Source organism: Phycodurus eques, chromosome 7 (genome assembly GCF_024500275.1).
Source record: "Phycodurus eques isolate BA_2022a chromosome 7, UOR_Pequ_1.1, whole genome shotgun sequence".
Lineage (NCBI taxonomy): Eukaryota > Metazoa > Chordata > Actinopteri > Syngnathiformes > Syngnathidae > Phycodurus > Phycodurus eques.
In genome coordinates, this window is record NC_084531.1 from 15,136,451 (window position 1) to 15,280,629 (window position 144,179).

At 41.3% G+C, this 144,179-nt stretch overlaps 1 protein-coding gene across 2 annotated transcripts; it reads right to left on the reverse strand.

Moving 5' to 3' along the window:
• Positions 1–4,039: 4,039 nt before the first annotated feature.
• On the reverse strand, positions 4,040–79,567 carry LOC133404926 (CD166 antigen homolog). 2 transcript variants are annotated; one of them, XM_061681455.1, is made up of 16 exons: positions 79,289–79,567; positions 25,624–25,730; positions 25,210–25,426; positions 24,440–24,504; positions 24,010–24,097; positions 23,558–23,731; positions 22,388–22,512; positions 22,164–22,296; positions 21,774–21,886; positions 21,553–21,679; positions 16,437–16,558; positions 11,054–11,186; positions 9,070–9,099; positions 8,613–8,724; positions 5,028–5,172; positions 4,040–4,957 (listed from the first exon to the last, which is right to left on the reverse strand). In XM_061681455.1, exons 1-15 carry the CDS (start codon positions 79,338–79,340, stop codon positions 5,070–5,072), a joined length of 1,701 nt encoding a protein of 566 aa, XP_061537439.1. In that variant the 5' UTR covers positions 79,341–79,567; the 3' UTR covers positions 4,040–4,957; positions 5,028–5,069. The 2 variants fall into 2 exon arrangements, with proteins under 2 accessions (XP_061537439.1, XP_061537440.1); XM_061681456.1 differs by lacking the exon at positions 9,070–9,099.
• Positions 79,568–144,179: the final 64,612 nt, after the last annotated feature.

The window sequence follows — 144,179 nt, forward strand, 5'->3', positions numbered from 1 at the left end:
CGGAGCACGCAGGTGGATTACACCTTGTGCAGACGATGTAATCTGAAGGAGGTCACCGACTGTAAGGTAGTGGTAGGAGAGAGTGTGGCTAGGCAGCATAGGATGGTGGTGTGTAAAATGACTCTGGTGGTGGGGAGGAAGATTAGGAAGACAAAGGCAGAGCAGAGAACCATGTGGTGGAAGCTGAGACAGGACGAGTGTTGTGCAACTTTTCGGGATGAGGTGAGACAGGCTCTCGGTGGACAGGAGGAGCTTCTAGAAGACTGGACCACTACAGTCAAGGTGATCAGAGAGGCAGGCAGGAGAGTACTTGGTGTATCTTCTGGCAGGAAAGGAGAGAAGGAGACTTGGTGGGACACTGAGAGGACAGAGGAGAGGCGAAAGGAATACGTTCAGATGCGACATAGGGCAAAGGTAGAGGTGGCAAATGCCAAACAAGAGGCATATGATGACATCTATGCCAGGTTGGACACTAAAAAAGGAGAAAAGGATCTATACAGGTTGGCCAGACAGAGGGATAGAGATGGGAAAGATGTGCAGCAGGTTAGGGTGATTAAGGATAGAGATGGAAATATGTTGACTGGTGCCAGTCGTGTGCTAGATAGATGGAAAGAATACTTCGAGGAGTTAATGAATGAGGAAAATGAGGGAGTAGGGAGAGTAGAAGAGGCAAGTGTGGTGGACCAGGAAGTGGCAATGAGGAGTAAGGGGGAAGTTAGAAAAGAGGATGAAAAATGGAAAGGCAGTTGGTCCAGATGACATTGCTGTGGAGGTATGGAAGCATCTAGGAGAGGGGCCTGTGGAGTTCTTGACCAGCTTGTTCAACAGAATTCTAGCGCCTGAGACGATGCCTGAGGAATGGAGGCAAAGTGTGCTGGTGCCCATTTTTAAGAACAAGGGTGATGTGCAGAGCTGTGGGAAATATAGAGGAATAAAGTTGATGAGCCACACAATGAAGTTATGGGAAAGAGAAGTGGAGGCTAGACTCAGGACAGAAGTGAGTATTTGCGGGCAACAGAAAGGTTTAATGCCGAGAAAGAGTGCCACAGATGCATTATCTGCCTTGAGGGTGTTGATGGAAAAGTATGGAGAAGGTCAGAAGGAGCTACATTGTGTCTTTGTAGATCTAGAGAAAGCCTACGACAGAGTACCCAGAGAGGAACTGTAGTACTGCATGCGGAAGTCTGGAGTGGCAGAGAAGTATGTTAAAATAATACAGGACATGTACGAGGGCAGCAGAACAGCGGTGAGGTGTGCTGTAGGTGTGACAGAGGAGTTTAAGGTTGAGATGGGACTGCATTAGGATATCAGCCCTGAGCCCCTTCCTGTTTGCAGTGGTGATGGATAGGCTGCCAGATGAGGTTAGACCGGAATCCCCGTGGACCAAGATGTTTGCAGATGACATTGTGATCTGCAGTGAAAGCAGGGAGCAGCTGGAGGAACAGTTAGAAAGATGGAGGCATGCACTGGAAATCAGAGGAATGAGGATTAGCCGAAGTAAGACAGAATATATGTGCATGAATGTGAGGGGTGGGTGGGGGTAGAGTGCGGCTACAGGGAGAAGAGATAGCAAGGGTGGAGAGCTTTAAATAATTGGGGTCAACCGTCCAGAGCAATGGTGAGTGTGGTCAGGAAGTGAAGAAACGGGTCCAAGCAGGTTGGAACGGGTGGAGGAAGGTGTCAGGTGTGTTATGTGACAGAAGAGTCTCTGATAGGATGAAGGGCAAAGACTATAAAACAGTGGTGAGGCCAGCCATGATGTACGGATTAGAGACAGTGGCACTGAAGAGACAACAGGAAGCAGAGTTGGAAGTGGCGGAAATGACGATGTTGAGGTTCGCTCTCGGAGTGACCAGGTTGGATAAAATTAGAAATGAGCTCATCAGAGGGAAAGCCAAGGTTCGATGTTTTGGAGACAAAGTTAGAGAGAGCAGACTTCGATGGTTTGGACACGTCCAGAGGAGAAATAGTGAGTATATTGGTAGAAGGATGATGAGGATGGAGCTGCCAGGCAAGAGAGCGAGAGGAAGACCAAAGAGAAGGTTGATGGATGCCGTGAAGGAAGACACATGTGGGCAGTTGGTGTTCGAGAGGAGGATGCAGGAGATACTGTAGGCTTACATGGAAAAGGATGACGCGCTGTGGCGACCTCTAAAGGGACAAGCTGAAAGGAAAAGAAGAAGTACCCGAGGATGAAAAAGCAAAGCTTGTGACCAGAATGTACACGAACTTACGTACACACTGGGTACGTTCAAATGAATGGAGAAAGCGAGCCTCCTAAGTGCCAAAAGCAAACACGGTCGGTCATTATGGTTCCTGTTGTAATAACCCGATAGCTCGTGGTCGGCTAGTGACTTCCATTGGCTTTTTGACACCGTGACCATTTGGTGACGACACGGCGAAGGCTCCCATAATAAGAGCGCGTCTCAACGTTTCTAGCTCCTCGCTCCTCAAAACATCCAAAGCGACCCGGACGTTGTTGTCACGGCGCCATATTAATATGTTCGTCCCATGTCAGCCTGCTCTCAAATATAACTCATGTGTATTCCAATGACCCAACAATTTCCAACTCTTTTCCATATATTTTGAGCTGCCACGCTTCTTCAGCTCTTTCCCTGGTGAAAAATTCCGCCTGTGTCTTCTCCATCGAAAACCTACTCCCCCAATCATATCCCCACTCTGCACGTATTATTATTTTTTTTTTTATTGACTTCATGCTCCACAAAGAAGTTGCTTAAGTTTACTATTTGACCACAAGATGGTAGCAGAGGTGTAAAGTGGGTGGAGAGCTGGACCACGCTGGCCACTTCATTAGGTACACCATCCATCCGTTGTCAGTCCCGTTTATTGCCACTTGTGTCGCGGGTGTGCTGGAGCCAATCCACTGCCCTGTAACTTGCTGGCGACCGCTCCAGGGTGTAACTCAGCTGGGATAGGAGATGATCATGCAAATTCTTATTTTTCAGTGACTACCTAACCCTGTATAATGATCATAACCTTTCTTCATGTGCAATTATACTAATTGCTGATCTGAATCCAACTACTCAGTCGGCTCACCAGCTGCAATAACAAAGAACGTCTCAGTGGACAGACAGCCACCAATGCTTAAAAGTCATAGGGGTATAAGCATCAAGATATAATCAATAAAACTTAAAAGTTAAGATGGCTTATACATGTTAGCGCATTGTATTCAGCTCAGATTTCTTTTGAATTTGAATGATTTCAAACCATATTTCCTCAAAAAGTGGACAACAGCATGTACGTGCACGGCTGTCACATATTTCATCTATACTTCTTCATTACCACTTGTTGTGGCGTCAATATGGTATTTGTGGGATTTGATTTTCCAATTTCACTTCAACGTTTTAGTACACCTGTCAAAAATCAATAAGATCATCCAGCATCAACAAGCGTTTTAATGCGCTCTTTCCATTTCAGTGAGTTTTACAGTTTTCAATTTCAAAATGAATTCTCCTTTTTATAGGCACTTTTGGAGCTTCTTTGAAAAGTCCGAAAAGGATCAAGCGTAAAGGTTAAAAATTATGACCAACAATAATCCATTTGAGCTTTCATTCATATCATTTTGGTTTACATTCTCGTGTATTATTCACTACAGAAACATGTTTTTGTTTGTAAAATAATAATTTAAAAATGTAATTTTACCTTTAATTGATATAATTTCAGTTAAAGTTCGTTTGCATACAATTATGCAATTAATTTGATCTTTAATTCATATATGATTAAAGATTGACTACATGCTGGTGTATTAACCATTACAGAAAAATTGTCACTTTTTTTGTGAAACAGTACATTTGAAAACTCATTCATAACATTAATTTGAGATTTAATTCATATCAATTTATTGGAAGATCTTCTCCATACTGTTGTATTAACCACTGTAACAGAAACAAAAATAAATGCTGTTAATTTAGGGCAGTTGTGGCATAAACTGTTCAATTGGGATCCAGTCTAATGCCTTTTTTAAGCCCACCGCCAACATCTGAAATAAAAAAATAAGACTGTGGGCTTATGTCTTCCAAATGTACACTTTATTTTAAACAAAAGTACAAAAAAACACAACAGATATTTACAATACTTGCATGGCAATGTTCACTTTCTTTGGTCATTCTTCCAATTGGATGCTTTTAATTCAGAAATTATTCTACTTCTACTCATTTCGAGTCTGCAAGTGTGTTTTCATCAACAAATCAAAACGCGGTATGGTGGGGGAAAAAGCCGTGTGAGGACCGCGATGATCTTTCATCTTGTACAACATAAATAGCAACAGCAACAACAACAAAATAAAACTCATAACTCACGATGGCATCTCCCCATTTTGAGCTCCAGCTGTGACATCAACTCAAATATGAATCACTCACTGAAGACACGAGCAGGTAGATTTACTGGAAGGGTGGCGAAATGAACATAACTCTCTGGATAAATCTACCCGCTCGTTGATGGCCGACAACGTACAGTACATTTGGAAAAAAAAAAAAAAAAAAAAATCATAAATGACGCGTTATCGCCAAGACCAACTTTAGCAAAATCCCTTTAGGCCTTTCTGCCATTCTCTACGCCACAAATGAACAGAAATGTATGTACATTAAAAAATAAAAAAATGGATGACATGGCAAGACATGATGCACTTCCTACACATCTTAACAGCAAAGGCAAAACTGGTCTAGAAGTTATTTTAAAATAAAAGTTACTTCCTAACAAACATGATCGCTAACAGAAGACAGAGCTACACTGTGTATATGTGTGTGACAAGTAGTGCATGTATATCACATACAGTATCCAATTGTTTTTTGTTTTTTTCTCCAAGAGTAGGATTGGATTTGTTGTCAAATTCTCCCTGAAATCAAATCCAAGCTGTCCTCATTGTAATGTACACTTTTTTCTTCTTTTCCCAAAAGATGACGTGAGGAGGAGAAACGTGCAACGTTCCATGTTCTCACTGCAAAGGAGAACAATGTTAGTGGTAATTCACATTGATATGATATCGTGTAAGTGTGTGTGGATGCTACCTTTCACATTCCCAAAGGATGGTTGGTGGCTTAGGCGTTCCTCTACACTTCAGCTTTTTGGCTGTTCTCCTCCCCCTTCTCCTCCAGCTTTCTCTCCTCCTCGGAGGAACCGTTCTCCTTCTCGCCTGTCTTCCAGCTCCCTTGCCTGTTGGGTACAGCACAGTTTTCACAATGACTACAATATTCCTAGGTATGCAATGGTTCATCGAATAATTCAATTGCGAAAAAAAAAAAAAAGTCTAAGTAAAATCGCTGCCTCGAAGCTTCGCCGCTGTAATGTTTCCATACGGATTAATGTTCCTGCATGCAGATACATGCACCACACCGTGTCAACCAACTCTACACTCTCATTCGCTGACACCCACATCACACACCAGGCCAGGCCCCACCTTTTAAAGCCATACATACTAGGGTTGCACAATATTTTGTTTGAGCATTGTTATCGCAATATACGTGTGCTCAATAGTCACATCGCAGGGTCTGCTGCCTTGCGGGTGTTCTGCAACTTACAGTGAATCAACTGTAATATTAGAAGTGACCAGCAGAGGGACCTGTTTGGACATGCTAATGCAAAGAATGTACACCGGTTGCATTTCCTATTTCTTTCTTTTCCTTCAGAATGCAACTAGGCAGGCACTGCAGATGCGAGAGTGCGCGAGGTGCGTTCAGGGAGAACGCGTAAATGGGAGTCAAAGTGTTTTTTTAATACAGTACATAATTGTAAAAATGTATTATTATTATTATTTTAATATGAAATTTATTTTGTGTTGTAGTATAAGAATAGCTAAATTATTTTGTCAATATCGTCACCCAGAGCTCTGAGGAATGCAAAATTATCAATGTCCTTTCACCATTGTTCCTATGATACTATTGTATTGCGTATTTTCGTTTGCACATGAAGGACAGAAGTCCTGTTTTTGTTTGGATTCCTCATTTGAAAAAATACCATTAAAGCAAGTTCTTCCTCATGTTTTTTAAACTGTAGGGTGAAAGCTGCAACTGGCTAATGTGTGGACTGAATGGGTGGCAACAATGAGGAAATGAAACGTAATAGCCTATTATGAGCGTAATAGCCTATAAGCAAAATATTGGGAAAAAAAACAATCACTCTGAACTAGTTTTTTTTTGGACCAGTGAACTTAGTTCAAAATTTTGAATTATGACCTGAACTAGTTCATTTTTGGAACAATGAACTAAAATTTGAACTAGTTCGCGTAGAAAATGAACTTTCCCAAAACCGATCCTGTATTATTCCACATCACAATATATATTGCAGGTTTAAAAAAAAAAAAAAAAAAAGCGGTCATTATTTTCCAATATCATGCAGCCCCTAATACACACTCAAAGTCACCAAAGAGTACAATAGAACGTGAGGATGGCTACCCCAAGTGGACAAAAATAATATCTGCACCTCACATGCACAGTATTGTGTTTAATAATGCAAAATAGATTTTGATCAGATTACTTGATTAATCAATGGGATGATTGGCAGAATACTTGATTATAAAAATATTAAATAGCTGCAGCCCTAAATAATAATAATTATAGTAAACCCTACATATCTGCAGTCTGGCATTCACAACGTTTTAGACCCTATTCTCCATTATCTGCTGAAGATCTCGTCTATTCACTGTTTTTGTTCTAAATCCAAAGCAAAAGTATTACTTTGGCGCCATCTGCTGGTATTTGGGTGTTGTTAGGTTTAATTCTGTGTTTGAGATGTTCTGTTTGGTTGGCGGTACTTGAATGCACTTCACAATCAAAAGTGAAACTGAAACTTACAGTTTGTTTTTGATTCTCTCCCGATGCAGCTACTAGTAGTAATACCATGTGTCGTCTACTTTGCTGTTATAATTTTCCTGCAATCCGTAACCTTTATTATTGTGTGAAAATACCAAAAGGGTAAGTTTCATGATTTAATACCATTTGTGTAAAGTGCTACGTGCACACATTTGTTGGCCCATGAGTGATGTCACATCACTTTGTGTTAAGCTCGTTATTTGTAAAAATACACTACCTAATGCTATTGATGAGCATGGGAAGGTGTTCTGTTTGTGTTGAACAACTTAACGACTAAATACAGTCATTCATGTAACATGTGTTCATGAATCTGTACATACTACATGCATGGTGTTGATGCTTTATGATCCTCTCGATTTCCAGTGCTTTGCCAACATCTTGTAGCATCCGTTCGCATTTACAAGCTCAGAGAATAGCCGGGGTTCACTGTAATTCATTCAATTTAGCGCCGCTCGTCAGTGAAGAATATCTGTTTCCAATTAGAGCTCATTTGGGCTAATTCCCGAGGAGGAGTTCAACAAAGTTCCCCTCCCCACCCTTGAGGACTTGCACGCTGCCAGAACTAAGACAAGAGCGTGCAAAATCCTCTTGGACCCTCCCCATCCTGGTCACCAGTTCTTCCAGCTCCTTCCCTCAGTTAGGCGCTACCGAGCAATGCAAACTAAAACTAGCAGACATTCCAACAGCTTCTTCCCTCTTGCAATCAACCTGTTAAACACCTAACCTACAATTCAATTGCAACATTTTCTCTTGAGTTTGTTGTCACATTTCTGTGGGGCCAATTATATATTACTCGTGCACTCACTGTAGTAGTCTCACCACGCTGCACTATTTGCATATCTGTTGTTGACCAATACTGGCCACTCATGCCAGAGTAGCATCTGCACCAATTGCACACTGACTGAGGAGTACCTGCAACATTTGCACAATCTACTAGTCACTTTAAACTGTATACGCTCCTTGAAGTCTCAGCACCCTTTGCACAATGGCCATTGCACCAGACTATTGCTATATTAGTCATTCAAACTGCTCTAATTGCTAGAGGTCTCTGCATCTTTTTGCACAATTGTCAAAAAAAACCAGACAAACAAAAAGAAATTGTACCGACATTACCAGATTACTAGCAACCTTTTATTGCTCAGTGACTGTTTTTCTCAATGTCTTTATGTCTCAAAAGTATTCTCTGTCAATTGACTGTCTGTTGTCGTACAAGAGCGGCTCCAACTACCGGAGACAAATTCCTTGTGTGTTTTTTGACATACTAAAAAAAAAATAAAGAGGATTCTATAAATAAAGAGGATTCTGATTCTGATAAAATGTGACTAAAAACATTGCAGATACAGTAATACTGTAAATGTTTTACGTGGGTGACAGTTTGACCCGGCAGACATTAATTTTAGTTGCATTATGCAACTTTATTATATTCTATTATATTTTTACAATATTCCAAGTTCCAAAAAAATCTCGTAATACTACACTACGACATACATTTTTTAAATTTATTTTTGTTACATACAGTATTATGATTTTTTCAATTTGACCTTTTCCCCTCAAAATAAAAGTTTATTCTCGTATTATTATGATTTAAAAAAAAAAATTATATTATAACTATTTCTCTATATAAGATAAATTTAATATTGTAATTATATCCAGTGGCAACTCAGTCGAGTGTTTTGTTTTTGCAATTTTTAAGGTGGTGAATTACTTTTTACATTACCACGTGTGACAAAAAATGTTTGAAGTGTCTTCATTAAAATGTGAGCTGTTAATTGAATGGTAACTCACTTGGATTTCTTCTGGTAGATTCCGTACGCCAGCCCAATGACCATGGCGGCGATGAGAAGGCCGACCACCACTCCGACCACCAGCTTGGTTTGATCGGCGTCCTCCGATTGGTCTGCACAACAAAAGACCAACACGAGCATCACGCACCTGACGGTCACGCGCTAGTGCGGACCTCCTGACCACAAACAGGAAGCTGAACACTAAATGCACTGGCTGAATGGACACATTGCCACTGTACATGATTATGAATCGCTGAAGTAAATGTTAATGACAGCATTCGTCTGTTTATGACATAATTTGTTCAGCCAGCAGAATAATGGGTTATGTTTGCCAGGATGCTGGTGGCGCCACTCCTTCTGTGTAGCAGTAGTCCACATTTATCTATTTCTTCCAGAGAGTTTTTGCTTTATAGTCGCTTCTCCTAATTCTCACAAACAAGAAGACATCTACGACTTACCTCGTTTATCCACTCTCACCTCCTCAAATACTGAAATCAGATACGAAATGAAAATTAACTTCCAACCAAGGCAAAAATGACGTCTAATGCTACGTCTAGTCTATTGACTGCATGCACGAGGTTCAGATCAGAGAGAGGACAGGTCGAGTCCCAGCATCCCACACACACACACGCACACACACAACTCGGCGAGAAAAGAGGATGAAATGGTGACACAGCAAACGTTTAGGATGAGACGGTGGCATGCAAGTATCAGGTTTGTGTGAATATGTGATGGACAAAAGTATTCAGACAAATCTCAATGAATCAATCAATTCATCAAACAGTCAAATTGAAATCTCAATTATTCACCCAAGCAAGCCATTTTGGACAGTTGTATGCTTCCAACCTAGTGGGAATAGTTTAGGCAAGGCCTTTTTCTGATCATAAAGATGTGCTTGCATGGGTTGTGTCGAGGAGGGTCGACCTTGTTATTTTCTTCCTATTATTATATCTTGATTTTAAAACATTTTTAATTTGATCAAATTATTCCGATTCTTTTGATGATCCTATTGATTAATCAAGTAATTAGATAAAAAAAAAATCATTATTAAATACAATAACGTTCATGTGAGGTGCAAGTATTATTTTTGTCCACTTGAGGTCACCATCCTCACATTCAACAGTAGTATTTGTGACTTTGTCCCGGGGCATGGCCTGGTGAGTGACATGGGTGTCAGCGAATGAGAGTGTAGAGTTGGCTGGCTGCTAACTGGCTAACACGTTAGCCAGTCTGCGTGTTGAGTGACTACTCCGCTTTAGTTGTGGCCATCGGCAGCTCGTGTATGAATGTACTTATTACGTGGTTTTTTTTTCTTACTGTTTTTTCAATAAAGCGATTGAAAAAGAATCAGAAGCTGTGTCTATCATTGACTACTTTCGGATGCATTACAATATGTTGTAACTGGCTATAACGGGTATGTTATATTAACTTGGAAAACATCATAACATTACCTTGTGCTGGTGATCGCAGACGCGCTGTTATGGTCCACATTGCACTTTATTTTTCTAGTTAAGTGTGAAATGATACCAAACTCGGACATGTTATCTTTTACTTTTTTTCTTTAACACGCAAACAAAATACAAACAAACTTTTTTATTTAACAGACAAACAAAAAGTAAATATAAATCCAGTGATTCCAGAGCACTGATGTGCAATGAGAGATCATCAGGTGCGCCACGGGATATTATTCAATTTCACTCAATTAGTCTTAAGTTTTGTTTTGTTTTTACCCTTGTACACCTATCCCTGCCAACAATGTATGTTGACAGGGAGAACCGTTAAAGGCTCTTCCACTAGATGGCAGAAGGTACATAATTAACCTGTGTATCTGCTTTTTGTGACATTTTTGTTTGGAAGCGAGATTTTTCTGTAATGTAAACTATGTGGCTTGGCTCAATAAAATCTTGAAAAAAACTAAAAAAAAAACTGGATACATTTGCCATTGTTAATTTTTACATTTACCACATAAAGGTGTGGGGGGGGGGGAAAAAACATTTAAGAAGTACAGTATATCAGATGTTATGTAAATGTATTTTATTTATTTTAATTACGGGATTTCCTACAAACACCTGTCTAACTTTTTTTTAAATGGTTCAACTATTTTTATCATCCCTAGTAAACAATAACGAGAGAGTTAAATACCATTAGGATGAACTATAAATGATACATTCCACATTTTCTTCCATGGTCGTGTTCGGTGTTTCTAACGGCTAAATGTCCCAATACCTTTGTCCATAACATGCGATTGCTTACATCTTTTTTTAAAAATACCAATAAAGAAAAAAGCAGTGAGGTGCTGTTTCATGAAAGTGAACATGATTAGTGTCCTGATGTTGAGTCAGCATGCAAGTTAAGTTAGCTGCATGGGGAGTGAGGTGGGGGAAAGCACCGATGAGAGGAGTTCAGCGAATAACACCACCGGGGAGGGCGCAGCATACTTACGAGAAGACACATTAATGTCCCGCGTGTCCACGCCGAACTCGTTGGACACGGTGCACGAGACGGTCAGGTTGACGGTGGGTACCACTGTGATTTTGTGTGTGACCTTGCCGTTGACGAAGGGACTTTCATCAAGCTAGGGAACAAAATGGCAGCATGGTTCATTTGACCGTTCAGAGTACTTTTAAGATGAATCTTTTTTTTCTTTTTTTTAACAGGTTTTTCAATAGAATACAATATTTCACATATTTTGTCAAATCCTATCCAATAAACCTTGTTGGCTACTAAAATAAATGAAGCCACACCTCGAATAGACCATTTCTGTTTTTTTTTTTTAATGCTGTCGGTATTCTGTATGAATGCCACAGAATGGGGTGACAAAGATGACCAAGGAATTTTTTTTACTTCTAAGGTAGTAACACTGCCGTAACAGAGGCGGGCGGCAACTGTGTGTAAGGCAATTATACAAAAGCAACTGTCACTGTCCGACAAGTATTTTAACGTCACACTAGATGTCATCTACTTACTTGATTGAGGCAATATTCCATTTTGCTGTGTTCTTTGTAAAAAAAAAACAGGCGAAATACATGCCTGTCCTTCTGTTACTGGTCTGATCTCAATAATAATCCACTTTAGTATAATAATACTTCGCTTGCTTTTAATAATTGACGTATCAATTTTAAAATACGGGGTGTAGAGGAGCCTGGTGTGTAGTGGTAAGCGCCCCTGCCTCACAGTCAATAGATTGGCGTGTGCGTGGGGTACTTCCTCCCACATTCTAAACACATGCAAGTTAATTTCATTGAAGATTAAATTGTCCATTACAGTGAATGAGAGTGTGAATGTTTGTTAGTCTATATGTGTCCTGACACTTGAGAGCATGAAAAAAGTGGGAGAGAAGGTCCCCAACTAATTGCCAATGTCATTCTCACACAACAGAGGCAATATATTATATGACTGTGAGTATTGTTGTCTGCTCTGTTTGTATGTGTTGATTCTCCGTGTGTTAAAGCAGCAATTGTTTCAACAGCTATGCTAATTTATGTTAGCCCTTCTATGGTGTTTTGCATTGTACCTGTATGTTAGCATTAAGTAGATTGATTTTTGTTAGACGAAATTATATGGTTTGGTTGAACATTTTTGTTAAAATATACAATGTTCAATTATTTGTTATATATGTCAGTTTTACAGTAAAATTCAACTGGGAATGACAAGTAAACGACATGAAGCAAGCATGCTTTGGCTCTTGTTTGGAGGACTGTTCTAGCGGGAAAGTATTGTTTTTGTTTACAAAGTGATGTTATACGATAGTATCCCAAGGAATAATTTAAAACAAGTTTAAGTGTATTTTAATGTGTTTAAATTTGTTTAAAGCGTCAAACCTATCGGGTTGGTCGGGACCGATTCTGTACTGTAACCCAAGTAAATTGACCTGTATGACCATTCTTTTTAAAAATCACTAGGAGGCAATGTTCTACCAATTGTTCAGGTGCATGCCTGTAAACAATGAAGCCTCACAGGAAGAAAAAACAAAACAGAAAAAAGGAATAACCAACACCCTATTCAGCACTACACACACACACACACACACACAGACACACACAGACACACGTACATACAGTGGGTCCGGAAAGTATTCAGACCCCCTTAAAATTTTCACCCTTTGTTATATTGCAGCCATTTGCTAAAATAATTTACATTCATTTTTTTTCCTCATTAATGTACACACAGCACCCCATATTGACAGAAAAAAACGTAATTGTTTAATGTCTTTGCAGATTTATTAAAAAAGAAAAACTGAAATATTACACAGCCATAAGTATTCAGACCCTTTGCTCAGTATTTAGTAGAAGCAGATATATATATATATATATACACACACACACGCACGCACACACACACACACACACACACACACACACACGCAGTAGATACAAGTGGATGTGAGCACTGTTCATGAATGGCCATTAGCAAGGCTTGTGTTCAAGTCTTCTTTGAAAAGGTGTCACATAAGGGTAAAACGAAAATAAACCTTTCAGAAAGATGCAGAAAATTGTGTTGCTTGATAAAGGTTCATTATCGCATGCAGGTTGAGTTCAGCTTGGACTCAAAGGAATTAAAATTATCTTGCACAAATAGATTTTCAGCCCAAAGCTCCTTGGGTTATATATGTAATTCAATCTGCTCCTGCTGACGCTTGTGCTGTCAGCCGGCATACAGGTACACGGCAGAAACAAAAAAATGGGATTTTGTCTTTGTGACACTGCAGCGCTTGAGCCTGGGAGAAATTAAGCTTGTTTACTCTATCCAACAGTGCACCTGCCTCAAAAAGCCAGGACCGGATATGCTCACAGGTGTGACAGCTGCAGGGAAGAAATGCTAACAAAGTGCAAAGTGCTCTGCAACCAAGTGAAGTGAGGTGCTACTTGATGGAGTTCAGAAAATCAGGATAAGTTTCTTGACGCCTTCTCATTTCTGCTCATTTATTTCGTACAAGAAGAGTACGAAATAAACAAGAAGAGCCATTAGAGCCATGCTGACAAAAGAAAGTGGAAATTATGAGCATTAAGTCAAGGGATTTTACAAGAAGGCAGCATGGTGGGCGACTGGTTAGCACATCTGCCTCACAGTGCTGAGGACCGGGGTTCAAATCCTGGACCCGCCTGTGTGGAGTTTGCATGTTATCCCTGTGCCTGCGTGGGTTTTCTCCAGGTACTACGGTTTCCTCCCAAAAACATGCGTGGTAGGTTGATTGAAGCATCTAAATTGCCCGTAGGTGTGAATGGTTGTTTGTTTATATGTGCCCTGCGATTGGCTGGCAACCAGTTCAGGGTGTACTCCACCTCTTGCCCGAAGATAGCTGGGATAGGCTCCAGCACGCCCGCGACCCTAGTGACGATAAGCGGTACAGAAAATGGATGGGTGGATGGATTTGACAAGAACTCATGATATTGGAAAAAATATGACAATTTACAGAAGTCATACATTAATATTATTAGAAACAACACAATTTGATGAAAATAAAGTTATACAGCAATGAAAATAAAGTTGTCATTTTAGGATAAAAAGATGTAATATTATGAGAATAAAGTCATAATTTTACTGGAATTGTTTTTGTTATATTACAGAAAGAATCTTGTGATAGTATGAGAACAAAGTCAGAATATCAGAGACACAATTTTGCAAGTGTCAAAAATAGATCATTCAGAATAGATGAGCTAAGATGTCAAGTTACTTTAGTATAAGTTTGATAACTTTATTATCAGAATATAGTTTTTTCCCCCTTAATATTTAATTCTTGCAATAATAAAACCTATTGTTTTTTTCTCATAAAAAAATTTTACTTTATTTTCATATCGATAAAAAAATATGACAATATGACTTTTCCATCTTAATAGGACTTTTTCCATGAGAAAAATAAGCCTTCATTGTCATATTACAACCTTTTCCACTTATTATGACATTCTGTTCTCGAAAAACATAACATTTTATTGTTGTAAGATTAAGATAGTTTCGTAGCGGGAATATTACTTTATTATTGTAAAATTGTGTATATCTCATAAAAAATAACTTTATTTTAATAATATTAATAAAAATACTCGTTTATTCTTGTAATATGATTTTTTCCCTTCTTAATAGTATGATTTTTTCGATACAAAATACAACTTTATTCTTGTAATATATCAATCTTTTACACCTATTAGTACAGTATAACTTTTTGTTCTCAAAAAACATTAAATTTGATCGTCCTAATATTAAGATTATTTTGTAGAGGAAATTATTACTTTCTTTTAATATTGTGTTTTTTCTAAACCTCCCAAATAATCCACACACAAACACACACACAAAATAATTGTATTGTTGTAATATTATAGCTATAATGACTTTTTTTCTCATTTTGCTATATTTTTGTATAATCTCGTTATATTACAACCTTTTTAACATTACTTTTTGAAAACAAGGGGAGCACGGTGACTGGTTTGCACATCTGCTTCACCGTTTTCTGACGACACGCGTCCAAATCTGGTCTCGCCTATGTGGAGTTTGCATGTTCTCCCCGTGCCTGTGTGGGTTGTGTCTGGGTACTCCGGTTTCCTCCCACATTCCCAAAACATGTATCGTAGGTTAATTGAAGACTCTAACTTGCCCATAGGTGTGAATGTGCGTGTGAATGGTTGTTTGTCAATATGTGCTCTGTGATTGGCTGGCGAGCAGTTCAGGGTGTACCCCGCCTCTCGCCCAAAGTCAGCTGGGATAGGCTCCAGCCCGCCCGCAATCCTAGTCAGGATAAGCGGTAAGGAAAATGGATGGATGGATAGACTTTTTGAAAACAACTATAAATTCAATATATTATACTTTTTTCTTGAGTCCTATTATATTTGTAAAGGCAGATTTTTGTTCCCTTACATTTCCTATTGCGCAAGTGCAGTGAATGTTGATGTAGCTACATATGTAAATATGTACATATACATACACATATATATATGTATGTATGTGTTTTTGATATGAACAGAAGGCGTCAAAGCAAATTAAGAATGATGCGCTTGCTTCACCCCTAAATTGAATCCCGGACACCCCTAAAATTTGAGATTATTTAGTTTTAACTCTTTTTCCTTTTTAAACATGCTAGAAAAGTGTATAACCTAACAATACTTGGTTGAAACGTAATATTTTAACAACAAAAATACAGCATCCCCGCATGTCTCAAAAATAGTTTGTTCCACCCAATCCCTCACACCGCTTCCCGACACGGCTCAGCACGTGCTTCCTGCACGTAGAGCAATACGCTGCCTTTCAGTGATATACAGTTGTGGTTTAAGTACCTGCCTTAAACCAGGATATGTGGAAATCCAATCCATTCCTCTTTTTGCTGGGGCTCAACATTTAAATAACCTTAATCAGATCAAAGACTTTCCTAAAACATGTTATGCTTCTGTTTCATAAATGTGGGAATGAAATTTTGTTAAAATGTTGAAAATGTGAAATTGATCTTGCCTGGCCAGGAGCTCAGCACCCGTAAACCTATGATCCTAGAATAGCCCCTGACTTAGAGTTCATCAAATAGGGGAAAACATATAGAGCTCTTTTCATGTAACCTTGGAAACAATGATAAGTTTCCATAAACATCCCCTAATTGGTCGGTTTTGCAAGCCCAAAAAGGCGACACACCCTCTTTATTGTAGTGCTGCTAAGAAAAAAACAAAACAGAAAAACATTTATGAGCAGAACACCCTTTTGCTATTGGTTGTATAGTTTCCTGAGGAAAGGAATGGATACAATTTCCCAAGTCACCACTGCTGCAGCTGTGTGTTTGTGTGCGTGTGTATGTGTGTGTGTCTGTGTATGTGTGTGTGTGTGTGTGTGTGTGTGTTAGGGGGTAACATACCGAGGTGCCATTGATGCTCCAGGAAACAGATGGCTTTGGAGAGCCCTCGGCCTCACAAATCAAGACTTTATGTTGACCGTCTTCACTACGCTGTTTGGACAGCTGTTTGATCACTGGAGCGCCTGCAATGAGGATGCTCTTGTTGTGATGTTCTTTTTTCATTTACGCACACGCGCACACACACGTCCAATAAAAAAGTGGAGACCTCAAATCAATAGCCACAATTGTTCACTGTCCTTTTTGCCGAGATGAAGACAGAAGACAGTTCACCCCGTTTGATCCAAAGGAGTAAAACAACATTGATAATAAACTAAGAAAAGCCGACTAATTAGTCAAAAGGACTTCATTTGCTTAGTCCTGGTAAACAAACAATGTTTTTTCTTTTTCCAAGAGTTGAGCTGTCAGAGACTTTGTGGACTCTCAGCTGGTTGCCTGGCAACAGCTCCTGGACAGCTGGGCCCAGAAATGCAGAGAAATTAAAGGGTCATTTTTCACACTTCATCTTTTTATATGCAAAAAAATGAGAGGGCATGCTAATCTGTGCTAATCGAGAAGGACGTTTCCTCTTCATTTGAATAAAATATGCATCTCTTGGGGCTAAGCCAAATTTATAGCCATCGAGGGGCTGCTTGACATGCTGAGCTCAGTCCAATTTACTGTATATGACAATCCAAGTAGTTGAAATCATACTTAATGAAATCTTATTGATAAATGCTTACTGCTTGTCAGTTGATTACATGTAAATGTCCAAAATTAGACTTCACCTACACAAATAACAACAAACACCCTCAATGAATGAACAAAAAACTCAAGCGAAGGCTTAGACCAGGTGTGGGCAAACTTTTTGGCTCAGGGGCCAGATTGACTTTTAAAATTTGACAGGCGGGCCAAGCCAGGACTAGATGCTTACATATCAAAAATAAACAAACAAACAAAAAGATTTACTTTTAATGGGAACAGTGTTGTTTTGTTGATAAATTTGTTTTGCCAGTGCATCAAAGTCTGGTGTTTTGTTGTGGCAATTCTCAGAACACATCTGAGGTGTTCATCACTCAGCTGGGATCTGTAGGATGTTTTGTTGGTGTTCATCACACTAAAAGTTTGTTCACACACATATGTAGAACAAAACACCACCAGCATTCTCTGTGCCATCTTCCGGATTTTCGGAAATTTGTTTGCACTTAATGAAGCATAAAACTCATTCAGTTTGAGAGTTGAACTTCTCTTTTAAAACAGTATAACATCGTAGCTCAATCAGTTCCATCTGCAACTCCTGTGGCGCTGTTTCAGGGTCTTGTGTGACTGAATCTTGGATGGCAGTGTGTCAGATAAAGGTGTTTTGCTGAGCTTGCAAGCTTGATTTTAACCGCTGAGCCATAGCCATCAGTTCCTGCGTTGATTGGCTGTTTGTATAATCAGCATGCTTGGTAGAAAAGTGACATCTGATGTTATTTATATTCCTCTAAAACCGCAATGGTTTCCTAACAAATTAGACATACAGCCTTTGACTGGACTTCAGTGGAAAAAGTATATAGTAGTTCATTCTGTATTAAACACTCTGCGCTCACAGTTGCCTTTTCTTTTCTTTGGCCTACTCATGGTTGAAGAAGGGTTCAGAGCAGTAGCAGAGTAAAAACAGAACAGCCAATGTCAAGTCAATGTATCACTGTACCTACTGCGCTACCTGCTGGAACCACTGGGCATTACAGGACAACCTGGTGGAACCACTGGGCATTACAGCACAACCTGGTGAAACCACTCAGCATTACAGGACAAGGTCAAATGAATGTAGTCATGATTTTCTTTTTATATGATTTGGGCGATTCTGTACCAATCTTTGGCGGGCCGGATTGAAATGATCAATGGGCCGGATGTGGCCCGTGGGCCGTAGTTTGCCCACACCTGGCTTAATGCAGTACACAAGATGTGCAAAGACCATTAAGCATGATATAAATATAGTACATTAGAGGTGCACAGACCATTGACTATAGTCTAAAATACTAATGTTACTTTGTTATTAAGCGCTGCATCTAGACCATTACAAATTATGTATATGTATTAGATTAGAGGTGCACAGACCATTATATATGACCTTAACATGGCACATTTGATATGCACAGACCATTTATTATGATACACAAAAGGAGAGCTGCACAGACCATACATAAAATGTAAATGTGTTACATTACGCATACCATGAAATACAATGTGACTTTGGTACTGTAAAGGAGCACAGGCCATTAAATATTATGGAAAAAACACTAAATAAGAGGGGGATAGACCACTATTGTAGTAAATCTAAATAGAGTCGACTCGACTTACGAGTGCCCCAAATTTCAAGATATGACCTGATATTTTGCTTTGAATTGCGAGCAATGACTTCAGAGATGAGCGGGCTTCACTGCTCTGGTGAAGTGAAAAATTTTTTTTAGCAATCAAGCTGGTACATATAGTGGGAACTTACAAATTGGTTGACAAACTCATTTTTCAGTTGAATATTTCTTGGGTACACGAACTAGGCTTCCTCACATCCACGCAGAACACTCACTTGTGCTTTCTTTCCCATACTGTAAATGTCATTTGCTTCGCATGTCACGCATATCAGGTATTTTACTTTTAATGCTGCACGGTGGCCGACCGGTTAGAGCGTCAGCCTCACAGTTCTGAGGACCCGGGTTCAATCCCCGGCCCCGCCTGTGTGGAGTTTGCATGTTCTCCCAGTGCCTGCGTGGGTTTTCTCCGGGCACTCCGGTTTCCTCCCACATCCCAAAAACATGCATTAATTGGAGACTCTAAATTGCCCGTAGGCATGACCGTGAGTGCGAATGGTTGTTTGTTTCTATGTGCCCTGCGATTGGCTGGCAACCAGTTCAGGGTGTACCCCGCCTCCTGCCCGATGACAGCTGGGATAGGCTCCAGCACGCCTGCGACCCTAGTGAGGAGAAGCAGCTCAGAAAATGGATGGATGGATAAAAAATACTGTTAATGACATGCTTACTCTAACTTTCTCACTGCCCCGGCTATATCGACGGATGTTGTCCAGAGTTTGCGTCCGTTTGACTTTTCCCTTCTTTTTTTTTTTTTTTTTTTTTCACGCTGCGTTGCTCGAACGCGGCATGCTCCTCCTTGTGTACATTCTTCAGGTGCCCGATCAAATTTATGTTGAAGCATTTAGATGACGTTCCCCACGACGTACTTCAGTTGTGCACAGACTGCAAATAACTTACTATTGTTTGTCTGAGACACCGCAAAATAGTCCCACACCGATGATGTGTTTTTTAACCAACAAGATTGAAAAAAAACTTTATTGGCCGTCAGATAGTAACAGTACTGTGCCACAAAACGTGACAAGGCTAAAAATAAACCAGCTTTTTGATTCATACTGAATTAAATGTCTCATGTGGAGCTGATGCATGACGTCATTGATCGGATCGGTGAATAATGACATGAAAGCCGATCAGCATAAAATGCTAATTATTGTCCGATACCGATCCCACCGATCAGATCGGCCTAAAGTCTAGAAATAAATTGGCATGTTGGCAGCGAGCCAGGAGGAAAGAGTGTGTTAAACTCAAAGAATTTCCAAAGTTTCACAACTGTAAAAAAAAAATTAAATCACATTCCATGACAGCAGAGCTACGATCGCCAACACAAGACGCCTACCACCATGAGTTAGAACATGGGTGGGCAAACTACGGCCCGCGGGCCACACCCAGCCCGTTGATCATTTCAATTCGGCCCACGAAACCATTGCAGTTTTAGAGGAATATAACATCAGCCGTCACTTTTCTACCAAGCATGCTGATTATGCTAACAGCCAATCAATGCTGGAACTGATGGCTACAGCTACGGCTCAGCAAAACACCTTTATCTGACAAATTGCCATCCAAGATTCAGTCACACAAGACCCTGAAACAGCGCCATAGGAGCTGCAGATGGAACTGATTGATCTCCAATGTGATACTGTCTTAAGAGAAGTTCAAATCTCAAACTGGATGAGTTTTATACTTCATTAAGCACAGACAAATTTCCAACACTTTGATGTATTGGCAAAAAAATGGTGATCAACAAAACAACACTGTTCCCATTAAAAGTCAATCTAAATATGAACACTGCAATACCTTTTTATTTTTGATATGTAAGCATCTGGTCCTGGCTTGGCTTGCCTGTCAAATTTTAAAAGTCAATGTGGCCCCTGAGCCAAAAAGTTAGCCCACCCCTGAGTTAGAACATAGTGTAATGCCCCCACAAGTGGTCAAGGATAGACACAGCCGCCGGTATACTTTCAATCGCTTTATTAGACAAATGATAACAAAATGAATATGTAATGAGCACATTCATTACATGGGCTGCTACCACCACAACTGATGCTCAGGCATTTCACGCAGACTGGCTAATGGTTAGCCAGTTAACAGTCAGCCGCTAACCTGAACTCAGAACAGCCAACTCTACACTCTACACACCATCTTCTAAAGCCACACACACTCAAAGCCACAGATATTATAGTGTGGAACTTAAGGATGGTGACTCCAAGTGGACAACCATAACATCTGCACCTTACACACACACACAAATTATTTTGATAATGCAAAACAAATTTTCATCGGATTACTTGATTAATCGATGAGATAATCAGAGGAATAATTGATTCTAAAAATATTTGATAGCTCCACCATAGTTTATTTCTTATATTCTCTTTTATTATGTTTTCAAATTGATATTTTACAATACAGGGTTATTTTTCTTTATTAAAATCATGTAAGAAAAAAAAAAAGTTTTTTTTAGGGGTTTGGAATGGATTAATGGCATTTCCATTCATTTCATCTGAGAGGGTTCATTTGGGATACGAGTATTTTGAGTTACAAGCGTGGTCACGGAACAAATCAAACTCGTAAGTCAAGACACCACTGTACAGCACATTACTGGTGCAGAGACCATTACATATGACATAAATATAACACTAACTGTAGACCATCAAATATGATGTATACATTATGTCAGCAGTGCATAGACCAATAAGTACGATCCACATATGAGAGGTGCACAAACCATTATTGGAATTGGGCACTTAGACCTGCAGTGTAAGTAAGTATGAGTGTTGTGTTGAGGCCTTTACCTTCAACAACCAGATCAAAAAAAGCCTTCTTGCTAAGTGCTCCCATCTTCACTTCGGTCTCATAGCTGCCAGAGTCCGAGAACTTGAGCTTGTTAAACTTGGGCTCTTTTTGCAGCTTGACATTGTCCTGATTAGATAAAAACAGTAGCTTTCATTTTACGAACAAACTCATTCTTCGTGACAGACACGCTCAGCATCAAGAGTTGTTAGTTGTTTTTTACCTTGGTCCAGGAGACCTTTGAGTCCCCTGAAGAGTCGATCTGGAAAGATAGCTCCAAGGCCTCCCCAGCTGTCTTGACGACATTCCCAGAGGGGCTTAAATTGATATCTAGGTCTAAGAGAGAGAAAGCGGTGAGAGGATGGAGAAACGACAGCTCACAGGCTCTGACAAGCTCGGCTATATTTCTATTATTAACTACACTCCTCTCGCTACACCGCGCCTTATTAGCAGAGGCTGACACAACAAAGTGTCCTCAAAGTGACCCAGAGATCTGAACGTTACGGGACAAACAGATTTAATTCTCGATGGCAACACCAGAGGCTCAGAAAAAGGAGAAAAATGACAGCTCTGATGGAACAATTTCTCAGAGAAACGCAGCATGATGTCTTACAATTGACTGTGACATTCTTGGAAGCCATCATGGCAGGGTTGCCAATTAGGGAGCATTGGTATTCACCGGTAGTGTCACGGGAGACATGAGTGAGTGTGTATGTATTCATGTTTTTCACAGGAACCACATCCCCCTGCAAACACACACAAACACAATAGCCACTGATTAGCTTGGGATGCTCCACTGATTAATGACACTGAGCGACTGCAGACTCATCAGCGTACCTTCAGGTGGAAGTTGAAGCTGGTTGGTGCCGGGTTGCCATCCGCCACGCACTTGAGAGTCACGTTGTCACCTTCCACCAGAGGTTCCGGAGCAATAACCCCCAGGACGATGCTCTCTGTGGAGTCTGGAAAGTGGACATGAGACACCAAGGAGTCAAATAGAGGATGTGGTCTGCTGTCTAAAAATGCACCCCATCATACGGGGTAGTGTTTCTAATATTGGGGTGACTTTACATAAAGTCTCTGTGAAGTAAAAATAAATATGGATTTTAAGTTTGACACGCCACAGAGAAGAGTGTTAATTTCGCAGGATTGTTAACAATCCTGCGAAATTAATTGGAATGATAAAAATAAATAAATACATAAATAAATAAATAGCCAAGTATGTAAAACGAGGCTTCAAAAATCATGGAAAATCAAGCATCTCTCTCCACTCTCAAACAATGTGGGCGCTTCTGCTGCATGCGCTGAAACCACACCCAGCTCCCTGTCAACTTTTAATAAAATACCACTGCTCTAACCTGACACTTCGTCGACCATCTTTCTTATGCCTACACATAACTAAACGTTTCAACTGTAAAAATATATTCTCTTAAATCACAGGTGTCAAACTCATACGGCCAGATCCGGCCTGCTATATCAAAAAATCTACACATTTTCTTCTTGAATGGAACTTTAATTATTGAGTGAGGGTTCCGCTTTTAAGAAGTGAATAGTGGGTTTTTAAAAATGTATTATTTTCAGCATGCACAAGATTAAATAAAAAGGACACAAAGCAAAGCATGACCGATAGTAGTTGTTGGCCCAAAAATGATTTAAAAACATGAGGCATAATTAAGTTTGTGCTGCGTCTTTGACAACAAACTCTTAGCCTCCCTCGTGTGAAAGTGCACCAGCTTATTTGGAGGCCAAGCCCAGCAAGCGGCTTCTGCATTAATCCCATCTTGAGACTCATCCCCGCAACACTAAAGACTAAAAGTCTCTCTTTTTTTTTTTTTTCAAATAACCTGCCTAGCAGAGCTGGGATGTATTTAAAAAATAAATAACAAAATAAATCAGTCAAGGGAGGTAAACACCAGTCAGAATTATTTCATAGTCCGCGATGATGAAACTCAAAGAAACATTCCTTTCATTATGCGTCCACAAAAGGAGCGAAGTTGGACGACTCACATGTGATGGTGAAGGTGAGTGTAGATGACGCCAGCCCTTTGCCTACGTTGTGCCGAGCGCTGCAAGAGAACTGGGCGTCCGTGTCCTCCTTAGTGGCCGAGTACTCCAGTGTGGAGGAGGTGCTCGACAGGCCGCTCACAGGGTCCACCTGCACGGAGGCCCGGATGGAAATGCCTGTGCCGATAAACAAATAAGCTGTCAGAGGGCCCCCCAAAGCACACAGTAGCTCCAATGCCAGACACAAACTTATAACACTTTTTAATAATAACTACTTGCTTATTACTTTAGCCCGATGTGGGAATTCTGTTGACTCTTTCTTTTAACGTGCACTATAAACATACTCCACAAGGAAGTCCGGACTAGAACAAAAAGACTTCGATTCGAGGGCAGTCAATTTTCCATGCGGCACTAAATGCATCAGCCAAGTCAACAATATACCCGTAACAACACACCTTTCCCGCCATCCACCAGTGGTTTGTTGTTCTTCAGCCATGTCACGTTGGCCGGTGGATTAGCATCTTTTGCGACACATGTAGCCAGCTGTGGAACAAAATGACAAAAGTCTCACAAAAAGACTTCTAAAGTCATTGTTTAAACTGACCAAATATCAGGAGACCTATAACCCCCGCCTTTTGATGACTTCATAATATTCCACGCAAAGGACCATGAAATGGCCAAAGACTACTCTCTGGTCCTGTGGGTGTTCTAATTGCAGCAGCAGGGGATGTGCTCATTACTAATTCATGAACAGCACTTCAAAAGACCTCATTACTGTAGAAACATGGTCGCTGCTACGCCTCAGGAGAGGGGGGCTTCCCTTGTTGCTTCTTAAAATACTGTCGGTATAAGTAAGGTTTGTCACACAGAAAAAAAACCACACACCTTTGTAAGTTTACCAATCTCCAGCTCTTGCGCCTTGTCAGAAATCTCCACACCTGCAGGCGCCTCTGCAACACACATAATTATAAATATTCTGGGTGGTATCAAAGTACAACATGCACTCCAGTAGGTTTACAAAGGGGTGGAAATTTTAATTTAAATGAGAAGTTAAGCAAGAGTTTAACTGAATTGGGAAGTTAAGCAGGATAATTTTGGAGATATTCCAAATTGGAAACTTTCCACAGGTATAAATTTAATGGAAAGGTATCACATGAAGACAAACATTTAGTTTTGTCATCGGCAGACGTCCATCCAAAATAGATTTCTGGCCCACAACAGTACCTTAATTGCTCAGAGCTGCCAACCTATTGAAATTCACTTACAGAACAATTTATCTGAATTTCTATATTTTTAAAATCATATCATAATATATGTTTAAAATAAACTACCTGTTTATTTTGTTACCGTTTTATCAATAATACAATTGCAAGCGCTATCCTTGACCACTTGTGGGGCCATTACAAAATGTTCTAACTATTGGTGGTAGGCTATATTAATTTAACTAACATTGATACATTCTGTTGGTGAACCTAGACGTGTTTTTGTGGTACAATAGTTAGTTGTGCCTTGCCCTAAAAACTTTTCTCAACAATATTTAAGTTCCCTAGTAAGAGTCAATCTTCATTTGTATAAATTCCTGGTTTATTCCCATGGAAAGTTTCCAACTTTGAACATTACTCCCTACAACCCTACACTCCAGCCCCATCACTCACTGTAGACGACCACATTGACCGGGTACTCATTGATGTCCAACCCGACCACCATCATGCAGGTGAAAGTCCGCTGGTCGCTCAGCTTGGCGGCAGAGAGAAGCAGGCTGGAGTTGGCCGCCATGTTGATCCGACCCATGTATTCATTAGTGGCGCTAATGGAGACATTCTCGGTTTTCTTTCTGACCAGCAGGTCTCCTGAGAGTCCGTCCCCTTTGTCCTGGAAGGGATTTGTTGCAAAAGACATACAGAATGAGCACAAAGACACACTGTCACATTGAGGGACAGATGCACGCTCTGGTGCACAGCAAATGCACTCAGACTGGGCGTGGCTCAAGACATGATAAATGGGTGTCAGATGCTTGGTGTTAGACGGACTTCACCATTCTGAATCAATTGACCTCTGCGCCGACTTACATATTTCCACTTGGTGATCAGCACGTCTTCTGCCTTCACGGCTCCTTTGTTGCACGGAATCTCCAGCGTTTGGCCATATAGGCCCACCACCGTCTCCAGGCCGCTCACTAGGAAGACACATAAGCACAGGGCATGATTTTTTAAATGATAAAATAAATAAATAAATAAATAAACAAACATCATTATCCTGAGTTATCGATGAACACTGAAATAAATTCATGCAAAATCGATCTATCTATACTGCCCTTTTCTCTACATATTCAATAACTAATACCACTTCATTTAGTGTTTGCCTCAAGTGAATAACACTAGTAATTAAACGGGAAAAAAAAAGCTCTTGGTCTAAATTTCATTCAGAACATCACCATGGAGACAAAGCGCTGGTAAGGAGGGTGGGAGGAGGGGACTTCGATGGGATGGGATGAGGGGTAAGAGGTACAAGGCTGCAAGGAAGAAGAGGCTACCACGGCTTGACTGATAATGAGCTGTTATTCTATTTAACTTTTTCATGTCTGAGGACTCTAAAGCTGGAGATGTGCTCACGAGTAGCTGTCAGCAATTGACAGCTAAAGCTTGAATATGAAACAGCTCTTCAGCACTTAAGTCAAACCTAAGAGGACAGAGTCATCACCAAACACATCCTGGGAGAATAATGATGTCCTTGCACTAAGAGGAAACTAAAGACACCTTAAAAGAGTGGGTGTTATTCATCACGTTGCATCGTATTTAAGTCACAAACAAAAATTATAAACTCTTACATCTCCTCTTCATGTGTTATGCAGCATCAGGCTTTAAACAGATGAAAAAGATGAGCTACTTTAATTTGCTTCACAATGTATTCATATTTGAGTCTTGTTTGAATGGACATAATCATTAAGTTACCGCTGTGTGCGAGGAGGCCGCAGCAACAACCTTGCTGGCGTATTGTCGTTTTGTTTTGTTTTTGCGAAGAGGATGCACATTAAAAAGGTTGCGTCCTTCACTCAATTAGATTCCTGCAGCGCACACTCTATTCAACTCATTTAACTGTTCATACTCATAGTCCTTGGTAGAAATGGTTACTTTCTAGATAATATCTGACAGTAGGTTTACAAGCAGGCAAATATTGGATGAGCAAACAATGTTAAACTATGAGGAAATAAATTCAAATTATGAGAATATTGTTTTTTTTTGTAATATATAAAATAATATAAATTTGTAATATCAGGAGACATGTTGGAATCGTATGATAAAAAGGTTGTTTTTTTCTGGGGGGGATAGTAACGTTAGGAGAAAAAACATTGCAACATTATGGGAATAATGTTATGAGGAAAAAAAGCCAAATTTTCGAGGAAGTCCTATTTTTGAAAAAATAAAAATAAAAAAATCCAGACACCGAGCGACACGTCCGAATGTACTCAAGTGGAAAAATTAAAGTTGGCAACTCTTCAACGCACAACAAGCAATTGCGCACAGTCCATCTACCGAGACGCAGCAACAGAAAAACTGTCCCATTCACTGACTGCACCAGCACATTTTGGTTACAGAGCCTCTGTCTTTCTAGCCATAGTTACATATGAAATTATAAATACTTTATTTATAAGTATTGTTGTAAAACATATTATATACATCACTTTGCGGCACCGCAACTGCCAGACGGCTCTCACTTACGCTGGGAACCCGGAAAAGTTCTGTTTTTGTTTTTATGAAAGCTCATGTGCATTTTTGATTGGCTGTTACAGCTGCAATGTTGCGAGGACATTCACGAGCGATTAAAATTTTGTATGGCAGCAAAACTAGCCACTCATGATTGCCAAACCCCACACACTGCGTGATAGTTCAGTCAGGTTGGGCCACCTCACTCGGTGGTTGGTGGCAGCATTAGGAGAAAAATGTCACAATGTTACGAAAATAATTTCTTCAAGAAAAAAAACCAAACGAAACACGTTGAAATGTTACGAGAATAAAGTCATATTTTTGGGGGGTGAGATAAAAATGTGCTAATGTTAGGACATGAAAATATGAATATTACCAGAAAGAAATGTTAGGAAAATAGTCATACCAGGAGAAAAGAGGTGTAAAGTTTGTAGAATAAAGTTTAAACAAAAGTCATTCTCAAATAATGAGGTTTCTAATAAAATTAAGATTTAATTTTCATAATATGCTTTACTTGTAAAATTGCACATTTGTTTGTAAAGTGAGAACTTCATCAGAATCAGAATCATCTTTATTTGCCAAGTATGTCAAAAACACACAAGGAATCTGCCTCTGGTAGTTGGAGCTGCTCTCGTACGACAACAGACAACAGTCAATTGACAGAGAATACTTTTGAGACATAAAGACAAAGAAAATATATGTATATATTATTATATTATTCAATTATTATTCAATTATTCTTATGTTTTGATTATGTCATATTCTTTATTCTATGACTTGTGGATGTGTATGATAATAATCCTTCATAAACCAACCTTTATGTCACACAATATTCCACAGATATTTAATAATTCCAAAAGTTTTGATGGCATTTCAAAGTATTATATCCAATGCTTGTGAGAGCAACCAGAACAATATTTGAAATGTGTTTTACACAGTTACAGAAATCTTTCAGTAGCACTTGGTGGATCGAGATACAATACCTGCATTTAAAATGAGGCTTTGTGGCATTTTAGCACATGGACCAAACAAACACTGTCACATTTTATAATACAGTGAGCTGCATGGAGTTGATTGTAGGTTTGTAAGGTGCAAGGAAAAATAAAGGAAGCAAAACCAGCCTGACTTTACAAGTTTGAACAATGAGGGGGGGGGATGAACATACCACGACGTAGAACAAAGGAAACAAGGCAGTAAACCCAAGAGGAGCACGTGAGGAGAAGCAGGGAGCTTACTGGCTCCGGGACTGAGGGGGCGGCGCAGACTCTGCGCTGATAAGACGGACGCAGGTGTGCAGACAAATAGGTGAGAAAAGCAGACAAAAGACAGGAAGGTGAGATATGCAGGTGACAAAAATGACTGAATAAAGGATGACTAATCGTCTCGTGGCAGGCGTTAGGACACTTTATGACACTGTTGACAATGACAAGTTTTACAGAGTTGAGACTTAACCGTATGAGCACATGAGGCTGCTGCTATACGACACTTATTTTTGTGTTGTGCTGACATAAATGCAATGAAAACTGTCTTACACTTCAATGGACTTTTTGAGACAAAAGGACATCCTACACATATGGATACTATGCTGATACATTTTGAAATAGTCTGTACATTATGTGGATTAGGGAAGTTCGTCATCCACTTTTTCAAGGTCAAATTCATGCAAACAATGTCAGCGTAACAAGTGAAACTGAAGTTTAAAACAAAGGACTATTACAAAAAACAAACAAGGCTGACTGAGCAGAACAAATAAGCCTGGTAGCTTCCTGGAACATGAAAGCACACAATACTGCGTAGTAACCACATGTCAAATCCACTGGAGCGCTTATTGTCTGTCAAGACACCATTTCCACATATCGTAAGTACATCATCTTTAATACTGCGAAGGAAATTTATTTACTTGCTTTCGTGCTGCCAATTTGGTGAGCAAAGACGCCCATCAGAAGAACAGAGATAATTCCAGCGACAGTGTAGCATTTTTTTTCTGACGGGATAAGGGCGCTCAGGACGAAAACCACACTGCTCCTCCTGAATTTGAGATTACACTTACCGACGGACCCTCCTCTTCAGAATCCCTGAATAGACATTACCAGAGGGGCTGAGCTTTGATCCCCCTATACTTGGAACACACCCTCCGGTCCCCCTTTATAAAAAGAAGGACCACCACCCCAGTCTGCCAATCCAGAGGTTAAAGTTGGTTCATGAATATTTATTAGGGCTGTAACGATACAGTATCGAAACCGAAAATCGATATACTCTAAAACATGAAACTGTGTCATCTTTGAAATGGCAGAACCGCGACACGCCTCTTCCAACGCTCAACTTGTGCCTCCATTCCAGATACAGCCATATGAGCTCACAGTGCAACCAAAATTAAAAGAATATAGTATTATTATTATGACTTTAAGTTAATTTAAAAAAAACGATCGTGTAGTTGACAAGACCCAGACTAAGTGCTTCAAAAAACTTCACGTCGAACATGTTAATGCACTTTTAAAGACACCATCCCGAAATCAATTTAAGTGGGGCACCGAAGAAAACACAGTTAGTCAGGCACAGTCTACTCTGACAAATGTATTTATTATATTAATAATTTATATACATTATAAATATAATACTGTTCTGAATAAATGTATTATATTATTTTGATCTATCTTTATTATTTATAGCCTATGTGTTCTTTGTAAAAATATTGACTGTAATGATGACATTTCGATGTTACAAAAACGCAGCACTTTGGCCGACTGGTTAGCACATCTGTCTCACAGTTCTGAGGCCGTGGGTTGAAATTTGGGCTCCAGCCTTCATGAGTGGAGTTTGCATGTTCTCCCCATGCCTGCGTGGGTTTTCTCCGGGTAAAAACATGCATGGCAGGTTAATTGAAGACTAAATTCTCCGAAGGTGTCAAAGTGAGCCTGATTGGCCTTTTGTTTATATGTGCCCTGCAATTGGCTGGAAATCAGTTCAGGGCGTACCCTGCCTCCCGCCCAAAGTCAGCTGGGATAGGGTCCAGCACACCCGGACCCTAGTGAGGATCAGCGAGATACTCGAGAAGATGGATGACTATCAGTCCGTTAGCATAGTGAAAGACTACAATGTGTTACGACATGCATAAAAATTCAGGTTTAGATCGCCAGAACTCTTCATATGCTGAGAACCCCCTGTAATCGATCGTTCAATTTACCCATAGTTGTTACATCCTCAGCTATCTTACATGTAGTCAGTTACAGTATGGCTAACATCTCATATAAAAGAAAGCCTCTTTTATAAATTTCCCATTTAAAATGGCTGTGTTTTGGAGGAGTATTCATATAAAGCTGTGTTCCACCAGTCTGCCAACATTTAGAAAGTGAATTCAAGAAACAGGTCCTTATCTGGACAGATTACATTGTTACACAATGACAGCTAATCGCACGTTGGAGACGACAAAGCCGCTGCTGCCGTCGCCAACTGAGATAAGGTAATCCTCCAACAAAAGTAGGTGACGCCTGTGACTTCACTTTGACCAACACATACACAAGCATGAGCAGCTGTCTCAAAAGCAATAACCCAAGTTTAAACCAAACCGCATTCCTTTGTGTGTCATGAAGTGAAATTTATTAAACACATTAGCCCTTTGAACTCGAATAGGAATTCTCGGCTCTGGTAGGAATGTTCCAAGCGGATGCTGGGATGGCAAGAGGTAAATCAAGGAGTCGACAGGTGAGCGATAGTGACAGGAGGCGACGCCATAGGAGATGCTTTTATGTACCTGATTAAGGTGCCTTCCTAACTGGCGGGAGGTGGGGGCGGGGGGCAGCTTGGCTACAAGCTCACCAAGGGAAATCAGCCCTCTCCCTCCACACACACTTGCCGCCACATCCCTCCATATTCACTTTAAGCGCCCTCGCCCCCCACTTGTGGGAGTGCTTGTCATTCAGCGGCACAAGAAAGAGCGGGTCCAAACTTATTAAGTACTGAAAATGAGGGTTGAGCATTGAATGGAGGTCCCATGGCGCAGTGGTGAAGGGGCAGACAGGACCACTTCTTTCGGATCAATACCACTTGAGAAAAGGCGCAAAGCTTCTAATGAACGCTGCCCTGATAAGGAGCCTTCAGTAATACCCTGCTTTTTGAAAAATCTTTTCGTAAATAAACTCACTGCCCCTGACGGTGTACATGCCATGAAATGAAATACAAAATGTCTACCTGTTTGTACGATAGTGGTGTAGTAAAATCTAGGGATGGTAAAATTAATGACAATTGAAAATTATTTCCATTGATTGTTTATTAACCGGGCGGCACGGTGGCCGACTGGTTAGAGCGTCAGCCTCACAGTTCTGAGGACCCGGGTTCAATCCCCGGTCCCGCCTGTGTGGAGTTTGCATGTTCTCCCCGTGCCTGCGTGGGTTTTCTCCGAGCACTCCGGTTTCCTCCCACATCCCAAAAACATGCATGGTAGGTTAATTGAAAACTCTAAATTGCCCGTAGGTGTGAATGTGAGTGCGAATGGTTGTTTGTTTATATGTGTGCCCTGCAATTGGCTGGCAACCAGTTCAGGGTGTACCCTGCCTCCTGCCCGATGACAGCTGGGATAGGCTCCAGCACGCCCGCGACCCTAGTGAGGAGAAGCGGCTCAGAAAATGGATGGATGGATGTTTTCTGGTCACACCTCCCCGACCGACAGTGTTTGATTTGACAAGATAAAGCCCAGTGATTATAAAAGACGGGATACGGTGGTATCGGAATACATGTCGTGTAGTGTTGCCACGGTCTTACAGAGATTTTATGGCAGTAGTCTGACATAGACATGACGAGACAAAATTTGTCTTGTAGTCTGATCCAGGTATAAGCAAGATGGCACGGTTTTGTAGATGCAAGTATTTCGCCCGACAGTGACTATATTTTACTCTTACAGTGCCTGTTATCGCCTTTTTTGTGTTGCTGCTCTGTGTAAATAGCAACGACACAGAATGAGGAGACAAAGTTAACGCAGAAATCTTCTGCCTTCCGAGTTTGTGTCAGAGCCATAACAGAGGGATTCTCCTGCCCTGATGTGTTGGAAGCACTCAGTGGCGGCACTATCCCGCTTCAGTCGATCTCCATGTAAAAGAGGCTCTAATTAATTAGCAGTGTCTCACAGTAAAACCACTTTATTTGGATAGTTGTCTTTATAGAGGAGTGGGACAGGGGTCACAGAACTTATTTTTACTCTTGTTAACATTGCAAAAAAATACTTTTTTTTTTTTTTTTACATTGTCTTTAATTTCGAAGTGAAAAATGCAGAATTTTTTTTAAATGACAAAATTCAGGCAGATGTGAAACTCAGGTAAAATTAGGTCAAATTAAAAAAACTCAGGTAAAAAAAACCTCTGGTAAAATTAACACAATTAATTTGACCTGTTTTAGATTGTATTTGATTATGCAGGTGTGCCCAATAGTTACCATAGTCAAATGAGATGAACAATTTTAAAATTTATGTTGTTATGCAAAGAGCTGTTGTCCCTTAGGAGGATGTGGCATGATTTTGGAAAATGCTGCCATCAGGGTCCCCTAAGCATCCCTGTGGCTGCCATTTAATGAGCTCCCTCCATTGGTGCTCGGAGGCTGTGTTATTGACTGTGTGTGTATAATGTTGATTTTTTACTTGAAGTGATTTAGACAAAAAACTACATCCTGGCTACGGGAAGTGCTGCAATCACATCATTGAAGCATTCCATCTCTTTCATGCTACTCCATGAAATGGGCTGAAATGTCAGATTTGAGCTGCGCTGTAATTTTGCTTTTTGAAGCCCTCCATAATTGCACATCACAGTCACCATCGCATCACGCTAATGGTATCTGGTTCTTCTTCTTCTTCAAAAAAAAAAAAAAAGCGAGCAGCTAGCAAGCTTTCAGCATGGTTGCACCGTATATAATCTGTTTTGCGAGACTGAAGGAAAAGGTGGAAAAAAATATACAGTATAGCCAAAACTTTACCCCCGGTTCACACAATTAACTTTACTTTAAAGCAGCCTTCGGGTTGGGACCGGGTCACTTTTTATTGGTGTGCCAAGTGAAGAGTAAAAGGCTGTAAACTGTTTTATTGATTGTCAAGCAGGCACACATTTTCTTGGCAAAGGCATCTTTGATTCATTGTTACCTTGCTAAATTAAAGTCTGTTGTTTTTGTGTGCACGGTGACTGACTTTTTGTGTGCACGGTGACTGACTGGTTAGAGCGTCAGCCTCACAGTTCTGAGGAGCGGGGTTCAATCCCCGGTCCCGCCTGTGTGGAGTTTGCATGTTCTCCCCGTGCCTGCGTGGGTTTTCTCCGGGCACTCCGGTTTCCTCCCACATCCCAAAAACATGCATTAATTGGGGACTCTAAATTGCCCGTAGGTGTGAATGTGAGTGTGAATGTTGTTTGTTTGTATGTGCCCTGCGATTGGCTGGCAACCAGTTCAGGGTGTACCCCGCCTCCTGCCCGATGATGGCTGGGATAGGCTCCAGCAGTCAAACCAAACCGTTTTGCCGTTTTAAAAAAATGTTCCATCCCTAACAGTTTGTATATGCAAGGCTACTATCAGTGTTGGAGCATTTTTACGAGTCGGAGTATGAGTACAGAAGTAGGCTATCACCTACTCCACTACACAAGCTTGTCATTCGAATTGGAATATAGTTTCTGATCACTTACTTTCGGGCTATGTAATATTGTGATGGACTTGCAAGGTCACCTCTCATGTTGTGTTAGCACGAGCACAGGTACTAACTTGCTGCGCACAACAAATTATTAGACATTGTTTGACCATATACTGTATGGTTGCAATTCCAAAGCAAAGCAGGTAGCTCCAAAATTTGCCATTTTATTTATGCATATATTTATGTATTTTTCTGACAAAACATAAGGAAAATGATAAAAAAAATGTATGCATGCTTTTTAATGGACAGTGACGATAGTGATTGCATCTTTATACTTTTTAACATACTTTTGATATGCTTTTAATTCCACTTGAAGCATAAATCTTACTACTAGCTCAATTTTACTTGATCTGATGTTAGCTAATTACATTGTTACCGTTAAATTGGTAGTATGATTAGGGGTAATACTGTAGGTTGTAGTTTTAATTTTGTAACCAGCTTGCTATCAGGGATGGATATTTGACTAAATTCCTTGATTGACAAAATGGAAAATTATTTGATTTTCATTTTTAAAAATATTTTGAATGACATGGGAATCTTTCTGTGAATGGTCTGAACTTGTTTCAATTTCAGTGTCATACAGGTTCCCAATTTCCCAACAGCGCCTGTGCTGGTTGCAGTAGTGATCTCCATTTTGACTTGATCGCTCCAAGACATGATTAAGCAACAATCATTCTGCAAAAAATTTAATAATTCTTAATGATCACTTAATCAAATACTCTCAACTGAGTGGGTCTCGTGGTTGTTTTAGGGGGACTAAGAGTGTCATGGCGGAATGCGTATTTTCATGCTTTACCGAATGAATTAATAAAGATGATAATCAATGATGGAGGTCTCGTTATTACTTGGCAACAAGTATACCCGTGACTATAACGTGACTTCTTTACTCTGTTAAAAAGCAAAACTAAATTTTATACTCGATTATTTGATGGAATTTTCTGTTGAATACACAAATACTAAAATATTCGATAGCTGCAGCACTACTTCGAAACAAGCATCAGTTTGGCATATATTGAACAATTCTTACAAAAAAAAAAAAGGATTCAAGATGTTTATTCCAACCCCCAGTTGAAGTTTACTGTCAAAATAAACTTAAGCTTAGTAAGGTCCGATTAATGCTAAAAAAAACATTGCAAAACGCCATACACGGAAGGGCTGGAGTATAGCGTCAGTGTTGCAGTGTTATAACCCTTTAAGATACAGATATTTAAACACAAATGGTGGAGTAACACACGGAGAAAGCTAAAATCACAATACTCACAGGAATATATTTTTTATCCTCCGCGAAAAACTAATATTACTGCGGCTTACTGAGAAGCTGTGATAGTCTCCATGTACTGTCTCCATATGTCTGTATTATATTTAGAAGCAACACAGTCCATTGAATTGAAGCAAAAATTGTGGCAAAAATATTTTTTAACATTCTATTTAATTATTACTGTAGTTTAAAAAAAACAAATACAATATTATACAGGGATTTCGTTTGATGTGCGTCCCGCGTCAGAGACGCACAAAAATGAGCAGGGCCGTAGAAAACTTGATCAATCTGCGACGCATGGGATTTCTTACCTGTGTGTGTGTGTGTGTGTGTTGCTGAAGTGCTTCAGTGTATAATTATCCACTAAAAGTACAAATCCTGTCTTCATGCTAGCCAATCAGAGGCAGAGGAGGGCGAGTTATCATTCCACAAATACAACCCCAATTCCAATGAAGTTGGGACGTTGTGTTAAACATAAATAAAAACAGACTAAAATGATTTGTAAATCATGTTCAACCTATATTTAATTGAATACACTACAAAGACAAGATATTTAATGTTCAAACTGATAAACTTGATTGTTTTTAGCAAATTATCATTAACTTAGAATTTTATGGCTGCAACACGTTCCAAAAAAGCTGGGACAAGTGGCAAAAAACACTGAGAAAGTTGAGGAATGCTCATCAAACACCTGCTTGGAACACCCCACAGGTAAACAGGCTAATTGTGAACAGGTGGGTGCCAGGATTGGGTATAAAAGGAGCTTCCCTGAATTGCTCAGTCATTCACAAGCAAAGATGGGGTGAAGGTCACCTCTTTGTGAACAAGTGCGTGAGAAAATAGTCTAACATTTTAAGGACAATGTTCCTCGACGTACAATTGCAAGAAATTTAGGGATTTCATCATCTACGGTCCATAATATCATCAAAAGGTTCAGAGAATCTGGAGAAATCACTGCATGTAAGCGGAAAGGCCGAAAACCAACATTGAATGCCCGTGACCTTCGATCCCTCAGGCGGCACTGCATCAAAAACCGACATCAACGTGTATAGGATATCACCACATGGGCTCAGGAACACTTCAGAAAACCAATTTCAGCAAATACAGTTCGGCGCTACATCCGTAAGTGGAACTTGAAACTCTACTATGCAAAGCGAAAGCCATTTATCAACAACACCCAGAAACGCCGCCAGCTTCTCTGGGCCCGAGCTCATCTTAGATGGACTGATGCAAAGTGGAAACGTGTTCTGTGGTCCGACGAGTCCACATTTCAAATTGTTTTATGAAATTGTGGCCGTCGTGTTCTCCGGGCCAAAGAGGCAAAGAACCATCCGGACTGTTATGGACACAAAGTTCAAAAGCCAGCATCTGTGATGGTATGGGGATGTGTTAGTGCCAATGGCATGGGTAACTTACACATCTGTGAAGGCACCATTAATGCTGAAAGGTACATACAGGTTTTCTTTCTTTTTTGGAACGTGTTGCACCCATAAAATTCTAAGTTAATGATTATTTGCTAAAAACAATAAAGTTTATCAGTTTGAACATTAAATATATTGTCTTTGTAGTGTATTCAATTAAATATAGGTTGAACATGATTTGCAAATCATTGTATTCTGTTTTTATTTATGTTCAACATAACGTCCCAACTTCATTGGAATTTGGGTTGTACAACAGAGACTTTTTTGGGCCTCGATAAATTATAATTGTTGTGGTAACACCCGGCGCGCCGCTCATGACTCAGCGACCCGCTGGCGGAACGGCTTTGGATCCGTAGATGCACACAACTGGGAAACTTTAGGGAAAGTTACTCTTTTATTACCTTCGCTAACCTGGGAGCTAACTAGCTTGTGAGCTAAGGAGCCAGTAAGCTCTCTCGATACTGCCGATATTGTTTAAAACAAGAAATCTCATACAGACCCAACACCATAGTCAAAAAAAGAAGTTGAGTAAAAGACAGATCAGAAAATGACCGATAAAGCAAGAGAACATTTGGAACAAACAGTGCTTAAAATGTCACAATCAGTGTCATTTTTGTTTTTACTGTATTTCTGTTCCGACTTGGAGCACTTATTAAAATAAACGCCATTAAGAACCAAAACAAAGGTTTTGAATAAACATAAACTGTCATGGTCTGTGTTTTGGTTTGGGTTGTGTTTCGTTTTGTTCCATGTTTTTCTGTGTTCAATGTTTGTCGTGTGCTCATTTAGTTATTGTGTCCACCTGTCATCGTCAACCTTCTACCTTGTGTCGACCAATCACCTCTCTCCAGCCACTCGTGTCTTGTCCAGGTGTTCCTCGTTGTCTCGTCAATCTGTTTGTATTTAGTTCCCTGGTTTCTTTCACTTCTTGTTGGTTCATTGTCATTGCATTATGTCATTGTAGTATGTCATTGTCAGGTGTCATTGTCTCTGTCTGTGCCACGTCTTAGTGACCAGTCATGTTTTGTTTCCATTTTTGGTTTATTCAAGTGTTTCTTTGTTACTTTGGTTACCTGTTGTGGGACTTTGTTTAGTTTGCTTTATCCATGTTCCTTGTTTGCCCCTTTTTTTGGAAATCAAATATAATTTTTGGAGACTCCTGCCTAGCCTCCCTGCTATGCTGCACTTGGGTCCTGCACATTTTCCCTTGCCTTCCTCGCCTTCAAATAACCTAATCGTGTCATAAACTCTAAAATGGTTAAGTTAAAATATGAAAAATTGTTTGAGACTTCACTGTTGTGTCAAGATGCCAATCAGAGAAGAGAAAATTCTAACTTTTTAAAAAATAAATTCTTAAGCAGTTTATTTGAACACGTATAACTTTCTCTCTTCATTTACTTCCTCTTATTGCGAAATGCAGCCCTACTTTTATTTAGTAAATGAGAGACCCTTTCACAGTTGTGCTCATGTTTGATTACCAGGGCAGAATTTGTCAGATGTGTACAATTCTGTATTATGCTCTATATCATTATATCAGTGGCATTTTAAAAAGAAAAAAAAACAAACATCAGCAATACTATCGTTTATCTCACAGTTCTGAGGCCCCGGGTTCAAATTTGGCCCGCCCTGTGTGGAGTTTGCATGTTCTCCCCTTGCCTATGTGGGTTTTCTGAGGGTACTCCGGTTTCCTCCCACATCCCAAAAACATGCATGATAGGTTAATTGAAGACTTTAAGCTGCCCATAGGTGTGAATGTGAGTGTGAACATTTTTGTTTACATGTGCCCTGTGATTGGCCCAGTTCAGGGTGTACCCCGCCTCTTGCACAGAGTTAGCTGGGATAGGCGCTAGCATGCTCATGACCCTAGTGTGGATAAGCGGTACGGAAAATGGATGGTTGAATGGATGATATTCTAAAAAAAAAAAAAAAAAAAAAAAAAAAGTTTAACATGGCAGGCCTAAACACATATATTGAGAGAAAAACAAGAGCAATATATGAGAAAACTATTGTACAAATAGTATAAGAGAGTGAATATGATAGATATAGCGGAGGATTACTGTAGCTGTATTCCTTGATCATAAATTGCAGGGACTCATTGTTCCAGGGCTGGGACTCATTGTTTCCATTACATGCGCATCCCAGGGCTCAAGTGTAAAATTATCTATGATACATAGTGCTATTTTTCTTTGTTTTTAAATTTTTATTTATTTAATTACAAACTTTTTTTGGGGGGAGGATGGAAGAGATTAAAGGTATTGCCATTCATTTAAATGAGCAAAAATGATTTGAGATGGTGTTTTGAGATATGAGCATGGTAACGGAAATGTATCTCGTATCTCAAGGCACCACTGTACAGTGCACAGTGCAGCAACCAGCAGAAACACTGACTTCAAGTTGTTTGCTGTCTAAAGAAATGACAACATGAGCTATGTTGGCCAGATTTCCAGTAATATGACACTGCAATGGAAAAAAAAATCCAATTGAAAACATTCCCAAATCACACACACACACACTATATAGGCGGCACGGTGGACGACTGGTTAGCACATCTTACAGGAGTGGAGTGTGGAGTTTGCATGTTCACCTGCATGGGTTTTCTCTGGGTACTCCGGTTTCCTCCCACATCCCAAAAACATCCATCCATCCATCCATTTTCTGAGCCGCTTTTCCTCACTAGGGTCGCGGGCGTGCTGGAGCCTATCCCAGCTGTCATCGGGCAGGAGGCGGGGTACACCCGCCACATAGAAACAAACAACCATTCGCACTCACAGTCACGCCTACGGGCAATTTAGAGTCTCGAGTTAATGCATGTTTTTGGGATGTGGGAGGAAACCGGAGTGCCCGGAGAAAACCCACGCAGACACGGGGAGAACATGCAAACTCCACACAGGCGGAGCCGGGGATTGAACCCGGGTCGTCAGAACTGTGAGGCTGACGCTCTAACCAGTCGTCCACCGTGCCGCCATCCCAAAAACATGCGTGGTAAATTGATTGAAGACACCTCACTCTAAGGTGTGAATGTGAATGTGAGTGCAAATGCTTGTTTGTTTATATGTGCCCTGCGATTGGCTGGCGACCAGTTCAGGGTGTACCCCGGCTCTCGCCCGAAGATAGCTGGGATAGGCTCCAGCATGCCCGGGACCCTAGTGAGGATAAGCTGTACAGAAAATGGATGGACAGATGTATACTGTATAGATTTAAAAAATCCATTAATTGACTGTTTTCCCCAGAGTTAGTAAAGTGAGTTCGTAAAAACAACACTACACACAATTCAAATATCTACCAAGTATTTTGTTAAGTGTTTTAGTTCACAAAGTAAAATGACACATTCAACTTCCTGCAGTGTAGCTGTAAAGATGAAGACTGATAGCAAATGGGGAATTATGTCAGTTTGGCGTCATGGGTCAAGGTCCACTGAGTGTAATGGCTCCCCCTCTGTCACCAGGCAACATGATATTTTTCTTCTTTTTTAACATTGTGCGCTGAAGCCGGCAATGGCTTGGAAAACAAAAACCCCAATCATGCCGTTTTTAATGCTGCGTGCCATTCAGGAAAAATAGGCTAAAACTTTTACGAGGAAGTGAGAGGCTTTACAAGCTTTTCATGCTTCTCTGTGCTTCATTTTAATTGAGCACTGAATAGGCCTGGCTATGATTAAATGGCCAGCATGAAATAGAGGTTTTCTGGGGAGACATATAGATGGGTCCAGCCCCCTCGGGCAAAGAAAACAATTATCATTTGCAGCATCATGTGTGGTCACAAGACACCCACGGACGGTAGTAGGTGGAAATCCTGCTAATGCTTCGCCTACAATCCCACTTTGTCTGGTTTCCATTGTTGCTTTGTCTCCAAACGCTGGCTTCATTTTCTCAGTTTCAGTGCCTGTGTAGGCCTGCCGTTGCGGCATCAGGTTTCTACTTCCCGACAAGACAGCAGGGCCGAAGGCAGGACAAAGGATTAATTTGCCCTTGTGGTGTTAGAATGCACTTGTTTCGTGAAAAGCCATTTCCTGAAAGTTTAATTCCTGAAATTTGACTCAGTCGAGGCAGCAAATTTGCTTAATTTGAAACATTGCATTTGAAAACTGAATCTGAATAGTATAATTTGAAATTGAAATCATTGGTTTGGAACTGAAGTCCAATAAACTTGAAAGTGAACGTAAAATTTAATCTGCAATGAAAATTTTAATTACATATTTTCACATTCAGTTTGATCATTTCAGATTAAGTTTGACAAATTAAAATTAAAATTAGCTGTGACAGACATCCAGGGACTATAGGAATAGCAATCGATCAGCGATACACAGATCTCCTCTTCAGCCAGTAGCTGGTTAGAAGAGTTGACTTTCCAAAGAGTCCCTATGTAACATGCTCAAAAACGAAGGCGCTGATTGGCCGAAGAGGAGATGTGTGTGTTGCCCATCGATTGCTATTCTTACAGTCCCCGGATCGTTTTTCTCCAATAACGATTTTATGATCGTTGGAAGCCAAAAATCTAAATTACAATAACATTTTGACGAATCGCCCAGCTCTAAATTATAGTATATTGAATATATTTCCCCCCCCAAAATTCGTGAACTAAGGAGGCAACGGGACCTTTAGCATTTGCCTATATTGCCTCATTGGCAAGCTGGCTCTGATTAGATGCACAATGTGATGACAGTGAAAATAAACATTTACGTTTCTGGTGCAAAGTTTCTAAATCAATATGAGATTACAAGATTTCATGTTATATGAGCATACATACTGTAATGTCTCTACTCTTCACTGACTGTTTATATTAGAGAAGTCCACATTAAGCAATAGCCCTTGTTTTGAAATATGAGAGCATGACTTCATCTGGGAATTACATGTCATCTTGTTTGGTTCTACTTTGGCGATCTCCTATATTTCCCAGTATGGCTGTTGGACAATCCCTAGAGAAGCAGGTGCGGGTGCTTTGCATCAGCTGTGCGTTACTCTGGTTGGTTGAGTGGGGAAACAACAATAAGCCCAGAGGAAGAAGGGAGTAATTTTCTCCAAACACCTAGTGAGCGCATTGCATTGTGGTCCATCACTAACACAGTCACAGTCACAGCTTACTGGTGCGCTGTGTTGGTTTATATAATGAGGAACGATCTGGTAAACAATCCTGGAGGCTTTCTATGCACATGTTTCTAAAGGTTCTGCCATTTTTCACTCAGCATGATGCCTGGTAGATTCTGCTCAGGGGAACTTTTGTACAGCATAGCACCAAATAATAAACCATGTGTCTTGTTGTCAGCATTGGTTCCATTCATCTACTGGAGTGCAAGGAACAATCGGAATGTCCGCTTTGATGCCACATAGAAGAGGAAGCCACTCGATTTAGAAAACACAAAGAACGGCAACACATTCGCTCACACATATCCCTTTTGATTAAAGTCAGGTTGATATAAGGCTGAGTGTTTTTCTTAATTCATTACTGTCTCACTCTGAAGTCGCTCGCAGCACAAAGCAGTCGATCTGGACTTAATTGAAATTGTTCTGAAAAAAGTTTTGCTTGCAGGCTCTCACATGTTCCAACTTGCATTTTCTTGCATTGTTCTGATGAGAAAGATAAAACGCATATTAACCACAAAAAAAGAGGCTGGTTATGACTATTTTAATGATGTGCTATAAGGTAGAAAAATGTATCTTGCAAGCACGATCATTAGTCTTTGAAATGATTTCCTCTGCATACTCGACCACACAAGCATCCTCTTTAAAAAAATGTCATAAATTGCGTCTGCAGATGAACTGCTCTTAAAGACACCAGCCGGTTGGAGTGGTCTGGCGGTGAGTGCACTCAGAAGTCACGTCCATTATGTCGTGAATTATGTATTTGAGGGGTCCAGTCCGTGCGCGTGGGGGTTTAATCTCCACGATTGGAGAGTTCACTGTCATGACTCAAACACCCGAGCACACCTCCCATTAACGATGTGCTATTAAAGGCAACAGAAGGCCATTAACCAAGCACAGCCATTAACTCTGCAGCCTCCTTATCCATTAAACATTCCTGATATAAGCCAATGTTTCTTGGCTTTACTTTATATCCGCTTTTCTGGAAGTACTGACCCCAACCCCGGTCACAAGAAGGAGCAAATGGACACACATGCCATAAGAAAGGTGTTGCTCATGTAATCGCACATGACTGACTGCAGGGACATTAAACTCACAAAATAGACATACGAGGGACCCACTCATAGGTTTAACAGTGCAAAAAACAGTAGAATAGCAAATAATTTCCAGCTATTCAAAAGCAACAACCGGGTACGGACATTCTGATTTCCACAGCAGCGCTGATAAAACCCATATTTAGAGTGGTAACATGCTGAGATTATGTGCAATGTACAGTATTTACGAGATACCAAAAAACACACATGGTTTGAAACAGGTGACTCAAACATGGGAAACATTTTTGACTCCATTAAATTTTACTTCTAGTGCAAGTAACCATCACACTCAATTACCTGGTTTAGAAATAAGTACATACAGTACATAATAAATAGCAACACGCTCTGACGAGGACCCCAGTTTGATCCTCTAAAACAGCGATAGGATCCTGCGACCTACAGAAATCGAAGCAACAGAAGCAGGGTTATTGCATCTTTCTGCCAGCAGAGCCCCTATGTGTGAATCCTTCAGAGTTGGACACCAGACATTGGGGTCAAGCGCTGACCTTGTGGGGTTGAATTATTATGTCGGGTCATCATACTTTGTTGCCCAGACGGTGAGCAAAACTTGAATGCATCTTAATTTAGTGTCTGTCTAGTATAAGTTTTCCAGGACAAGTTTGTCTTTGAGGGAAACCCTAATAATGGTAATAATGGCCCTGAAATGGCTGGTTTCAACCAAAATAGCAGACTTCATGAGTGTTTTCGGGCATGGGTTCTTGAGAGTTTTGTGGGTTTACTCATTAAAGAAATGAAACTGGCCTCAGGGGGTCAGGTTTACAAAAATTCTGTACGGACTCTACAGAATACATTTTTAGCCCTACAGTTGTCCCTCGCCAAATCGCAGTTCACAAGAAGCACGACCCAGGAGGAAAGAGTGTGTAAAAGACAGAATGTCCAAAGTTTGGGATCATTTGACACTTCGAAAAAGAAGATGAAGTGAAATGTGTTTACTGAAATGCAAGCTGCAACTCAGTTGCCTATATTTTAAATGTTAAATTGTTGTTGGTTGTTACGTTATCTGAAACACATAATTGCACCTTAATTGTCACTGTCTATCACTTCCTTGTAACTTTTATGTGCTGCTGACCTCTTGGCCATGTCACCCTTGTGCAAGAGATATTGATCTCAATAGGCTTTTTCTGGTTAAATAAAGGCTAAATAAATAAAATGAAGTCCACAGTAAAGGAAATATTGTTAGCTAATTTAATATAATAATAATGCATTGAACTCATATAGCGCTTTTCAAAGGACCCAAAGATGATTTACAGTTATTTACACACATTATTCATTCAGTCCACAGTCACACCCTAGTGGTGGTAAGCTACTTGTGCAGCCACAGCTGCCCCCGTGGCAGTCTGGCAGAAGCTTGGCTGCCATTCTGAGCCTATTGCTCCTCCAATCATCACCAATCATCTAACCACATTTATTCATGGGCAATGTGGGTTAAGTGTAGAGCTGCGTAAAAATATTGATGCATTAAGGCATTGCGATTCATTTCCTGGCCAGTGAGGGGCGCTTTGCGTGTGATTCGGGCTGTATGGCTTATGCTGTGCGGAGATTGTGCCGCTATGTGCTCCTTCTGTGCGTCTGCTCATGATCGATACCACCAATTTTCTTTTTGAAACAATACTGCAAATACAGTCCCTCAAATGACTGAAGTATCAAATGTATCGACATTTAATTTCGAGAGTCGATCTTATCAGAGGCATGTATCAGATGCATCGACATTTCAGACACTATCGATCCTCCTGTTGTATTTATGTGTATTTTCACTTGGAAACGCCACTCTATGTTGGGCAAAGCCTACGTACAGTAGTCAGGATCTTCTGACTTTAGGATTACGCCGCGAAAAGACTATTGCGGGAAGCGAACCAACGCTGCCGCACCAGACCATGGTGCCCCCATGCAAATTTTAGTACCTTAACTCTATTAACTCCTTTGTCCACAATTATAAAGTTTTTAAGTTGTGTAAATGATCTTTGTGAAACAAATCAAGATATATATGATGCAACTGTTCAGTTATAAGACTAGTATACAGCATCAGCGTCCCAATCCACTTCATTGGACTTCAAATACAGCTCTTCGTAAGAATAATTTTGAAAAGGTTCTAACTGAAGTAATTTGTTGTAATCCTATGTATTGGATGTTTTGAAAGCAGCTATATTGTTACCAGAAAATCAATTTGTACTTGTTTGTTAACGATTAAGCATTTTCTATTCATATCACACTCATTGTTTTCTTTCTTAAATCCAATCCCCCATGTATGCTGATATTAATTTAGTTATGCTGCTGGTATGTTAATTTAAGTACAGCATTTATGAGTAAAAAATAAATAAATAAATAAATAATGTAAACATGCATGCATCTTATGCTTTACTTTTATTTGAACATGTTTCTGTTTAGGCGGCACGGTGATCGACTGGTTAGAGCGTCTGCCTCACAGGTCTGAGGACCGAGGTTCAATCCCCAGCCCCGCCTGTGTGGAGATTGCATGTTCTCCCCGTGCTTGCGTTGGTTTTCTCCGGGCACTCCGATTTCCTCCCACATCCCAAAAACATGCATGGTAGGTTAATTGACAGCTCTAAATTGCCCGTAGGTGTGACTGTGAGTGCGAATGGTTGTTTGTTTGTATGTGCCCTTCGATTGGCTGGCGACCAGTTCAGGATGTACCCCGCCTCCTGCCCGATGATAGCTGGGATAGGCTCCAGCACGCCCGCGACCCTAGTGAGGAGAAGCGGCTCAGAAAATGGATGGATGTTTCTGTTTAGTCAGCCACTGTTTGTTGCACACAAACTTCAAATTCCTGGTAAAATATTTTGCAGATATAACTTGAATCACTCTCAATCTTTATTTCATATGAAGCTATGGTATGCCAATTATATGTAAGACTAGATCATGCATGGTCCACTGCTACCAATGGAAAGGTTAGTGTAGAGCCCTGTAAGTGTTTGATTTTAAATTTCATATTAATTTATTTGTATTTTAGTAAGCGATTGTATTTTTTACTGAAATTTTTACATTTGTTATTCAATAAGTCAAACTTAAGCCCCCCCGCCCCCCCCCATTTCAGTTTACATGCACTTTAAAAAATGTGACGTACGAAATATGTTTACATAGCATCAAAAATAAATATTTTAAAATTGTAAAAAAATATGAATTATTTGTGTATTTCTACTTGTTACTGAATCAATATCGGAACATTTAAATAAATAATGAATTAAATCAAATTGCAACCAAAAGAATTAAAATCAAATCGAATCATGAGTTTCTTATCTTTTCTAATTATCTTTCTAATGCCCAGCCCTCTTGCCCAGGGACATAATGACATGTGCTCGAGCAGAAAATATATAGCCCATACAACCGCTAGTTACAACAAATTGTAATCCCTCCACAGGTGGTCAAGGATAGACACCGCTGCCGGCGCACTTTCAATTTCTTTATTGAACAAGCGCTAAGAAAGCAAACACATAAGCACATTCAATCAAGTTGCCGAAGGACACAACTTATCCCAAGTAACTTAACACACAGACTGGCTAACAGCTAGCCATTTAACAGCCAGTGCTATCCTGATCCAACACAGCCAACTCCACTCTCATTCTCTGACTCTGACGTCATGCAACAGGTTAGGCCCCGCCTTTTAAAGCTACACACATTCAAAGTCACGTACTACAGTGTAGAATGTGAGGATGGACAAAATAAAACCAAATTATATTTGTATTATGTATTATAAGGGTTTAAAATAAAGTATATATTAATAATAATATTGTGGGGGTTCTGGAATGTAACCACTGTGATAAATGAGGAACTACTGTATGAGACATGCACTTTCACCTGGACGAACACGCCTAAAAAAGTTTGAGTATGGGAAAACCCTGCAAGTGATGACTTATTTGACCCAGATAGAGACAAAGAAACGAAGAAATTTCAAGACACCTTAGAGGAACATTTATATAACCCCAAAACCATTTAACCCACAAATGTTCATAATATATCATTGCATCATATTTTTTCATAAATGTTAGTATGGCTCTCAGAGGGCTTTATAAAAATTTAAACGGCCCCTGATAGGAAAACGGTTCCCCACCAATGCTCTATAATCTCTCAGTTCATTATCTAAAAGCAGCGATTAAAAGACACCTATTAAAAATAATGTGCGAGGCTTGTGGGCAGTAGGCGACAATGTGAGGTTTATAACCCTCCAATAAAAGAAGCTGTACACAATTTATGTAATTTGTCCACCTGCTGAAAGCAATTCAATTTCCCTTGCAGGATCCTACAAGCTTTATTGTTGCCTTGCTGTTTTTGCACATAAATTCTTCCTGCAGTTTATGGAACAATTCTTGGAGTCACATTTGGTTACTAAAGTTGAACAGTTGCTGTGTTTGCTGCAGTAGCTGTATGTTTAAAAAACATTTCTGACCATTTTTAACTCAGAGATGCTGATAAAATCCATGCGATACATTTCAGCATTCCACACAGAAACCTTGGTTTTGCCACAGACGTGTATGAGGAAAGGCAATAGAACTGAAAACATCACTTGGCAGCTCTGCTTGTCGTTCCTTCCACATATTGCAGGGATTTGAGTGGATCTATAAGATTTCACTTGCAATAAGTCTCGAACCAGCAGTGGAGAAAAGAGGTAATGAAAGGAAGGCAAAGCTGGACTTGTTTACAAAGTACATCGTTTAGTCAGGGTAATTAAAAGTACAGCCTGAAATCACAGGGAGGCATAATCAACTCAAGTAGGGTTTTAAATTGCAGTAAAATGTGTCTCTTTAAGAGGTATCACATTAGCTCAGAAGGCCAACGGCTCAAGTGGAGCAGGGCTGACTGTATATTGATCATCACTCCTAATCACTTTTGTTCATCACCGAAAAGGCTCCACTTGCGCCATAATGACACAAAGCGGAAGAAAGCCTAAAACAGCTAATCAATGAAATAGATTAATCTTCAAGCCTGAATTGGATTTCGTCATTAATCAGTCTGCCCTATTTGTCTCAGAGGAACCTTCTCATCGAGAGTAGTAAAATGTAGAAATATTATGCAAACTTGTCCATTTTAAACTGTTGTAACTGACAGAAAGACTGAACTACGGTCCATTCTGTTGAACTAGAATTAGGGTATTTAATTCAGCTCCAAATACAAATTGTGTTAGAAAAGTTCCAAGACTGGTGTCACAAAAGATACAAGTTTTCCCTTTTGAAATAATCCTTCTGGAGTCAAACGTACTTTCCCAACCTTCTCTGACATGCTTTAATGCACTCCTTAGCAGTGCTGTTGTCACCGCCCTCTTGATGTCAACTACGTCTTCAAAATGGGTCCCCTTGAATACCCCCGTGAGGTTGGAAAAGAAGACAAAAAAATATCACACGGTGCCAAGTCGGTTGTTCCAGTACGGCGATGGTCTCCTCGGCAAGGAACTGTTGGATGCTTAGGGCATTGTGAGCAGGCGCGTTGTCATGGTGAAGCAGACACGAGTTGTTCTGTCGCGATTTTGGGTTTGGTTCCCCCAAAAATAAGAATAATTGGAAAAAAATGAAACAAATTTGGGGGGAAATTGTAGGAGGAAAAAAAACTACGAAAAAATATCCACAAATTCCTGAATCTGCTTTGAATACAAGTTATAACTGGTGTTTATTGTTCTCATCTCATGTTCTTCTTTTACAGCCCTTAGTGAGGTTGCTTATGACATTATTCGACATTAAAAGTTCAATTGTAAGTCATTTTTTAATTGACAACTTGGAACGTATGGTTGACTGTGCCACCTTATCTGGCCTCCGTAAACAACAGATTAGCTTTACATCCCATTTTCTTTAGGCTCATATTCACACCGAGACGTCGACCAAATTGGGTGGTAAACAAACCAAAAAGGATAAACTCTAACTGCAGCCGCCAGTAAGACGAGCAGAGAGAAAAGTCAATACGCAGCAGACAAAAGGCATCCTTGCGACAGAGAAACAATGCGATGAATCATATTATTCTCCAACATGAGCCAAACTGGCGGCAACAGATTAAAGTCCCTCTCAGAGAGACTTGATTGGTCGCCTATATGTTCCATTATCGCTTTGACCATATTTTGCAGGTGACCAAACTGCTGCTGAATGTAAATGAGGTCTCCCGATGAGCCCAGAGGCTATCACTTGTCTCTATAAGTAAACAACCATACATCCCGTTACTGCTCTTAAGAGCCTCATTAGATTTTGAGCGAGGCATAGTAACATCTTTAAAAAAGCCTCATTAATCGATATAAAGTGGCTATAAAAAGTCTACACACCCATATTCAAATGCCAGGTTTTTGTGGTATGAAAAAAATGAGATCAAGAAAAATCACTTCAATACTTTTTGAACCATTAATGTGTATGGTACTTTGAATGACTACTTTGAATGACACACTTGAATGTGTATGTACTTTGTGAATGGTACTCCAAGAGAAAAAAAATAGTGTAAAAAATAGATAATGTGGGGTTATATATTATATTATAAAATGGGGTTAATCACGCCGGTACGGTTCAAGACTGGTTAGCACATCTGCCTCACAGTTCTGAGGACCAGGGTTCAAATCCCGGCCCCGCCTGTGTGGAGTTTGCATGTTCTCCCTGTGCCTGGGTGGGTTTTCTCCGAGCACTCCGGTTTCCTCCCACATCCCAAAAACATGCGTGGTAGGTTGATTGAAGACTTTAAATTGCCTGTAAGTGTGAATGTGAGTGGGAATGGTTGTTTGTCTCTATGTGCCCTGCGATTGGCTGGCGAGCGGTTCAGGGTGTACCCTGCCTCCCGCCCGAACATAGCTGGGATAAGCTCCAGCAGCCCGCGACCCTCGTGAGGATAAGCGGTAAAGAAAATGGATGGATGGATGGGGTTAATCACAGGCACTTCAAATGGTGGCAGTTGTATGCTGACTCCCATTTAAGAATGTGAATGGTTAATTCCGAAAAGAGCCACATCATCAAGAGGATGTGTGCACTTGTACAAAAATATTATTCTCAGTTGTTTATTTTTACATTTTTCAATTGAGTTGTACAAGTCATAGTTCACATTAATGGTAGTTATAACAATTATTTATCTTAGTCTGATTTTTTTTTTTTTTTTAATAAAACAATCTGGCATTTAAACAGGGATTTTTAGACTATTTATATCTACTCGCTTCACTATATATCACTCGCTTTATTAGCACCCGATTTCCATCCACTGCGTTGACTGTGCTTTATACCTTGTTAGTCTGTAAACAGCACAAACTATTAACAGGCATTTCCATTCGCTCAGCAGATGGTTTTGTGCAGCTGATTGTTGTTCGGAGGCCGACACTTTCACATTAGGGCATCTTGATGTGCTGCATGTTGCGTTACACACTCACAAGGCAACAGCAGACGACCTGACCCACTCTCGCTGAGGACCAAAGTGGGTCGTGCTTACCATGCCAATAAGACCGGCAGTCTAGTTGAGTACATGACGCTTTCAAAGTACGTCCTGATTCGCGCTCTTAGAGGGGATATGTGGAATGCAGAAAATGCCAACAAATGATTATGTACATGCTTTCAGAATACAAGCTGTATGTTTTCAACATTACACATCTGGCAGTGAAGTGTAGGCTTACCTCTTTGATCAAACCACTAACTAAATTTCCTTTGACAAGTTAGACTTGTTGAGTAAAATGTCTATTGTAATGTGCGACATTCGCCTCACTTGACCTCATTTTAGATAACATCAAAATGAATAAACTCTACTTGTGTGTTTAGCTTTTGTTTTTTGTGACACTTTTCTGAATGAAAGACTGTGGTGGGAGAAGAATGTGAGATAGGAAGACTACTATACACCAGAAGTCACTGTGAAGTAAAAGAACTCAAGCACTGTTTTCGTATCATGACAGTCTGAGATGATTGCCAGTGTAAGATTGAAAATGAACCCCCATGGAATATTGACTAATCCTTCATGACCCACTGAATATCGTGTTCTGTGACAATATAAACACCAAACCTACTAACCCAATGAAAATGTGTTTCTAGCTTTTTCCGTTCTTTAGTAATTAGCAGTACAACCGGTTTCTGGACAAAAAAGGAGGAAAATGAGCTTTTTGTGGAAAGAAACCTGTCAAGCATAACAACGACTCTGATGCTAATATTTTTTTGTTTTGGTGACACCTCCAAGAAGACTCTAAATTGTCCATAGGTATGAATGTAAGGGCAAATGGTTGCTTGTCTATGTGTGCCCTACGATTGGTTGGTGACCAGTTCAGGGTGTACCCCACATCTTGCCCAGAGTCAGCTGAGATAGGCGCCAGCTCGCCCGCAACCCTAGTAAGGATAAGCGGCACAGAAAATGGATGGATGGATGGATGTACTTACTGATTTTGTTTCCATTCCTGTTGGCCTATGCTCAAACTGAGCCAACATTTTGTGAAAGAAGGACAAGATGGCTCTGCGGGTTAAGATGTAGACTGCTACAGAAGCTGCTAGACACTGTTGTGTTGTTTTTGTGCATTGTGGTTTCATGTTTACATTACATTCGTGTTTATTTCCTTTTATATTTTTGTGACAGTTAATGTTTATTACCCCTCATTAATATTAACAATGTGTTTTGTTGTTTGTAAACCAGTTTAGCTTACACTTATATGAGGGGTTAGGAATGTTAAAATGTTACTTAAATAATTGCCAAGTTTCATCTAGTCCAAGTTTTTGTGATGCCGACAGTTTGGACTCTCGAGTATTTTATTCCAAATTTAATTGATCTCGATGGGACCTTTTTTTTGATGGAGCAGTTTGAGGAACCATTTGTTCTCATAAATGTTTCTCCTTTAGTGAGATTCAAACTAATTAAGCAGAGCATTTGTCTTTTGGCCATACAAGGTCAATAATAGTGTTATCTTGTTTTCTTCCAATGATGCGTAACAGATCAAAATGTCACAACAAACCCAATTTGGCTTTTGGGTCTGCTTCTTTTGTTTGGGGGGAAGGGGGAGATAACCATTCTCTGCTTGATGCAATTCAGCATATGTCACTGGCATTATGGGTCCAAAGGTCCTTTAAGACATAATAATTTCATTAGTGGTGGCCATTACATTTCCTTCTTCCATCAGGACATGAAGGGAAGCCATACATCAAGATAAGTGCTTGAAACCATCAGCCTTGCATGGCTGCTGCTTTTCCTGTGTGGTATATTCAGAAAACATTTGTGTGTAGTATATACGGAAGACGTTTGTGTGCAGCGTGAGCCCTGCAGATCTAGCTGCTGATGAGCTTTACAGACGGCGAGGGAAACATTGCAAAAAAAAAAAACAACCTCTCTGTCAATACAAAAAAAATGCCACCCCCACCTTCCCTTCCATATCCACAATATGGCCCGGAGAGAAGAAAAACAAATCCCTGCACATATTATTCCCTTCAAGCAAACTGAGCCTACATTGTCTCAGGTGGTCTCAGGAGGAATCTTCTACTGCAAGGTCAGACGAACATAGACGCCTTCAGGCAAATGCTCCAGAAGAAAAAAAAAAAACTTGTTTAAAAGGTACCCCTTTACTGTTTCCAAACTGAAATACTCCAGACTAGGACTGCCACAAAAATCACACGTACTCCCAAAAGGAATATCATCAAATACGCCATAAAGCTATGTTAAAAATTTGCCCCAAAGTATGTACTGTATATTATTAAAATAATATTAATGTGGATATTGAACACATTTTGGCAAGGAAACAATACTTTTATGAAGGATCATTATGGCAACTAGCTAACATTAGCCAGTGAAGACCATAGGGCAAAGTTCCATTTAGTTTTGAACAATTGCACTGCCATCGTGTACATGTTAAACTACAAGTCCAATGGCTTATAAAAGTGCTAGCATAGCTGTAGCTTCACACAATGTGTATCTTTTCTGAAGCTATGATGTGACAAGCACCACGGATGAACTAGACTAAAAATTCTGTCTTACTCTGTTTTCATAATGTTAAACATAATGACACAAGGTGGGAACATTTCAGCAGAAAAAAAGCAAGAGAGAGAAAATAAATGTAATCATTCAAGTGTTACATGGGAGAAAATGGCCTAAGCTGAAACGTTAACAAAATGATCTCCATCCATTCATCCATTATCTGAAATCTGCTGGGAGCTGTTATTGTCTTAAATGCACATAGCAAATAACGACCGCTCTATTTCTTTTGTGTGAGCTCTGCTTATAGAGGAGGCATGATATGGCAAGCTGTCTAACATTAGCAGACTAGTAATCTTGACATTTCTTCCATGACATTGCACATTCAAATCAAAGTGTCCTTTTCTGAAAATGACAAAGAGCATAATTGGCTCAATTTATGTACCGCAAAAGATAATTTAACATAGACGTGATTCTCTAAAGTATCCAGACATGGCAATAATACTCCACGCAACAAGGGCCTTCCAAAGGAATATCACACACGGTGATTTGTTTGCACCGAGGGGATAAATCAGAATAAAAAGTCTGCATTAAAATGGCAGCGAAGGGATTCTGTGTAATACTTAACAATTCACTCTGGGGAACACAAGGCCACTTGACCTCTTCAGACATCCCATTAGTAAATTAAGTATCACTCCCAATTACCAGACAAGCATCTCATCACCTTCCCCGGGAGGTCTGCCAGTGGCGCTGCGGAATACTCAACAGCAAAGTAAAGCGTCTTATCATAAGAAAAACATCTTAAGCACTGGCCAAAGATTCACTTGTGGGAGTAATAGCCATGCAAACAGTTGCCATTTCACTTAGGTATTTAGTCAATTAGCCAATTTTCTGCCTTCTGCTGTGCTACAGAGCTGTAAAAGAGGCTGGAAGCAATGCCGGAACAGTGGTGGTTTAACACCCAAAACTCCTCTCTCACCTTGTTCTAAATTACAAGATATGAATTTATAACCTCTGAATAGGAGGTTGTTTTCCACTTTTACAATTCCGGTACTATTTTCAGGATGAAGTTGACGCTGCAATTTTCTGCCTTCAGAGGTAGAAAACAAGGGGCAAGAAAACCTAGGTGTAATGGAATTCTGCAACAGGCTGTGAAGTTTAACACCAGACACTCCTGCCCTGTTGTGCTGAACTCAATTGACATGGTTCAATAGGGCTGCACAATATATCGTTTAAGCATTGTCATTGCAATATACGTATGCGCAATAGTCAGTTTGCAGGGTGCTGTGCAATGTTGGTGTATTATGCAGTCAATCAACTGTAATATTAATAAATGACCAGCAGAGGGACCTTGCAGGACATGCTAATAAGATTAGCACAGATGGTACGGTAAATTATAACCCATCAAACAACACACACGGAGCAACCCAGTTATATACTTTTTTTTTTTTTTTGTATGAGAACTATCAATGAGGACAAGGGCACAGGGAGAACATGCCATCTCCACACAGGCGGGGGGGCTGGGGATTGAACCCCACACATCAGAACTGTGAGGCTGACGCTCTAACCAGTCGGCCACCGTGCCGCCTGTACATAACGTGTTTTGCTTAAAATAATGGAATCAACTATAGAAATACTAATTCAAGTCCATATATAATACTAATTCGGAATGTGCAAGTGACTTTACAGTACAAGTGGGCATGAACAATTTGAACTTTATGGCTGGCTGGACTATTGTTCAATACTTCAATGCATTTAAATCCAAGTACTTCATACAAATAACAGTATACAGGGTACTGTCACGATAACACTTTTTGTAAGATGATATATTTTCCAAAAACCTATTACGATAAATATAGTTTTTTTTAATGCCCCTGAAATCATGAAAAATGAAAAGCACCCTCGAGCTGCAAGACTTTGTTGGTTGGTCTGCTGGAGGCGCTGGAGACGAGCCCTTCACCTGTCAATCAAATATATGTTGGCATTCACTATAGTCAACTACTGGCTCAATAACATGTACTGTTGAGCTTATACTAAATTAACAGTTCACTTTCCCATGTTTGTGTTAACTGGGGACTAACACACAACAAAACAGAGATGATGTCGCCGCGGTGGAGTGAGCTTTGTGTGTCATTTTTGTTTCCAATATTGTGCATCCCTACTGTCACGCAATATACTGACTGGGGGTTGACAGACGAAATTTTTTTTTTTTTGTAGTTGACTATTAAATAAGTCAAGTCAAAGTCGATGAATTGAGTGCTGTGAAATTTAACACCAGACACTAACGTTTTTGGCCTGTTGTGTTCAAATACAAACTACAAACCCCAATTCCAGTGAAGTTGGGATGTTGTGTAAAATGTAAATAAAAACAGAATACAATGATTTACAAATCATTCAACATATTCAATTGAATACACTACAAAGACAAGATATTTCATGTTAAAACTGATAAACCTTTTTTTGTGCAAATATTCACTCATTTTTTTATTTGATGCCTGCAACACATTCCCAAAAAGATAGAACAGGGGCAAAAAAGACTGGGAAAGTTGAAGAATCCTCAAAAACACCTGTTTGGAACATTCCACGGGTGAACAGGTTAATTGGAAACAGAATGTCATGACTGGGAATAAAAGGACCATCTGGATTGTTATCAGCGCAAAGTTCAAAAGCCATTATCTGGTTCAAAAGAACGAGTCTTTTTAGTGAACGTACTGAACTAAATCAGTTTATGAAATAATTCGTTCTTTGAGCTTGGCCGCTGCCCTGACTGAGACGAGACGGCTGGGAGCGGAAACGAAACTGCTGCAGACTTCTGTCACTTCTGAATCTTTGGCGAATGACCAATGAGCAGCCAGCGTCAGGCAGCACCGTGCAGACGGGGGAGGGACTGAACAGAACTGAAGTGAACTAAATGTACTGATGTAAACTTAATGAACTGTTAGCCGTGAGGGATTTGTTCGTGATCCGCTAAGGAGCGACATACTAGTACGTATGCAGTTAACTGTTCTGCTATGAGTGATTCATCCGGACGTTGACTGTAAACTAGTACGATGAGTGATTAGTTCGCGCAAGGAACAACGTACTACTCAGTGAAAGCACTCATGAGTGATTTTAACCGTTCGTCCTGACATCCTCACGGTAATAGCTTTCACTGGCATCCGTTTCATCAAGCTAACGGCTAATGTTGAATCATTCAAGCGCATGAAAACAAGCACACACACGGGCCGTGGGTCAGACGGTGTCCCCATAATATTAACAGACTACTCATAAAGTAATGAGAGGACAGGAGACCGACATGCGAGTTAGACTCGCCACTTGTGCACTCACTGTAGTAGTCTCACCACGCTGCACTATTTGCATATCTGTTATTGACCAATACTGGCCACTCATGCCAGAGTAGCATCTGCTCCATTTGCACAATCAACATTGTCCCAGACGATAGTACTACTCGCTTGAAGTCTCGGCGCCCTTTGCACAATGGTCATTGCACCGGACTATTGTAATATTAGTCATTCGAACTGCTCTCAGTGCTAGAGGACTCTGCATCTTTTTGCCCAATTGTCAAAAAAACAAAATTTTAAATTACAAAAATGTACCGCCATTACCAGATAACTAGCAACCCTTTATTGCTCAGTGACTGTTTTTCTCAATGTCTTTATGTCTCAAAAGTGTTCTCTGTCAATTGACTGTCTGTTGTCATACTAGAGCGGCTCCAATTACCGGAGACAAATTAAATGTGTTTTATGGACATACTTGGCAAATAAAGATAATTCTGCGTCTGATTCGGATGTAACACAGCGGTGCCCCTGTCCCAGTTTTCTTGAAACGTGTTACAGGCATAAAATTCAAAATGAGTAAATATTTGCAAAAAAGAAAAGTTCCTGTTTTTATTTGCGTTTTACACAACGTCCCAACTTAATTGGAATTGGGTTTTAGATTTTTACACTGACTAGGGGATGGACGATCTTTAATGTATAACATGATGAAAGTCGAGATGAAGTCGATTAATTGATGTTATTGATATTTTTTCAGCACAGTAAACCTTTCTTACGCCATGGACTAGTTTCACGTGAAGACTATTTTGACGGACCAGCATAGAAAAGCAGCATAGAAACAAAGAAAAAATACAACTCTCCACTACTGAATGTAGATGGAATTAGTGGGAGCCCTGCATGTTTTTGTCTTTAACAACCCGGCCGGTCTTGCGTTTCATAGCATAGCGTGTTAAGTCAGGATATCGTAGCCAGCCTGCAGAAATGAAGCACTTTTGTTGTTTTTGAAGACAGACTTACGTATTTAGCAAGCCTGGTTTGGTGGTGCCATAAAAAAGGACCACCGACTGCAACAGACAATCAGGACTGAAAAAATCGTCGGTACCCCCGTACCCACTCTTTAGGACTTGCACGCTGCCAGAACTAAGACAAGAGCATGCAAAATCTTCTTGGACCCTCCACATCCTGGTCCCCACCTCTTCCAATCAATGCAAACTAAAACAAGCAGACATTCCAACAGCTTCTTCCCTCTTGTCATTAAATTGCTTGAGGCTAAGTAACTCTCCGTAGTGTGTTTTTATGTCTCAAAAGTATTTTTTTGTCAAAATGGTTGTCTGTCATATTAGTGCGGTGCCAACTACCGGAGACAAATTCCTTGTGTGTTTTTGACATACTTGGCAAATAGAGGTTTCTGATCCTGAAGTGACTGCTACCACTCTCATTTTTGGTCAAATATATCCAAACACTTGGAGCACAGTACTGCCATAGTATGCGGTACTGCAACAAGGTTAGGACATAGTGTCGTAAGGCGACAAGTATCGTGATTTTGGTTGGTGTGTGTTGTGGTACGAATAAAGTTCTCTTTATCATACAGTTGATGCCCCGTGCATTATTGACATAACATTTTGGCGAAGAAAATGGAACTTCATTTCACGCTGCTACCCTCACTAGTCCCTGGGTCCCGCTGGTATGAATATTTTAAGACTAGCGTCAATCGGAATAGTCGAAGCTAGTGAGGCTAACCGCTATTCTCATCCACAACCATCTTATTTTCGTCCCCCACACAAACGTATGAAGACTTATGACGTATGAAGATATTTCACTGCTCGGCAGTTACAGTCTAGTGACGGTAGCGGACGGGTGAGTGATAAGATCTCTGTAAACTGGCTGATTGGAAGGAGAGGTGATTAGCGGTTAGTCGACTTCAATGCGGAGTTGATGCGGAGTAGTAAAGTTGACTCGAAGACTAATCGGTTGAACTCTAATACTGACATCATTTGATGTTCTGATTGAGAGATGTCGCGTGAAAAGTGAACACAGTTACCAAAAAAGGCAAAGGCGGATAAATACTGGATTTTCGGTCATGGCTCCAATGCAGTCATTTTGCTGGAACTTCTCTTGCCGTCTTGTGTTTTCATGGACTAGAATGTCGTTCATCCAGTAGTCCATTACTTCCCCTTCATCATGTTTTTGTTATGAGAACCAAGAAGTCACACACTGGGAAGTATGTGCTCCCGCAGTGGGGAAAGAACTTTTAAGTCTATGTTGAACATAAAGGGGGTAATTAATGATTTCTGTAGTGTAAAAGCAAAAAACATTCCTAGAAATAACGTTAGCAGGAGGATGCAGCATCTAAAAACACAACAGAGAACTTGGTCTTTCATGCCATGTTTTCAACAACCATGATACTTAATGTTGCTTTGGCTTAGTTTGGAGGAAGTTTTCCTACATTGATTACATTTTTTTTTACATGCACATTTCTGACATTCATTGTGGTGAATGTCATCAGTCCAATTAGCATATGCTAATGCTTTATTTTTTTCGACGTTGTAATGCGATTGTACCGACTATCCGCCTCTCATCAGTAGATGTATCATGGCTATTAATCCTGATAATGCAGCAACAAAGGGCATTGCATTAATGAGAAATCTTCCACATACCCATACATCTGTGTTTAGAAATTTACAATTGTGGTGAGCGCGAGTAGCTTGATGACCTTTATAACATGGCCCTGCCTTTCCATCTTTCATCTCCTTTCTCACTTAGCCATTAACTGAATGGTTTTAATTCCAACCTCTGGTACGGTATATGCTTCCCTGTGAAAGGCTTCGTGAATGAAGTCTGCAGTCTGCTACAAGTTCACCCCCATCACCATGTCACTGAAGATGGCTTCGGGCTCTCGATGAAATGGACAAAGACACAGCCTTCAAAACGGCAAGAATGTGAGGTCAACAACAGACAAAGGACTCTTCTGTTGAGTGCCAAAGGAAGCCCAGCCTTATGTAGCAAATAATGAAAAAGAAAAGCAATCACTCCTCAGTAGTAGCTTGTGCGCCGGACTCTTAGGCTGAGTTCATGCTTATTAGTAGTTTGGTGAATACAAATACTGTACATATGGTCAAGTTCACTTGCCATTCACACGGGAATTTTTTTTTCCATGGGACTGAAGATTGCCCAGGAAAAAGCATGTGTATCCAGTCACAACTTGATTAGAGTGTGTTTGTGACGTACTATGTAACAAAAATGCTGTCTGCTGGGTTACATACATTCATTGTTTTATGTGCTTCTGATGCATGTGCTGGATATTACTGCTATATAATAGTAATTTCCCTTTACTTTTTGATGTGATTTCAATGCTTGGTCTGTGTGGTGTTTACACTTGAGCTGAAGTGAGTGTCTTGGTGCGAGCCAGGGTTTGGAAAATCTCTGCCTCGGCGCTTCACGGTGACCATTTTTCCACAACAACTAATGTTATTGCAGACACACGCAACACTCCTTGTAGAAGGTTTACCGCAATGGTGGCCAGACAGGAAGAAAGAGTGCATGTAAAACAGAGAACGTCCAAAGTTTGGGACCTCTCTTGCCTGGCAGTTCCATCCTCATCATCCTTCTACCAATATACTCACTATTTCTCCTCTGGACGTGTCCAAACCATCAAAGTCTGCTCTCTCTAACAGTGTCTCCAAAACTTCGAACCTTGGCTGTCCCTCTGATGAGCTCATTTCTAATTTTACCCAACCTGGTCACTCCGAGAGCGAACCTCAACATCTTCATTTCCGCCACCTCCTGCTTCCTGTTGTCTCTTCAGTGCCACTGTCTCTAATCCGTACATCATGGCTGGCCTCGCCACTGTTTTATAAAGCATTGTTGGAATGTCAGTGCTTAGTAAATATTTTAATAATTTTGTAATTTTATTTTTTTAAGCATTATTATTAATTTGTGCAATTGTAATCCCTTGATTTTAGTGAGGTTAGTACAGCGCCAACGCCATAAATGCAATTGTACTCATAATTTCTTAAACCGACTTAAATAATACAGTATAAAGACGCCAAATATGAAATCACTAAAACGTAACGTATTCTATCATGACTATACAGGACCAGTAGAAGAGCTGACTGGTCTAACACAACTCGGCTCATGGTGGCCCGAAACAAAAAGGCTTAACGTCGGACCCTGAACACTTAGTAAGCACACTACACAAGCTGCTATGGCTACAACTGTCACCCAGGCATTTAACACGCAGAATGACAACTCTACGCTGTCATTTACTGACTCCCACGACACTTAAGAGGTCATGCCCCACATTTTAAAGCCACACACACTCAAATTCAAAGCTATAGGGTGGACAACAACTACACCTGCACCTCATGTGCACATTTTATAGTTTAATAATGCAAAATAATTTTTTATTTGATTACTCAATTCAATTGGATAATCAGCGGAATAATCAATTCTTAAAATATTAAATCGTTACAGTCCTAATTCACATTCACATGACCAAAAGGACCGCACTATCACAGAAAACACCCCAAATTTAGTTTTAACCAGGCCTGTGACTACTTCTTCAAGTGGTCCCAGTTTACTTGATTGGTGTGCACCAGGATTCAGATGATAGGGTTCACACTTGACCAAATGAATCACAGAAATTGCAACAGAAACTGTAACTGAACCAAAAAAGTGAACACAGGATTAAAACCCAAATGGAGCTGCTTCAGAAATGAATAAGACAGGCCGGATACATGTTTCATTTATAGGGCATGGGGTTTGAATGAAAGCTTCACCTTCAACACAAAAGCTGTGTCGACCCAAGTGACTTCCCTCAACCCTGGACAAATCCCAAATAAAAGTCTGACACAATAGTCTTACCACTGGAATCAATGACTTTATGGGCGTGCATGCATGAATATAAGATATTCTCTACTGACCTCTTTTTATGAGTCAATAAGAGCCCCCTGCTGCAAACGCCCCTGTGTGTTGCCCCTGCATTGCATTTCTATACCTATAAGATAAGCTTTTAATAACAAAAAGGCGTTCTTTAAGTGGCCTTTAAAAAACAAAAGCAAACGTCCCTGCAGTCTTTTTCCGTGGTGGCTCACTTTTCATCACAGCTCAAAAATTCATTAAAGCGCAGCAATGACTCTAATGGAGAATTTGAACAAAGATCTGGTTTGAAGATGGGTGTGGCCACCAGCTTTTCATATGGATGAGTGATTCCCCCATTCTCTACCACCCCCCTCGAAGTCAGGTTGCACATGAAGTGCAGAAACAGGCAGCAGCGACAGTGCTTGCCCTCTCAGAGGGGTGTGTGCTGTTCCATATTAATGGAAAAGACAAAAGCAGCAGCAAGAAGTCGCCATCATACACTCATTTGCTTGAAAAGGGGTGCATTCACAATACAGTTGGCGGAAGTCAGCAGGAATCCAATGGAATCTGGGGGGAGCTCTGGCAATTACAAAAGATGGAGGGAACGTCACATTTTTGTCCCTGCAACAAGGCCTGCCCAATTTCTTGGCTTTTTCACCAAAACCCAGGCCTACTATCTTCATGCATGTCAATGGTGGAGTTCCTGCATGAAGAAGGCAGTGCTACAAGCAAGGCAGAACACTCTCCTGTTGTTAAGCCTTCCTTTATGTCTGAAACAATGCAGCTCTGGTCCCCTCCCTTCAGATAACAAATAAATCATTATTTTTCCACAATACAGAGAAGACGAGCCAAAATAAGAGAAATAGCAAGAGCATTGTAATCTTACTCGGTTTGGTGACACAATACGGGAGGCTGCTCAAAGTGGTTTTCAGGCTTTAGTGTTTAAAGCTTTCAAATTCAGAACTGAAAATTGTCATACAGTACACATGGTTTATACAGAAATCCCCATGCTAAATGTAATACAGCAGTCCCCTGCTATTTGCAGTGATAGGGACTAACGTCTGTATTCCTTCAGGAAAGGGGATCTACCTTTTGTGTTTATTCAAAATAAGACATTTGCAAACATCTGCCTATGCACAATGGTCAACATTTTTTCCCATTTTCTGTCATGTTGCAGACTAAACCAGTAACCGAACCATGATCAATTTATGGAAAAAATAGTCAGTTTAATCTATTACCAAAATAAGTTATTTATAGACGTAGTATGAATAACCTGCAAGTGATATGAAGTTGAACCTGAAGCATAAGTGTATTTCCAACTAGTAGTCCTTCGCATTAATCAGTACCCAAGAAGCAGCTCTCAGTTTTAAAAAAGTTGCTGAGTACAACATCACTCCCTCTCGTGTGATGTTGAAATAATAATCGGTTAATAAACGAGTGATGATGAAATAATAATCGGTTAATAAACAGTAATGGTGTAAAGAAAATGGCTAAATGGCTAAATGTCTCGCAATGACTACTCTGAGCAAAACTTACAAGCACCCTGTATGAAGTAACGTTTTGCTTCTTATGGTAGCGGTATACTGTACTTGTCACCTTCGTAATAATCAATCCACAAATTCAACTGTAGTCATTATTAACAGAGACCTAGCCCTCCGCAGGGCTAACGTTACGTTAGTAAGGTACACTCAGGTTAATTTCACTGATTTGAGCTACATTCATAATTTTACCTTGTACCATGACGCGCCGTCGTACTCGACTTTATCCACCCATCCATCCATTTTCTGAGCCGCTTCTCCTCACTAGGGTCGCGGGCGTGCTGGAGCCTATGCCAGCTATCATGGGGCAGGAGGCGGGGTACACCCTGAACTGCTTGCCAGCCAATCGCAGTACTCGACTTTATTTCAGGATGAAATGCTCCCACACTTTGGCCGTCTCCTAGCTTTCGCCCTCCTCCATATACATCAATAGTGACTCGGCCCAAAGAGAAATGAGATGAGCCCTAAAGCCTCTGTTGTAACCTTCCGCAGAATGCTTGTGGCTTAGTTTTCATCCAAAATTGTTCTCATCAAACATTTTATCGAAGGATTTTCTATTGATATCGATCTCGTGTCTATCTTGATACATAATAATAATACATTTTGTTTAAAGGCGCCTTACAGGACACTCAAGGTCACCATATAGGACAGTCAAAATCAAAACACAGTAATAAACAAAAATATACAGTACAGGTGTATAAAATGGCAGCAGAATAACTAAGAACAACAACCACAGTGAATAGGCCTGTCTAAAAAGGAGGGTCTTGCTATACCAAGCGAGCTTTAAAACTGGATAAAAAGCCCATCTTCCTAATGTCAGGAGGTAGGGAATTCCAGAGCCGAAGAGCCCAGCAGTTGAAGGCTCTGGACCCTATGGTGGACCGACGGGCAGGAGGAACAATGAGGGTGATTGAGGAGGCAGACCTAAGACTTTGAGTGGAATTGTTGATGTGGAGGAGATCATAGAGATATGAAGGAGCGAAGTAATGGATGACCTTGAATGTAAAGGGAAGAATTTTATAGTCAATGCGCTCTATAATTGGGACGCAATGGAGTTGCGGGTGAGAACGGGTGAGATATGATTGGTGGACGGTGCTCTGGTGACGGCGGCATTCTGGACCAGATGGAGTTTATGGGGAAGACCAAAGAGGAGGGAATTGCAATAATCCTCCTCACTTTACCAGTGAGTGGACCAATATGGCAGCACTGTTAGAGTTGAGTGATGGATGGAGACGTTTGATATTGCGGCGATGGAAATATGCAGACCGGATAATGTATGTATGTGTATGGAATGACAAGGTGCTGTCCAGGATGGCACCCAGACTCTTTAACATGAGGGGAAGGGGAAACAGATGTGTTTTCAATGGTGAGGGTGAAGCTGGAATGTTTAGTGAGGATGGATTTGGGGCCAATAAGGACAATCTCAGTTTTGTCACTGTTGGGTTTGGAACTGTTCATAAAGATTATTGGAAGAGAGATGAGTATGGACCTCTGCTACCACTATGTTTTCCAGAATTTTTTTGAATAATGCCAAGTTGGAGATAGGACTAAGGTTATTAAAGTGGTTGGGGTCTGTTCCAGGTTTTTTGAGTATTGGTGTTACTGCGCCAGACTTGAGAGATGACGGAAAAGAACCACAGGTGAGGGAGGAATGAATAATGGCAATTATCAGGGGTAACAGAGGGGATAGGGTAGGCTATGACCAGAGAAGACGGCAGGGGGTCAAGTTGGCAGGAAGATGGCTTGAATTTCCGAATGACTTCAGATAGGTCTGCAGCAGAGGGAAGTTGGAAACGATAGGTGTTCAGTAGGAGGGACATGGAGAACTGGGGAAGATGAATGACTGGAATTGTGGTTATTCAGTTGCAGATGGATATTGTCTATTTTTGAGCTGAAAAATGTAATGAGGGAATTACAGTTAGCAGTGGAATATAAGTGTGGATATGACCTTTAGAGTGGGTAGGGAACTTGATGGGCTGTTGTAGACAAAAACTATAAAGGTATGGGTTGAATTCCTTCGTAAGGGCATGGTTAATGTTGTCCATGTGTATAACAAAATCCCCCAATAAAATTATATTGGAGGAGCGTGAGCAGATGCGGGTGAGAAAACCAATAAACTCCTTAATAAAATCCTTACTAGGTTTGGGGGGGGGGGTAAATAGTTGCTAAAACAGTTGGAGTAGGACCATTCAGTTGGAGAGCCATTGATTAAAAGGGTTGAGAGATTGGAATTGTGACTGGCGAGACTTTCCATGTTTCGCGGTAAACTATCGCGAGACCTCTTCCTCTGCCTGTGAGACGAGACTGACAGATGTAAACAAACCCAGGCAAACCAATTTAACAGTTTAGCTAGCTTGTCAAACATTAGCTTCATAAACTGGTTTGGAATGATTCAAAATAAAAATTATGTGATTGTGAACATTTTAGTACAGCTCAGTAACCGATAACTAGGTGTGGGACGGTTTATGATAATTGTCCGAACATTTTGTTTCAGTTCATAGGCACATAAAACTCTTTTCTCTCTCTCATATTTACTAATACAGCGAAGCGGTGTGCACTCTAGAGCAGAAAGTAGCATCTACATTATAATTAATTAAAAAAAGGTCATTGACAAAAGTGTATTCCACCATTAGTAACTACAGTACAAATTGTCAGTAGCTACTGTATATATAATATAATAGATATAATCCATCCATCCATCCATTTTCTGAGCCGCTTCTCCTCACAAGGGTCGCGGGTGTGCTGGAGCCTATCCCAGCTACCATCGGGCAGGAGGCGGGGTACACCCTGAACTGCTTGCCAGCCAATCGCAGGGCACATACAAACAAACAAGCATTCGCACTCACATTCATACCTACGGACAATTTAGAGTTGTCAATTAACCTACAATGCATGTTTTTGGGATGTGGGAGGAAACCGGAGTGCCCGGAGAAAACCCACGCAAGCACGAGGAGAACATGCAAACTCCACACAGGCGGGGCCGGGATTTGAAGATATATATATAATATATATAATATAATATATATATAATTATAATATAATTTTCATACTACTGAACGTGTTTACTGGTGTCACCATAAAAATGTCTGCACTAGGTTTTTAAAATTGCGACCACAGCATATGAAACATAACCTTTAATCTAATGACAATTGTCAATTGTCCAGAGTCAGTGCTTCTACAGATTGTTTAACTCTGAACATAGGCACACCCCTAGTTATGAGAAAAGATTACCATTTTTTTTCAAATGAGTTGTACAGGTTATGTGTCACATTAAAGGTGAAAATAAATTCTAAAAATATTTATTAAACATTGGTTTTTACATCACAAAAACCTGGCATTTTAACAGTAGACTTTTTATATCCTCTGTAAATACTGTACAGTGATGTGGCAATCATGGCTTTTGTTTAATGGTATTCTCTTAAAAACCGTAAGCGTAACAAGGCTGTCACCACAAAGTACACAGCACAGGTTGTTCAGCAGCTGAGTTAAATTGAGTTTGAAATGTATATAAAAATAAAGTCCACAACATTAAACAGGTACCAACATAAAGCAGACCATCTTCACCTGACTGGCAATTTAAAGCAAAATTGGATGTCTGAAGAGGCTATTTCAACAGGGATTAAAATGGGGGGGGGGGGGGGGGGGGGGTGAATGTGTCCCGCAGCATTGCTCTAAACCGAGACAATCACCAAAGTGTAATTAAGATTCACTTGCTGCTGTTTTACTAATAATCCTAAAGTGTAAAACTGTTCCTTTTTACACTGTATAATTCCCTGGAAAACATTTGTTTTTTTCATTCTCTCAAGGCAATGTTAGTCATACATCAACCTGCTCTGACACACTGGAAGTTCAGCGTATTTATGCAGAAAGCTCATTTTCCTCTATTCCGCCTGTGACCAGCAGCGACCAAAACCAGCTTCCCTGCTGTTGGGATAGTTTGTAATCAAATCATAAACAAAAGGTTGAAAGCTGAGAGTCATATATCTCATGTTGAGTGATGGAAACAGCGCATTTCATCGAACAACTGCATACACAAAACAGGTATCATAAAAAGGCACTTGTGGCCCTTCACGGCTACTAAAACAAACACTCGTCCACCTGTTTGGCTGGGGAGGCTGGGTGTCGGTGGGGTGGGTGGGTGGGGGTTATCAGCGAGTGGGAGTGTTCCAGGGCCGCAAACAAAGGCCAGAGTATGCGTCCGTATAGAGCACGTTACGTCAAGGTTACTGTTTTCATGAGAGTGGGCTCTTAAATGATGATGTTATTTGCACATAGTGAGACTGCTCGTTTTTATGGCACAAAATTTACTTCCACCTCACGCCGCGGACACAGTCGCCTGTCTGTAGTAAATGACTGTGATTACAACACAATTAAGAAGGGAGGTTGTCCGAAGAGACTATTTGGGGACATTATCAACATAATAGAAGACGAGCAAACACTGAAAAGCAAGGAAGGGTGAAATGATCGATTAACTTGTGTGTGGGATTGTGTGGAAGTGATTAAGGGCAATTTCAGGAATAAATGGAGTGTGCGTGTTAGCATTCTGAAGGAAACAAAATTTGTCATCTGTAGGAAGTGGAACCACTATAGAAGAACAACCATAAAAAAGGAGGTTGAACCACATACAGTATGTCTATCAACACCATTCTGCACATGGCATTGAAACAGGAGTTCAGAACATGCTATGAAATGTATTTAAAATAAATTGTTAATTGTCTTCCTAGGCTTGATTTAGACTGGATGATTTGAGAGACAATTAATTGTTTTCCATTTGAAGCGGATTCATTGGGATATGTGTTCTGGCAGTGTAAATAGAAATTAAAAAAAAGCACGCAATCGGAGATCTTCAGATCGAAATTAGGCCTCATCCATATGTGGTTAAATGCGATGCGTATCGGATAGCTGCCAATGCGAGTGAACTGTAAACACACAGATCATCTATACCTAAAAATGCACAGATACCAATACCAATATCAGTGCCGATACTGCACGTCTGTACGCTACTCACATTAAAATAAATTAGGGATGCACCGATAAAAGTATCGGTATCTGTAAGTCTGTACTCTGATTCGTAAAAATGCTCCGATACTACAACACCTGATACCACTTTACCAGCCTGACATAAACCTTCCAGGTAGGAGCCGTGTGAAGATTAGGGTTGGGCATCATTTGAATTTGAACGATTCTGGTCCCGATTCCGGTTCCTCATTTTGATTTCGGTTCCAAACAATTCCGATTCTTTTAGGGGGCTGGGTCAAAAACGTTTGCATGGTTTAAATAAAGGATGTCCAAATTATTAACATCCATTTTCTTAGCACCCCGCAGCATAGACGAAAATGAACATTTGACTCGGGGTTCTTTATAACCAGTATCAATATCAAACCTATGAACTAAAAGTCCATGTGTGTCAAACTAACCCAACTGACTTAACATTAATTAATGAATGTTTCAGCAACAAGTTAAATATAGCATTGTTAAAATAGTTATTTGCAACTGTTTTATCACGTCAAATGGTTTATATGTGCAAGTTTTAACTTGACTTCCTGTTTTAAGCTTATAGCCTTTTATTTTGAAGGGTACCCACCGGAACTCAGCATTTTGGCACGAAAAGAAACGTCACATGACACCGGTGAATTTTGAAAACCAAAGTAAAATTAGACAGGAAGAAAAGGAGTAATGAATGGAACTAAATGCTCGAAAACGTTGATTCCTTTACCTACCCACCAATGAGGACCAAGGTTAGTGTTTGTGATACTGTGAGACATTTATATGAATTTTGTCCCAATTCATTGGGATGTAAAGTTGCTAGTTTGACCTTTGGTGAGATTTTAGCTCAATGTTAAGCTTGTAATGCGAATGTTTCTACTTTCTTTCCAGTATGGTAAAATAATTTCAATTTTATTTATTTTTTTGTCTGTCATCAGCTCGACGCTAAAAACTACCAGTGCAAGAGTGCAACCCACCGTTTAACTTGTTAGGTGCCTCAATGTTGGCATAGATGTATTTTATTGTTTCAAACTCACCCAATTGACTTGACTGAAGTTCTGTGCAGTATAGGCTGAGGCTCGGAGCGGGAGGGAGCACGTCAGACTTCTACACATCACGAAAGCCTCCTTTGCATTGTATAATCTTCTTCCAAATGTTGCACTGAGGCAACTGGTCATTTATTTTAACAAAGTTAAAACACACTTTTGTTTGCCGCCGCCTTTGGTCACAAGCACGTCTTCGTGTGCGTTCTTCTTTGTTGGTTTTTGCTACTTTCTTTTTGTGGTTGGCGGACTGTAGGCATCGAAACTGGGAACCGAAATTTTTCAATTTGAATGATTCCAGGAGAACCAGAATGTTAGTCCCGGTTCCAATCGGTTCTCGATTCTCAATGCCCAATCCTAGTGAAGATGCTCCAAGATCATGGAGGACAACAACACATTAAGAGCACATGATGGATGATGAACTCCGCGAATTGCGGAAAGCACTGGGTTTCGAGCCCCATCACGCGCTTGACTTTGCAGGTACAGTGGTGGGTCGCATTTCTTTGATGGTCTGGAATAGTAGATAAGGACGGGTCCATATTATGTTCATGTTTTATATTTTACAATTTAATGTGTTCATAACAGGTTACAATAATTGTTATTAAGCCAGATTGTGATCTGTGTTGCCTTTAAAGTGAAATTTTGCAGACGGAAACACACTTTTTCCACAATTGTTCGTGTGTTGTGCAGGTGAAATGGCACTCCAGGTAACTCCGTGAATCTCTGTCAGTTTTGTTGTATTTTGTTTATTTCTAATGTTGTTTTTTGTTTTTTTAAACCAATTTCCTCATGTAAATGATGCTGGTTTGTAGTTTATTGCAACCATTCATGTTCAGATAAGCATTTTAGGGACACCTCTTAAATATAACTAAATGTGTTCTTTATTTCCTTCTCTGCAGCATTATACTGTAAAACAGTTCAGTAGGGGAATTATCATTTGTATTGAATGCTTCAGTTAACAGACACTATACCATCACACTGTTCACACACCTAAACCTGTATATCTAAAATATTTGTACACAAACAGCCCAGCAACAACTACAGAATAGCCACGATGATCCTTTCTGTGCTTTTTTTATTACCTGCATACATGCCCCACACTGTCTCCTGGAGGCCAAAGCGCACACAACAGAAGCAGCACATCTAACTTCCGGGCAGATGGAGTAGGAATACGGCGTTGCTGTTTTTTTTATTTTTTTTTATTGTTGTTAACGTGTTATATCTGAGTGAAACGTATGCCTTGTTCAATAAAGGTTTTTGGTTTTTTAACAATATTTAATTCAAATAAAATATTCTCAGCACAATTGCAAGAGGTAACGGCATTATCGAGCATCTGCGAGTACTCAAATGTAAGTACTTATACTCGATCTTGGTCTAGTATCGGTGCATCCCTTGCTATACCCCGTTATCGCAAGCTTGACGTCATCGAAATACACCCATTGTGAAGTGTATATTCTACATCCACTTATGCTCAAGCAACATGAATGAACACACACAGACACACACAAAAAAACCACCCACTGTAAATCTTCTATACTACACCGAAAGCACAGGCCATTACAGGTAAATGTGGTCTAAAGGTGTGTCCATGAAATAAACAAAATAACACAGCAGCCAGTGGAGTCATGTAAAGGTTATGATCCTTTAAATCAGAGGGAAGAGTCAGTCCAAGCCACATACACTGTTTAACCTTTAATATTTGCATTATTTAAGTATTATTTTTAACTTCGGTGGTCATCGCTCGCTGGGTTTTTTACAATTTGAGCGTCTATGCATGCAGGTTGTTTAATCTTTTCCATCAGTGCAAACACAGCCATATAGGATAAGGATAAGTGTTATTTGAAATGTACATGGAAAAAGAGAATGAAAAGAAACTGGATATAGGCATTTTATCAGAATTGAGCATTCAAACCTGCAGTATAAATCCAGCCTTAGTATATCAAGGAAACTGGGGGAATAAATAATTCCATATTTCATTCCTTCACTGGTTCTGTATAATGATGTGATGCTGTGGTGTATTTTGAGAGCTATACTACGAGGATCACAGCAAACCTTGTTTACGTTTTCAGAGGGAACTTTGCATATCATTAAGATTCCATCATTTCATACCCATATTTATGTTCAGTAAAGCTACAGATCGAAGGAAATCTGCATCCCCCCAAAGGGAAGTCACACTGAGCTCCCCCCACTCTATTTAATTTACAGCAGGACTCTGCCTATCTGAATTTGCCGCTCGTTTAGGGTTGCGCGTGGGTGCCACCCAAATAAAAAAATAAAAATATAAAAAACCAACAACATCAGATTTATATCTGACGTTGACGCTCTTGGAAAGAGTGAAGGCAGCAACGTGAACTGTGCGTACACTGGAGGCTGGCGGTCCAAGACAGATGTTCCATTCCCATTGAACTTGAACAAAACTGGCAGACTTCTGTCCAAATGTAATATAGAGAAATCTATCAATGGAAACAAAAGACACCCTCTTCATTAATCAGTTCAGTAACTTGTGCGTAATTCCGGTAACAAACATACGTAATCCTGGCATTAATTGTTAGTATAATTATTTTCCCCATGTGACTGGACAAGTTTCAAGGCCTTACGATGCGTCAAACCCACACCATGAATGCAACAATCCCAAGAGTGACTTTCATTCTCGCATCTCAGCGGCTTTGTGTTTTGCCGTGCAAGATAATGGCGCTGCTCTCGTGCACTCGGCTCAGCGCATGACATCCCTTCCAGCAAGAATCCATCAAAAACGTAGCTGTCACACATACACCTGCCCTCGAAACAAGCCACTTCACAGCTCCAATTCAATTACAAAGAAACTTACACAGCTTTGAAAATCAGTGTAAAACATCCACCAGGATAGTAACCATACAGTACAAAGAGATATATGGCAAATATTTCTGGCCACGTTAATAAATAGGGTTCACCATGTTCCAAATTGTAATGCTTCTTTTTGCCGTACGATTTAGAATTTTGGGTAAAACTATTGGGAAGTGTCATCCATGCATTTACTAGGGCTGTGTGTACAAATCGGTGGTGACTTGAATAGGGATTCGAGTAAGTGTGGGAAAGCGATCATCAAATCAGAATTTTTGGACTGGAATCAGAACTGATCTTAGAATATCATACTACTTACTTTATTCTGACAAGCACTGCAACTGCTGCCACATCGCATTTGCTTAAAAAATACAATATTTATTGATTTTTAGCCTGTGTTTATGGCCGACATGATTTTGACTTACTGTGCATAGATTCTGCGCAGTTGTAGTTCGTTCTTGCAGTTGATAATGGATTACAGAAGCAAATAGCCGTAGCCCTCCATCAAAATCCCAGCGGAATTAGGCGTCCAATAGCCAAACCTGAGGAGCTCTATGGATATTAATGGCAGCGCCACAACTGAAGCCGGAAAGGAGCCATCGCCGGAGGGGCGACCGCAGCACAATAAATGGGGGAAAGTTGTTCCATGACAGCGTGGCAGATGGCAATAGCGAGTCGGCTTGCTAGCTAGCTAGAACGCAGGCAGCTGGTTCCAGGCAGTGAAGATTTACGGCACTGACAGGGTGCAAAACCAACCTGGGTTCTACCTTTGCCCACAGTATGGCAAGGGATCCTGATTAAAGTAAGCTATTTTAAACTAAAAATAACAAACCGGAGGGAGAAGCGGTAGCCACAACTTGCCAGCATACTCTCTTTCCTGTTCAATAGATCATTTTCAAATAATAAAATTGGATTTTTCATTTGTTGGACTATGATATGTCTTTATTTCAGAATAGTACAAGGAGTAACAACTCGATTCTCATTTGGAAGTAATTCGTGAATAACAAATCGGGATTTGGGGGGCAAGCCTGAACCTTAGTATTCATGATGGTACCGACATGCAACGTTTCAAATGGCGTGCAATAAACTAGTTTGCACAGCAGTGTAAAAATAAAGTGGTCACTCAGCACAAGAAAGCATGCTCAGTTTGTGCCGTACTAACTGTTTTTCATTTGTTATGTATTTATGGCCTGTAAGTGTTTTCATTAAAAAATACTTAAATGTAATTATGACTTTACTACTGCACCTTCCAAACAAATTTGGGTTACATCGTAGAAATTTGGGTTGCGTCACTGCCGTAGGAACAGAAATTTGTCGCTATCCCATGATCACTAGTACTCACTTAAGCTGCCAATGCTAACCACTAGGTGGCTTGATACCAACTAGCTATCTGCTATGCAGTTCCCCTTTTCACTGTATCTAACATCTTACTCCACTTTGCCCTTGTCCCCAAAAAAAACACAAAAAAACCCCACTAAATTTTGGTAGTATTTTATCTGAAAATAATTTAAAACTATACATTCGGAGGTATTTTTTATCCTAAAATGTGCAGATACATGCTTGTTTGATTGAGTTTCATGTTTTACTCAAAATTGTGCGAATATTTTTAATTTGAAAGTTGAAAAACAAAGAATGTTTGTGGTTGTTTTTCAAATACAAAATTTTAAACAAATATTTACATTTCAACATATTAGGCTATTACAGCTGTTAGCGTATTTTTAACTTGTGTAGCAGGTAAGAATGTTCAAATTGGAGAAGCACATGGCGTGATTGCAACAAGACTGCTTCTGACAGTAATAATTCACCATTAGAGTAAAGAAAGTCAAAGATAATTTTTTACATATCAATATTACAGCGGTTAACTTATTTCAATATATGTATGACCTTTCATAAAGATAAAGAATTCTTAAAACGTTGCTTGTACAGTTAATAATCAGAATCAGAATACTGTGCTTATCCCATGTGGGAATTTACCATTCCAGGACTAATAAGGCTTATTTGTCGTGCCTGGCGGCACGGTGGACGACTGGTTAGTGGGTCAGCCTCACAGTTCTGAGGAACCGGGTTCAATCCCCGGCCCCGACTGTGTGGAGTTTGCATGTTCTCCCCGTGCCTGCGTGGGTTTTCTCCAGGCACTCCGGTTTCCTCCCACATCCCAAAAACATGCATAAATTGGAGACTCTAAAATGCCCGTAAGTGTGACTGTGAGTGTGAATGGTTGTTTGTTTGCATATGCCCTGCGATTGGCTGGCAACCAGTTCAGGGTGTACCCCGCCTCCTGCCTGATGACAGCTGGGATAGGCTCCAGCACGCCCGTGACCCGAGTGAGGAGAAGCGGCTCAGAAAATGGATGGATGGTTCACCTGTATTTACTCACAACGGCAATTATTTGTTGGCTGGGTCACCGAAGCAGACAAACTGGCAAGCTGATATGCACGACCTATTTTAAGACCAGCAATGACAAAAAGTGAAGTACAGATGCAGCATTTATTTTATTCAAAGACGAGGCAGACTTTTCAGGACTACATCTGAATTTAACACAAAGGGAGCGAAGGACGAAGGCGGATTGAGCGGGGGGGGGGGGGGGGGTATCAGCTTTCTTGTGGAGAGTAGACAAGATGTGACACGCAAGCACAACCACACACAACTTGTCTACCATACTATGAAGCCTTCAATTAAAAGGAGCCTCCAACATCCTGGCGCACAAGCCTGAACGTGATCCGGCGCAGCTGAAAGAGTGGATCCATCTCAACTGAAATTGGGTGGGTGGGTAACACGCCCTACTCCCACCACCACCGCCCGCTCATCCCCAACAACCCCTCCCCACTCAGCTAAGTCCATGAGTGGTAGGAGAGCCCCACTTGCTTGACAAGTAATACCAGCTGTGACACTGAGCACAGACGGGCTGTGCTGTGGTGGGGGATCATTCCCGAGATTTAGGGCTATTGTCTTTTTTTGGTGGGCTTTAAGCACAAAAACTCCAGAGCAAGGGTGGGCAACGTGACCTGTGAGACATTTAGGGCCCACCACAACATTTGATATGGCCTGCCATTCAATTCTAAAAATGAATTGAATCACAGTTAATGTCCAAAATAAACAGTCGTTTGATTGTTGCTTTAAGGTTTTTAATTTTTTTTTTACATAAATTTAGTACATACAGCCCTCAGAAGACTTTACAAAAACTGAAATGGCCCCGGCTCTCATCTGTTCAGGCAATAAACACTGTTCGGTTTTATGTTTAAAAAAGGTATCGATGCACTTTCTAGTCCAAATACATTATTCAAATGAGGCCTTACAGTTTTTCGACACCCATCACTGTGATCATTCAAAAGGAACCTCAAGCCAGACTGAGGCAGCAGCCATCTGTTGTGTGCACTCGCTCACACATTTACGCCATGACTCCTAAACACACAGAGCAGCACGTGGGGCCGTAAAAGTCTGACCTCGACCCGGAGTACTTCTCCACCATGGGAAGCAGCAAGGCTTATTTGCAAAGAAACTCATTTGATTCCTCTCAAATAAACAGAGTGATAGGTGCTAGATATAGTGGGCACAGAAAGTATTCAGACTCCCTTAAAATTTTCCACTCTTTTTTATATTGCAGCCATTTGCTAAAATCATTTAAGTTCATTTTGTTTACATTAATGTACACACAGCACCCCATATTGACAGGGGGAAAAAAACAGAATTGTTGAAAATTTTGCAGATTTATTAAAAAAGAAAAACTGAAATATCACACAGCCATATGTATTCAGACCCTTTGGTCAGTATTTAGTAGAAGCACCCTTTTGAGCTAATACAGCCATAAGTCTTTTTGGGAATGATGCAACATGTTTTTCACACCTGGATTTGGGGATCATCTGCCATTTCTCCTTGCAGATACTCTCCAGTTCTGTCAGGTTGGATGGTGAAGGTTGGTGGGCAGCCATTTTCAGTTTTTTCCGATATATGCTCAATTGGGTTTAAGTCAGGGCTCTGGCTGGTCCATTCAAAAACAGTCACGGAGTTGTTCTGAAGCCACTCCTTTGGTATTTTAGCTGTGTGCTTAGGGTCATTGTCTTTTTTTAAGGTGAACCTTCAGCCCAGTCGGAGGTTCTGAGCATTCTGGAGAAGGTTTTTGTCCAGGATATCCCTGTACTTTGCCGCATTCATCTTTTCTTCGATTGCAACCAGTCTCCCTATCCCTGCAGCTGAAAAAGACCCCCACAGCATGATGCTGCCACCACCATGCTTCATTGTTGGGACTGTATTGGACAGGTGATGAGCAGTGCCTGGTTTTCTCCAGACATGCCACTTAGAATTAAGGCCAACAATTTCTATCTTGGTCTCATCAGACCAGAGAATCTTATTTCTCTAGGTGTTTTTTTTTTGAGCAAACTCCATGCGGGCTTTCATGTGCCTTGCACTGAGGAGAGGCTTCTGTTGGGCCACTCTGCAATAAAGCCCCGACTGGTGGAGGGCTGCAGTGATGGTTGACTTTCTAGAACTTTCTCCCATCTCCCTGCTGCATCTCTGGAGGTCAGCCACAGTGATCATTGGGTTCTTCTTTACCTCTCTCACCAAGGCTCTTCTCCCCCAATTGCTCAGTTTGGCCGGACGGCCAGAAGAGCGAGTCCAGTCCAGGACAGAAGAGCGAGTCCAGCCCTTGAGCTTCTGCAGACTTTGCTTATTAATGGGCGGGTAGGAGGACAGAACACATCGTGCTTGCTACCTGTTGGCCTGCAGGCAAGTAGCTGCGTTAAAAAAATATATCACATTGAGCTGTAGAACCATTCCCTGCTTCCATAACCACATGCTGCATTCTCAGCCCATTAGAACCCGCGCCGCAGGAGCTCCCTGACCTTTTAGCGGAACTATCAAAGCCAGCCCCGTCAAAGCCTCTGAACGTAATCCAAGACAGGATGTGCAGGAAGCTCTATCCTGCTGCATTAAAACGAGTGAAACCACATGAAACTGAAGAGACATAGGAGGTAAAATCATAGCCCGGACTGATGCTCATACAGTTAGGTCGGACTGAGCCACAAATGGGAGGTAATGTCACATGATGATAGACATTAACAAGTCATGTACTATCTACAAACCCCAATTCCAATGAAGTTGGGACATTGTGTAAAACAAATAAAAACAGAATACAATGATTTGCAAATCATTTAAACCTATATTCAATTGAATACACTACAAACACAAGATATTTAATGTTCAAACTAATCAACTTAGATTTTTTGCAAATATTCTCTCATTTTGAATTTGACGCCTGCAACACATTCCAAAAAAGAGGAGACAGGGGCATGTTTACCATTGTGTTACATCACCTTTTACTTTTAACAACGCTCAATAAGTGTTTGGGAACCTAGGGCACTAATTGTTGCAGCTTTGTAGGTGGAATTTTGTCCCATTCTTGCTTGATGTACAACTTCAGGTGCAAAACAGTCCGGGGTCTCCGTTATCGTATTTTGCACTTCACAAAGACCCACACATTTTCAATGGCAGACAGGTCTGGACTGCTGGCAGGCCAGTCCAGTACTCGCACTCTTTCTACAAAGCTACGGTGTAACACATGCAGAAAGTGGCGTGGCATTGTCTTACTGAAATAACCAGGGACAGATGTCCCTGAAAAAGATGTTGCTTGGATTGCACCATATGTTGCTCCAAAACCTGTATGTACATTTCAGCATTAAAGGTGCCTACACAGATGTGCAAATTACCCATGCCATAGGCACTAACACAACCCCATACCATCACGGATGCTGCCTTTTGAATTTTGCACTGATAACAATCTGGTCCTTTTCTTCTTTGCCCTGGAGGACACGACATTCTTGATTTCCAAACACCATTTGAAATGTGGACTGTGGAAATGCGGTGCGTTGAGGTATAAGGCTTGAATGGGAGTTAATGTGTTATTTTGTAATACAGTACATAATTGTAAAAATGGGTTACTAAGAAAATTATTCTTTGTATCAGAATGCTTTAGTTAAAACACTGTATGATCACACGGTGATGATATGGAATTTATGAATGGATGAAGCGTAGATAAATTATTTTGTTAATATAGTCAGCCAGAGCTGCGAGGAATGGAAAGTTATCAGTCTTTTCACCATCGTTCCTGTCGTACTGTTTGCTTGTTTTTATTTGCACATTTTTTTAGTCTATATTCTATGTTTGTTTTAATTCCTCATTTTAAAAAACACCATTCAAGCAAGTTTTTTCTCGTGTTTTTGAGATTTTAGGGTGAATCAACTTTCCCAACACTGATCAGTATTATTTCATTGCAGGTTTAAAAAACACACCAAAAAACAAAACAAAACAAAAATCACGTCATTATTTGCCCACTCAGTTGTTCACAAAGTGTTGACCCTCACCCTATCCTTGCTTGTGAACAACAGCGCCTTTTGGGGATGCTCCTTTTATACTTAATCATGACACTCACCTGTTTCCAATTAATCCGTTCACCTGTGGAGCTTTCCAAACAGGTGGGGGTTTATTTCAGCATTCCTCAACTTTCCCAGTCTTTTATTGCCCCTGTCCCAGATTTTTTGGAACATGTTTGTTAGATATATTTTAGTAGTTATCATTTATTTGCTTAGCTTGCATTAGTATTTTGCATTAGTAGCTTGCATTAGTATTTTGCATTAGTAGCTTGCATTAGTATTATGGACAATATTTAGATAGAAAGATGTCTCGCCTTCAAGAAGATGACTCAGCAACATTTGATGGAAGGTTGAGGGTTACCATAACTCAGACATTCATTGTCACCCAGTCATTTTTGAATAAAGTCAGTATTAGGTCACTCTAGGTGCGAATAAACTGACTTCCAAATTCACAAAAATGGGAAACTATAACAATAAAACAAATCCAACAATGTTGCAGGCATCAAAGTAAAAATTGAGATAATATTTTCCCAATATCAACTATGTTCATCAGTTTAAACATTAAATATCTCATTTTTGTACTGTAATCAATTGAATATAGGTTGAAAACGATTGGCAAATCACTGTCTTTTCATTTACATTTTACACAACATCCCAACTTCATTGGAATTGGGTTTGTATGTGAGTAATCCAAGGGCCATACACACTAAGTAAGGCACGTTTATTATTTAAATTATTGATTGTGTAGTCGGCGGCACGGTGGACGACTGGTTAGAGCGTCTGCCTCACAGTTCTGAGGACCGGGGTTCAATCCCAAGCCCCGCCTGTGCGGAGTTTGCATGTTTTCTCCGTGCCTGCGTGGGTTTTCTCCAGGCACTCCGGTTTCCTCCCACATCCCAAAAATATGCATGGTAGGTTAATTGACAACTCTAAATTGCCGGTATGTGTAAATGTGAGTGCGAATGGTTGTTTGTTTGTATGTGCCCTGCGATTGGCTGGCGATTGGCAGTTCAGGGTGTACCCCGCCTCCTGCCCTCCAGCATGTCCGCGACCCTAGTGAGGAGAAGAGGCTCAGAAAATGGATGGATGGATGATTGTATAGTGGTTCATTGCCTGACATTCCATTCAGTGCTAGTGTGAATGTGAGAATGGTCGTCTGTCTCTGTGAGTCTTGTGATTGACTGGTGGAGGGTTTAGTCAGCTGGGATAGACTCCAGTTCCTTGCAAACATGAACAGGAAAAGTGGTATTGAAAATGGATGAGTGGGTGTTTATTAGTATGCATTAATAGCTTTTGTGAAGTAAACGTTTTTATGAGGATTGGCTCAAATGCTCTCATGGCCCATATGGTGCCCAACCCAAAATCAAACCGAGTACAATGAGTTGCCTCGTGGTGGGTTGATGATGTATTCATACTAAAGAAAGACAACCCGGAAACTGAATGAATCGGAGAATGAAAAAATAAATAAATAAATAAATAAATATATATAGTTACATTCAAGCGGGTTTAGTTCAAATTAAGAATAGCAAATATGTAGTACACTAAAAACGGTATTTTGGAGGTGTTCGGGGTAAAATATAAAAAAATATGTAAAAAAAAAAAAAAAGGCTAAAACCAGTTGCAAGTTAAGTTTCGTCGGCACCTGCGCGCGCGACAACCCAGACATTACTCCGACCCGTGGCCGGCGGGAGCACACGGAAGTACACATTACACATTAAGTAACTTAAGGAGGACACCATTTACGTTTTAAAATGTCAAAGTAAGTCTTACCTTGGCGGAGAATGGTGGCGAGGAGAAGGACCAGGGAGCCCAACAAGTGCATGGTGGCGAGTCACACGCGGGGGGTCCTCGAGTGGCAGGAAAAGGGGAAAAAAAGTGGATTCACACGGCGAGTTGTCGTTGATGAAAATGTCGTTTGGTTTTAATTATCCTGGAAAGCTGCGGAAGCAGTTGAGATTTGTTTTTTCTTTTGTTGTGTTTATTTTGACAGGGGAACGTCGCTCACGAACTCAGGACTGTAACCAGTTGTGCTGAAACAGGTATTTGTGAGCGGAGCGAGGGTGGAATGGACGGAGAGAGGAGGGGCAGCGTGCCAAGAAAAGAGGGGGCACATTGTCTGTGAACCACGCCCCCTCCCCTCCTTTCACCCCCTCACACACAGCCTCTCTTCAAACTGCACCCCCACCCCCACCTTCAAACAAGTGCTCTTCTTCCACAATGCCCCCCCCCCACACACACACACACACAAACACACACATAGTGAATTGCGAGAATACAAACCGCCAAAATATGAAATTCAACAAGGAGGAGTAGTGCCATTCAAACGGACAAGTGGGTCGCCCCCCTCAGTACAGCCAACGCCGCCACTTGTTATTTTCATGTTAAAAACAAGCTGCATCTTCAAGATAAGTGAGTCAGAGAGGTGATCCGAGGTGATGTATTCGTTAATTTTGCCGACAAAAGTGACATGATGCGAGCTTATCGCTTCCCTGCTGAGTAACGACATAATTATCAGAAAATAGAGTCGGCCCACTGGGAATTGGTATGAAAGTAGCAACGCCTCGAAAATTAAAAAGGTAACGTTGTCTAGTTCCTCAAATAGCTTCCCATTTAAGACACTTCCACAATGCACTTGGTTTTAGGGAGCAGAGACAATTGTGGCACAGCGCTAGCTTGCCCATACTTAGCGCTGGTTGGTAATCGACCGAACAGGTTGTATGTAGCCTGGTGCCTTTTCCCGTTGGTTTGGATCACAAGTAGGCCGCAGCCCGGCAATATGTGATTACTGTATGTCCAAATATGCGCAACTTCCTATTTTTTCACAAATCAATACTAATGGTCTGTCCCGACATCATCTGTTATTTTTACACATTATTAACCAATTTCAAGTATTGAAATTAGCTTGAGAACAAATCTATTAACTCTCTTGGACACTTGAACTGTCTGAGAAGTAACAAAACTCTGCCACTTCCTAACTAAAAAAATAAAATAAAAAATGTACCGGCGTTACCAGATAACTAGCAACCCTTTACTGCTCAGTGACTGTTTTTTTTTTGTCAATGTCTTTATGTCTCAAACGTGTTCTCTGTCAATTGACTGTCTGTTGTCATACCAGAGCGGCTCCAACTACGGGAGACAAATTCCTTGTGTGTTTTTTGCACATACTTGGCAAATAAAGATGATCCTGATTCTGATTCTCAACTACGCGGGAGTCGTTGGGCATTATATCCCCTCAAGATTAAAAGTCTTTTTTTTTTTTTAAATAACAAGTGAAAATAGGATAGATACATTTGAGTAAGCCTATTTTGTTAAAATAGATACTGTAGCTGTAATGCTTCGGTGGAAAAAGAACTTGTCAGCCACAAATAAATTTGCATGTAGATTCATGTCGCTTCACAATGTTGTGTGCATCCATGTTTATGTTCCATGGGCATTATTAATTCCACCCAGTGTGCCTCGGTTATTAATGTTTCGTCGATTTTTTCCTGATAGATCACAGGTGTCAAAGGTCCGGGGGGGCAGATCCGGCCCGCCACATCATTTTATGTTTCATGTTCATCTACTTCATGTTCTTCTGTACCAAAATTTCAAATTGTCTTCACTTTTAATAACGTTGAGAAATGGCAAACATTTTAAAATAGGTGTAGTCAGTTTATTTTATTTGAAAGGGAAATTTATTATTGAAAATTGACTTTTATTGGCTTGTGAAAGATCTCTGGAGTGCCTGCCTACCCATCAAGTGTGAAAATAAACAATCGAATGTTTTGTTAGCTGCCTATTTCTGATATGTGTATGCGAGTGAGCCGTTCTGCATTTTGCCTGATTATGATGTGTCACACATGTCACAATTCAACTAGTTTCCATAACGTCGGTACCACACAGAGTTTCTCCATCCATGACATGGCAGCTAGGCCAGGAAGAAGCTCTGCAGTTATCAAGTAATGGTCAGACTACAAGGAAGCACATGTCCAAACCAAAATGTAAGCTGCAGTGTTAGCACAGATTACAGTAGCATTTACCAATAGCGTTATGAGCGTTGCCTAAGCAGCACAATCTCAAATGTTTGACGAAGTTGTCGAAGTGGGGGTGGGGGTATTTGTTTGTCAATGTGGCTGCTGCTGCACTCATTGACAAGTTTAATATGATGGCTTGGTGATGAAGTGCTCCCTCCATGAGTGAACATAAAATCACTGTTTTCAAGGTCTTTTTTTATTCACAGTTTGGGTTAGTGGCTGCCCGCCTCGTCGCAAGCCCCTAACAACACCACCAGTCATCATGATAATGAAACCGTACTTCGGATTTTGAATAGTGTTTCTTGGCAAAAATGTGATACATGAATGGAGAAGTTGAATTTGGTAAGTGCCTGTAATAGACGCAGTAGCACTTATGGTATGAACTCCATTTTTATGGATTACTGCTTTTAGTGGCGAGACAGAAATGGTAACGCTAGAATGTTTTTAAGACGCTTCTATTCAGAGACCAGTTTTCAAATGTTTGTGTTCCCTGGCTCCAAAAACACTGCTTTGAAGTTACCAAAGAGATAAAACTACAGTTAAGAACAATATTTTGCCAATGACACCTGGACAACAAATTTGTGACCTACAGCTGGGAAGTCACAAATATCTCGCCTCGAGCTACCAGGGTCTGATGTTTAAGCATTCCGGTCAAACGTAAAGAAAAACATAGATAACAACCGCGATAAGCTAGCACTTGTTTTCTTGTGAATACAGTATTTTCCACATTTTAATTAGCTCCAATTATGGGTAGGAACTCTGGAAGGCATTCCATTGCGCCTTTTTTATTATGGTAGGTCGGAAATTTCAACCCACCAACTACCAAGCTGAGCTACTCGTGCTCAGTGTCATGTACATTATTTGGCCACTTGATAGGATCAAATTATTAGCAACAACTCGGTATGACGCAGTACAGTGAGACACCGCCGCAAGCTACGAAGACATTATTGTTACATTAGACTGAATGTTTCCATCCATCCATCCATTTTCTGAGCCGCTTGTCCTCACTAGGGTCGCGGGCGTGCTGGAGCCTATCCCAGCTGTCATCGGGCAGGAGGCGGGGTACACCCTGAACTGGTTGCCAGCCAATCGCAGGGCACATAGAAACGAACAACCATTCGCACTCACAGTCATGCCTACGGGCAATTTAGAGTCTCCAATTAATGCATGTTTTTGGGATGTGGGAGGAAACCGGAGTGCCCGGAGAAAACCCACGCAGGCACGGGGAGAACATGCAAACTCCACACAGGCGGGGACGGGGATTGAACCCCGCACCTCAGAACTGTGAGGCTGACGCTCTAACCAGTCGTCCACCGTGCCGCCCTGAATGTTTCATAGTGCTCAATTAAGTATCTACGGTGGCTGGGAAGTGCAAAACAATATAACAAATTGTGAGACACTTTTCCATTTCAGAAAACAAATGAACAAAAGTTTAAACAAATTTACATTTCAAAAAACAAATTAACAAAACAAGTTTACATTTCAGAAAACAAATTAACAAGACACGAAACAAATGAACAAAAGCCGAAGCAAATTACAAGTGACACAAAACGGAAAGGGAATGTACCATATCACAGATTGACACGTTATTAGGAATCATATACCCTTTCTTGGCAAACACGCCCCACTTCAACACGATTGGCTCCTGCATCGCGGGGAGGGTAGGCTACGCAGATGTAACAAGATGACCCCAAATATGTACAAAATTAAAAAACAAAGTTTGCTATGGTTAGGTTGAGGAATAGGTTTGGGGTTAAGGCAGTTCAGAATGGGTTAAGGTTAGGATTATGCTGGGTTAGGGTTGAGGGTGGCGTACTCAGACACTGCCAAACCCGACCGAACTATGGCGCAGTGTGCGTGGTTTGGCAACTGTTTCCATGAGTGGCCGATCGGTCGGCCACTGGTTTTGCTGTGATTCAAACTTTTAATCTCCGTTTCACAGCATCTTAACGTTGCAGTTTACATTCAATCAAAATGCACAGAAGCTTTCCCTCACGGTGAAAATAAATTTCCGGGTTTGCAAGCCGTGCCAACGCGTCGCCTCGGCTCAAGCCGAATAAATAGTATGTAAAGCATCAAATGTTTTTCTACATCAACACTAAACTACAGTATATTCATGATGTATAATGTGCCTGTGGATGAAAAAGCAAAGTTTGTGACCAGAATATACGTTCAAATGAATGGAGCCGGCGAGCTTCCTTTCAAATATCCACACTTTCGCTTTAATTCTCGCCTATCTTTTTATGGTTTAAGAAATGTGATAAAGTACCATATAGTTTTACAACATCAAACGCCTATACAGGTTCGCTGTTCAGGGTGTCCATATATACAATCGCTCAATGTGCGGGGTGCGTCTGCAACTCTTATTTTTATGTGACGGTCCGGTCCAGTCGGGTTCGACCACTTTGCGCAGTGTGCGGCAAGCTTTAGGGTTAATGACATTTATATTAATGCTGCCACACATAATAAATCAGATACTTCTTTTACTGTCTGGAAGCAGCAGGGTGTGTTCTACCAGGATGCAGGAGCCAATCATAGTGCGTGTGTCCTGGAGCCAGTAATATTGGAGCAGGGTATGTCATGCCAGGAAAATGCGTCGGAATCGTAATTATGCATGAAGGATTGAATCCTAATAACACGTCAAATCTGTGATTTGGTACGTGCGCTTTCCGGTTTGTGTCACTTGTAATTTGTTTCAGCTTTTGTTCATTTGTTTTCTGAAATGTAAAAGTCTTGCACTTCCCAGCCACCGTAGGTGTCACTGAGTGTGTAGGGGGTAGCTAATGGTGTGACTGGTGATTGTATGTTAGGAATTATGTCATAGGGGCTTTCTTTTGTTTCCGATAAGGAGGCGTGGTGTGTGTGGGTGGTTGAACACCTGGAGCGCACAAACGCACACATACTGTACACACAGCAGGGTCGAAGTATCGAAGGAGGCTTTGCGCCTACAGGCAGCTGACAGAAGGTTCATGGTAATTAGGCTGTATAGGATGGGTCCAACGTTAATCATAATGAAGACATTTCCATATTAATAATTCAATGGTAATTAATAATTGAGCACACCGGTTATATCTTCTGACTTTTTCATTCGGCAAGCACATTACCATGCAGTACCACAATAATTATTATTCATATGAAGACTCTGCTAATAGTTGAAATTAATGCCAGGTGCCAAGGCTTCCTCCGAAAAGTGTTACCGCCAAAGTTGATCCACTTACAGCTTGTAAAATTTCGGGTTGGCTCGATATTTTTTGTGGAAAATATGGCTTAAATCCCGTAAAAAAAAAAAAAAAAAGATGTAATGTTATATACTGTATATATTGAAAGCTGATTAAATCTGTTATCCTTGTGACATATTTTGTTATTCATTAATCAGATAACTTTAAACAATCCAATTAAGATCTGCTAATAGCAATGTCAGTTGCCAAGGCTTCCTCTGTTACGTCGATCACGTTAAAGCTCATAAAGTTTTAAGTTGGATGGATATTGCCTTAAATGTTGTACATATTTTAAACATAATTATATCAAAGACAAGAGAGTTTGTTGAACATTGTATGGGATTACTAGAATTAAAAATTGTCCAATGTTCATCATGCATACAACAATTAGTATTTCCATTTAACAGCCCAGTCTTAAGTCTATATAACAATTAAAGACTCAGTAAATAATAGTTATCACATAACAGTGGCGTCTCTGAGCTTCTACACTTCAGCTTTAAGTAATGTCTATTGTCCTCGCCTGGTGTTTTGGATAGTTACAGTATTTATATGAAATGATTACTGTCGTTCTTTTATCCTTTACTCAACTGACATCTTATGCTCAAAGCCTGTGTATCTGTATAAGGATGTGTACTTTAGCTCTTTTACGCTCCTTGTGTGTTTTGCCTTTTCCTTTTGATTTTTGCGACAGTTTATCTAAAAGATGTGGTAAAAGAAAATTAACTTCAATGTTAAGTCATGTGTAGCACTTTTAAATGACTGGTTTTGAGTCCCATTTGTTTGGTCTGTTTGAGAAGAAAGAGCAGTGAGTGAAGAGGTAAACTGTTTCGTTAGCTTCTTGCGCTTGGCCATATGCTCATTAAAGGAGTGTTTTATGTTACATTCGTTGTTGATTTCTTTTTATACTACCATTAATACCAAGATTGAAATGTGACGTTTGTACAACAATGGAACAACTTTGCATTGGTCATTAGTTTTATTCTTTCAACATATACAAATTACATATAGTGTATATGGGTCATTTTCATGTAAATTATATGATCAAAAACAACATCAATATAAGATCAATAACAGTAAAGATATTGGCCACCAAATTTCCTTGTGACAATCAATTTTACTGATATGATTCTTTGAATTATTTGCAGTTGTTAGCCATCAATCAAAAAGGCATAATTGTTTCGAAGAAAATAAATTTTTCTAAAGTAATGGTTTTTAAACTTTTAATGGCAAAATATCTTTACCATTAGGGGTCCGAAATGAAGTTTCATGATTTGAAATGTTTTCTGAAAATGCTAAATACATTTTTGGATATACTGTCTAGTGTTTTTCTTCTATTGCTTCATATGCCTTTTCCATAAAAACTAACACAAATGCATCTTTCTGTTCTTTTACAAATGGTCCTTCTTTGTCACGTAAGCTGTCTTTGCCGTTAATGCCACTGGAGTGCCATAGCAATAAACCAGAGAGAGCTGTGAGCTGAAATGCCAGGATGAGGCAGCCATTTTGCATTCACACAATAGCAGACAGCAAAATAAATTGGGTTATTTCTGAGATGTGAAAGAATATGTATGAATTTGTGAAAGTGCTGAAACTATTGAATGTCTTTACTGTTATTACAATTGGATAAATACAAGAGTGTACTTTGTTTATTGATTAGTTAGAATCATTTATGCACTCGTACCCGAAGAGTTTGAATGGCAACAACACGTACTGGTAAATTTGTGATTTTTATGAAGCTGTATGTCTTTACCGTTATGCAAGAATTATATTTCAGTGGGCATCACCATTTGCTCTGTCAATAAATTCTATCAACAAAGCTGTGTCAGAATTTGTCAGGATAAGATGCAGAAGGGATTCTGTTTGACTTTGGAAGTTGCTAATTCTGCATCGCTTCTGAATCCTCAGCTGTCTGAGGTCCCTTGCGTTGCTTCTTTTTGCTAGTTTTATGCCCAGTTGTTAGCAAACAAGGGATGGGATTGTTTTCCCCCTTAGGTGGATGTTCCAACATTGTTTCAGAAAAGCTCCTAGAACCCAAGCTAAAACGTTAGTGCAAGGTTGCGGGGGTGTGGTGGTGACCGGCTAATGGTGTGCCCTCGATTGCACGGCAAACGATTGACACTTCGTCGGTAACCCCTTTTCAAATTCAAATTCTGTTTTTGAAAGGGAAAGTGTACATTCATTAACATTTTGATAAATGTCAATGCACCAAAGATAGCTGAAAGGCTACTTTCTGCAATGGTTGTTCTTCCTCGGATGCGGTGGTTTCTTCCATCCATCCATCCCTCCATTTTCTGTACCGCTTCTCCTCACTTGGTGCTGGAGCCTATCCCAGCTATCTTTGGATGAGAGGCGGGGTACACCCTGAACTGCTCAGCAGCCAATCGCAGGGCACATATAAACAAACCACCATTCACACTCACAGGCAATTTAGAGTCTAGAGGGATTACATATGCTTCCTGTCCCACTTCAGACCGCTTACATGTTTTGTTAACTATTATGTACTGTCAGGTTTAGTTGTATGCACCCTGTTTCACTCGCACCTACTAGGTTTCTCATCCACTCTGCGACTGCCTTGAGAAGTGTTTTGACAGTTAACAATTCTGGCCGGGCATCTATGGCAATCACGGCCTGTCATGTTTGCCCATCCCGTCCATCCCCAGGTGTCTTTTTACGTTTATATTGTCCACCTATGCCTGAAATGGGGCTGCTGTGGCTGCAGCATAATGGGGATAGGCTGAATAGCAAATGGATGGAAGGATATTCCAGGGGTTAACTTCTGCTCCTTCTTGTACAACAGTTAAGAACATAAAAATATATTTGAGTTCCATCATCATGGAACAGATTCTGTTTGACTTTGGCTGTTCCATTATACATTCTTCTGTGGGTCATGTACAAAGTCAGTAGCTTCCTGTTTACTTGCATTATATGTCACAGTTTCCAGCCACATTCCAATGCCAAACAACAATCGATGATGCTTTCCTGTGAAAGTAAAACGGTTCCATTTGAGAAGTTGCTAAAATGTCATTTAAGGACACTGCAGACGGAATGATTTACCCTGTGACTGCATGATCATGCTTGTCTGGTCACAAGACGTGTGTCTGTGCGCACACAGTGTGTGTGTTTTGGTGTGGGCGGGAGCGAGTCAATGTTCCTCACCCTGGCTGTGAAATTCATTTATGTCTGTGATGGTTTGTGTAAATGGAGTAAGGGCACCGGCTGTGAAAACCTAATGCAATTTGATTAGAAGTTAACTGCAAAGCAATATTTTTCCCGCCTGGCTGCACTGTAAGGGGTGTACAGAGGGGGAAAAAAAAGAGAACTATTTACTTTTTTTCTCTGCGGGTTAAAGCGAATGACTGATGAGCAGGCCTGAAGCTTTTTGTTCAATTACCAAACACCTTGCTTATAATTGGGAATCCAAAAGAAGAGACCAAATATGAAAACAAAACGTCTTCACCAGTGAACCAACCAGGCTGTAATGTTAAAACTTCCCATTACAGGAGTAGCTGTAACTGCAGTTTGGTTTTGTATTCACAGAAAAAAAAAAACCTCTCTCCCCTGTGGCTGCTGGAAGAGATTACACACGGAATAATGAATTACAATACGTCATGTCATGTAGCAGGAAGCGCTGGTGCCCCTGCTGTCTGTCATTTGACGAAAGAGTGAGTGCTCTTATTTTGACACGTTGTGAGGCATCTTGTGACGTTGCTGTGGCTAGCACGCAAACAAATGCGGTGTTGCCACGGACAAGGAGAGTGGGGGAATGACAGCACACATTTTTTACACATTCAAGCTTCGCACCTTCACAAAGGAAAAAGACAATGGCTCCCCAATTCCACTCCACACACACACACACGCATGCAGACTGATGTTGCACATCTAATTTACATAGATTATGTGTGCTTCAGCTTGAGAAATAACAACATACAGCATAATGGATTCCCAAACCAGAGCTGGCAGCAGGTAGAACAACTGTTTGTCTGTCTGTCTAGCAAATTTACACTATGACTACAGTATAATGTATAAAACAAAAAATACTCACCCTACATTAAAAAAAAGATGGATGCATAGTGTGAAAGAATGTGGAGTGGGAGGGAAGCAAGGGAATTCTTCATTTTAACATTTGAAAAGGAACATCCATCCATCCATCCTTCCATTTTCTTCCACTTATCCGAGGTCGGGTCGCAGGGGCAGTAGCCACTTCATCCAGCTCTTCCGGGGGGATCACGAGCCGTTCCCAGGCCAGGTGGGAGACAGTCTATCCAGCGTGTCCTGGGTCGTCCCTGGGATCTCCTCCCGGTGGAACGTGCCCGGAACACCTCACCAGGGAGGCGCCCAGGAGGCATCCTAATCAGATGCCCGAGCCACCTCATCTGGCTCCTCTCAATGCAGAGGAGCAGCGGCTCTACTCTGAGCCCACCCCAGTGAGAGCTGGAGATCACGGCTTGATGAAGCCAACAGAACCACATTGTCTGCAAAAATGAGATCTACAATCCTGAGGCCACCATAAAAGTTATGTAAGAGGACAAAGGACAGCCTTGGCGGAGTCAAATCCTCACCGGAAACGAATCCAACTTACTGCCGGCAATGCGAACTAAACTCTGACACCGGTCGTATAGGGACCGAACAGCCCGTATCAGTGGGTAAGGTACCCCATAATCCCGAAGCAACCCCCACAGGACTCCCCGAGGGACATGGTTGAACACCTTCTCCAAGTCCACAAAACACATGTAGACTGGTTGGGCGAACTCCCATGCACCCTCGAGAGCCCTGCCGAGGGTGTAGAACTGGTCCACTGTTCCACAAAAACCACACTGCTCCTCCTGAATCTGACATTCGACTTCCCGACGGACCCTCCTCTCCAGCATCCCTGAATAGACCTTACCAGGGAGGCTGAGGAGTGTGACCCCCCGTATAAATTGGAACAGTCTGCCAATCCAGACGCACTGTCGCTAATGTCCTCGAGATGTTGCAGAGGCGTGTCAAGCAGGACAGCCGCACAAAATCCAGAGCCTTTAGGAGCTCCGGGCGGATCTCATCCAGCCTTGCCACCGAGGAGTTTTTAACCACCTCCGTGACCTCGACCTCAGAGATAGGACAGCCCGCCTCAGAGATCACAGATTCTGCTTCCTCATGGGAAGGCGTGTCGCTGGAATTGAGGAGGTCTTCGTAGTACTCTCCCCACCGACTCACAACGTCTCAAGTTGAGATCAGCAGCGCCCCATCCTTCCCCCCGCCTGAGACGCTGGATGGTAGACCAGAATTTCCTTGAAGCTGTTAGGATGATTTTCTCCATGGCCTCACCGAACTCCTCCCACGCTCGAGTTTTTGCCTCAGCGACGACCACAGCTGCATTCTGCTTGGCCAACTGGTACCCATCAGGTGCCTGAGGAGTCCCACAGGCCAAAAAGGCCAGATAGGACTCGTTTTTCAGCTTGACGGCATCCCTCATCGCTGGTGTCCACCAACGGGTTCGGGGGTTGCTGCAATGACAGGCACAGACCACCTTATGGCCACAGCCCTGGTTGGCCGCCTCAGCCACGGAGGCGTGGAACATGGTCCATTCGGATTCAATGTCCCCCGCCTCTCCCGGAACGTGGGTGAAGTTCTGTCGGAGGTGGGAGTTGAAACTCCTTCTGACAGGGGATTCTGCCAGACCCTCACAATACATTTGGGCCTGCCAGGTCGGACCGGCATCTTCCCCCAACATCGGAGTCAACTCCCCACCATGGTGATGATGGTGCATAGGCACTAAAAACAGTCAGGACCCATTTCCCCCACCCCAAGGCAGAGGAAGGCTACCCTCTCGTCCACCAGGGTGAACCCCAATGTACAGGCGCGGAGCCGGGGGGCAATAAGTATGCCCACACCTGCTTGGCGCCTCTCACGTGGGCAACTCCTGAGTGTAGGAGAGTCCAGCCCCTCTCAAGAGGACTGGTACCAGAGTCCAAGCTGTGTGTGGAGGCGAGCTTGACTATATCAAGTTGGAACTTCATGACCCCGCAGACCAGCGCGGGCTCCTTCCCTGCCAGAGAGGTTCCACGTCCCTCGAGCCAGCTTCTGTAGTCGGGGATCGGATCGCCCCATGCGTAGAGGCCCGGCCACCAGGCGCTCGCCTTTGAGCCCCACCTCCAGGCCTGGTTCCAGAGGGGGGCCCTGGTGACCCGTGTCCGGGCAAGAGAAAACTGAGTTCATTTTTTGTCGTCATCATAAGGGGTCATTGAATTGTGCTTTGTCTGGTCCTTCACCCAGGACCTGTTTGTCAGATATCTTAGCTCCTGGGATCATTGGAACACACAAACCCCTCCACCACAATGACTCAAGGAGGAGAGGGTCCTCCATGTGTATTATATTTAATATAGAACAACATTAATTCAAATGCAACATTGCATTTAGATGCTAAATAGTAGGTAATTATATGTCTCAAAGACGCAACAAATGTGATCGCTGAATCTTGTCTGCAGGTTGCCCCCCACGCAACCCCTTGGAGGCATCTGCCCCTTTCACCCTCCCCTTTGCCTGATTAGTTGCCGCCACACCCACCTTGAACGAGTTTTGGTAAGATGTGTCAAGCAGCACAGAGAGTGACCCTGACATTTTGAGGGTGTCTAAAGGATGGGAGGATCCGCTTAATGGCCACTCCAGCTCTCTGGCCAGCAGCCCCTCACTGGGTCGATAATTGCTTCATTAGTTAATCCGATTGAGTGCGGGAGTGGGCTGCTGTCGATGCTGACTTACCTCCCTTTCTGCAAAGAGTATGTCTTTTATTGATTTCATTGTTCTCTCGCAGAGCCTAACTTTTCCCTCTCAACTAATCCTCACATTTGCACCAAGAGAAGCTGAATGGATTTCTTTGTTTGAGACCCCCTGTTCTGCATCCAATGTGCTCTTATTTTAAAGGAGATCAATATGGACCGCTTCTTGTTAGTGCCAGGGAAACAAACACGTGCTCTGGAATGCCCATAGACTCATTGCCTGCAATATTAAGTGCACATGGACAGTCTAATGAGAGTGAGAAAAATCTGCCTTGACAATTTAATGCTCAGTTTTTTTTTACTGACACTGACGAAGAGGTTTACATCTACCTATTTTGGTGGGTTGACCAACTGAACACCTCCCTATCTCCCCCTCAGGAAAAGTAAAATTTAATTACAGTTAACCATGGTCCCATACAACATTTTGAGATCACAAACGGCACGCAAAGAACTAGTTTGTGCATCGGCGTAAGAATACATCCGTACACTACAACTACTTACACTTTCATTTTACTATTTATATTTATGGCCTAGAAGTGTTTTTTATTTTTCAAATATTTACTTTATTTCTTATTATTGATGCGTACTAGACTTGCGTACAGATTTGTGTTGTCTCTGCTGTTGGAATGGAGCTAAGTCAAACACAGAGTACCCCCTGTGCCAGTTGCTCACACACAGACATTAAGTTGAGCCTATTAGAACTGAGTTGCTAGCCAAAACAGCAACACCTACTGAGGCACAGGAATAGTATTGACTCTGACTACATGTTGTAAACCAGTCCCTGCGCACTACTAGGGCTGATTTTACATTACAGATCTTTAATGACAATTTGTGTTCCACTGGATTCTGACATGTAATCACTCCACAATGTTGTGTGTGGCTATATATATGTTCAGGTGCCTTATTGGCTGCGCCTACTCTGCTATGCTTCATGACATTATTAGTCCTCTTCACTTTATGAGAAAGTCATCTTCTGTTACAAATCTATACTTACTATTGTTAAATATTCTTCCAAAAAATGTGTTTGTACTTATGCAGTCCACCCCCTATTACACACCTGTCCTCATCAGGGTCACCGGCGAGCTGGAGCGTATCCCAGCTGACTTTAGGCAAGAGGCGGGCGGGGTACATCCTGGACTGCCTGCCAGCCAATTGCAGGCCACATATAGACAAGTATTCACACTCACATTCTCAACTCCACTTAACTTTGTTTTTAGAGCCACTTAAACAACAACCACAGCTGTAACAAAGTGCTGTACATGAAAATATAGAGGGCGAGGACAGCGGAGGGATAAGGTAACCTTTATTAGTACCACAATGGGGAAATTTGAAATTTGTTTGAGCAGCAATATTGGATACAGTAAATAAAAAATGGCATGCAAGGAGGACAACGGGACACGTACCCATTGTATATGCTCAAGCACATTAACATATTATAACATAATATTCAATTTAATGGACACAATGACGAAGGCAAAGTTCATGCAGTACTTCTTATAGAGAGGTCATAACTATCAGAGTCAAGTTTTCATCAGAGAAGACGTTATTTAAAGAAGCACATTGCACAAAATAAAAACCTAAACCATTATCCATACATAAACTATTCAATGGCATAATAATAATCAGAGCTGCCAACCTATGGAAATTCCCTGCCAGAACAATTTCCATATCTTCAAAATTTGGTCAAGAACATTACCGTGGGACAGTTATTGCAGCTTATTATGTAATTGGATAAAAAATAAATCTGCAAACTGTTAAATTGCACAACATAATCATTACTCTATAATCGTAATTGGTAATAAAATGGTGTTCCCCAAGCAACCTTTTCCCCCTCTTTTTTTTTTAAAACAGTGTTTATTGCATCAAATTCACTCATGAAATTTTTGTCACGGTGGGTGGACAGAGCGCCGTACTGGCCGGCAAAAAAATGGCTAGATCGAGAGGAACAGGTATGTTTTGATGAGTGATTTCAAAGATGGGAGGTCAGCATGAGAGTTCCATAGGGTAGGGGCAACAACAGAGAAGGCTCTGTCCCCCCAGGTTTTGTGTTGTGTTCGTGGTATGAGGAGAAGACTTGTGGTGGAAGAGCGGAGGATGTGTGCAGGGGTGGAGCAGGTCTGTGAGGTAGGAAGGGGCCTGGTTGTGGAGGGCTTTATGGGTAAGAAGGAGGAGTTTTTAATTGAATATGTTGGTGGATGGGGAGACAGCTGGGTTTCTGGAGGACAGAGGTGATGTGGTTGTGGGAACGGGTGTGAGTGAGGAGGCAGGCGGCGGAGTTCTGGATGAGCTGGAGTTCAATGGCATTGAGAATACAGGAGGAGCAGAGCCTTATTTCCACAAGCTGAAGCTGTTAGTAGATAAGGAGCAAGACTGCATTCTCCACCGAACAGTATGAGGGTTGGGGGAACATAGATGTCTGTGCCCTGGATGTAGAAACTGTAATTTCGCAATCTCAGGGTACATGAAGTCACTCACGTTTTCTATAAATTGAGTTTGAATGTAAACAAACAACTGCAGCTTTCTAACAGCCAATTGGTCATTAGTTGGTGAGTAACACACATGCACAAAGAACAGTTCAATTGTCCTCTCCACTTTAGTCCTCTCTCTCTCACTTCACTTCATTTTATCACCCACTCTCGTCCCTCTCCATCTCGCTAGGATGCATTCTTTGCCGAATGGACGTCAGTCGCCTCCATGTTTGGGAGAAGCTCCTCAAAGTTGCTGCAGACAAAAGTCTGATGGCACCAATATTCTCCTCTCATTTAAATACTATGACCAAAACGCTGCAATAGCGCAAACGGGTTATCACAATGCACAACGAACAGGGTGGAGTACAATTCAAGGAGAAAATTTACAGAGCTGTTGTAACAGGCTGCCAGCTCAGAGGTGCCCCTCTTTCATCACACATTCACATTCATACCTCTGAACACTGACCCTAACATGCATGTTTTTGCAATGTCGGAGGAAGCCGGATAGCCCAGAGAAAACCAACGCGAGCACGAGATTCGATCCCTAATCCTCAGAACTGTGAGGCCGTTGTGCTAACCACTTATGCACCCTGCTGCCTCCTCAACCCATCTGCATCCACCTGGCACAATACATAGTGAGGTACTGCATCATAATGGCAAGAACTTGTAATATTTTTCACCTTATTTACAACCCCAATTCCAATGAAGTTGTGACGTTGTGTTAAAGAAATAAAAACAGAATACAATGATTTGCAAATCATGTTCAACCTATATTGAATTGAATACACTACAAAGACAAGATATTTAATGTTCAAACTGATCAACTTTATTGTTTTTAGCAAATAATCATTAACTTAGAATTTTATGGCTGCAACACGTTCCAAAAAAGATGGAACAGGTGGCCAAAAAGACTGTGAAAATTGAGGAATGCTCATCAAACACCTGTTTAGAACACCCCACAGGTTAAATAGGTTAATTGGGAACAGGTGGGTGCCATGATTGGGTATAAAAGGAGCTTCCCTGAATTGCTCAGTCATTCACAAGCAATGATGGGGCGAGGTTCACCTCTTTGTGAACAAGTGCGTGAGAAGATAATCGAACAGTTTAAGGACAATGTTCCTCAACGTACAATTGCAAGGAATTTAGGGATTTCATCATCTACGGTCCATAATATCATCAAAAGGTTCAGAGAATCTGGAGAAATCACTGCATGTAAGCGGCAAGGCCGAAAACCAACATTGAATGCCCGTGACCTTCGATCCCTCAGGCGCCACTGCATCAAAAACCGACATCAATGTGTAAAGGATATCACCACATGGGCTCAGGAACACGTCAGAAAACCAATGTCAGTAAATACAGTTCGGCGCCACATCCGTAAGTGCGAAAGCCATTTATCAACAACACCCAGAAACGCCGCCGGCTTCTCTGGGCCCGAGCTCATCTAAGATGGACTGACGCAAGTGTTCTGTGGTCCGACGAGTCCACATTTAAAAAATTTTGGGGAAATTGTGGACGTCGTCTCCTCCGGGCCAAAGAAGAAAAGGACCATCCGGACTGTTATCGACGCAAAGTTCAAAAGCCAGCATCTGTGATGGTATGGGGCTGTGTTAGTGCCAATGGCATGTGTAACTTACACATCTGTGAAGGCACCATTAATGCTGAAAGGTACATACAAGTTTTGGAGAAACATATGCTGCCATCCAAGCAACATCTTTTTCATGGACGCCCCTGCTTATTTTAGCAAGACAATGCCAAACCACATTCTGCACGTGTTATAATAGCGTGGCTTCGTAGTAAAAGAGTGCGGGTACTAGACTGGCCTGCCTGCAGTCCAGACCTGTCTCCCATTGAAAATGCGTGGCGCATTGTGAAGCGTAAAATACGACAACGGAGACCCCGGACTGTTGAACAGCTGAAGCTGTGAATTCCACCTACAAAGCTTCAACAATTAGTGTCCTCAGTTCCCAAACGTTTATTGAATGTTATTAAAAGAAAAGGTGATGTAACACAGTAGTAAACATGACCCAGCTTTTTTTGGAACGTGTTGCACCCATAAAATCCTAAGTTAATGATTATTTGCTAAAAACAATCAAATTTATCTGTTTGAACATTAAATATATTGTCTTTGTACTGTATTCAAGTAAATATAGGTTGAACATGATTTGCAAATCATTGTATTCTGTTTTTATTTAGGTATGTATATTTGGGGTTGTAGTTACATTATTAGTGCATTATACAAAAATAAATAATTATACAGTATGATACTGTTCTTTTTGCAAAAAGAAAATGGCTAGCTTTGCCTAATTTTTGGGAGCATGAAAACAGTTTGAAGCAAGGAGTCCAGAGTGTAATCTTTGGAAACCACAACCTTATCAGCCTCCGGCAAATGGGCTTGTATACTGTTGCTATGAGGCATCTGCCAATGATTCTCTTATCTACTTTATATCTCCATAGTCTGCATTTCACCGGCCCTGCTACCGTACGTTCCGTCTTATCAGCTCCCTGCATTGCCTCGTGTTCTCCCAGCTGTATCGTTTTACACCGTTAGTCTTTTTTTTATAATAACTGGTTTCTGTTTCTTCTGGGATCATTCGCTCTGCCCTGCCCCGACTCACCCAGCACTTTGTTGATTCTTACCAGTCCCATCTACAGTATGTCGATAAGCCTGTCGGTCTCCTCCTAAATCACCAAGGTGCTGGTGCTATTGACGATTAGGCTCTTTACACAATAGATTTAGAGTAAAAAGCTACCAGCATAGACAAATATGTTCCTGTGAATAATTACATTATGAAAACTGTTAAAATCAAAACGACCCAAAATTTGTAGAAGAAAATATACATATAAAGCAGGACAAAACTGTAATAAAGGTTTTAAGATGATTTAGTTTCAAACACACAACGGATTATTTCTATTTTTCATGACTTCCTATGGGAAAAATGAAGAAATACGAAAAGTTCAAATGAAGAGGTAAAACACACACAAAAAATAAATAAATCTAAATTTGGGTAAATCACTGCTTTCTCTCATAAATATAATGTGGCCAAAAAGACAGTGCTTGTATGTAAAAGATTGCCCCTTATGGAAATGATAGAAAATGGCTTTATGAGCTCAGACATATTGTCATGCAGGACCAAGAAATGAACTATAACAGGTGATCTTTGTCATACCACAAAGACCTTTTTCATCTTATTTTATTCTCTGATATTGCTCTGCATTATACTGTTATTATGGCCACCATTACGTTACACACAGACAGTCAACGAGAGCATGCCACTGTTACTTGCCGTGGTTTAATGTCAAACTGCCTTTGTTCCCTCGAGCGGGCTTTACTGTATAATCCTTGTATTGAGGGCATATGTTGGCATAAATTTGCCGTGACAAATTCCCTGCGAATCCATTGTGCTCAGTGAAGGAAAGTGATTCCATCAAATCTACAAACTTCCTAGAGAATCGGTTTCCTCCCAAGACTGACGCAATGCCTTTGATTTAGTTTCAATGTTTTCAAATGCCATTTTATATTATTGATTATATATTTTCGATCAGTCCATTGACGATGTATGCTATGTTTGAAGACTTCTTCAAGAGATTTTGATTGATGTTTGCATTGTGTGCATATAATGGATGACGTGTGATGCACAATGCTAAACAATCAATATGGTTGATGTGGTTTATAGATTATATGGAGACTTTGATTTGTTTTTGCTCATTTCCGCACACGGAGGTTACGTTGGCCTCAAAGGGACAAACAACATGTTTGCAAAGTGCTCCCTGACAAAGCCTGTGGTGAATAGCTGAGTTGCCGTGACATGATTGACAATGGTCAGTCGAGTTCGTCATGCATGACAATGGGTAATGTTGATTACTTCACGTAATCTGCAATGTAAGACTAGTTTTGGAATCAGAACTGGAAAGAAAATGTTACTTTTAAAATATTTTAACATACAATTACAATAATGTTTGGGAGTCCAAATCCGGGCTCTGGCTTTCTTGTGTGGCCACAGACAGTCAACGAGCGCATGCCACTACACTACTAAAGTGTAGTGTACTTTAGGTGAAATGTCTGTTTTTTCTCATCTGCCTGGGATGTACAGTGTAGCTGCTGCCGCGCGGGAGCCTGAGCCGCCGCCACCTATCTATCGGCTTGGCTAAATTGCCCGGCTCCATGAATGTAATTCCCGAGAACATGAAAGGCGGCTGCCTCCATCCTAAAAGTGTTGACTGGGCCTCTACATCTGTCAGCTGCCAGCGTTGTTTATTTCTCACCTCGGCCTGAAACTATTTGTTGGCTTGTCAGTTAATGGCGGCGGGGCCCGTCACCGGTGCAGACGGCGGCACTTAAACACTGCCTGTTGTTGGCTGCGGCTTTGAACAACAATCCAAAAATGAACACAAAGCACACAGATTTATGTTATCCCTCTTTTGACACGACAGCGAATATGCTGGGGAAAAACCTCAATCACTTTGTCTTGATGAGTTGCAACTCACAAATGCTCCATGAAATTACCACTTAAACAAAAGATGGTCCTTGTTGTTGCAATTCTTTTAATTAAAAATAAATCTTTAGCATGGTGGCATTTCAAAGGCAAATTTGCTGCAGATTTTTCTCCAATCAAGTGAAGAAAAGTGCTCGACATTCTCTTTGACAAGAAAAGCAGTTTGATACAATCGCTCGTGGTACAAGGCTGCGGCAAATATATCCGAAAGATGATGAAGGGAAAATATTTTCTCTTTCATAACAACACAACCAGCTGGTGGCATTTCTGTCTTCACATGGGGGTTTGGGAGTGTGTCCAGATGTTTCATGTTGGTGCCGAAGAACTACGCCAAATGTTCTGCCAGAGCTTCATGTGCGCCTCGATAATCTTGGTCCCGCTCGGTGATTTGACAGTCTCACCACAGGAGGCGCACAGAAATGTGTAGAGTGAAACCTAACTTGTAAAGTTTTGCAGCTTGACAAACATTTTCATGCGTTAAATGTTATTCAAACTTTGGACATCGAGCTGTCATAATTCATGGTAGCAGCATATTAAGCCAGAGGATAACTTGAGCCTGCATGTATTCTTCTGCCACGCTCCGGCTTGCTGGTCATAATTGTGTATGTCAAATAAATACAGACAACACTTTTTACATGGATCCCTTAAAGGGACACATGGATAAAATCGTTTTTAATGGCTTGTATACAAATGGTTGGGTCTCTGGAGTCATTGACCATCCATGAAGTGTGAAATTACGAAATCAAGTGAATTTTTTACAAGCTGCCTATTTCGGAAAATGTGTCTGTGAGCGTGCCACTCTGAATTTTGAACAATTATGACACCACAAATTGGATAATTTACATAGTACGTCCCCCATCCCGAGTTTCTCTGCCCTCCCCCCAGTTTCATGACTTGGAAGCTCGGCTGAGTAAAGAGCCAAGCGATAGTAGGACTAAAGGCCGCTGCACACTGAGCGATGCGGCCGAACAAGACTGAACTGTCGTGCAGTGTGTGTGCTTCCGTGACTGGTCAGTTGACCGCTGGTTTTGCCGCCATTCAACATTTGAATTGCTGCTGCAGGTCGTTGTAACGTCGCGGATTACAGCCAATCAAAATGCAGATAGGCTTTCACCCACGCTAAAACTATCTTTTTATGGTTGAATAAATGTGATAAAGTACAACATACTGTACGTGCAGCCTCAAAAGCCTATACAGGCTCATTGTTCAGGGCATCCATATATCGCTCAATGTGCAGTGGTGGGAAGCCAACTATGATTTTTTTGAGACGGTCCGGTCCACTCGGGTTTGACCGCATCCTACAGTGCGTGGCGGGAAGGTGTCTGAAACACTAGCTTGTGAAAGGATGCACATATGACATATGTTTGCCGTAATGCCTGCTGCATGCGCCACACACAGTACACGGATCGACAAGGTACAAGGTACTTTTATTGTCAATTCTGCAATATGCGTAACACATACTGAGGATTGAAATGATGGTACTCAAGAGCCCGCGGTGCTACAAAAGACAAGACAAATAGTAACATCAATATATACACACTTAATTGAGCAGATCTTAATTGACGTGTAAGTTTGTCAGATGCTGACTCCACATGTAAAAATACAATCAATGTTGTCTTGATGGTGGTGCTGTTTTAGACATGGGTTAAATAAAAAGCCACCCCCATAACTCCATCCAAAGTTGTCATGGTAATGAAAACCCCTCTCATCTTAGGCCTTGCAGTAGAGCGGTGGTATGAGCAGCGGCTCATTTGCAGGAAACAATCTTGATCCTTGGACTGCTTTGACGAAAGCATGCTATACACGGTGAAAACTTTAAAATTTTGAAAAAAAATGCACAACAGATTTGGAATTTGGGGGAAAATTACCCACTTCAATATAATATAGTGCTTACATTTTTGCTCGATTTCCTGCTTAATTGTCATGAGAACATGGCCGATGTATCTTCACGTCAATGTGGCCTCAACACCAGTGCACGCTGCTTTGAATAAATTATTGACACACTGTAAAAGCACAATACACTTTCTGCTTCCTTTTCATTCAGAAGTAAAACATCAGTGCTTGATGGAGGAAAGAAAATAAATTTAGCAAAGTCAGTGACTCATTCAACGATGTCCTGTTAGTTAATGTGATTCCCTACATAATCTTGCTTATCCAATATGGTCTTATTTAGGCTTTAAATGCTGCTTTGCATTTACAGGCCCCCATCATCACCCCGTAGAGTATTTTGTAACGTAAAACTAGATCAGTGTGCGTGCTGGCTCGAGCCACCCCTCGTTTAGCCTTACAAAGGTTATTTAGAGCCAATCACCCTCCGTAATAAGAAGTCATAAAATGGAAAGAGCAGAGCTTGAATGGCGTGGGCCAGCTAATCTCCATGTGAAACAGAGAAGGGGAAAATGAGCTGCATGAGAATCATCGCAAGAATGTGCGACGGATGAGCCGAGATAGCTCTAAATGTCGCCAAGGTGCATTGAATGCAACACTAGTTATACTTAAACAGGGGGAAAAAAAAAAAAAAAAAAAAACACTTCCTCACGACATCACAAGCTTCACATGGTGGTCTCTGAAATCAGATCAAGAGTTGAACAATAGTAATTAGTAGCAGTTAGATCTAGTCGTACTGGAGTAGATCACCACAATATTTAAAATAAAACATTTAGGGGTCGAGTCAGCTTTCATGAAAGAGGTTTCATAAGACTTCAAGATGGTAAAAAAATATATATTTTGTATTCCTCAAAAGCCAAAGGTGTGGCCTGATTTCAATCATGTGTTGCACTACCTGAAGACAAAACTCACAAACAAGGATCAAGTTAAGGGATGGCAAAGCACCTCAAGGGCCTCCAAACTTCAGGCAGTCAAAAACAGGAAATGGATGGTTGGAGGGTCACTGACATACAATAAGTTGTATTTTGTTTTGGTTCTGTTTGGCTGTGTGGAGGATATGTATCCCTTTTATGCTGGAACAGTTTTACTGTTTAAAAACTGCCACTGTGGTACTTTTTATTCTGATGGAGTTTTAGTGAAAATTTTAGTCGGATAGAACAAAGTTGGAAAGGGGAGGGATGGTGAAGAGATAACTAAATAATATAGGAAAAGAAGACAACTAAAGACAGGACATTAGCTGTAATACAGATGAGGAAAGTAAATCATTATATGCCTAGTACAATGACACATTAGATTTGAGTGTTCTATGGGGAAGTAGTGCTACACCCTGGAAGGACAGGAGGGGAAGAGGCCAGAGGTAGTGGACCCGGCTGTACAGCTGAAGTGTGGTGGGAGTGGCTATGTCAATTGTAAACATCTTTAGAAATAGAGCGGTAAGTGAGGGGATACCCAGGAAGTTCGCATAGTTATTTATCACAATGAGTGAGTGGCCCCACACCAAGCGAGTCCCACAGGTGAGTATCTGCAGACACATGCAAGTGAATTGACAACGTCTCGCATGCATAATAACCTTCAGAAGTGTCCTGTAATGAGGACTGCAGCCCACCAACCCGAGAGGTAGGGTGGGGCCCAGGAGCCCACCCGAGAGCGGCCCGGTGGACGAGACGCCACCCACGCCGAGGGACCCAGGGTGGTCCACCGGCCCCACCGGGCGCCCCAAAAGCGGCCGCAGGGGCCCAAAGCCACCCCCCAGCCTACCACCCCTAGGCTAGGTTCCGGCCCACCCCCGCAATAGGTGAAATCTGCAAAGTAGAGGTCACACATTTCTACACATATTTTAAAGCTGTACGAACCTCCCCAGACTCTAATTAATGTTACCCACACTCCTATTAACCTCTACCATATTCCTATAAACACTTTCTATACTCTTAAATACATTTTAAACGCGTAAACATACAGTAAGCCATTTGTACTGTACATTATATTCCTTGTAATATGTGTTTTAATGATTTTTAAAAAAAAAAGTCTTTTAACAGTTTTTGTGTTTTTAGGCTAGGAAGCATATATTATTATTATTATTATTATATATACAACGACAAAAACGCCAAAAAAATGTGATGTGGGTTTTTGGGGCTGGAACAGATGAATGTCATTTCAGTGGGGAATATTGATTTGAAATACAAGTAAATTGAGTTACAAGTTACAAATTAAACTCATACGTCAAGGTACCACTGTGTATCCTTTTTGTGATGTTTTTGTTGGGTTGTGTGTCGTGAGATTTTCCTTATGTGATGTGCCTTGGCTCAGGTTGGGAGAGACTGGTTTAGGTAGCTGACGCAGCGGTCATTAGTCCACCTCAACACCCTGCGGTGAGAACGCAAGCCTCCGCTGTTGCACACTGTACCATAACACCCTGAACTAAGTGGACCACTTGGTGGCTTTTGTTCTATTTAGCAGCACAGTGTGACTGAAAGCGCAGCCCGCAGCAAAGACTTCTCAGACATGGTACAGCAACCTCAGGCACCGCGCGCTTGAGTTCAATGCAAACTGGGATAATGGCTCACAACAGCGACTACAGGCCAGATTTGAGATATGAACTCTTTTTGTGATCCCTGGCCTCAGGCAGGTTTCGGGGGCCATTTGCATTGCATTGAACAGCTGCGGGCTTTAACAAAGCCCTCCACCGTGCCTTCCGTGCCCAGCTGTCTCTCCGGAAGCATTGTAATGGGCACGGCATGGAACTGAAGGGGAATCCTGGGCCTGAAACAGAGCCGACTGTTATGCTAATGCTGGTGTTGTTGGTGAGCTGTGGAAGGTCAATGGTGTGCATGAACTCAGTGGCTTCAGTGAGTCAGAGCCTGAGGCCTCCAGGAGATAATGGCAGCCCAGTTTGAAGCAACAAACAAGACCAGAGCTTCTGGGTAAAGATGTTCCCATCCAGCCGCATTCCAAAGTTGGGGGGGGGGGGGGGGGGGGGGGTTTCACTGAGTGGGGGAGGGGCCTCCTGTGTCGTGCAACGGGCTCTGTTTAAGCGATCTTAATCAGATTTGAGTCGTTGAGGGTTGGGCTCGGTCTTCATTATTTCCCCGAACAATAAGCAGCGTTAGGTGACACCTGTAAGGTTCCTCTTTCACACCCTGCAAACAAGGCGACAAGTAAGCAAACTTCATGGGGCGCTAAGTGGCTTCCGGACTGAGCTACTGGGCGGGAAAAAAAGGAAAACCACTGGAATCATTGGAACGCCACATTAAGCTAACACACTTAATAGTGCAGGGGGTGCTCGGTGTACGACAATCCTGATATAAAAACCTTATAAGTGTTTTTGTTAAGTAAAAAAAAAAAGTGGTATTCTTACATGAAAAGTCTTTTTTTTTTGAAGTAGCATTTTGTGGGGATAAAAAATATTACTATAGATTTACATGACTGGTATTTTTTCCCCCACCAAAACAAGGTGCAGTCTTAATAGAAAAAAAATTCAAGACAAAAGGCACAGTCTTGGAGTAATAGTTGTATTTTTTTAGATATCATTCATGGATATATATATTTCTAAAGTCATATTCTCATGATAATAAAGTTGGGTTTTTTTCTTCTTTTTTAGAAAGAAGTCATCTTTCATGACTAGTCTACAGGAATATCTTATCATCAATCAATATTTTCAAGACACAAGGTGAATAATTTTTTTCATGTTAAAAAAATTGCATTTTCTTTTTAGGTCAAAGTATTTCAGTGGTGTCAATTTTCAAGCAATCTTGTTGAAAGTTCGAGTCATGTTGCCAGGCCGCAGGAAAACTATTATCGATTTCAAAATGATCCCAGACAAGAAAAGTCAAGTAAAGCCGGTCAAAGTTCAAAAGGCGCACATGTTGACTGTAAGCTCTCTGGCTGTGAGGGCGTCAGCGTTCGTAAGTGACCCTCTTGCAGGATAGGATATCTGACCCCCGAGAAGCCTAGGGTCGAAGGTTATGAAAGTACACAAATGACATTTACTGCTAAAGTGCACTGACATCATTCCAAACATCCATCAGGCTCTAAAGTTACAACATAACCCATGTAAAATAACATGGGAAAAATGTCAACAAACCTAAAGAAAGTTGTTGAGGGCTGATGAACACATGCTACAAGCATTTCAACTGACTCTAAGCATCTAAAACATCATCCAAAATGATGACTGTGTTTACAAACTAGTATTTACAACCAATAACTGCATTGCTTCGTTGTGAACACTTCAACGTTACATAGTTCATTTATTTGTCGAGCTCCTCTGATTGACATTCTGCATTTGTGCCGTGTCACTTCATGGACACATTCCGTTCACAGGAGAAGTCGGATTTGTTTTTGTAATTGAATTTTATACTGAATGTAGGGTTGGAGTCTCACTTCGAAACATAAAGTTGTATTTTTCTTCATTTGATTGCTTTTTTTTTTTGGTGGAAAATTTCAAAGAGTCAGATTTTTTTCCCCCTAAACAAACTAATTTAAATATATATATAAAAAAAAGAAAATATTTTTTTGGGGAAGAACATAAGATTTGCTTTGAGTTCATGGATAAAACAAGGTTTGCATTATTAGTGTAAAGACAAGAAGCATTTATACATTTCAATCTAAAATGTTTTTACAATAACAAAATTCGATTTTTTTCCAAATAAAAATGATTCATCTTAAAATAATTGAACTTGTTTTAGAAAATAAATAAAATCGAGTCAGATTAGAAAAATACATTTTCTTTCACACAAGACATTAATAGATCATCATTTGAAGATTTTTTTTCAATAACTATACGTATATATTTACAACAATCTTAAAATACATTCTTTTAGAAAACAAAATCTTACAAGACCATAAATCTGCAAAAACATGACCTATTTCATTGTGACACTTACTGTTACAACATCATCAACATTCTGAGTTTTAATATTTATTTGTTGTGACTTTCTTCTGTTAGGTGTCGCTCTAAACAGTGTCATCCATCTATCCATTTTTCGTAACGCTGATCTTCACGTGGGTCGCCGGCTTGCTGGCGCCTATCTCAGCCAACTCTGGGCGTGAGGCGGGGTACACCTTGAACTGGTCGCCAGCCAATTGCGGGTAAACAGTGTCACGAGGAAGTAAATGTTATGTTGTCCCGTATGTGCAACATGTTCTTGTACGTGTGTATGTGCAACATATTGATTCCCGTTATCATGTCTCCTCTCCTCAGGCAGTGACACGTGGACAGCTGCTGACACAGATTCGGAGGAATCGTCAGCTGACACTCGCTGAAATTGTTCTCTGTGTTGAGGGGATCAAAATGTCAAAGTCTGCGCCGGCTCAGAAATTGGATCACAAGGAAGTGGTGGGAAGTGTTTGACAACATCAGATGTGGGCTTAACCCTGACTCCTGAGCTGCAGCTTCCTATATCCAAGCAACAGAAAAAGCTCTGGGAGCTAATGGAGGTTTGTCTGGCTTCTGTGTTGCGTTTAACTGGAAAACTCCCCAATATGACAAGCAATGAAGTTTCCCATCAGACCGCCACGTGCATGTTGGCAGGCCGGCCCTATATCTGCTGGTCAAACGTCACTTGAGACGACTAATGTGGTTTTATTCTCCAAATGCATTTCAACTGGGGCATAATTGCAGTGCCGATGGCCCAACTCTTACATGGATCAAAATATACATTTGAGTGATTGTCTGTGACCTGCGAGGAATTTTAGAGTTAACAGGATTAAATGACACGCTGCTCAATTCAATTAGGAAAACGTGGTTATCCCCCTAACAGCAGCAGCCGTGGAAGTCTGCGCCAAAGCAGACAAGGGATCGCATTGGGAATGTTTACCGGATATTATGCCTCATGGCAAAGGCTTGTAAAAATAGCAGTGTTCACTTTGTTTTGTGATATGAGCACCAAAAGTCTCTCTGGTGTCTGTGATAAACGACACTTTCTGATGCAGGCTGACAGCAACACGATGCGCTAACAGCACTTTCTGGCTTTACTTTAAATGCTTTGCATCAGACTTAAGCAGAGTACAGTGAAAGGGACTGAGCCTGACCACAAAGAGAACATTTCCTTACAATTGCCAATATTAATTCTTTAAACCATGAATATTGCACAAAGTATGATTCCAAAACACGGATTTGGGATGGCACAGAAAATGTGAGTGAAGAATGAGAGAAGAGGAATGAGAGGAATATTTTGGCACTTGCTAAGGAAAAGCAGCAATGCAAGTAGCCAAGATTGTTCAGCCTTCTTTGTGCCTCACCTCGTCACATCTAACTGATGTTTTCCACAGTATTTTTCTCCTGAGTTGCTGAGGAAAAAGTCGATGAAGAACAAGTAAAGGTAGCATTTTGGTGACAGCTTTACCCCAACTTCATCAAATGAGATCCCAGGGCCGTTCTCACAGGTAATCGGCTGGATGTTTTTCTTCTGTTAAATGCACTGTCAACAGTAGAAATGAAACCTTTTTCCAATATGAAGCTACATCTTGGCTTGAATCATTTCTGTAGAAATACAGTAGAGTCTCAACATAACAAAATATTATGAACTACAATATCAAGATCGTGATTTAATAAATCAGTCTCTGTGACACTGAGAAAAGCGAGAGCTTGGGTACATTTTGTACTGACTGGTCTTTCAGTGCAGTACAGTATTGTCATCTGATGGTTGTCATACATCAGAGATTATATAACCTGGTTTTGGAGATGAACTTGGTGGCTAATGTTAGCAATGGAGGCGCTTGTCCGTTAGATGTACTGCACCATACAACAAAAACAATGAACAATGTGGGAACAAAAGATCACCATGGAGGCCAAGAATGAAACTTTATCCCAAAGTATTCACACACGCATAACCTGCTGACGCCCAAAATAAATACACACAGGTGGCATTCACAAAAAGAGGGTCTGGGTCCAAAAAAATGGGTTCGAAAGATTATCTAGATTGTCAGGAGTAAAATGGCGTTTCTAAAACTTGGCATTCACACCATCTCGAGACTTCAGTAAATCTCAGTGAGCTTCATCTCTAAAAGCGTGCTTTGCTTTTTCTTTGACTTTTTTGGGGATGAAAAATAAAATAAAAAAGCGGCACCTCCAAAGTGGTACAATTCGGCATTCAACAACAAGCATTTTCTTGAAAAATATGCTTCAAATTTTTTAACCATCCTCATGTGAGACTTAAATGAATCGTTTTGCTTTTTCTTTGGCTTTTTGGTACAGACAAAGGAAATGTGTGATGATAACCATACAACCAGAATTTCTGCAACATAAGAGCAATATGCATGCAATGTAACTAACATTTATTGGTGCCCTTTATGGGAAATTCAATGCAATTGAGCCTGTGCACGTGGATGTCATCTTCATGTAAAGCTACCAATAAAAGTAGTGATAAGACGTGAATATTTAGGCTTTGCTATTTTTACTTTAAACGGTGACCTTGCCTGGTTTTGTCATTTCCAACACACAAAAATTAATTCTGGACTTTCAGAGACGTTTGCTTGTGCAGAATCCATTGTAAAGAATTGTGTTAATTACAGACATACAAAACATTAGGTGAAAAAAATTGTGTATTTTAAATGAAAGATCACAAAGATCCAGCTATTTTCACCCCTCAATGTGTTCCAAATTAATGGTTTGTTGGGTAAAAATGTTGTTCTACTCTGGAAAGAAACGCACAGAAGGGACCTTAAAGAGGTTGTCCAATTCGAGATAGACATGGGCATGGCGACTCATCAAACAAATTTCACACAGCGATGCTTCTTTGTCCTGTTTGGGGGGGGAAACTTAAACTGTACATGGACAGCTTTGTAAAAGACGATTGTACAAATGGTGCAAAAAGTTCTCAAAACACATAAGTGGGCAGTATTAATCAACAACGGTATGCAAATAGTGCAGCATGATAAAACGGTGTGTGTACAAATAATGTAGAGGTGTCTCGACACAGATGTGCAAAATTGGCAGCATCGTACAATGAAATTGTAAGTCAAATGTTTCAGACGTTAATGGCAAGAGGGAAGAAGCTGTTGGAATGTCTATTGGTTTTAGTTTGACGCGACATTCACAAAGCCAAGTCCCCATGAAGCAGAGGGCGGCAGAACATGCAGTCTTTACTGGTCTTTGTGAGGAGATGAAGCACGTCCATTTTGTTGGGTAGAGAGTGGAAATTTGCGAGGTGACTTGACGGAGGAGGTGTTCAAAATCCCAGCTGTTTGAGCTTAACCTGCACTCCTGCACGTTTCCCTCTGTGGCGCTGTCTTTGCCTTCTCCATGCGCCATTGAGTACAGTCGCTCCGCTGGTGAGTAACTCCAAGAAACAAACTTTGGGATTTGGGAAATCTGGCAGAAAAATGTCCAGAGGGTACTTCCCAGTGCTTAGCAAGTCTTCCCTCGCACAAGTAAGTCACGTAAATTCTCCAAAGATGAGCGAAAAAGACAAAAACAGGGAAAATACGAGAGCGAGTGTGACCGAGGCGCACTTGTGAGATGCACTTGTGGTCAGCACGGCTGCCGAACAGTTCTGAGGTGTGGGATTCGATTCTCTGTTGTAGCCTTCCCGTGGGGAGTGTGCGTGTTCTCCCCATTGAATACTAAACAAATGCATTTGATTGACAGGAGATGGTCGAGCAGGGTGGTTTTTTTTTGTGTGTTTTTTTTTTTTAGCACATTAAGCAGACATACCAACAGCATCTGACAGCATGGACGATGGCTCTGATTTTATATAGTTGGTGATTTATTTTGTATTCATTCAAATTTGGCAGGGTTGTTAGCAACACTCATTTGTGTGTCAGACATTTTCTTTTATACTGTCTTTAAATTCCTTAGGAACACGAGAGGCTGACATGGGTGGGGATTTGGACTTCAGCTCCCCCACCCCCTTCTTACTCGCAGTCAATCCTGCTCCGTTTTTCTTCCGTATAAAATATGCAGAACATGAGTCATACCATGTCTGCCTATGACATCAGACTACAAGACAAATGCGGTCTTTCCTGATTGCACTGTGCCATAAAATCCTGCCGTATCTCGGTCAGACAGTGGCAACGCTACACGATATGTATTCTGATACCACCGTATCTCTTACCATCACGGGGCTTTGTCTGGTCAAATCAAACACTGTTGGGGAGGTGTGACCAGAAAAGGTGTCACCTTTCACTGCAACTGGATACAACGGTTACCATGGCAACAACCAGTTGTTGTCAAACAATGGATCGCTGCGGCAACGTTGGGGGGGAAAAAAAGAACAAAAAGGGGGGGGGGGGGGGAAAGCATGCAGTGTCACTGGGTGTTGATGTTCACGCACTTTTAATACTTTTAATACGATAGGGCTCACAAGCAGGCAACAACATGTTAAGTAGCCTGGCAAGCTTTTGTACGTAAACATGTCGGCGTTCTGTCAAATCGTGATCTAAAGCTTCAGTAAATATTGGTTTGTGTGCGTGAATATGTTGACAACGGCAGGCAATTCGCCGGTCACAAGATGCAATCCTATTGGTCCATGTCAAGGTGCGCTGTCGGACAGTTCTCATTAATGTCACACGACACGGAAGATATCCCAAAAATTAAACATGATGGACTTTTTATTTTGGCATCGTAGGGCGATAGAAGGGCCAAGTCGTGGATGATGAACTTTTGTCCTTCCCGACGAGATATGTCGGGCCAGATCTGGGAATCTGCCCGTAATAGCTAATCGGGCCAATATTGGGGCTGAAATCTTGTTATCTGTTCTAGGCACCGTAGTAAATACAGCACACTGAATTACTGGAATGATCAGGAAATGATCACTTTATGAACAAACTTTTTGACTCATCAGCTGTGTCGTTATCTGAAAGCTGCCTTTATTGACATCTTTCTCATCTCTCGTGTGTCGTCGCAATTTTTGGTAAGTGAGCACGACCGGAACTGCACAAGACCGCGCTCTGGTTTAAAATGATTTCGTCATTTTTGTTTTAAATCCCAAATACCTCCAAATAATGGCAGATGATTTATTTTTCTGCCACTAAATCTTCGCTCTCTTTACAAACATGCATATTAGGTTCACTGAAGACATTTTCCATTGGTGTGAATGTGATCCGGAATGTTTGTTTGTCCAAATGTGCCCGATGATTGACTAGCGACTAGTCCAGGGTGTGTTCCGCTCCACACCCAAAATCAGCTGGCGTAGGCTCAGCTCACCTGTGATCCAAAGAAGGACAACTGTTCAAGAAAATGGATGGATGGGTGTCACCTTGAAAAGGTTCCATTCTTTATGTATCTGTATTTGGTAATAATTACTGTAGGATACTTAATATATAAAAGTATAACGTCTCATGAATTAAGGAGTGGGCCATCACACTATCCTCACTGAACTACATTCACAATCTACTTTCAAATATTTGTACTATGAAATTGTATTAATTTATTCCCACCCGTTTATTCTCTTCATTTTGGAGCTTTTCTCTTGGCTGCAATGCTTCTAATACATGTATGTGAATGCTTTTTCTTTTTTTTCCTTTTTCAAGCCAATCAATTTAAGTATCCGTGTGCTGCCATTTCAATCAAATCTGCACAGGGCCTTTAGAATCAGTAATGCTGATCCATGTGATCTAGGTTTCACTAAATTCGCAATGGGACTGATTTCAAATTCACTTCACAGGGCCAGCTAGCTGGCAGACAACAACGTCAGCATTTTTCCGTCCTCTGATTGGTTGGTTAGAACAAGCCAAGTTTAAGAAGAAAAGCCCGTCTGTAATGATCTGCACACATGAGGAACATGAGGACTTTGATGGATTTGTAGATGAGGATTGATCTAAAAATATGGGAGTACATTGTTAAATACTTCAATAAAGTGCAACCGAACTCAGTTTTGCTCTCGCTGCCTTTTTAAAAACATACGCTAGCATGCACGCTACTGTATGTTTTAAGCTAGCGTATGTTTTACCATGCCTGCGCCCAATAATACAATAAGCCTTATGTATGTGTTAAATACAGAAACAGACCCCGTAACGGAGACTGCGCCTTTTCATACGCTGCGCCCTATGGTCGTGAAAATACGGTAGTTAATAATAATCTGTATCGTTGGTGTGTAGCTGTACTGTATTTTATTTACAGATTTAGTTTTTCTCATGTTATTTGCCAAATATTGATTCTGAACTTTTATATTGCATTTTTGTTCAGTTTTGAAAGTTTGTATAGTTGTGAGGTGATAGTGGTGGTATCAAGATGAGGATTAAGTGAGGTTAATCCCGATTGAAGGCCCAGGTACCAAATGCATAGCCCACCACTGCTTGTATTCACGTTATGTCTCACTTGTTAAGCTTTATAAAGTCCCCCGGATAACTGTGTTGTCTCACCCAGCGTGAAGCTAACACTCGAGCTCATAGTTGGGGAGCACAATCTGTCTTATTTTAGCTTCACATGCACACCTTCAAAGTACCATCTTCCACATCTTCCTCATCGAAGAGATCCAATTAAGGGCGACCTGTCATCCTGGGAGAGTTCAACCCACAAAAAAAACTCTCAAACTTTTCAGTGAGTTGTTTGATTACCCATGGCACGGAAAAGGTGTGTTTTTTTTCTGGCGTGTTGCCTCTTTGTTGTTCTTTGTTTGCAGACAGCCAGCGTGCCTGAGCTTCACACTCCACCTGACAAAAGTGTAGCCTGATTTCAACATCACGCCATCTTTTTTTGCAACTCGGATTGGAATGCTGCTCATTTCTTTTCAAAAACAAAATATGAAAAGGCCTGTTCTGTTATCACTTCCCATTATTGCAATAACCATGACAACTGGGTTTCAGTGCTGCCATTTTGAAGCGGAAGACCAAGCGAGTAGAGTCAAGGTTGGACTTGTTGACAAATAGCGAGAAATGTATCTTAACCTGGATGGCTAGGATAAGAGCGTAACTTTGAACTAAATGCAATTCAGCCTAATGTCATCTTGTATTATCCTTTATCTAGTAACAATCTCCAGATAGATGGCGCTGCCTCTATGATGTCACCAGAACTTGTTGACATTCCTTCAAGGGTTCAGAGGTTGACTCCTTAGCCTTCCCTGAATGTTCTCCTATTATTGACACTGTCCTTGCATGCAACAATGATGCCCTTGTGTACCAGTCCACTCAGTTTCCTGAGTCAGGAATCACTTGGGAGGCTTCCACTTTGGTGTCAGCTGGATGCGAGTCAGCTGCACACATTTAAAACGTTTACTGCACTGTATTTTTTTTCCTTTTCTAAACCATCTGATCACCTCGGGATGATTAATAAAAGAGCCAAACAATTCAACCCACTCACACAGCTCATTAAAACATCACTAAATCCAATTTAACCTCTAATAGGGGGAAAAAATTGCCCGTGGGATGCATGGATCCTCCGAATTTACATGTAATGACATTATGAAAGTAGCAGTGGAACATTTGCTAACCAGGTGGGAGGGGATTAAGGTGGCTGAGAGCAGACTTTGCATTTTTGCAAGGGAGACCAATTAACGGCGGGGCTGCAGGGGACAATTTCACTGGCACCCTCTGGAGAAGCAGGTGCCTGGGAACCCGAAGCCGTTAAAGGAGCCCTGCTTACACTGCCTCTTTAGAGCTTGAGGGGCTTTTAACACCAGACCGTTTTCAAATAAGTGATCAGTGACAACAATGCAAAAGTTGCAGTCATTACTGGGGTGCTGGGGGGACACACACTATATATATATATATATACACATATATATTACGATATGTTGGGGGACAAGTCATGTTGGATGTTTTTTCACCTCACTGGAGCAGCAGCGTATCTAAACCTCGCTCATAACTCAAATTTTTGCCGAGGAACACAAAGCAAAAAAAAATAAATAAATGGACCAAGTGGTAAATTGGGGAACCCGTAAGTCAAACTACCACTGTGCTTGCTTTCGATCAGTATGTAAGGGATGGAGAATCTCTTAATTTTCTGAACTCCTGTTTCTGTGCTCATCAGCGGAGAGGGAAGTAAGCCTTAGATGTCATTTCGTTTCAGGCCGGTTGGGCGATTAAACTGCACTAAATTGATCCAGTTTATGTAATTAATCGATTATTATGCCAATCCCTTCCAATTACAGTAGCTTAGTAATTAATCAATATTTTTTCGTTCATGTTGTTTTTCTCCCGAGGACATTTTATTGTAGCAATGTACTCATTTAAAAAGCAGTTGAAGTGTATCAAAGAGGGCCAGAGCATAGGGAGACATCTGGCTGTAACATCATCTGTTCTTTTTGCGATAAGTTATAATCAATAATTAACAAGTGCAAAGAAACCAGCTCGTATTAATTTGTTGGGTTGGGTTTTGTAATTTAATTATGTTTTATAGTAGTACTATTGTCTCAAAATGGAATGTTTGTCTATAAGTCCATACATTATTAGTGTTGATTAAAAAGTCTCCATTTATTGGTAGCGGACTGTGATTTACAGCCGGTGCGGTAAATGTCTCCAATTCGAATGCAAATGTGTCTGAATGGAGGCTTTTATACGTTTGGCTTAGAAAGGCGAGTGAGTGAAGTCCACACATGCATTTACTGGCGATAAAAAAAAAAAAAAAAAAAAAAAAAAAAAAGCATCAAATGTAGGCAAAGCCATGTACTGTAAATACAGAAGCCTGTTGTGATGTCACTTATTTCTGCATCGCAGTGGAGAAAAATTCCACACTGAAACAATGCAGACAGGAGCCACTCCCTTTTACCTTAAGCTGCTCTCAGCAAACGGCCGGAGATAGCTTTTTGCTCAAAAAGGGAGAGGAAAACATGTCTGAAAGGCTATAAATCTTTAATCAAACGCCGGTGACGCGCCTTGCTTCCAGCGCTCTCCTTAGCCGAGCTGGAGAGCAGATGCTGAGATCTCACGTCTCCGGATAAATCCCCCTCTCTCCGCTCCGAAAGTGTCGTGGGAGATGCTCTCTGTGCACCGACGCCTTTCACTTTTCAGGTTCCCTCCCACGGGGAGCCTGCACGATTTTAGTGCGAGTGAGGTAGCAGGCAGGATGCGAACACGCATAATTATTTCGCCCCCAGTTAAGTATGCAAAACAGCCCTTGTTTAAAAAATGCAAAAGACAGATTGTTTATCACGTTTACTGCAGACTGAGGTCACAAAAGATCAGTTTATTTATTCACTTGAGGAAATTTACACTTTCAAAATTACAACTCGCGTTGCAAAAAAAATAAAAAATAAATAAAAAATAAAGCAAAGATGGAAGTGTTCAGACTTCCCGTAACTTGGGTTAGTGGTGATGATAATCAATGATAAATGGGCCAAATATGAGCCTTTTATTTTGTCATTCAGTAGATTGACAGTTCATCAAGTTCCATTCAGAACAACCTACAAAAACAGCAAGATAATGTATGCTATCGTAAGTGTAAGGAGTAACGCAAAGAGTATAATACGCTAATTTGTAATTTCCACAACTTCAAGCTGCAGCCAACAAATGAGGTTGTCACTGTTGTTTCAACTTTTTAGTTAATGTATTTATGTTCTTATTTCCCTTTAATTCAATCATGGAATCATTTTATTTCATATACCATTTAAAGTGCAACTACAATTTAAAAAGGTATAGAAATATATATAATTTTTTTTAAAAAGCAAGATTTAGAACCAAAGTGATGGAAAGGAGTATATTAGTGAGAGTGGTGAAGTTATGGAATAATCTAAACATAGAAACAAGTCAAGCTCATTTAATATATTTAAAAAGCTCATTAAGTCAAGGGTATCAAATAATTATGAGATAGTTCATTAAAACAGTGAACTGCAGAATCGGTTAAAAATGATTTAGAAGACTTGGTGATTTATGAGATGCAGAAGGGAAATTTGATTTGTGAAATAAATAAATAAATCTGTAAAAAGGGGCAGAAACGAGTTTTCTTCTTCCCTCTACTGCCTTTTCATTAGAATTTTGTTTTTATGTCAACGTATGTTTGTTTGTGGGCGGGTTTCCAATATGAATGACATATACAGCAACTAACCCAGGCACTCAAGAGTTAATTCAATGCAGGTGAAGCACGGTTCTTTACATCCAGTTTGCCGTCAGCAGGGCAGAGCACTGATTTCAAACTTGTTAACATTGCTCCTTCGCTTACTGTTGTCATTAATTGTATCAATTTCAATTTACTTCCTTTTCCTTTCCTTATGTGTGATACATTTTAACTTGAAATTAATAGTAATAGCCCCCCCCCCCACCCCCCAAACCGACCTTCAACCCCCCAAAAATAAATTGTGGTTTCCCCAAAATGCAGTATGGATGCGCAGGTCATGTTCACCCGACCTACATGTCATCCAAAGGCAACAAACATCACAACTGTTCGACAAAACAGACAAGCGAGAAAACCAATGGCAGACAATGGAGCAGAAAAAAAGTGAGAGGTGAAAAGAAGAGACTTTAGAACTGATAAATCTAAGAAATTGTGGACCGAGATCGACATGTGGGGCTAGATTTATGTCCGGAAATGTGTGCGCAATGCGCAACGTGACGTCGTATTTTGTGCGCAAGCAAGTCACTTCACTGACGCGTTCTCGTTAACAGTAGAAGTCACATTTGTTTTTTTTGTAAATGTGAACAGCTACATAGTAAGATGCAAAAAAAATATATATAATTAATATTGGGCAGCATGCCCTGCAACGTGAACATAGCCTTAAGAGTCTTCAATGAACGTAACATACACCAGTCACAAAATATTCTCGGGATATTCAGCTTTTGGGTGAGATTTCAGGATGAACCTAAAATGCACTTTAACCTTTACAGATAAACTTAATGTGACCTTCTCTAAAATTTCAAATCAACACATCCAATTGTAGTACTTTTCGCACAACCGCCCGTCCTCTTGCACCATCCTTCGTTAACCGGGAAGTGGCCTTCGCGCACGCACGCACAAATGTCCTTTGCTGCCATTTCAACCTTGACATTCTACCGAATTCCATCCTAGTTTCCATTGATGAAGCGCTTGTGCTGCGTCACTGCAGCACATTAAGCTGCAGACTGGTCATCTCGCATTCATCAGGTGGCCGCAAACATGAATTCAAAGTGCAGCCAACTTCTTGCGTAAAAGGCCCTCCATTTGTCTTGTCTGTCTTTATCAGCATTTGTTTAAACTCCTTCAATGTGAGTGATTTCCTCCTGCAAGGTGCATGCAGTGTTTGTCCCCTTTTTTTGTACCCCCACCCACTCCCTCCATCTTCTCATCCCACCTCGCCTCTCTCTTCACTATATGCGCTCTTTGAAACCTCGCACTGGAAGTCTCAACTGCCAATGCATCTTTGTTGTGCTTCTGCTCCTGTATGAAAGGGTCATTATGAATAGTGTGGCTGCACACCCATACTGTATATCTGTCTGTACATGCACGCTATATGTTTGGATAATTAGACAGCACAGGCCTCTCTGTCTTTGTTATATGCTTTTTCTTTTTATCTGCACCTGCGTGCGTGAGGTCCCCAACGGGCAAATGCTGTGAGTGAGCACAGAGTCATCTCTTTAAAGTCGAGTGATTTCCATCCATCCATCCATTTTCTGAGCCGCTTCTCCTCACTAGAGTCGCGGGCGTGCTGGAGCCTATCCCAGCTGTCATCGGGCAGGAGGCGGGGTACACCCTGAACTGGTTGCCAGCCAATCGCAGGTCGAGTGATTTATGACACTCTATTGTGCGTGTGTGTGTGAGCGCAATTTCCATAACATTGTAACATTTTTGCACTTAATGTATGCTTACAGTTGCTGGTGCCGTGCAAAAGCACTTTACAAGAAAGTACAATATGCTGTAAATAGCAATGACTGATGCACTTAAGGTAATAAAAGAATCCACTGGTGGGGTTACCAAAAATGTCCCTCTCTCGCCTCCATTCTCTTTCATCCATAAATAATTACTTCCTGTTTACCGTAACCATAATGCACAGATTGCAAGGCAGCACTTAGCATAAAACCCATACAGTGTCAGGATGTCTTTAATGTAAACTACTCAAGGAACAGAGATACTTAGAGTGGTGCGCACTCCAGGAAGTAATCAATGGCCACGAATGACATACAATCAGAGCCACACAGCATGCAGTAAATCTGATTCCATAGAAAAGCTTCACGTACAATGCTGTGGGAACCATTCAGGCCTGCAAAAACAACCGAACACACTGTAGTGGGCATGCAGAGGCTTGAAGTTGGAAATGTCACTATACAACACTACATATAGGAACATGTTCCTATATGCGGCGGTAACACCAATTTAAATGCAAGTTAGAACGCGCCTGAGTCCTTAACTAACCTATGCTAACGCGGTAGTAAAGTCATAGTTACAGTAAATATTTGTGTGAAAAATCCTTCTTAGGTTTAAAAATAACATTGTTACGTCGAGGCACAAACTTGTTAATTGCATGTCGTTTGTAAGCTCAAAAGTCGTTAACTGAGGCCATAACATCAGGAATGGACTGATAGCACCCCTTTAACCACTTGCATTTTTGGGGCAGGAGGAAACCCACGTAAGCATTTCTAGACTATTTTTAGGGCTGCTGAAGCACTCCTACAATGAATCCCGGCAACCCTAAAACCTCTGATGCTAGAATCGCCCATGATAACCCAAACAGCAAAACGAGAAACAAAATTCCTTATAACAATAGCAGAAAAAAATAGTAGCGCTCCATATTTGTGTGTATTTGTCAATCTTTTTGTTACTTTGCAGGCTACTTCCTGGTTTGTGGAGAATAACGTAACACTTTAAGAGTGGAGTCTTAAGACTCAACCAATTTAATCCTGGAGCAGAAGGAAACTGCTCCGTCCATCTTCTACAGTGCTTATCCTCATTAGGGTTGCAAGTGAGGTGGCTTCACCCTTGGGAGATTACCAGCCAATCGCAAGGCACAGGCAGAAAACCAAGCATTCACTCCAATGGACAATTTACTCTAGATTCTTCAATTTTAACATACATATGTTTTTGGAATATAGGAGGAAGCCGGAGTACGCAGTAGTGAATGGTTGTTTGTCGAGATGTGCCCTGTGGACATTTTCACTTTCACTTTTGTTGACTGCGCTTCAGACATTAATAGCTCTGTGATGAATTACTTTTAGCAGACAGGAAATTTACATATTTTTTCAGTGAGCTTCATTGTACCATCAAAAGATGTAATAAAATATTTGCAAAAATGTGTTGTTGGATGTACTCACGTTTGTGAGCTACTGTACAGTTACATCACTATTGCATATGATTATGTTACAGCATTACCAGTGCTATTGCTGTATGCCATGCTAAAGCCCTTCATTTTGTATCACCTTCCATTGCAGTGCATTAAAATGTCAAGACAAAAAGTTACTGTATGCAAACTAAGAGCAAAAAACCTGTTGACGACCAGGTTGCAATAATTGAAATGTTTAGAGTGGCACCTCAAAGCGCGACGCCGCTTGGCAACATCATAACTCACAGCTAAGAAGTTTGCGCTCCAGAGTATGCAGCGTAATTTAATTCATCTCCTGCCTCCCATTAGCATTTGTCACTGCATCAAAGTCTTGCAAATGAGACTCGGCGGGGATTTGACAGGAGAAGTGTGGCTACACCGAGGGGATTCATCAAGAAACCTTTGGCGCTGTGTTGGTCGCAGCTGGGTTTTTTTTTTTTTTGCATTCCAGTAGTTTGCACACTCATTGCGCATCACAGACCTTCCAAAATATCTTCATGCCAAAGAGGTACAGTATGTTACGTATATTCCTGTTAGCTCAGGTCTGACTCTGCTAATAACTCAGTTTCAGATACAATGTTGTTGTTTGAAACTTGTTGTTAAAAAAATTAGATGTAAAGGGAATTCATTTGTTCCACACCAACTGTGGAAAAAAACACCATGCTGCCGTTTTAGGTAATACTTAAATTTTTTTCCATAGAAAATCCTCAATGATCACTCTGACGGCATGCTACATCCACGTTGGGCGGCGTCGGCAAAAAAGATTGGCAATTTAACGTTCCATCCCTCAGTCTAGTCCCCCCCCCCCAATTTGGGAAAAGTCCCGATAAACCCTGGAATTTGCCCGAAATAGCTGCTGCGTCAAACCAAAAAGGCAGATTTATCTGTTCAATTCTGTGAATGGGTCATTCGTGCGCCCTGTTACGTATGATAGTCAGGTCCACCCAATTTCATGTCGATGAGTGAGACTAGTGTCTGGGAAGGGCACATTTTTCTAACTTTACAGGTGGCACTACTTAGTGAGTTTGTGGGGGGGGGGCATTCATTCTTAGGAAGAATAATAATATACAATGATTCAAAGAGGGCCTTCAGTTACAGCTACGTCAAACACAACACATTTGGACCCCAAAGCAAAACAACAGAAGATGCATGTGTACAGACTTTATTCAACAAAGGGAGCACACTGATGTGAAAAGATGACTATAAATGGAAAGTGACGTGACAGAAGGGCAACGTAAAAACCATATAGCGGACCGGTACTTAAATAAGGACAGTGGACAGAGAGCCACAGGAGGATAACACTAAAGAAGCTAGGAGAACAAACTCAAACCTACACAGGGAAGAGAAACAAGAACAAAAAAAAAACACAGTAGTACTTACTGGAAAAACAGCAGACGAAAAGAACTACTGGCAGGACGGAATGAACGTGGAAATACACGAGAATGAAACAACGCTGGCAAGGTAATGGAAACAAGCGAAGTACAACTTCTCAGCATTTTCCTCCTGTGTCTCCCATGCTCAAATACACTGCTGATGACCAACCACCAGCAGCTGCATCGCGAGAGACTCCGCCCACCGACCTGCACTCAGGGACTGCAACACAACAGATAATTCCACACAGGAAACAAGCAAATAAAATAGGATATGACACCTTCGACCTGAAAAAAATACCTTAAAATAAAAGCTGAATAAAGTAAAAGTACTCAGCCTTGGATGATGCCTGACAGAAACAATATGGCGTGGGAACACAAAGGTACTTGCAGAGTCACCTAGTAGTGTTTAATCTCGGTATTGCTATATTAAAAAAAAAAAAAAGTTTTTTTCAGCCTCATCGAGTGATGGGGCTGAAACTTGAAATTGAGGGTGTTATGTGTAATGTGATTAGTGGCTATGCCCCACAGGTAGGATGTGACCTAGAGGTGAAAGAGAAATTCTGGAAGGAACTAGACGAAGTAGTTCTGAGCATCCCAGACAGAGAGAGAGTTGTGATTGGTGCAGATTGTAATGGACTTGCTGGTGAAGGAAACAGGGGTGATGAAGAAGTGATAGGTAAGTACTGCATCCAGGAAAGGAACTTGGAGGGACAGATGGTGGTAGACGTTGCAAAAAGGATGCAAATGGCTGTAGTGAACACTTTTTTCCAGAAGAGGTACGAACATAGGGTGACCTACAAGAGCGGAGGTAGAAGCATGCAGGTGGATTACATCTTGTGCAGACGATGTAATATGAAGGAGGTTACCGACTGTAAGGTAGTGGTAGGGGAGAGTGTGGCTTGACAGCATAGGATGGTGGTGTGTAAAATGACTCTGGTGGTGGGGAGGAAGATTAAGAAGACAAAGGCAGAGCAGAGAACCATGTGGTGGAAGCTGAGACAGGACGAGTGTTGTGCAACTTTTCGGGATGAGGTGAGACAGGCTCTCGGTGGACAGGAGGAGCTTCCAGAAGACTGGACCACTACAGCCAAAGTGATCAGAGAGGCAAGCAGGAGAGTACTTGGTGTATCTTCTGGCAGGAAAGGAGAGAAGGAGACTTGGTGGTGGAACCTCACAGTACAGGAAATCGTACAAGGAAAAAGGTTAGCTAAAAAGAAGTGGGACACTGAGAGGACCGAGAAGAGGCGAAAGGAATACATTGAGATGCGACACAGGGCAAAGGTAGAGGTGGCAAAGGCCAAACAAAAGGCATATGATGACATGTATGGCAGGTTGGACACTAAAGAAGGAGAAAAGGATCTATACAGGTTGGCCAGACAGAGGGATAGAAATGGGAAGGATGTGTAGCAGGTTAGGTTGATTAAGGATAGAGATGGAAATATGTTGACTGGTCCCAGGAGAGTGTTAGATAGATGGAAAGAATACTTGATGAAGGAGTTGATGAATGAGGAAAATGATAGAGAAGGGAGAGTCGAAGAGGCAAGTGGGGTGGACCAGGAAGTTGTAAAGATTAATAAGGGGGAAGTTAGAAAGGCATTAAAGAGGATGAAAAATGGAAAGGCAGTTGGTCCTGATGACATTCCCGTGAAGGTATGGAAGCATCTAGGAGAGGGGCCTGTGGAGTTCTTGACCAGCTTGTTCAACAGAATTCTAGCGCGTGAGAAGATGCCTGACAAATGGAGGAAAAGTGTGCTGGTGCCTATTTTTAAGAACAAGGGTGATGTGCAGAGCTGTAGGAACTATAGAGGAATAAAGTTGATGAGCCACATAATCAAGTTATGGGAAAGAGTAGTAGAGGCTAGACTCAGGAAAAAAAGTGAGTATTTGTGAGCAACAGTTTCATGCCTAGAAAGAGTACCACAGATGCATTATTTGCCTTGAGGATGTTGATGGGAAGGTACAGAGAAGGTCAGAAGGAGCTACATTGTGTAATTGTAGATCTAGAGAAAGCCTATGACAGAGTACCCAGAGAGGAACTGTGGTACTGCATGCGAAAGTCTGGAGTGGTGTTAGAATAATACAGGACATGTACGAGGGCAGCAGAACAGTGGTGAGGAGTGCTGTAGGTGTGACAGAGAAGTTTAAGGTGGACCCCCGTGGACCATGAAGTCAGGAAGTGAAGAAACGGGTCCAAGCAGGTTGGAACGGGTGGAGGAAGGTGTCAGGTGTGTTATGTGATAGAAGAGTCTCTGCTAGGATGAAGAGCAAAGTTTATAAAACAGTGGTGAGGCCAGCCATGATGTACGGATTAGAGACACTGAAGAGACAACAGGAAGCAGAGCTGGAGATGGCGGAAATTAAGATGTTGAGGTCCACTCTCGGAGTGACCAGGTTGGATACAATTAGAAATGAGCTCATCAGAGGGACAGCCAAGGCTATATGTTTTGGAGACAAAGTTAGAGAGAGCAGACTTCGATGGTTTGGACACGTCCAGAGGAGAAATAGTGAGTATATTGGTAGAAGGATGATGAGATTGGAGCTGCCAGGCAAGAGAGCTAGAGGAAGACCAAAGAGAAGGTTGATGGATGTCGTGAAGGAAGACATGAGGGCAGTTGGTGTTCGAGAGGAGGATGCAGGAGATAGGCTTACATGGAAAAGGATGACACCCTGTGGCGACCCCGAAAGGGACAAGCCGAAAGGAAAAAAGAAGAAGACGCCAGGCACCTTGTTGGACAACTAAGAGGTCCTCGGAAAGACAGGTTGAGTTCTTTCGCGGCAATTGTTTTTGTTTACACAGTAATCATTGTACGATTATTTTCTGCTACAGAAATGCAAAATACTATGTTTAGTTAGCTTTTTACTAATGGGAGACTAGGGGTCGCGCGCCGCCCATTGCACGGTAAAGTGAATAATTCTTTGGTCGTACATCATCTTCGGCTGTGCCGGACCGAGGGAATGTCGCAGTCGATATGAAATGCAAAAGATCAAATACTTAAAACTGCAGCAAGATGTTATAGGAACTAATAGGCTGAATCAGAATTGTGTCATCTACTCTAGTAGTGGCTTGGCTGAAAATGTTACGCACTCCGGCTTCAATTAATTATTTGCGCTAGTGTTTACAGACTCCGAAAAACAACAACTTTATGATGGAGTGTAGTCTTGCTTCTGCCCAAACGTGGATATTTCAGCCTATTTCTAACTCGAGAAAACACCTTGCGGTAAGTTGCAGATGTTTCTATTATGTCTCTCTCTCTCACTCACACCACACACACACACACACACACACACACACACACAGACACACACACTATCAAAAAGTCTGTTCAGCAAACAGCTTCTTCATTCAGTCATTTAAGTGAATAAAGCAAATAATATTTCTGTATGGCCCAATGCATGTGTTGTTGGTTTCTGGGCACTTAAAAATGTCGTGTGTGTACTCCCATATATTATTAATTTTTATTTTATTCGACATTCATGCTCTGACTTTCTTTTCTTTTTTTCGTCAAAAGTTACTCATCAGTTACTCTTTACTTGAGTAGTTTTTTTTACTGAGTACTTTCGTACTCTCACGCAAGTAAGTATTTATATAGCTACTTTTCACTTGAGTCATATTGTTCTAAAGTAACAGTACTCTTACTTGAGTACAATATTTGGCTACTCTACCCACCTCTGTGTACGAATAACATTAAGCATGTCCCTCTTTTAAAAGAGGGACTTTTGAGGCTTTTTTTTCTCTCCATAAAACTGTAATTGAACTCCGAATAGGTCAGCCTTGGATGTGATGCACTTTAGAGGTCCTACTGTAGTTGACATAAAAAGGGCCGGTTCAGCCTCCCCCTGCCTGAGGCTTGCCTCTTTACGGGTGTCTGCCTCCTTTCATGAATTATGAACCATAATCCCCTCAGGCACCCTGGTGGCCACCAACGAATTAGGGGCACAAAGCTGCACATCTCAGCCAGCTGTTTAATATCTGCTCTTGGTCCCTTTGGTGTCTGTGCAAACCACACTGGCGTCGCGATATAAAAAGACGCCGTGACTCTATAACTGTAGAATCAGATGCACACCTGCAGGAAATGTGTTGCTTGCAATGTAATACCATCTCTTTGGAGTCACAGGTGTACACATTATGAGTGAGGCCGAAGCAGCAAAAACAAACGAATTATCATGGAAATGGCTAGAGAGTGGGGAAAAAAAGGATCACGTCACTGGAACTACAAATGTTTGAGTGGGGCCATGTGCGTCATAACTTAAACAGACCAAAGTGATGGTGTGATATATTTATCACAGGACTTGATTGTGTTGTGAATTTGCACATGCGCCACCTATGCGCTAAGTCAGGGGTGGGCAACGTTTTTGATCAAGGGCCACATGAGATTTAGATTAGATCAGGTAGAAAAAAAGAAAGTTAAAATGTGTGTGTAAACGATGTAAAAGAGTTTAATTAAATTGTTATTGTAGTTCTCTTATTGTATTAATCTTAATTTATTAAATTATAATTCATTTGTAAAATAATTATGTATATTATATATACATTTAATTTTGTAATTTACAATAAACTACAAAAATAATTATCACGTTTAATAACATAAATGAATAAAACATACATTTAAAAAGGAAGCAAGGGTTTGGAGCTTGTTTAGTATATTTATACATTTATTTTCATTACTGTCTTTTTAACTTGGTTTTTTTTTCAAAGTGAGAAAAGAGGCGCACAGAAGGGTAGACATTTTTTTTTTTTTCTCTTTGCTTTTCTATAGTGCTGTATTTAGTGAACACACACACACACACACATACACACAATTCAGTAACTGAAATAAGTATTTAATACTTCTCACTATATATATATATATATACTTCAAAGGTGCTATTGACCTCAAAATTTCACCAGATGTTGGGAACAACCCAAGTAATCCATACATACAAAGGAAGTAGAAATAAACTCAGAAATTAAGTTGTGTGTAAAAATGTGAAGGGACATAGGGAAAAAGTAACACACGAAGGGATGTGCAAAAAGGCATGGAAAGCCAAGGCAACACCTAAAATCTGTCAATAATCAAACAGCTATCCAACCCCTTGTCAGTGCAAATTAATATCAGCACACACACACACACACACACACACACATACACACAAACACTTACACACACACTATCAAAAAGTCTGTTCAGCAAACAGCTTCTTCATTCAGTCATTTAAGTGAATAAAGCAAATAATATTTCTGTAGGGCCCAATGCATTTGTTGTTGGTTTCTGGGCACTTAGAAATTTAGTATGTGTACTCCCATGTATTCCATCCATCCATTTTCCATACCGCTTATCCTCATTAGGGTCGCAGGCGTGCTGGAGCCTATCCCAGCTATCTTCGGGCAAGAGGCGGGGTACACCCTGAACTGGTCGCCAGCCAATCGCAGGGCACATATAAACAAACAACCATTCGCACTCACATTCACACCTACGGGCAATTTAGAGTTTTCAATCAACCCACCATTGCATGTTTTTGGAATGTGGGAGGAAACCGTAGTACCCGGAGAAAACCCACGCAGGCACGGGGAGAACATGCAAACTCCACACAGGCGGGGCCGGGATTTGAACCGCGGTCTTCAAAACTGTGAGGCAGATGTGCTAAACAGGCGTCCAATAGGCATTACATTAAAGTAATTTAATTACAGTAAGTTAGCACCCATTATTTCTGTCATGTTGTAATGTTGGTTTGATCTGACTGATTAGAATACAAGCGGCACGGATTGCCGACTGGTAAGAACGTCAGCCTCACAGTTCTGAGGACCCGGGTTCAATCCCCGGCCCCGACTGTGTGGAGTTTGCATGTTCTCCCTGTGCCTGCGTGGGTTTTCTCCGGCACTCCGGTTTCCTCCCACATCCCAAAAACATGCATAAATTGGAGACTCTAAATTGCCCGTAGGTGTGCATGTGAGTGCGAATGGTTGTCTGTTTGTATGTGCCCTGCGATTGGCTGGCAACCAGTTCAGGGTGTACCCCGCCTCCTGCCCGATGACAGCTGGGATACGCTCCAGCACACCTGCGACCCTAGTGAGGATAAGTGGCTCAGAAAATGGATGGATGGATGGATTAGAATACATGATCTGACTAGAGCAGTGATTTTCAACCTTTAAACTCGCTGGTCAGTGAGTGGCCCCAAAAGTCCTGATCGTGTAAAGCCTAATATTTACTTGAGGTCGTATCGAGACAAAATCTTGCAGTATCACACACGATACTGCCGGTATCAGTGATAATTGCCCTGGATTTACCTGATATCTGATACTAAATCTTACATTATCGTACACCAGTCGCAGTATCAGTGCCAGTGTCAGTAATATTGGACCTGTATTAACTTGATGTCAGATCAGTACTCAAGCTTGATGTATCGAACTAGTATCAGTATTGGTAATACTTGCCCTCTCTTTAATTGGTATCAAATTGATAGAAAAATGTACAGGATTTAACACTAGTTGCATTATCAATACTGGTATCAATGATATTGGCCCTGTATTTACCTGGTGTCAGATCCATGCAAAAGCTAGTATCGCACCCAAGTATTGGAATTGGTGATACCTGCCCTGCATTTTATTGGTATTGGTTACCAACTCTTGCAGTATTGCACAACAGTATTGGGACCAACGATTCTGGCCCTGGATTCACAAGGTATAGTATTGATACTAAATCTTCCACTATCGCACACCAGTATCAGTATCGGTACTGGCGACACCGGCCATGTACTGTATTAACTTAGTATTGGATCAGTACTAAATGCTGCATTTTCTCACATCAGAAAACAAGTAGCTATCAGTAATAGAGGCCATATATTCACTTGGAATCAGCTCATTATCAAATCTTGCAGTATCGCACACCACTACTATCTACAAAGATCATGAATGGGTGGTGCAGTGTTTGTGTAATCCTTCTAGGAAAGCTAATCGTGTACTTTTGTACAGTCCTGTACAAGTACTATCCAAATATGGAGAGTGATAACGTCACTACAAACTCAAGCTCCATAACAGCAGTCTACCAAGAAACAAGGCAGCTTCCTGCTCGTGACGGTGACGTCACCTTCTAACTAACATATGTGACTCATGTACAGTAACTACGATAATACACTTTTAACTTCACCACAGCAGTACCGCTGCTTTTACTCCGTCTCCTCAAGGAAAAGACCCCCCACCGCTTCTAGTACTCTCCTCCTCAGCCATACATTATTGATGGAGCTTCTGTTGAATGTGCCTTTGTTCCTCCATCAGCAGACGCAAGGCGCATCTCCCCTGCACAGGGAGGGGCACCGAGTATCTGTAAGGGGAATGGAGTTAGAAGGGGGTAGTTTGGGCCGCTGGGTAACCCAAGCTGGTCGCATCCTGCAGCGGGTTGTTCATCTATCACGTGACACATAAATCATTAACAAGTAGCCCTGTGTTGAAAGAATGATGGACAGCTTGACAAATAAGTTAAGATGAAGTGGGACAAGGTCATGCTGGCCTTTATATCACTCTAAAAGGCATTTATTCACATAACCACAATGGTAGAATCTCAATGAAATGATAATTCTCAGAGAAAGGATTCCTGGAATTGTGGTGCGCCCTGCAGGAACTCCATGTGATTACCGTAAATGTCTGGTATAATAATAATGCATTTACATAAATTTTTTTCCTAAGTAAAAAGAATAAAAGGTAAATATGATATCTTTACCAGCTTCTGTATAATTGGACATTTTTCAAGGGTATGTGCGGCAGAGAGAGGGTGCGCCAAATCTACTGTGATGTTGAAGGGGATGTAGGGCTTAAACTGTGCAGGAAAGACTGATCTAAGTCAGGAATTCCTCAGCTGACACCTATAATTGGGTGTTGTTTTATAACTTAGGATGTGTGGGCGTAAGAAAGGGTGCGCTAACTCTTTAAGAAATTTGAAGTGTGTGCGTAACTCCACAAGTTTGGGAAAGAGATTCCTACAGTAATTATCGGCTGTAATTAGGCTTTGTATTGACAGGGAACTATACCCCAAAATATTTAAAGCATAAATATATTGCATGTGCCAGCACTAGTCAAAACATGGTAGTGTACACTGCTTAGTATCTCGTTCATGGAATAGGAATTAAACAGAACAATTAATCTACGTAAGGTCAGGGGGGGTGGGGGTGGGGGTGGGGGGATTCCCATGTTGAGCGAAAGCGGTCAGCTGCAGATCGGAAGTGACGTCAATGTGCCAGAAGAGAGCCAAATACCTAAAGAGGGTGAGGCAAATCCAGAAGTGTCAGCTGAACGGCAATAAGATCCAGACCTTTAACACCTAAACCCTACCAGTAATCAGAGACTGCGCCGGCATGATACCCTGGCCATTGGAAGAGATCCAAGCCACTGATATCAAGACAAGAAAGATACTCACAATGCACTTAGGGTTTCACCTGAAGTCCAGCATCCTGAGGCTGTACACAAAGCAGAAAGGGGGCCGAGGACTAGCGAGCATCATCGGCACTATCCAGGAGGAAACAACAGGTCTCCAACAATACGTCAAAAAGATGCCCCCCTGCAGGAACGACCTGCTAAGTGCCTCAGGCAAGAGAAGTCCAGGAAGGAGAAGGAACCAGATAGGCCGTCATGGAAAGACAAGCTCTTGCATAGGATGTACCACCAACATATTGAAGAAGTGGCTGACGTCAAGAAAACATACCAGAGGTTGGAAAAGGCTGGACTGAAAGACAGCAGGGAGGCACTAATAATGGCAGCACAAGAAAAGGCCCTAAAACACAAGATCAATAGAGGCTGGAGTCTACCACATCAGATGGAACCCCAGGTGCAGGCTGTGCAAAGAAGCCCCACAGACAGTGCAGCAAATCACAGCAGGGTGTGCGTTGCTGGCAGACAAGGTAAATGATGACATGTATGCCAGGTTGGACACTAAAGAAGGGGAAAAGGATCTATACAGGTTGGCCAGACAGAGGGATAGAGATGGGAAGGATGTGCAGCAGGTTAGGGTGATTAAGGATAGAGATGGAAATATGTTGACTGGTGCCAGTAGTGTGCTAGATAGATGGAAATAATACTTTGAGGAGTTAATGAATGAGGAAAATGAGAGAGAAGGGAGAGTAGAAGAGGCAAGTGTGGTGGACCAGGAAGTGGCAATGATGAGTAAGGGGGAAGTTAGAAAAGAGGATGAAAAATGGAAAGGCAGTTGGTCCTGATGACATTCCTGTGGAGGTATGGAAGCATCTAGGAGAGGGGCCTGTGGAGTTCTTGACCAGCTTGTTCAACAGAATTCTAGCGCGTGAGAAGATGCCTGACAAATGGAGGAAAAGTGTGCTGGTGCCTATTTTTAAGAACAAGGGTGATGTGCAGAGCTGTAGGAACTATAGAGGAATAAAGTTGATGAGCCACATAATCAAGTTATGGGAAAGAGTAGTAGAGGCTAGACTCAGGAAAAAAAGTGAGTATTTGTGAGCAACAGTTTCATGCCTAGAAAGAGTACCACAGATGCATTATTTGCCTTGAGGATGTTGATGGAAAAGTATAGAGAAGGTCAGAAGGAGCTACATTGTGTCTTTGTAGATCTAGAGAAAGCCTATGACAGAGTACCCAGAGAGGAACTGTGGTACTGCATGCGGAAGTCTGGAGTGGCAGAGAAGTATGTTAGAATAATACAGGACATGTACGAGGGCAGCAGAACAGTGGTGAGATGTGCGGTAGGTGTGACAGATCAGGGATCAGCCCTGAGCCCTTTCCTGTTTGCAGTGATGATGGATAGGCTGACATATGAGGTTAGACTGGAATCCCCGTGGACCATGATGTATGCAGATGACATTGTGATCTGCAGTGAAAGCAGGGAACAGGTGGAGGAACAGTTAGAAAGATGGAGGCATGCACTGGAAATCAGAGGAATGAGGATTAGCCGAAGTAAAACAGAATATATGTGCATGAATGTGAGGGGTGGTGGGGGTAGAGTGCGGCTACAGGGATAAGAGATAGCAAGGGTGGAGAGCTTTAAATAATTGGGGTCAACCGTCCAGAGCAATGGTGAGTGTGGTCAGGAAGTGAAGAAACGGGTCCAAGCAGGTTGGAACGGGTGGAGGAAGGTATAAGGTGTGTTGTGTGACAGAAGAGTCTCTGCTAGGATGAAGGGCAAAGTTTCAAAACAGTGGTGAGGCCAGCCATGATGTACAGATTAGAGACAGTGGCACTGAAGAGACAACAGAAAGCAGAGCTGGAGGTGACGGAAATGAAGATGTTGAGCTTCGCTCTCGGAGTGACCAGGTTGGATAAAATTAGAAATGAGCTCATCAGAGGGACAGCCAAGGTTATATGTTTTGGAGACAAAGTTAGAGATAGCAGACTTCGATGGTTTGGACACGTCCAGAGGAGAAATAGTGAGTATATTGGTAGAAGGATGATGAGATTGGAGCTGCCAGGCAAGAGAGCTAGAGGAAGACCAAAGAGAAGGTTGATGGATGTCGTGAAGGAAGACATGAGGGCAGTTGGTGAAATGAGCTAATCAGAGGGACAGCCAAGGTTCACCGAGGTGGTTAGAAAACTCCTCGGTGGCAAGGCCCCAGGGGTGGATGAGATTCGCCCGGAGTGCCTCAAGTCTCTGGATGTTGTGGGGCTGTCCTGGTTGACACGCCTCTGCAACATCGCATGGATATCGGGGACAGTGCCTCTGGATTGGCAGACTGGGGTCGTGGTGCCCCTTTTTAAGAAGGGAAACCGGAGGGTGTGTTCCAACTACATGGGGATCACACTCGTTCAGCCTCCCTGGTAAGGTCTATTCAGGGGTGCTGGAGAGGATGATCCGTCGGGAAGTCGAATCTCAGATTCAGGAGGAGCAGTGGGGTTTTCGTCCTGGCCGTAGAACAGTGGACCAGCTCTTCACCCTCGGCAGGGTCCTCGAGGGTGCATGAAAGTTCGCCCAACCTGTCTACATGTTTTTTGTGGACTTGAAGAAGGCTTTCGACTGTGTCCCTCGTCGACTCCTGTGGGGGGCGCTTGGGGAGTATGGGGTACCGAGCGGGCTTCCCTGCTGAGGCTGCTGCCCCCGTGACCCGACCTCGGATAAGCGGAAGACAATGGATGGATGGATGGCATTCACGGTATACCATTTATCCTGCTTATCTAAAATAGAGATACATATATTTTTAATATATTTCATTTAAATTTTTTTATTTTTGTCTTCTTCAAGGTGGTTCAGGTGAGCGGAGGTGCGGCACCTTAGCACCCTCTATTGATGAGTCACCACTGTGGCAGATGCAAAACATATTCTTTTTAAGGGTAGGATCCCTTGGTCGCACTTATACAGACAAGTGCTTTTCATTTACTGCTGAATTTATTGATCCTTGACAAACGATACAATCCGCCGTGAAAACTAGAGCAAAATACACATACAAACAATAATCATCATAACGATAATAAAGAAAATTTCGAATAATCTTATACAAAACTTTCTAACGGAAACAAAATAAATAAACCTCGTTGCTCTGGGCAAAACTCCCAAAAGGGAACCAAGCTTTTCTTCCTTTTGTCCATCTTGATTCTAATTCTCTTCTTCTTGTTTCTTTCTTTTAACTCATCCAGCTTCAAACGATAGTGTGGCAACCTACAGTACAAGTCCTGAGAAAGCCTTTGCATTTGAAGTGCAGGTATGTAGTAGAGTGGCTGATCCAGAACAGGGTTAGTTTGTCTTTGGAGGGATTTAACAATGCAGGGCATTTTTTTTCCAAGACCTCCATGTTGTTTTTTCAAAGCAGTCTAAAAAAGTGGGTATGTTACATAATCGCCTGTAGGAGACTAGGCACAACCAATCAATATGTTTAATACTGTAATCGATGGATCCAATTACATTGTCATGAGTTGTACTGATGGACTCACAAGGGAGGCAGTGCTTCAACAACCAGTTGGACCAAATACTAGATGCAAATGAAATCCTTATGCATTCAAATCTTTCATTGGCAGTTTCATTATCATTGCTTTCTAGTCTATCAACGTTAAGTTGACGAGGGCTCATTGGAGTCTTGTTATTTTTACACTGCCTAGAAAAGTTGCCATTTTTCAGCTTTTTTTCTGGATCGCTGTTTCGACACAGAATTGATTGATTTGAAAAATTTCTGGTTTCGCAGGTGGTACCAGATTCGCAACCACTGGCGGTTTCTGGAATGTGCGATATGTGTGGCCACACAGGGCGGCATGGCTGGGGGGTGGGGGAGGGGGGGGGGATGCAATGCGCACCAAGAGTTAAAAAAATAAAAACATTATACTTGAAATTATTTTCTGATTAGCTGATCAGACAGACAATTCAGCAATAAAATACAGTGGTACTTTGACAAACGCGTTTAGATTTGTTCTGTGACGGAACTCTAACGAAATTTACTATATCAAATCAGTTGTCCTAATTGAAATGGTATGAATCTGTTCAAGCCCCCCAAAATTCACCACATTTTTTGGTTTTTAAACAAGGAAAATAGCATTGTATTGCATAAAAATACTTAAAACAACATAATAAAAGAGAATGTAAAGCAATAAACTGTTTTTATGGTGCGTAATTACTGTATGTTGGGACAAGCCAAAAGTTACACCTGTAATATTTTATAGCCTTTAAGTAGCGTGACCTAGTGAGTGACATTGGGGTTGACCCAACTTGGCTGGATAGTCTTGTATGTGAGTGTCTGGGCATGAGTCTTGGCCTACTGCAACTCCTTGCAAGTGTTCACATCTCTTATTTGTGAGTGACGGTTCCGTTCCATAAATGGTTGAAAGCGCATTGGCAACTGTGGCTCTCATTGCCCACATGCAAGAGCATGACAGTGCCTGAATTGCTCCCTTTTTTTTTTTTACTTCTCAATTGGTGGCAGCTTACTTGTAAATCAAATTTGGCTCGCAACACCAGCAAAAAGTCCACCAGGCACAGCTCATAACTTAACAAATTCTTAAGTTGGAGCGCCCGTAAGTAGGGGTGAAATTAGTACTGGAGAATTTTGAGTACCTCAATAACAAAAATGTAACTGGGTTGTGACGTCATTATATCACCCAAGACCTCAGTTCATTTCATGATGTGTAATTGTCTGATGTTGAAAAAAAGTAATATTAGTTTTGAAATAATCTATCAAGTAAATATATTCATTTCTGTTGTTTCTGTGGAAGTAAAAAATAAAGTACATGCCAGAAGGGAAAAAACCCCAAAGTGCAACACTTGTCGCAATGTCAGTGTCATTTGCTTTTTTTCTATAAGCCTTTTTTTTATTATTTGGCGCCCAGCCCTAGTGTGAGTAATTCAAACACGTGAAGTGGTTGGGAATGCCAACAATGTAGCATAGTTTAGTAGTGGCTAACTTCTTTTTACACGGAAGATGTAGTCATTTAAGGTGTGAGTAATTATACCTCCAGTTACCGGGGAAAATTTGTAGCGTTCAAACACTACAGCAGACATCTCCATTTTTTGTAAATTTGGGAAAATTTTATTAAAAAAAATATATATTTCTGGTGTCTAGGTTAACGCTAATAGTTTTTATTTGAAGTTAATATAAATTAAGCAGGGCGGCACGATGGCCGACTGGTTAGCGCGTCAGCCTCACAGTTCTGAGGAGTCGGGTTCAATCCCCGGCCCCGCCTGTGTGGAGTTTGCATGTTCTCCCCGTGCCTGCGTGGGTTTTCTCCGGGCACTCCGGTTTCCTCCCACATCCCAAAAACATGCATTAATCGGAGACTCTAAATTGCCCGTAGGCATGACTGTGAGTGCTAATGGTTGTTTGTTTGTATGTGCCCTGCGATTGGCTGGCAACCAGTTCAGGGTGTACCCCGCCTCCTGCCCGATGACAGCTGGGATAAGCTCCAGCACCCCCGCGACTCTAGTGAGGAGAAGCGCCTCAGAAAATGGATGGATGGATGGATAAATTAAGCAATTCTGTATATGCCTAAACTACTTCTGCATTCCGCAAATCAGGTCAAAGCACTTCGCCTCATTAAGGAGAATTAGAAAGACAGACCGTTTCAAACCACATGTAGGTACTTTAAACGTCTACAATGTCTTTTTTTAAACACAAAATGTCACCACAGAGCCACCAAAGATGACAATAGACGGTGTTTGGACTTCGTTCACATTTACATGCAAGATATCATGTTTGTATAAATAAATGACATACATGTATTTAACTTTGTCCGACGACACCAGCCATTAAAGAAAACCTTTTTTAGCAAGTTCGGCTTCAAACAATCACGTCCTCAATCCTGTTTAGCAAAGCATACACAGGAAGTCGGCTATTCAATGCTTTGTGCTTATCACCTGACGTTCCGCATATAGCAGATTAAGCTAATTTGGAAAAAAAATCTTACTTTAATTGAAAATATGTCTGTGTAGATTCTAAATCGTCCAGCTCAGGGGTGTCAAACTCATTGTTGTCACCGGCCACATCGTAGTTATGACTTTCCTCGGTGGGCCGTTACAATTGTGAAGCCATATAAATGAAATATTACATCATATAATTACAAACACTATACACAACACGTTGATGAATAACCAGTTTTGAAATCAGAAGCCTATAAAAACATGTTTATCAACTATTACATTTCTTTTCAAAGGGGGATTGGTCTCAATGTTATTACACCAGAACACAATTAGCAATTTTTATTTGCTTTCGCGGGCCAGATAAAATGATGTGGTGGGCCAGATCTGGCCCCCGGGCCACCAGTTTGACACCAGTGTTCCAGCTCATGGCAATCGGTAAAGGTTGAATCAAGGCAAGTAGACTATTCGTGTTTGTTGTAGACGTTTCACCTTGAATCCAAAATGCTTCTTCAGTTCTCAGATTTAAGTGTCGAGTCTCTCCATTTATGCCTCGGTGGGTGTGTTCCTTGGGGGTTGTCAATAATAGGTTGTGAAACGACTGTGCTGCATACTAATCTGTTGTTCACACATCTAGTTGCAAAACAGGGCCACTGTTCCCATTGAATGAGGTTATCATTGGAAGGAGAGATGTCAGGACGTTGTTATATGGAGGCAATAGGTGATGTCTCAAGAAGGATGATGAGGATCGTGCTGCCAGGCAAGAGAGCGAGAGGAAGACCAAAGAGAAGGTTGATGGATGTCGTGAGGGAAGACATGAGGGCAGTTGGTGTTCGAGAGGAGGATGCAGGAGATAGGCTTACATGGAAAAGGATGACGCGCTGTGGCGACCTCTAAAGGGACAAGCTGAAAGGAAAAGAAGAAGTTTTCAAAGGAATGTCCATTCATCTTGAGATGCAAATGAACCGTTGATTCTGGACCTGAAGAAGCCAACCGTTGATGCTGCGCCATGCTTCTGTGAAGCGGTTGCTTCGTCTCTCCGATGTAGACGCTGTTGCACTCCTCACTGGATTGCACTGCGTAAATGACATTGCTGAGTTTGTGTCTCTGGATTTTGTCCTGGGGAACCAGCTTTTGTCTAAGGGTGTTAGTAGGTTTGAAATGTATTGTTAAATTGTTTGGAGAAGATCCTTCTGAGTTTCTCTGATAAACCAGTCATGTAGGGCACCAAGGAACACACCCACTTAGGTTTTGGGAGACTCCACACCTAAATGTGTAGAACTGAGGAAGCTTTTTCGATTAAAGGTGAAACACCTTCAATAAACAAGAACAGTCCAGCTGCATTGATTTAACCTTTGTGGATTACCTTTATTTATTTATTAAGTCTTTCAAAGTGGTCTTCGATGCCATTTCATTGCAAAACCAGACAACACCAAGAAGATAATTTTGTTCAAAAACAGACCAGTCCAACATTTCCCCACAAATATAAAATTACAAAGTACAGTTTCATGAAGGCAACAGTTGAAACATGGATAATTTCAATTTACACTATTTCCTATGGCAATAAACTTGTCATAATCAGTAAAAGGTGGTTGAATCCCATTTTGGAACTTATTGTGTTCAACCTTAGACAATTCATTGTATTTCTAATAATTATGGTTGTTTATGCCTTTATACATATACCTATACCTATACCTAAGAAGCAAATATATAGCGTCAAGCAAAAGACTCCATAACCAGCTAAGGAGCACAGCATGTAAAGAATGTCTCGGGAGAGCAACACATAGCTTACTGGATGTCAGGTTGGACAAACGCACCACTTCACGTGACTGCTAATGATGCTCGCTGTCCACTTGATGTGCAAATGAGCATACAAATCTGCCGCGGCAACAGTAACGCGCCAATACAGCTTGTTCTGTCGGGGGCCCGAGAGGCACAAACACATAGCATACGCCACTTGATGTTCTGTACTGTTTGTTATTGCCAATATGCCCCTCGAAGAAGAGCAAAAAGCAACATGTGGCGCTCTTTCAACACTTTCCAATTTTCACAACCTGTTTGGCAATCACAAGTCATTTTTCTGCTCTCTTCGAGATAACTATAATAAATTCACTTGCTAAAGCAGCTGAGCCCTGTTGTTGACGGAAAATGATATTCATAGGGGAGATGCTGCTCCACAGATATTCTCTCGACCAAGGGTGGGCAACCTACAGCTTGTGGGCTATCTGCAGCCCACAAGCTAATTTATAGTGTTATTGTATTTTGAGAAAAAGGAAAATTGCGACTGCAGGCTGAAGGTTGTACAGTAAACCTTTGAAGGTTACATCCACCATAATAAAATGACACAAGGAAATGAAGCTAAAGAAATAAAGATGGATTAGTAGTAGCATAAGGTTAGCATTTTGGTCAACGAGCTAAGAAAAACATACCATTATTACATGGATAATAATAATTCAAGTAGCTTAGAATGGAGGAGACAAACATGTATTTGTTGTTTTTTGACCGATTTTATTGACTGTGCGGACGACTGCATAGCTTTATTCACAGCCTGCATTTATCTGTCATTTTGAACACTGGTTTCACAAAGGGAAATAAAGCTATACAAATCAAGATGGAAGCTAACGCATGACAGATGTCGAATGACTGAAGATTTTTGTAGTTGACTGTAATGTGATAAAAGTCGAGTCGAACTCGATTAATCGATGACGTGATTATTTCTTCAGCACAGTACAGACAACCTTTTCTGCACCATGGACCGGTTTCACATAAAGTCACAATTAAATTTTCATAGAAACAAATACAAACAAATGATTAAAAATACAACTCACTGTGACGCTTAATGTAGTTCCTGTCATTAGTGGAAACTGTGCGCAGGTTTTTTTCTTCAACAAACGATTCCATAGCATTGCGTGTTGTCAGATGGCACATCATAGCCAGGCTCCAAAAAATTAAGCATTTCTCTGTTCACTCTTTCTATTTCACTTGAGCTTTTATTATATTTGAAGATAGACTTGAATATTTTGCAAGTGACAAGATATTTCCGCACGCTTATGTACTGGTAGCATAGCACAGCCATATGCCGTACTGCGACAAGTGTCATTATATTGGTTGTGATATCTCGTTATCACACAGTTGTTGCCCGCACATTATTGGACATAACATTTTGGCAATAAAGATGAAGCTTCACCTTACACTGCTGCCATTGTGCCACACAGCCAGTCCTGTGATCCCACTCGTATGAATATTAAGTCTTGTGATGATTGAAATAGCCAAAGCTAGTGAGGCTAACCACAATGACCATAGATAATTTTACACTTGAGACTGACTATGTGAGTCCCAGGATGCACATGTCTGGGAACAATGAGTCCCAGCCCCAACTCCATTCTAAAATCAAAGCCTCGGAGGAACTGAATACTCTCCTTCAAGCTCAGGTCCTCTACCAGAGGCCTGGGAGCTTGATGGTTCTGCGGAGGATCTTAGCTGTTCCCAGTTTTGTGCTCTTCTGAAGATGTTGTTCCTGGTATCTGCTGGAGCCATCCTCTCAGCTTGTGGGTTACTGCCCCCAGTGCCCCGATTGCTACGGGCACCACTATTGCCTTTACCATCCACATTTTCTCTAGTTCTTCCTTCAGTCCTTGGTATTTCTCCAGCTTTTCATGTTTTTTTTGGATGTTGCTATCACTCAGGATTGCTACAAATATCACGACTGTTGTCTTCTGATTTGTATCCACCACCACTATATCAGGCTGGTTGGCCGCCACTAATTTGTCAGTGTGGATCTGGAAGTCTCACAGGACCTTGGCCTGGTTGTTCTCAACCACCTTGGGTAGTGTCTGCCATCTTGATTATGGGACCTTGAGTCCATATTTGGTACACTATTCCTGCTACCTGGTTATGCCGCTCGATGTGTTCCTTGCCTGCATCTTACATCCTGCTGTGATGTGCTGCACTGTCTCTGGGGCTTCTTTTCACGGCCTGGATCTGGGGTTCTGTCTAATATGGTATGCCCCGGCCTCTGTTGATCTTGTGTTTAGGGCTTGTTCTTGTGCTGCCACGATTAGTGCCAACATGCTGTCTTTCAGTCCAGCCTTGTCCAGCCATTGGTATATTTTCTCAATGTTAGTCACTTCTTCAGTTTGTCAGTGGGAGATGCCATGTAGAGGCTTGTCTTGCCATGACAGCCAATCTGGCTCCTTCCCCTTACTGGGCTTCTGTTGCCTGAGGCATTCATTTAGTAGTTCATCCTTGCAGGCCATCTTCTTGATGTATTCTTGGAGACCTGTTGTTTTCACCTTGACAGTGCCTTTGACGTTTGCTAGTTTCCCCCGTTCCTGTCTCTGTAGAGCATCAGTTTGCTGGACATGGGGTGGAACCGTCCCCACATTATTAGGAGCTTTCTTGTCTTGATGTCGGTGGCTTGTATCTCTTCCAGGGGCCAGGGTATTATGCCAGCTGGGTATTTGATTGCTGGCAGGGCATAGGTGTTCATGGCGTGGATTCTTATTCTCGCCATTCAGCTGACTATTCAGGATCTGCCTTACCCTATTTAGGTATTTGGCTATGGCTGTCCTTTGAGCTGCCTCCTCATGGTTGCCATTTGCCTGTGGTATTCCAAGGTATTTGTAGCTGTCCTGAACATCTGTTATGCTGCCCTCAGGTAGTTCGATCCTTTTGGTTGTGATAATCGTCCCTCATCCAGATATCAATCACCCGCACTTATCTAGTCCGAATGACTTTCCCATGTCATAGCTGTATAGCCTTGTGAGGTGAATCAGGGAGTCAATGTCATGCCCGTTGTTGACATACAGCTTGATGTCATCCTTGTAGAGGAGATGGTTGATCATTGTTCCACTTCTGAACCGATACCCGAAACCATTCTTGGTTATGATCTGACTGAGGGAGTTCAGCTCTATGCAGAATAGCAGTGGGGACAGAGCATCTCCTTGGAATATGCCACATTTGATCTCCACCTGTGCAACTAGTAGGCTTTGATATGGCTTCTAGAGTTGTCTTCCGCAGCCTCACTGAGTTACTGATTAACCTTCTTACAATCCTGTGAATCTTATACAGTTCCAGGCACTCCAGTATCCATGTGTGTGGCATCAAGTCGTAGGCTTTCTCGTAGTCTATCCAGGCAGTGCACAGGTTGGTACTTCTGGTTTTACAGTCTTGGGTGATTGCCCTGTCGACCAGTAGGTGGTGTTCCCCTAGTGTTATTACCAATAACATTATTACCAATGCATTTTTGTGCTCTGGTCCTGTATTGATGGATATGCCTACTCATTTTAGCTGCAATGATGCCTGGTAGGCGTTTCCATGTGGTGCTGAGGTAGGTTAAAGGCGGGTACTTTGATGGTGTCCTTCCCTTCTGGGGGTCCTTCATGATGAGGACTGTCTGAGCTTTGGTTAGCCCTTCTGGGTGGCTCCCCAATGTTAGAAGCTGGTTCATTTGTGCTGTCAGGCGTTCATGGTGCTCAGTTAGCATCTTTAGCCAGTAGGTATGAATCATGTAGGGCCCTGGTGCTGTCCAGCTCTTCATCTTAGACACTCTTGCTTGGATACCTACAATTCTATTACAACATGCTGGCAATTTCTTTGACTTGAGTTTGTTGCCACATTTCTGTGGGGTCAATTATACATTACTCGTGCACTCACTGTAGTAGTCTCACCACGCTGCACTATTTGCATATCTGTTGTTGACCAATACTGGCCACTCATGCCAGAGTAGCATCTGCTCCATTTGCACACTGATTGAGGAGTATCTGCAACATTTGCACAATCAACATTGTCCCAGATTATTGCACTACTCGCTTGAAGTCTTGGTGACCTTTGCACAATGGTCATTGCACCGGACTATTGCAATATTAGTCTTTCGAACTGCTCTAACTGCTAGAGGACTCTGCATCTTTTTTCACAATTGTCAAAAAATAAAATAAATAAATGTACCGGCATTACCAGATAACTAGCAACCCTTTATTGCTCAGTGACTGTTTTTTGTCAATATCTTTATGTCTCAAAAGTGTTCTCTGTCAATTGACTGTCTGTTGTCGTACTAGAACTACCGGAGACAAATTCATTGTGTGTTTTTTGGACATACTTGGCAAATAAAGATGATTCTGATATCTGCCACTGTTATGACTACTGGTTCTTGTTCTGGGAGGTTGCTGTGCTCTGCTTGTAAGTCTGCCAGCCATTGGGCGTTGGTATTGTGTGATGCCTCCTTCTACCGGATACTCTTCCAGTATTGCTCTGGCTCAGCCTTGGGTGGGTCTGTTTCAGTCTTGCTACCTTGCCACTGAGAGTATACCTCAGCTGGAATGTTGGACAACATCGTTTATTCTCCTGGCCTCTACCTCTCTCAGGTAGCTAAGGGTGTGAGTCTTTGCTTGGCAGTCTCAAGTGCCTCGGCTGTGAACAGCTGCTGTATTTCTTGGGCAGTTCTTTCTTAAGTTTCACACCTTTGCTTTGCTCTGTTAGGAAACAAATTTCTCTCTCTCTTATTTTTGCCTCAAGCCTTCTCTTCCATGGGGGTTGCCCTTGCTTCTTGCCGTTGTTTATCTCACAACCAATCATCTCTAGGATAACTGATACCACTGCATATATCAGCCGATTGGTCTTAGTTCTGTTCTTGGTAGGGATGCTTAACAGCGCTGTGCTGATGTCATCCAGTAGGGATTCTGATGGTACTTCTTTCTTTAGCCTTGGCAAGCAGGAGGTAGCTGAATTCCCCCAGCACTCCATGTTCCTCTCTCTTAGCTCTGCTCTATTATTGAGCTGCTCTGTTTTATATATATATATATATATATATATATATAAAATAGATTTTCTGTGTGTATACAGTGGGTATGGAAAGTATTCAGACCCGCTTAAATTTTTCACTCTTTGTTGTATTGCAGCCATTTGCTAAAATCATTTAAGTTCATTTTTTCATCATTAATGTACACACAGCACCCCATATTGACAGAAAAAACTGAACTTTTGAAATTTTTGCAGATTTATTAAAACAGAAAAACTGAAATATCACACAGCCATAAGTATTCAGACCCTTTGCTCAGTATTTAGTAGAAGCACCCTTTTGAGCTAATAAAGCCATGAGTCTTTTTGGGAATGATGCGACAAGTTATTCACACCTGGATTTGGGGATCCTCTGCCATTCCTCCTTGCAGATCCTCTCCAGTTCTGTCAGGTTGGATGGTGAACGTTGGTGGACAGCGATTTTTAGGTCTCTCCAGAGATGCTCAGTTGGGGTTAAGTCAGGGCTCTGGCTGGGCCATTCAAGAACAGTCATGGAGTTGTTCTGAAGCCAGTCCTTTGTTATTTTAGCTGTGTGCTTAGGGTCATTGTCTTGTTGGAAGGTGAACATTCGGCCCAGTCTGAGGTCCTGAGCACTCTGGAGAAGGTTTTCGTCCAGGATATCCCTGTATTGGACAGGTGATGAGCAGTGCCTGGTTTGCTCCACACATACCGCTTAGAATTAAGGCCAAAAGGTTCTATCTTGGTCTCATCAGACCAGAGAATTTTATTTCACACCATCATAGAGTCTTTCAGGTGTGTTTTTTTTTAAATAGCAAACTCTATGCCGGCCTTCATGTGTCTTGCACTAAGGAGAGGCTTCCGTCGGGCCACTCTGCGAAAAAGCCTCGACTGGTGGAGGGCTGCAGTGATGGTATTTTTTTTTTTTTTTTTTTCGAGAACTTTCTCCCATCTCCTGACTTCATCTCTGGAGCTCAGCCACAGTGATCTTTCGGTTCTTCTTTACCTCTCTCACCAAGGCTCTTCTCCCCTGATTGCTCAGTTTGACGGGCAGCTATAGGAAAGGTTCTGGTCATCCCAACTGGCTTCCATTTAAGGATTATGGAGGCCACTGTGCTCTTAGGAACCTTAAGTGCAGCAGAATTTGTATTGTAACCTTGGCAAGATCTGTGCCTTCAAGCTCTTCAGGCAGTTCCTTTGACCTCATGATTCTCATTTGCTCTGACATGCACTGTGAGCTGTAAGGTCTTATATAGACAGGGGTGTGGCTTTCCTAATCAATTCCAATCAGTATAATCAAGCACAGCTGAACTCCAATGAAGGTGTAGAACCATCTTAAGGATGATCAGATGAAATGGACAGCGCCTTAGTTAAATATGAGTGTCAATGCAAAGGGTCTGAGTACTTATGGCTGTGTGATATTTCAGTTTTTCTTTTTTAATGAATCTGCAAAAATTTCAACAATTCTGTTTTTTTCTGTTACTATGGGGTGCTGTGTGTACATTAATGAGGGAAAAAATGAACTTAAATGATTTTAGCAAATGGCTGCAATATGAGGATGGAGCTGCCAGGCAAGAGAGCTAGAGGAAGACCAAAGAGGAAGGTTGATGGATGTCGTGAGGGAAGACATGAGGGCAGTTGGTGTTCGAGAGGAGGATGCAGGACTTACATGGAAAAGGATGACGCGCTGTGGGGACTACTAAAGGGACAAGCCGAAAGGAAAAGAAGAAGCTGCAATATAACAAAGCGTGAAAAATCTAAGGGGGTATGAATACTTTCCATACTCATAGAGTCCATTGAGGATGTACTGTAGCTCTATGCTTCCTCTGATGACTTGAACATTACATTTTGCTTTACCTGCAGCTGTCCACGTTCTCTGCCTCATTATGAAAGGTTAATGGAATAACCAGACCTCCTCACACGCTTTGCGCCTGCTCAGCAGTACACCATAACACGTTTCCACCTCTCTTTCTCCATGTATGGCTTTTTACTACTAATATTTTATCTCTTGCACTGTCATCACGCCCATGTTTATTCAAAGTCATGGTGCGCTTCATGTTCACGTGCCAGCCTTAAACTAGGCTACAGCTGCTGCATGCATTTTTCATGAACGCGATGTCTGCTCAAGCTTCACCATAGCCTATAGACACACTCATGTGCCTTTTAATTAGAGTGGAAATGACAGAACAATTATTCATCCAGCTGACCGAAAGGAATAAAAGAAGCTAAAAAGGACCACAAAACAGATTTTTTTTTCCTTTCACCCTTGTCTGGCAGATATGAAAGTGACAGTATTTAATGACATCCATTCGAATGCCGCTCACGATGACACCAAGAGTCGAACCGCAAAAAAAAAAAGGAATAAAATACGGCCTGTCATTTGCAACATGGGCAGCAGGTTCAATACAAATTCTCCCTTCTGAAGGCTGTAAACACTTTTTAGAGGGCAAAGTGGTCCTCATCCAAAGGTCAGCGTCCATCCCTGCTGTTTTAATTAAATTACAGGCAAGTCATGAAAGGGAGGATTCATCGCGAGCATACATTTACTGCTGCCTTAATGGAGCGAGCTCAGCTGGTCGTCCCCTCCATTCAGGTTACAAAGTGGCTCATCTCGTGTTGATTACTGCCCTTGTCTCACCGAACACCATCTCCATTTCCATCAAATCAGTCATGACAAAAAAAAAAGGTGTCATAGGGAGGATAAATATGAAGAAGAGACAGAGTTTCCCTAACTTTTGTAGCTCAAATTGAAATTTGATTCCCCCTCCAGGATCCTAACTCACCAAAACGTATGATGTTTTGCCAAAAATTTGACATATACTGGCACGATCTAACTGTACAGAACACAAAAGACAAACTATGAAATTGTTTGCCAACCGAGTAAAAAGTAACCCATTTTTAGCTCCTAACCTAAGTTTGGGAAACAAGGAGTACAAACATATAACATAATAATAATAATAATAATAATAATAATAATAATTTGTATACATTTATTTTTATTTAAAATCCATGTTCTTCTTTCTCAGTTGCTGTTAAAAAAATAATTATGTGGTATAGTATTGCTGTTGTTCTGGCAGAATACTACTACATTTCTATAAATTATATTTAACAAGCGGCACGGTGCACAACTGTTTAGCACATCCGCCTCACAGTTCAGAGGTCTTGGGTTCAAATGCGGGCTGCGGCCTTCTCCCTGTGCCTGTGTGGGTTTTCTCCAGATACTCCGGTAGGCTAATTGCATTGTAGGTTTATTGAAGACTCCAATTTGTGTGTAGGTGTGGATGTGAGTATGATTGGTTCTTTGTCTACGGTATATGTGCGTTGCAATTCAGGGTGTAT

What these genes read in the sequence shown, in the direction of transcription:
- LOC133404926 (XM_061681455.1), bottom strand. Translation starts at nt 79,340, where the DNA reads ATGCACTTGTTGGGCTCCCTGGTCCTTCTCCTCGCCACCATTCTCCGC. An exon ending in ACTGGTGGATGGCGGGAAAG is followed by an intron (nt 23,732 to 24,009) that starts GTGTGTTGTTAC and finishes TTATCGGCACAG; the next exon opens with GCATTTCCATCCGGGCCTCC. An exon ending in GGAGCATCAATGGCACCTCG is followed by an intron (nt 11,187 to 16,436) that starts GTATGTTACCCC and finishes TTTGTTCCCTAG; the next exon opens with CTTGATGAAAGTCCCTTCGT.